Consider the following 129,689-nt stretch of genomic DNA (forward strand, 5'->3'; position numbering starts at 1 on the left):
CAGGCCGAAGCCGGACTCTCCCAATCGCCGACAAACGAATTGGGACCCGAGATAGACCGTGCCATGAATTAGGCCTATGGCCAGCTTGAAGAGGCCAGGCCTAGGCTGATGTCGCGCTGCAGCCCAGCCCATGGCCTTATGGGCCAACTCGAAGTGGCCAGGGCCCATTTGGAGCTGAGAGTGCTCTTTTGCATGCAGGAGAAGAAGAAGAAGACTCCAGTTAGGAGTCTTCTTCCTCTTTTGATTTGGACAGGATCGAAGGCCATTCGAGTTTATCTAGAACTCAGGGATCATCTATTTAATGATCCTTACCTTTTTTTGTCCTCCACCGATGATCATCGAGCTTCCTTCTCTCTATTTTATCCCTTCTAAATCACGGCATTCTGTTACCGTGCCTGCCGAAAATTGGGGCTGCAGCGCTCACCGGAGCCAGTAAGAACCCTGAATCCTTATTCTCCAGCCTTGCCTTTCTCTATTGATCCATTTTCGGTTTGATTCTGCCAAGAAATCGATTGAAAATCGCTATGAAACCCCCTTCCAATTCACCGTCCCTTGTTTTGTTGTTTCTCTCCTTTTATTTCCAGCCATGTCCATCGTTGGCTTGTTGCCAAAGCTTTTGACCACTCCCTCATGTTGGTCCCTAGTCGAAGCCAAACCCCAGCCACCAGTGAGCAGGTTGGGATTCGAGTACAAACGAGCCAAGGATAATCCAATTTGGCCCTATTTTTAAGATAAATTCAACCGGCCGGCCACCATCTACTGGCCACCATCACCACATGCTGTTACCTTGCTAGACCACAACCTTGGCAGCCACCAGCTCCCCTCCCTTCCTCCTCTGTTTACCAAGAAAGAAAAAAAGATGAAGAGAAGAAGAAGGGGAGGAGGAGAGAGAGAGAGTGCCCATCCCTCTCTTTCTCTCTCTTATCTTCTCTCTCTACTTTCTCTTTTTAGAAGATTTATGGATCCCTGTATAGGGTTCTGTCGATCTAATATAGAAATCTGAGTTGACACCTTGAAAGATGCCTTAAATTGTCTTGGTGCCTGGGCCGCTTACTGGACCGATCACCTCGACTCTGTTGAATGTCACTGAAACCCCCAATGATGAACCTTGTTGATGGATCATGGCCCTGATTTAGTCTGATACATTGAGTAAATCGTCTAGACCTGACCCACTCGAAACTACCGTACATCCTGTCAAGTCTTCTCGTATTATTTTATTAAAATCACCAATTAGAAATTAATTTTATTGTTAATATTTCAAATAGGTTTAGTGTAGTCACCTAGTAAAATCTGACAGTCTAAGATAAAAGAAGCAAGTAGATCTTGTACTCCTTATCATGTTTTCAAATTATCATATTTTTCTTGCATAAGATTCACTTGTAGAAATATCATATTTTTCTTAAAATTATGGATCAGCATATATACTATAAAATTTATGCTTTACTATAAAAATAATTTCATGAATATTTAAATAAAATAACTTTGTTATGAAATATGAATACGATCATGCCTTTTAGTTTTTTCATCTATTATGTACATATTTTAAGAAAAAGATATAATTATTTAAAAGACTCTCAAATAGCTATGTTAAGATGGATTTAAAATTTAAATGAAACATTTAGCTTCGTGTTATCGTAGGTTGTACCTCTCAGTAGTACGACCATGTCATGCTCCGAATCCGCGGTGTGATATTTTGAACACTCGGACAAGTCAAAATGTAACGAACCTACTCATTATATTTCTAAGCCGAGCATTAATATATGATGAGAATTTCATGAATAAATTAATTAAATTTTAGCTGATAAGATAAAGTTTAGTATTTGAAGTGGCCCACTTTCAGGTAGTTCTTGGCCGCAATATTCACAACCTGGCAACATAAAAGATGAGGGGGCAAGAAGAAAGGAGAATGTGACCTAAAATAGTTGTATGCGTACAATTTTTTTTTTATCTATAAAACCTAACTTCAAAGACTTCTCGATGATTACTCTTTGCAAGGTTCTAATAATTGCAATATCTCCAAAACCGAACCACTTCTCAATCATTATTTACCAGTATCACACAAGTAATTACTGCGATATTTTGCCCCATCAGTCATTTAATCACATTTCTTAGGAACAAAATAATATCTGTCAGTCGATTGTTATAAATTATTTTAAGGAGGTATAACAAACTGGAGCAAAATATAAAAATGTTTGTAGATGTTTTGGAATTGAAGGAAATATTTGATATTCAAATATACTATTTTAGCTAATGAATAGTTTATAACTTAAATATTTTTTTATTATCTAACGTTCATTATAATGGGATAACATATAAAGTCATGAATTTTGCTTCTTGATCTTTGTCTAAATCATGCTCTCTTAAATGACTTCCGTAGTCTCTCGAGTGATTCAATTGTGGCCTTCCTGATGCTTCCGTTCCAGTCATTTCCAATTTTGTTTTATTTGAACCTCCTCCTCCTCCTCTTTCCCTCTATCTATACAACGCTCATCGAATTAATGCAATAAAAAGATTTTATGATGCATTAATAAAGCTATTGCAGCATCGTCATGAATGCTGATTTAAACATTAAGTTGCGGCAATTTCAAAAGCTACTACTCATTCTCAAAGATGTCTAATATTTCATAAACGGCTAAGCCCAATTATTCAAGATGTTCGTCCTAGCTTGGTTGGTTAGCTTGTTTACCAACCAAATATATTTATCCTGATCTTTGTTATAAACTTGAATTTTAATAGGCTCGGTTTGGTTACCAATTTCAATATATCTCGCTAATGGTTCAACCTATAAAGCCGTTCCAAAAGTTTAGAACTGATATAATCCTTGTTCGTTTTTTAGGTGAGATTTTGAATTATAATAAAAATGGTGCCACACTGATATCGTCCATCAAATATATGAACTAGGAAATATGTAGCATGAATATATTTAGGTTGATTCGGATATATTTAAATTTTTAAATTAAAAAATATGTAGAATCTATACAGGCGCATGGTTTACGAACTAGCTCAAAAATGTAAATATAAATGAAATTAACCTCGAACATAATTGCTAACCTTGTCCCAATGTTTTAGGTTAGGACAAGCTTGTCTCAAATGAAGCAGATCAAGTTCAAACTTCCTGATTCTCCGATAGTTTGGTTTATGAAGTATATTTTCCTCCTACTACTCTTTTCTTCTCAAGATTTGGGCTAGTTTAGTTCATATAGAAAGCTGATGTTTGGGAAAGGTGTTTTTTCATATTTTGTTGACATAGAAAAATAGTGCATTCCGATTTCCAGTTACTCATCTATTTTTTTCAGAAAAATTATAAAAAATATATCCATTATATTTTTAATAAAAAGAAAGATTTTATATTTTTTTTATTTTTTATTGGCCATATTTCTCCTTCCTGCTCTCCCCACAAACTAAGGGTCCATAATTTTTTTTTATTTTTACTAAACTGGGTAAATTATATCTGACGAGTACGGATGCATCCAATAAAATCAGAAAATAAAATGTCTTGGAGTGCCAAAGACAACTTTTCATCTTCAATCCATAAGGTGCTACCGGTATGACTGGCTACATAAATCGCTGTCTAATTCATAGTTTTGTTGGTTCCTCAAAAAAATATATTTGATTTGAAAAGATCCTTCAGTTTTCAAGATTGTCAAGGTATTTTTGAGCAATGGTGGTGGCATTTGTTATCCCTTGGACCCCCCTCCATAAATTTTCTTCCCCGGACAAAGTATGCAGAAAACGTTCCCCTTGGCATCTCCTCTAAAACTCGTTTCTGAACACAGTAAAATCCAGCAGCAAGTTCTTGATAGGGTAATTAAGGAGACACAAAAGGAAAAGAAAAGAAAGGTTAAAAATGGGAGGCAAGAGAGGAAAAAAAAAAGAAGAAGAAATCTCCCATGTAGAGATAAAAGTGACCCTGGCAAAACTCTGGCTTTACGTGACGTCATACCCGTCGAGTTCTGACACGAATCCATAATTGAGGCAGGGGGAAGGAAGGTGATCATATCGATAGCATTTCTCTTTATCTTTTTGCATGCATCAGCGAGAGCTCACGAAACGTAGATCGCTGGCTGCTTGGATCGATGAGGGCGCAAAGCCCACAGTACGAGTCCTTTTCAGGTTGACAGCCTCTCGGCCTCCTCCCCAACGGGTAATAAATATTAATACCCTCCCTCTCCTATCCTTTCCTTTTTTTTTTTTTCTTTTTTTTCTTTCCTTCTTTCTCTCTTTTCTTTTAAACTATTCCTTTTCTTTCAATTCTTTTAGTTTTCACCATCCTTTTTCTTCTTCCTTCATTAATGGATCTGGATTCTATCCCATCCACCGGACTTTTCAACCTATCAAACCAAGGCGATGCAAATCCCAGCCAGGGACCCCGCATAAAAGTAGTTATGCTGTCTTTGCCTTGGCAATGCTTTCGTTTGGTTTGAAAATTAAAGAAGAAAATGATGGAAATAACTGTGGTTATTAGAATGCAGCTTTGGAAATAATTATACGCTTGAAATATTGGGTTCGGGCCATGATTAGTAACAATAACGTTTTTTAAACCCAGTATATTTATAGAGAGATTAATAGAGCTGTAAATTATGTATTGCCGATCACAATACTTAAAAATTTGCTGTTTTTTGACCTTTTTAGATCTATCTATACTAGAAGTGTATGAGCCATTCACGGTAAAAAAAAAAGGTTTTACTATTGGTTGCAGTTTTAGGTAAAAATAAAAGAAAAAAATAGTTATATCTATTAGAATGATTATTTTAAAATTGTTTCGCAAAAAATATTACCTATAAAATATAAAATAAATTGATAAATAAGGATCTTACAGCAGAAACAACGAACAATAAATTTTTTTAGTTTGCTAATAGCTATGCTTAATTTATCCCGAAAAGATATAGCTATTCTTGATACAAGTAGTTTTAACCACAAAAAAAAAGGGAATACTTCTTATTTATATCCATTTTTGAATACTTATTGATGGGGTTATTTCTAATTTTTGGCTAAACATATAATAGCTTAGTTTTGAATCCGAAATAGAGTCATAATAAGCAGGGGATCGAAGCTTCATCACTGTTTTTTATCTAATGATTTTTCAACCAAAAATAGTTGTGGTAACTTTGATTTTATCTATAATGATTTGATTAAATATAAATTATCCCTCTTTTTTCTGTTTTAAATGGAAATTAGTTATACTCGAGGAGGCCTATGACACAGGGGAGGGGCCATAAAAATCGGTCGCCGCATGGAAATTTCTATGCGCGCGTCGTTTATTTATCGCCGTTTCCCGGCCGATTTTTAAATCTATACTGCGGACAGGCGAGGTGGGTCCACAGATCGGATGGTTGAGAAGTGGGGACGCGGGCCTACGAGCGGAGAGGATTTGTTCGAGTCTAGATGTGGGTCCCCACCGCCTCAGGTGGGCTGCGTCCGAATTGTACGGGTTTTGTCTCTGATCCGCGGATGGCGCTGACGTGTCGGCTCCACAGTAGTGTTGCGTACGATGGGGCCCATGTGAAATGAATTATTTTGGTGGGCCAGGCTGCCCCGATTCAGGCACCAAGTAAGCCGGTGGAACTGGGTGACAGAGTCCATGCCACAAGGTAACAAAATTTCTTATACAAAATTAAAAATATTTTTTAATTTTAAATTAATAAATTTATAGTATTTCTTTAATATATAGTGAGGATTTTAGTTATAAAATGATACAAATTCTCTTCCAAGGAAAAATCGATATAATAGATTCAATTTAGAAAAGTAATATTGGTTTATTTAAAGGTGTGACATCTTCTATAATATTATAATATATTTTTGCCAAAAATCCATGCCATAACAACCGTTGTTATTAGTTTTTTTTACAAGCAATAGTGGCACTACGAAGAAACATGTATTTAATCCCACATCGATCATTCATTTGATAAGTTTTAAGTCCATATATAGTTTTTTGTGTGCAATTCAAAGTTATGATATAAGTAGTATCAGGGCGAATTCGGCTTATTGTCTATGTGAATTAGAGGATACTGTAGCACGGAAGTTGATCGTAGTATTTATAATTGAATTTAAATGAATTTGAATTTTTAGCTCAGTAAAAATGCTGAAGCTTAAATATGAAAAGTATGTGAAGATTCGTGCGAGCGTGTCTTTGGCCATATATAGATTATTTGCTAGATAGATCTTATACAAAATCAAAAAAAATTCAAAAATATCTTCTGGATAGGTTTTTTTGGGTGAAATCCTGGATTGTGGTACTAACCAAAAAAAAAAAAAACTTCCTATGCAGTTGGAAGTGCTGAAACCTAACATGGAGTAATCTTACGCTGCAGGTACCACCACTATGAAGTGTTAATTAGAACATTTCATGAAGCCCCACCACCATCTCGTCATGTTAATTCCCATGATAAGATCATGTCACCAACTAATGGTTTATATGTGGGGCTTGCAAGTGATTGGCATGCTTACAAGAGCTTAGCATAAATGATGGACACAAAATGATTGTCAAATTCAGCCATTTCGTCGTTCTCCCAAGCATGTTTGTGAAATGACTATCATAAATAAGGAGGATAGTTTCAGTGGATTTCCATCACATAACATTGGCATGTGCCTCGTACTATGTGCTTTTGCTATCAAACAGCTAAAGAAGTTTTCAGATAATGATGTTTATGTGCATCTTTTTATTTATTCAGTGTCTTAATGAATGGGTGGGCAACCACCTCCCCAATTCTGAAAAAAAGTATTTGTCTCCCAGTGATCAAATGCACATGATACCTGGGTATTCGGACAGCCGAGCTCAATTTGAGCTCGGTCAAAATCTTGGTTCCTAGTAATTTTAGGCAACTTGAAGCACAGCCAATTCTAGTACCAAGTTTAATGTGGGGACTCTGAACCCATCTCGCTGTAACCTTGGGGCTTGAGCTTGGTTGGATCCACATGTAGTTGCATGACACTCCGAATTGTTGGTGAATAGAGAGTTCTGTGCAATGGATAGTAGAAATTAGTTGTGGGGATTTATAGATGGATTGAGGCCTCCTTGAATCTTAAGTTTGATTGGCATTGTAATGTTTTTCTATAAATTAAGATTTTAAACTCAAATAATAAAATAATGTTTTAAATAAATAAAAATTAATCCAGTTCAGCCAATTGTAATAAAGTCTAGGCATGGTTTGAAAAATATGCGGCCTTTTATAATCTAAAGAGGGGAAAAAAAAATTCAGCTCACTCAACTTAAAACTTTTTTTAAAAAAAATTTAGAAAATAAGAAAGTTAACAAGAGTGAAGTTTAGGTTTATTTTTTCTTTTATTAATTCTCTTAAAATTGAGTTACGAATCTCTATTTATACTTGTGGGATTTGTCTTATATAATTTGGCCATATTCTTCTTTGGTGAAAAATAATTACCATTCTCTTGAAATAGCCATATCTGGTAAAAGTGATTATAAAAGAAGCTAAAATTTACAAAAAGCAGATCTCGACTTCTACATTAATTTTGTCTGTAGCCATATTATCTAATTTATTTTGAATTGAGAGATATATTCAATAAAGTCTATACCAAAAAAAAATATTTGTTTCGATCAGATTTCTTTTAAGACTTAAATGATAGAATTTAATCTTGATCGTCAGATGCGAGAAATTTTTAGACATGGATGTCATATCGTGGAGTCTGAAAAATTACTTTTTTTAAAAAAAAATAAGACATTATATGGGCAAATTAGAATATGCGAAAATTTGACACAGTGAAACTGGCTCTCGAACTTTGTCTATTTCTTCTTGTAATGACCAAAATAGTTTATAATAAGTCCAGCAATCCTTCTAGATCTAGAAGTTTAATCCTTCAGTCTGCAGGGCTATCAGGCTACAGGTTTCAGAGAACACTGTAGCTAATTTTCAGTCCAATTACCTCCCCACCATAAGCTATTGACTTACCGAACCAGACTGCAACAGCAGTCGTTAGTTTAAGAACGTTTTATTTATGAAGTTGACAACGACGTTATTATATTGGACACAGCAGCTTCAAAAAATATCCCATATGCTTTCGTTACTCCATGCAATTTTATAACGCTAGAAAACAACGAATTGAAATTTTTTTTGTCTGCATGGAGTTCGTAAAGCGAACTCGACGCTAAAGGAGAGAATATGCCTCTAAGTTGGCATGATGAAACGATTCCCTTCTCATAATTTTATTATAAATCCGCCAACTTGAGTCGTTGAGTGGGAATGAAGTCAGCTCATCACTGGTTAAAGTCCACTCCACCCTAGCAATTTAGCCTCCTGTAGTGCTCCATTGGTCTTCCCCTGAGCTAATATAACGGTCAAGATGCATTCATTTGCGCCTTTCTCTTTTAAACGAAAAAAGACTAATTCTCAATTATGTTGTCGTTCTGTGTAAATACTTGCATGAAAATTTCTATGAAGGTGCAGAAAAATTCACCCTCTCGACTCAAAACTTTCATCATGCACAAGATTTTGGTTTGTATTGGTGATGATCAAACTCCTTGAGCAATGTATAACAATCTCATTTCTATTATCTCAGTCAATATGATGCATCGATTATCAAGTAGCATCTTTCAATCACTCTTTTATTTTTATATAATTTTATAACAATAAATTTTGAAAGAGATTATTATTATCTTCAATTTATCATGCTGGCAAGGATTTTAATGTATTGACCTTGAAATATTGTTTGGGATCTGTAAAAGCTTTTAATTTTTTGTAAATTCTCTCATCTTTTATATTGGTTACGAGAAGTCGAAATCTTGATTCATCCCACTCTTAATCATTCATTGAGATTATTGTAGCTTTGATTAATTTAGTCTCCACTTACCCCACTCGTTCCATCTTGCACCTGACCCACTTCATCTCACACAAGATAGTTGTTGCTCAACGAGTGTTGAAATGGGAGAGATCCGCTGCCGCCCTCCTCTTTTCTCTTTCTCGAAGCAGAAAACATACTCTACACTGTATGCACCATGTAGTTGTGCATGTAGGTAACTATAGCTACTCATTTCTATGGTGGTGCAATAAGATGAATATTTAATGAATGAATTTTATAGAAACGAGCGGCTGTAATTGACTATATGCTCAGCTACTTAGTGCATGCAGTGTGGGATATAATTTCTTTTCTTAGAGGGCAAGAGGAGGTACCTAGAAAACTAAAGTTGGGTGGTCACTCTCACTCTTTGCAGTGGCCATGTACGGTGAATTGCTAGTGCAAAAATATGAGGGGGTGGCACAGAGGTTTTGGCAACAATACTATCATAATTACTCGACTGATATCGGTACGCGCAAAGGGTCCGCCCAGGTTTAGGCTAGTTTGGGTACATTTTGCAGTATGGATTGATTTATGTACGTTGGGTATGTCTTTATAAGTTTTAGAAGGTTGAGTCCATAATAATTCTAAAAAGTTAACTTATGATATTGGTTTAAGTCCATGTCAACTTAGGACACTAATTATAATTCTAAAAAGTTGACTTGTGATTGTGCGAATAGGCACGGCTTGGTCTCATCGATCCTATTCGTCGGAGGAATCTATATAAAGCCCTTCCTCTAGCGTCAAGAAAGGAGGGGCTATGTCGAAGAAATAAGGAGTTTCAAACTTAGTTCCACATCGATTAGATAGCGGAGATGTCTATTCCTTAAAATGGAGGGGACAACCCCTTTCTCTTCAGAGGACCATTTTAATAAGGACAAAGCTGTGAGGGGAATAAGCTGCCTACAACACGCGTCGCGCGATACGTACGCACTACCCCAAAGCGGACAATACCTCTGAGGAAAAGCAGTCGCCTCTGCTGTCTGAGACCGGTGGGGATGAGGTCGAAGGGCGGCAGATTCTTCCGTAGCGCTGGACATGCGGGCCGGAGGCCGATCTCCCTTGACCTTATCAATGGTGAGATCGGAGGACGGAAAATTTTCTCGTAGCGCTGGACGCGCGAGCCGAAGCCTGACCTCATCAATGGTAAGGTCAGAAGGTAGAAAATCCCCCCGTAGCGCTGGACGCGCGGGCCGGAGCCCAACCTCACCTTGACCTCAACAGGATGTATTGGAGACTAGAGTTTGGAAAGTAATCTTGTACTCTATAATCTCTATTTTTTTTAGAGTGAAGCTTTTGCATTGTTTCTACCAATGAACATAGATCAATAAATCAAACAACATAAATATTGTGTACTCTTGTTCTTTTTTCTTTTTTCTTCTTGTTTTGTTATTTTTTCTTTCTATTGCAACAAGTGCTATCCGGGCCTTGATCTTTTTTATTGGAGTTTTGCAATGACGGCTGCAAAATTCGAAAGCCAGAAGTTCAATAGCGTAAACAATTTCGGCATTTTCTAGATTAAGATGCCAACTTTTTTGGTGTAGTAAGGGCTATGGAAGGCAAGGAGAAGTTACTGGATAGTATATTCGATGAAGATAAAGAGGAGCTGCTGGTGAAAACATACAATACAACTTAATTGTATTTGGTAGATAAGGTGTTTGGATAAGTTGTTGAAGAGAAGACAATGGATGAACTCTGATTAAAATTGGAGAGTAGATACATGACTAAATCACTTACAAACAGATTATACATGAAACATCGGCTCTACCATCTATGCAATAAAGAAGGTATGCCCGTGAAAGATCATATAGATGAATTTAATAAAGTTATTTTGGATTTAAGAAATATTAGTGTTCCAATTGATGATGAAGATCAAATCTTTATTCTATTATGCTCACTACCACCCTCTTATGAGAACTTCGTTGATACCATATGTATGGTATAGAATCTCTTTTAGTTAGCAATGTAAAGATGCCTTATGATTTAAAGAGTTGAAGAAAAAGATGTTTCGGAGTTATGAGGAGAATCAAGGAGAAAGCTTGATTGCTAGAGATAGAAGCAGAAAAGGGGCTCTAGCAGCAAAGTCAAATTTAGATCAAAATCAAAATATAGAATCATTTGTTGTTTTCATTGTCATAGCAACATATTAGTAAACTTTGTCTAGAAAGAAAAGAAAAGGATGAAAAGAGAGAGCTTGTCTCTAAAGCTAACACTAGCATGACACAAGAAAATTCTAATGATGCTGGTAGTGAGGTTCTATTAGTTAGTAATTAGTAGCTCTAGGAGGGAGTGGATTTTTTATTTTGTTTGTTTATTTCATATGACTCCTAATAAAGATTGCTTTTCTATATATCAAACTAGGGAAGAAAAGGTTCTGTTGGGAAACAGTAAATCTGTTATAGTTGTTGGTATTGGAACAATTCAAATTGAGACGTATGATGATACGATGAGGATCTTAGAAGCTTGGCATGTTCCAGAATTAAAAAAGAACTTGATCTCCTTAGGTAATATGCATTCTCAAGGGTATAAGTATACTAGTGAAAATAATTTGCTTGAAGTCTCTAAGAGCCCTTGTAGTGCTGAAAGAAAAATTGGTTAATGGCTTATATCACTTACTGAGTAAAATAATAATGGCTACTGCGGTGGTTTCTTCATCATCAGGGTTGTCTGATATGGATGCTATTTAGTTATAGCATATATATTTAGAGCATATAAGCGAGAGAGGGATGACAATTTTGCCCAAAAGAGGCCTTCTTGATGGTGTGAAGATAGAGAAATTGGACTTCTATGAACATTGTGCATTTGGCAAACAGGACAGGGCAAAGTTTAGCACCGATATTCACAATTCAAGGGTACGTTAGATTACATTCATTTTAACCTCTAGGTTTCTCTCCAGTTACACCGATGAGTGGACATCATTATTTTCTAATATTTGTTGATGATTAGAAAGGTCTAGGTGTATTTTTTGAAATACAAGAATAAAATGTTTGTCAAATTCAAACAATAAAAAGCTTTGGTTGAGAAGCATACTAGAAAAAAGATTAAGACACTGAGAACCAATAATAGCTTGGAATACTATTCAGATAAATTTGATGAGTTTTATAAGAATGAAGGTATAATAAGACACCGCGCAGTACGAGAAACACCATAATAGAATAGAGCTGCAGAACGGATGAATAAGACACTCATAGAGAGAGCTCTTTGTATACTCTCAAATGCCAAGGTGGAGATTTATTGAGTATATCTCGAGTTTACAAATTTTAGAAGGTCGAGTTCATGTTAGTTCTAAAAGGTTGACTTAGGATATTAGTTTAAGTCTATATAGATTTAGGATATCATTATATATTGGTCCAACTTGATTATTGTAGGAATACCAATTCGAGTCTAAATCGATTTGCTCTATTTTATATATCCTTTGCAATCTTAGGAAAAAGAGCAATTAAGTGCCATAGAGATAATGTATTGGAGATTAGAGTTTGTGAGGTAATCTTATACTCTATAATCTTTCGTTTTTTTTCTTTATAGTAAAGCTTTTGTATTATCTCTGCTTATAAATGTAGGTTAGTAGACCGAATCATATAAATAGTATGTACTCTTTTTTTTCTTGGTTTCCTCTTTTTTTCTTCTTGTTTCGTTATTTTTCCTTTTTTGTGGCAACAATGTAGGAGTTTCGGCTCTTGACGTTTTAAACCCAATCTCGTTCTTTTTTTTTTTTTTGGTGAAAACGATAATTTATATAGTTCTAACGTAAGTACATCCTGCCAAGTCAGATGAAAGTAAAAAATATAATGAAAACGGTAAACCCCAATCTCGTTCCTTCAAGAATTAAATTGGTCAAATAACTTGATAGGGAGTCAGCAAGGTAAGTATAAGGTTGGGACCTTATCAGGTCCGCATTCAGTGTGAATTGGAACCAGCTACGAGTCCTTGGCAAGTATAACTTTTAAACATCTAGGCTTAGAGAAAAATATCCACGTTCCAACTAAAAGGCAACATGCCCTAGATCAGATCTAATTTGGGTGAGGTTCGTACAACTACAAGCTTGTACTAGATCTGATTTGTGCTCGCATAAAAAAATTATGCGGGCGTTATGGGATGTAGCCGCTCCTGCGCTTCCGCGGGCCCGCGGCCATCATGGTGCAGCGCCGCGGTTGCGAACGTCGTCAACGTGGCGAGGATCGCGCAAAAGATCGCCGATCTAACGGCGGCGTCTGACGGCTTCGGTGATAGGGCCCCGGTCGCGGTCCCATCACCCGTCGTTTTCCGACCTTTAAACCGCCCCGCAGGAGCGAAGCGAGAGAGTAAAAAAAAAAAAAAAGAGAAAAAAAAAGAAAAAGTTACCGCTACCTCGGGAACGTAACCTGACTCGCCCCTCCCCTCAGGCCCCGACTGGGCACCTTAACGGCGTCTTCGTCCCCTGCCGTTAGTTACCGTCGTTTTTTCTTTCCTCCTCTTTCGTTTAAATCCGCCTTCCAATGATTTGTTCCCCCGATCAGGTAAGGCACCTTTCGGACCGGGAACATCTATTTATCCCCATTTTATCCATTAGGAGATCGCCACGTGTCCAGCAAAGCCTTTTGGTCGGTGATGTACGTGAGGGTCCACCACGTGAAGGGCTGAGATTTGGGCGGCTGACAGGATGAGCCTCTGCGTCTGACATCGCTCTGCTGCCTGATGTCCGTCTGATGTTGAAGCGACGGTATGGATTTCTCGTTCGGTGAGCTGGCGAGGTACGACTCCGGGGTGCAATTATTTGGCCGGGCCGATTGATCCGACGGTCAGCAAAAATAGGAGATAAAATGATATAAAAACAATGAACTACTGGAAAAGGCAAAAAAAAAATTAAAATTTAGCGGGCGGTGCTCTGAAACTTCCTTTTCGCGGTCCCAAATTGGCTGCTCCTCTTACAGGACAAACACCAGAATCCAACGCCGTATCATTATTCAAGGACAGGTCATAGATATGAATTCGATGTATTTCTATGATCTCTAATCTATTATATATGGCTTTTTGGTCACTGCATGTCCGGGTTGGGAAGTAGTCAAGAGCTAACTGCTCAAAAAAGTGCAAGATCTTGACAAAGTAATCTGGGAGTTTGCATCAGTGCATGAGCAAACTCACTAATACAATTTTAGTATATCGTTTCAGTATCCAATTTTAAGTCTATTAAGATTGCATTTTGGCCAACATCATGGTGTGTGTAAGGTATACTGAGCATCCCATATCTGACCCTTCTGCTCAATATCTTTCATCAATACATCTTGAGATACAAGTTGATAAAATATTTATAGAGATCAACCAAAAGCTTCGTACTCTGTTCCTTTTAACATCATGTCCAAGAAAAGTGCAATTTAAGATTTCAATACCATGGTTCCAATATGAGATTTTAGGTCACACAATAATGGTGATAGCAAGCCCATTAATGAACAGGAAGTGTGTGTGATTGCACCATTCCTCATATAAATGGGCCTAGAGGAATTCTATGATGGCCAACAATTTGCCATCCGTTTTTAGGGGTTGCCATTGCTTAAACCCAACCCTTTCCATGATAATTCCCTTCCCTTATTAATTAAGGGCTTTTCTGGGAGAAACTCTGTTGGATCCTAGCGAGGAGAAAGTGAGCCCAGAGAAGAGGAGGCGCCCCAGAGAGTTTACTATGGGGGTTGGGTCGATTCCCTCGATACCCAAAAAAAATAATATTTTCTTATATAAATATTCTTCTATAAATTTAAATTTCTATAAATATACTCTAAAAATTTATATTTGTTTCTATATCCTCGTGAAATATTATTTTTTAAATATCCCTAATATAAGATTTCTTTTGACACCATTAATAAAAACCATATTTATTTTAATTAAAAATAAAATAAAATTTTGAAATTATTTTTTTATCCTCTATCGCAATCGCTTTATAAATATTTTTTTTTGCACATCTATCCATTAAGTATATTTTAGTTATTTTAATTTAAAACCGTTAATTTTTTAACGGTGTTTAGTTATAAATATGGTATGGGTACATATGCAAAAATAAGGATAAAAAAACAGAATAGCAAAACAAGTATTTTACGAAGGTATATATCAATTTTGAGAGGATATTTATGCAAACTTTAATATTTAAAAAGATATTATGTAAAAAAATCTCCACAAAAATACCTCTCAAGGTGTTTTATTTATGCCCATAATAAAAAAAATCTCTCCAGCATCTCGTCTCTTCTTTTTCTTCTCGTTGCAGTCCAGCAGAATACGTACTTTAATTAAACACCATTACTAGATGGAATACGTACTGCTTGCTAGTTATAGGAGACGAGGTATTACTGGAAAAAAAAAATGTTATAGGAGAGTAGGACTAGGAGGCTCCAAATTCCAATATTAGCAATTATTTGCACTGGTTTCAGAAATTATTAACTTAAAATTATTTAAGAAAGTCATGAGTATTGCCGGTTCATATCAATTTCAGATAATGAGAGCCGAGATTTTCTTTACATCTTACTAAACAAACCAAATTCTCAGCTTGGATAAAATATGAAGGTCAGTATCTTACTAAACAAACATGATCATTGTAATTGTTATCATAGTCAGTAATGATTTTTTTTAATAGCTATCCATTATAACATAATAATGCAATTATGTAAGTGTTGATGGATAAACATAATAATAGCTCGTAATATATCCATTATAACATAATAGCTAATTTCTTGTTCAAGAAATTAAGCAGCACTAAGGCCCTCTAATGTTCATGAAATATCCACATAATTGCAGTTTTGAACTCCTCGGCACTGCTGCAAACACCTCTGGTCGATGGCAAGTAAGAAGTACTCCCACTCTTTAAAGTTTTACGGAAGGGATGGATCTTTTGTCCTTGGTGTAACAACGCTTTCAAATGCAGATGGTTTTTTTTTTTTTTTTTTGCTTGCTGAAAACGAATTCTTCATATAATACGTGTGTGTATATATATCCAACAAAATCAAATGCAGGTGGTTTGAACTCTAAATTCTACCAATGCTGCCAGGTGATAGCCTCTTTCAGATGGCAGGGATCAGTAGCTTGGTTGTGGCATCCCCAGTCGACTTGAGATGGAGGCTGGAGTTACGATGGATTACAACAGGGATGGAATAAAGTGTTTCACTGATTTGCCCAGGCAATCAGTCAGGAGTCAAGTTCTATGCCAGCTTGTGGAAAAAAGAGGCGAAGCACCTCAGCAAATTGCTAGCAAGATCCAAAACATCATAGGTTAAATGGATTTTGGTACTTGGGAGATTCTGAACAAGAGAGAAAAAAAAACAAAAGGAATGAGAAAAGAATAAGATATGACAATAGGTCTTTTCCACCTCTCTAGAGATGATGTGATTAGATTGTAAAGGCCTACTTGGACGAGCAAAGAATCTTCCATCAGAACTGCAGGCCAAAAAATGAGTCTTAATATATTATGAGGCACTGATTTGGTGAAAACCATATCCATAACTAACAATCCTTGAACCGGGGGGGGGAAATTGTCCTCCCTTTGGCTCCTTCCATGTGGAAGCTACCTGCCACAGAAAAAAAATCAGAATCTTCATCTGGTTAGCCTTGAAGAATAGATTAAATATGGGAGAATTGTTAGGCAGACAAGGATGGATCTATGGTTTCTGTTGTTCACTTTGTAATGCTGGTTGTTAGAGCAGAAAAAGGGGTTGTATCTCTGCGCGAGGTATTGTCTACTTTGGGATGGTTTCAAGCTCCCCTCACGGCTTTGTCCAAAAGATACCTCGCGAGGAAAAAGAAAATGGAGACCCCTTATAAGCATAATGCTTTTCACCACTCAAGCAATATGGGACTAAAGGGTATGACCCTCCTCCACCCTCAACACTAGCCTCCCTAGTGGTAAGGATTCGTACGGAGTCATGGTGGGACGGTCCACGCCCCTTTGGAGCACCCTATTTGTTAAAGCAGGAAAAGAGGTTGTATTTCTGCGCGAGGTATTATCCGCTTTGAGATGGTTCAAGCTCCTCTCATAGCTTTGTCCAAAAGGCGCCTCGCGAGGGAAAAAAAATGGAGACTATTATAAATACAATCTTTTTTCACTACTCAAACAGCCTCCATTAAATGGAGGGATCTTTTTTCAAAAATGGTTGGTTCTCCTCTGAACAAACTCCTTGGTATCAAGGAATCCATACATTTCTTCCATGCATTCCATGTCCAAAGAGAGGAGAACCAACCAGCATCTGTCGGAGAAACCAAGTCCTACACCAGGAACTCCTTACCTTCTGAACTTACCTAGTAAATTGCCAATGCTCATGGTTTTTTGCGAGTAATGCAGTATCTGTGGAGAAAACAAAACCAATGCTTGACATTCCGGTCCATAAATGGACGACTAAAGGGTATGGCCCCCCTCCACCCCCGACACTGGTCCTGACTTAATTGATGATCTATGGATCATCTGCCCCTAGTTTGCGCATATTTTTAAGGATTTTTCTCCCTCTTCACAAGATGAATAGGCCTCCAGCACTACAAGAAACTTGGACATTAGCGACGCTTTTTTTGGCTATTAGCGACGCTTTTAAGCGTCGGTAGAAACCATCCCGATGTTTTCCAAAGCGTCGGTAAAGCGTCGCCTATGCTACAGTGGAAAAAATATTTTCCGACGTTTCTAAAAGCGTCGCTAATTTCCGACGCTTTAAAGCGTCGCGAATTACCATTTTGCCAAGAAAATTATCATTTGTTGTTTGCATCTTCTCCTCCATTCAATACAAATAACCTCCTCGATCAGTACCTTCATTCTATCCGTGCGGAGTGGTTGGGTTTGGCTATATAAACAATTATTTTTTTTTCAAATCTGCCGATGTGGGACTAAAATGAGGTAGTTTTTTGGATTCCGATGACGCTTTTAACGACGCTTTTAAGCGTCGTTAAAAGTGTCGTCAATTACATATTAACTTCGACGACGCTTTTAAGCGTCATCATTGGCCGACGTTTTTAAAAAACGTCGGCAAATGTTGACGGAGAAAATTTTTTGCCGACGCTTGGAATAAGCATCGGCAAATAAGAGTCGGAAGTTTTCTTTTTTTGTGTAGTGCAGGAACTTCTTTCAAGTAGTTCCTGCATATAGAGCATTGCGGCATCATTTTTGATGCCTTCATGGCCACTGTGACAAGAAAGAAACCTTCGCATATTCTCCCACAAAGCCAGCAATTCAATGGCTATGCTAAAGAAGTCTCTCTTCCTTCTATTCTCATGGAGGCTTATCATCTTAGAATATTGCAGCAGTCTTGTTTTCTCTCCCGTTAATGTGCTCATCCAAAGTATGTTGCGATCTCTTAAGATTTTTATTGTATGTATATTCTCCTAAATATATAAAATTATACAAATATCCTCGCAAAATTACTATTTACAAAAAAATCTTTCATTTTTTTTTTTGCATATAAACCCATACCATTTAGTGTTGTTAAAAAATAAGCGGCTTAAAATTAAAATAACTGAAATACTCTTATGGGTAGATATACAAAAAAAATTTGTAAGGGTATACACGCAAATAGCAACTTTGTAAGGGTATTCATATAATTTTTCATATTTAGAAGGATATATATTTCAAAAATCTAGTAAAAAAATTAAAACTCGGTTGAAATTTGCCAGTTTTTTATGATTCAGTTGGCGATAAATAAAAAAAAATAAAAATCGAGTCACATTATCAATTTTCTTTTTTAATATCTTAACTCGGTCCAGTTAGAATATTAGATGAACATTTTGGTAATACCATTTTCCATTTAATTGTGATATAATTATTATTATTAAATCTATGACGTCTATATATTCTTTATTATTTTTAAAATATTAAAACACATCGAATTAAATTAATTATAGATGTTTAGATTAGTAAAATATTTTTATTGATTCGTAAATATTGAGTAGTTGTTTGTTTTTGAGGTGAGAATTTTGTAAAAGCAACATGATTTATTCTATAAGAGTTGATATTAACATGATTTAATATTTCTTACTATTTTTATTAATAAATTATTTTTACTAAATTTTGATCATTTTTTATTAAATTTTTTTAAGTGTATACCCTCCTAAATATGCATAATTACATGAATACTCTTGCAAAGTTGCTATTTATATCTATATATATATATATATATATATTGCAAGTCTACCCGTAAGGGTATTTCAGTTATTTCAATTTTAAATCGTTTATTTTTTAATGGTATTAGATGGTATAGGTATACTGTACACATACAAAAAAGAAAAAAAAAAGTATACATGCAAAATAAGTATTTTGATGATATATATATATAAATAGCAATTTTGTGAGTATATTTATATAATTTTATATATTTTGGAGGGTATACATGTAAAAAAAATATTAGTCTTCTGTATTGCTCCTCAGTGACACCTTCTCCCACAGAGATCACCCCTTGTAACCTCTGTTTTCACTTAATCTTCTAATGAAGTGGGTGGAGCCTGGCACCTCCCTTTTTTTCAGGAAAGGAGAGACGAGAAAAAATAATAACAAATCTTCAGTAGTGCGCCAAAAAGCAAGAAAAAAATGAGAATTGCATCCAGAACTTACATTACACCTATCGACGGATTCCATAATCACATCAACTTTCTGCTCTAAATATTACAGTACAAATCAGACATCTACTACTTCTAAATTTAGTAGTAGATTATCCATTTATGCCCAGCCAGTGTCCACACTCCTAAGAAAAAGAATTGTTTTGCTGTCTATGAACCTGTGTGTCTGATTTTATCAATTTATCATGCTTCTTGACAGTTGACACTTAAATGATTGGAAATCTGGGAAATTTCTAAGTCGAGAGTTATCAAGAGAGTCTACTTTCATTGCAGAAGATGAGTTAAAAAGACTTTTCCTTTTTTTTTTTCCCTTTCTTTTTTGAGGTGACTGGTGAGGTGGGATATCCGATGAGTTAAAAGCTATGGAACTCTTAGACAAGCAAAGAAATATTTGCATGAAATCGTAAATCCCTCCTACTAAAACACTGATAAAGTTACAAAATACGATGACTTGTCGGCGCGTTCAAATGAAACCAGTAGGTACCATTCTAATAACCAACAATGGATACATCCTTGAATTCAATCTTACTATAAAAAAAAATACCATCTATTCTATGACTGTGTAATCTTTACAAAGATTACAGCAAAATTATCGTTCCAAATTCTTCGCAATGATCTTTCTCTGATACTGCATCCACATCTGCTGCTCGCTGAGCAGCTGCTGCCGCTGCATGGCAGACACACCCGACGTTTGAGTCAACGCTGGTGAATGTATTTGCGACGACGACCGCGCGGAAGGTTCTGTTTCCTCCTTAGCTGACTCCTCATTCGGCCTCGCCGCCTGGAATGTCGGCGGCGAAGGCAATGATGACCGCGGCGATGGCACAATTGCTAAATTCTTCTCTCCAAGATCATGAAGGAATGGATTGTAATAGTTGACGGGAAACCGACGGACTGATGCAGTATCCAACAGACTGTCCAGTTTCAGATTTTTGGGTTCTTTGATTGAATTGCTACTCAATTTGTTCGACAGCTTGCTTGCACTCTCAACTAAGACGAGCTCCCACGAGTCTGAATTTGGAGAGGCTGATGCCTTCGATCGGTGGTTGTCGGAAGGGACTAGATCCAGAACCACTGCATTCTCTCTATCTGAGCTTGAAGCAGTCGATGCCTTAGAATGGTTGTCGATTGGGACTAGATCCCGAACCATGACATCCTTTCGATTTGAACTCGAAACAGTCGATTGCTTCGGCTGGTAGTTGAGTGAGACTGGATCCAAGACAACACCATTCTCTCGATCTGAATCCGAAGGAGCCGATGATCTTCGTTCATCATCGAATGATAGGAGGTCCGAGAGCGTGCCATAACTCTCTCCAATGCTGTTTTTGCTGTCTGCAAAGCTTGCTCGAGCAGGTCCCTCTGGCGGCCATTCTTGGTCGGAATTCACGAATTCCCAGCCGGTTGTGGAACAGAATGATTGCCGGCCAGGTTTCGGTGTCACCGGAATCCGATCACAGACATCTGAATCCGGACGGCGAGGGGCTGGAAGGCTCAACTTGGGAGGGCTTCTTAGCTTGCCGTTGGTGGTGGAGGAGTTCTCGTGATCTTTGAGGAATTCTTCCAAGGTCTTGAGGAGTGGTTTTGAGATCATGTGGACGCTGGGGTACTCGGACAACCTCCCAATGCCGACCTTCTTGCATATGCTGTAGAAGGAGTCGAGCTCTTCGAATTGCTTCGAAGCCTTCGTGCATGCACGGAACGTCTCGCGGCACGCCGGGTACTCGAGGTGGAAGAAATTGTCGAGCAGCAGCGAGAGGGCGTCGGAGATGTCGCGGTAGAGGTCGAAGCTCTCGCGGACGACGGCGTAGAGGGAGATCTGGACCAGGCGGTTGGTCCTGGCGGGGCCGGTGGGGCGGGTGGCGACGGCGCGGTCGAGGAGGCGCTGCCAGTGGCCGATGCGGTCGAGGATGAGGGGGAGCTTCATGCCGGCGATGCGGTTGGCGGAGGCGCCGCGGCGGCGTTGGAGGTTGCCGAGCTTGCCAAGGAGGGCGGAGTCGAGGCGGGCGTCGAGGTAGAGGGCGTAGGTGCGGACGAAGGCGGTGAAGTCCCAGGAGGAGTCGTCGCAGAAGGTGGAGAGGTCGAGGAGGCGGCGGTGGCGGGGGGCGACGGAGAGGGCCTCGCGGGAGAAGTCGGGGCCGGCGTCGCGGAGGGCGCGGAAGGCGAGGATGAGGGACTTGAGGGCGACGACCCAGGTGCTGGTGCGGGCGAGGCGGCGGGAGAGGGCCTGGACGCAGGCGGCGGCGGCGAGGGGGGAGGATTTGGTGAGGAGGAGGACCTCGGTTACGTGGCGGTCGTCGACGGGGACCTCGTCGTGGGAGGTGGCCTTGAGGATGGCGACTTCGAGGTTGGAGGAGCCGTTCGCGCGGCTGGAGACCCTGGCGAGGCCGATGCTCGTCTGGTCCTTGACGGCGCCGATGGCCCTGCGGAGCTTGGAGGGCATGGTGGCTCCGCTGCAGGTTGACGCCTTTGGTTTCTCACGCTGGAGGGAGGAAAAGGAGACGACGGTTTTTTCCGCGTTTAAAGGTTGGGGGAAGGAAGGGAGCGGGAAAGCCGGAATCTAACGGTTTTCTGAATGGTTGTCGGATTACCAAGCCCAGGTTTCGAGGGAGAGTAGTTGAAGACCAAAGAAAGGGAGTGGACGGCGTCTGATTACCTTTGTTTAGAGCTTTGGGGGACATAGCTGGAATATATGATGAGTGATTTTGGATTTACTGGTGAGTTCCAATTTATGCATGCTATATATGATAGGCATCATGATGCATAATTTGGTGAAGCCTGCGAAGATCCGATTGCATATAGGAGACGGGCTCCTCGAAGTCATTCAGAAGGACATGATGCAGCTACAGATGATCTCGCACGAATAGTTGGATCCATGGACATATCAGACTCCAATTCGTATTCTAAAGCAGCCACAAGTAGTCTATGACCCATACGGATATAGATGTAGATATGGTGCATCTGAGACATCTTTCAGTGGCTACTATCTTACGCAGCCTGAAGCATCTTATGGGTCGGATTTTGCTGCCGGTTTATTCGGATGGGCTCCTTCACAGCTGTTTTATCAGTCAGAGGATAATTTTTACAGTCAAAACTTCAACTAGAGATTCAAGAGTACTTACAATTTGGAGTGCATTCCTTATGGATCAACATACAAGACTACAATGCCGCTCAGTTAGAGGGGCGGGCCGATGTGTTTCCTGACTGTATACAAGCGGCGTCGCTACTCGACGAGATTGTAGATATCGGTATATGTTGTACTTCAAATATATATAATTGATCGTATTATTTTATATTTTCCATCTCACTACTTAATTTGAAGATATTTCATTTTGCTTCTTGTAGCATGCAGCATCTCACTAATCATTTTATGATTTGTAACAATTTAAAATAATAAAATGAATCATTTAGATTAAATCGGGATCATAGAAACACCAAAAAATATCAAAGAAACATTTAATTAGACTTAAAATCTTTAAAAAAGTTCAAAAAGATTGACACCAATTAAATCAACTTGAAAAAGTCCAAACAAAAAATTGGGAGTGCCAGTACAGAAGTGGCATGTCCAAGCGTACCGTGTGTTGGTACGGTAGCGAACTGGTACCGTTCCGATCCGTTTGCCGATCAGTATGGATCTTAATATCGGTTCGTATCGGTTCGGCGGACTTTGATTTCTACGGCCAAACAGATGGCGATTAGTAGTTCAGACAGTTCGGTGATGTACTGATCTATCCGCTGATCAATACAGGTTGGGGTACTAGTTTGGCGGACCTTGATTTATACGGCAAAATTGATGGAAATTAGTAATTCAGACCAGTTGGTCGGTTCCATGAAAGCTATCCTTGAATAATTGATCAGCTAGTTGATTGATTTAAGAGTGGATACGGACAAGATGTCACGTGGTGTAGACCATGGACAATCAGCGGGTACATATAGCCCGAGTAACCATTGTGGTTTAAATTTCCTCAATCTAGAGATCGAATACGTTAATATCTCAAGCAATAGATCATATCTGCAGCAAAACTTAAAAGCACCAATTAAGCAACGATCAGCCCCTTAAGCACATCCAGCTGCATACGAGGAAGCTTGCACCATCCCATTTAGATCCACGGTCGAAAGCTTCATCACAGCTGAGCTTCAATAAATCACTGCACTGGAAATCCATAGACGAGTTTATAAATGAGCAAGTCCATTGACACCCAACATTCGAGTTTCCCACCAGCTTAGACGCTGACATCCTAACAACCCCCCCCCCTAAACAAGCGAACTGTCCATTTACGTTGCTCCAAGCAATCATTATTTTTGCTTCACTTGAATGGCCGCTGGGGTGTTGTTGTCGAGTATTTCATGGGTGTCAGAAGCCAAGTATCTATATATCCAACATTACTAAATATCAAATTCTGAGATAATGATGAGGAAATTGATATCCAACATTACTATTTCTTATTTCAGGATATCAATGCTGCAGAAATGTTCGATGCTGTAATATATGATGTAAATTAATATAATATAAACTATTATTAATATTATTGTTATTACTTTATTAAGGATAACTAGAATATGCAGCATACAATGCAATAATCTAATCAAATATAGCAATATAGAATATCATGCATGTAATTTTTATTTTGTTATATGATTATTCATATAAGTGTATGATGATTATATGGTTATGTGTATATGTTACTTTAGGAATTCTGTGCTTGGATATATTGTTGATATCATTATTAGATATTGTTAGTACATAGAGACAATATTCTACATTATTCACCAAGTTTATTTCATGTCATAGCATTGCTTGAGCAAGACGAATGTTTGAGCTCTATTGCCAAGTTAAAGAAAGCCTGACCACTGCTTTCCTTGCATCAGCCCCCCACCCAAAACTCAAAAAATAATGGAACCTACTAATTCCACAATGCTTATCTAGGAACATCAGAACCAATGACCATGGTATTCAAAAGAGAGCTCACAGTAAAACCAGTTGTTTCTTATGCTTCAGATATTATCTCAACTCTCAATTAGTTGATGCATTTCAAATGGGACAAGGCTTGCACATTCAATCTACAACCAAAATCCTTGAGAAAAAAAAGATCAGAATATGTCAGTTTTCCATTCAACTAGTTTTGGCCCAGAGGATACTTATTCTAGCTTCATGCAGAAGTTAGAAATTAAGCTTGCAGGGAAGCAAACCCTAGTAATTCGTTTTATCAAAGAGAAAGGTCATCTTCACTGCATAACTTGGATTTTTAGCGAACTACAAAAAGCAATAACCACACCAAATATGAAAACACCATGGTGCTTATGATGCATTTCTGCTGTTCATCTATACCATTGCAGAGGGCTCACTGAAATGTGATGATGAGTGAGGCGGCAGTGAAGACAATCCTTTTACCATGGCATGGTGAAAAACAGCAGAAGAGGAGAAATCTGCAACGAGGTTAGAGGTTGGAGCTTTTTCTACTATTTTGAAAGGAGAAGCCAATAAAATTTGAAGCTAAAGTCAGACAAAACAAAACGATCGAACATTTTTAGAACTTTCAGCGGTTGAAAAATCAATTCTGTAAAGAACAAATAATCAATAATATATATATGACCACTCGATGGGCTTGCCACCAATCATATGATCAATTGTACAGACTGAGTATTGACAAAGTTTAGCCCGATAGCAGGCCACTAAGGTGCAGAGGTTATTTGTACTGAAGAAATTACAAGCAACTAAGGTTAACCTCAAGATGTGGAGACTTCAGAATTTTGTATCGTACAAGGGTGGAATGGGGTTACAAACATATTCTATTACCCTACTAAATAATCCTAATAGTTAAACGCCAGCTTTATAGATTGCTTTTAGCTGAGAATTTTGAAGCAAAGGCTCAAATATTCTGTGTGAGGTGGCTCAAGTTTAGGAGAATTCCGATGCTCAAATTAGATCATGATTAGCAGAATTCAAATGCTGTATTTTTTCTGCAAGTCTACAACCAAGTCAAGAACTCCATTTTCAAGATATGGAGGAATTTTAGATGGAAAATCACTCAGATATTTACAACAGAACTATGCTGGTTCAAGCTCCCATGCTCTACATACACCCCCCCACCCCCCAAAGATTAAACTTCAATCAACTTAAAGATATTAGTGGTGCAAGAGTAGGAGATCAACTATGTAACATTTGATCTAACCTCCAAAATAGTGCAACATTCCAACTACACCAATTACCAGAAATTGCATTTTACTAGCTGATGCAAAGCCTGCGGACATGAAACTACGAGCTATAAATTTCATCTAGGTGACCTGTGAAATTCTGAAACTTTCAAGATACACGTGCATCTGAGTTTTATGCTTGAACCAAGCATACAATTGAGAAGTCGAATATTTAGCCATTCTATACAGTCCTTATTTCCCCATTTTGACTTTTCTAGCTTATTGTGGCCTTACTGAATCCTCGTCGCAATTTCTTACGCAATGTTGGAGGATGCTTGCTCTGTTATACTAACCACTGACCATCTCTGGAAACTTTTAACTGGGATTAACATTTGGTCTTTTACACCTTTCAAAATCTCATTTGGTCCTCCAGTCTTTTTGTACTATCATTCCAACATAAAACTCTTGACCTGATTGATACATTGTGATGGGTTACTGTGGAATGTTTTACATGGAATACATCAAAATTTGAACTAGTCCCGGCTCTCCAACTGCTGAGGCTAGCTCAAAATCCAAATAGGGAACTCATTGGTAATATGTCCCCATTAGGGTATCATGGCCTTCCTGAATCCTTGTTGTACTTTCTTACGCAATGCTGGAGGATGTTTGCTCTGTTATATATTAATCACTGGCTATCTCTGGCTACCACCCTCATTACCTAAGGCCCCCCCTATCATTCAAAAGAAAATGACATTCAAGGTGGAATGCAATCATGGTCAATAAGAAAATAAAAACTACCAGAAGGCTTGGGTGACCGATATCATATGGAACTTTATGTAAAATCAATAGCAAGTTCACCTGCACTGTTTGCTGGTCAGGAATAAAAAGATCTTTATCTCAAAGATGATCCCCTGCAGCTAAGCTGGAAGGAAAAAAAAAAACCCAACGCTGCAACAACTCGGGATCCACGATCACCAAAGTTTGACTTCAATGAGAGATGCAACTCATGTTATAGACTATTTAAATGGATTGTTTAATATGTCTGCTCGAATTGCTTCAGTATACATGTATGTGCCAATACCTTTCAGATCAACAAACCAATGGACGCAATTGATTATTCTAGCTGATAATATGGACATGGCTTACTCTAGCTGAAATTATGGATATGAAGCAAAGTTTTTGCTCCAATACCTGAAATGAAACAGAACATTTAAGGATAAAAACAATGAGAGAACGCATTGTGCAAGGCTTGATACAAGTTCTGGTTGTAAACTTGTCATTGAACAAACAATGGTCATAATATCATGTCCACATTCACATAAGAGTTTCAGGACATCGATATGAAGCCAAGACCTACTAGAAGAGTAGATTGAGATAGATGAAACAAAAGCACATTGGCATATCTGTATATTAACAACCAAAGTCCTTCTTATCAAAAAAAGAAAACGACCGACATCTAATGGCTACTCAAATTTCCTTCCAACAAAAAGAGGAGATTACAGCTAAAAGGAGCTCCAAAAAAATTCAACATTCAGAACAATAAACTAAATGCCAAATGAAGCTCTAAATTCTAAGCCAAAGTAAATACTGAAAAGGCCTTCAACCACATTGACAGAAAGCAAACATCCAACTTAACCCTCTAGAAGATTATGAAAATCAACAAAACTGAGTTGCTGAACCACTATTTGAATTACTGTTGAAGTGTTGATATTGATGAGATTGAAGCCATTGAAAAAATTATTGGCTTTGTTCCACTAAAATAAAAATCCTCACATACCCACCTAACCAATTAATTCAGCTAGTGGGTCATTGACATCAGAATTTCCATCATTACTCATATTGCATTGACAAAATATCAAAAAGCATGCCCCAAAATACATTGCCGAATCACTATCCAATTTACTGATAAGCACCAATGAATCAAAATTTATAAACTTATTAGATTTACTCTGCACTACAATTTTAAAGACACCCAGCATTAAACAAATTCATCATGTGAATCATCAACATAAAATCAGGTTTTTAGTTCATACACTAAAACAGATTCCACAAACAAAATAAAAAAGGTACATAAATCATGAGAAACAATAAAACCAAAAAGGAAAAACATTATTCCAAGCAACAACTCCTAACAATTATCAACTGCATTCTAATACAACAATAATAGATTACGATTCAAAAGCCACAACAATTGCCTTCACATCCTCTTTCTCACCTTCCCTTCATCACTCTCCACAGATACCTCCCACTGGCCATATCCAGAAACACCCAGAACCCATCTCCAATCACCTGACCATGTAAAGCCAATTGACCAGAAACTCATCAGAATTCAGACAATTTCTAAACAAATGAATCGATATCCAGAAAAAGATGCTAAAGGATTTATCTTCTTTAAATGAAAATAAAAAGCCCATGAAATGTCCATACAAAACTCAATTCAACAAAAATTCCATCCTATTGTAAAATTTCTAAACAATTGGAGACGTAATCATTCATCCCTCAAAACCCAGAAAACACCGTAAAAATGGTGCACTTTCTTTAAACTAAGAAAAAATCACAAAAAATTCCATTAAGCCCAATTCACCAACAAAAAAAACATATCAAAATGCAGGAATCTAAATCATTTAACAAGTACCCATTAGTCTCCGAACCCAGTCATGGTAAACACAGAATATTTTCTTTCTTGAAATTAAAAAAAAACCATCAATCGTCCATATAAAACTAGATTCACCGGAAAAAAAACAAGATTTTTAAATTAAAATTAATAAAAAAATTCACCAGAAACCCACGAAAACGTTAAAATTCTCAATAAATAAACGACTGCTCATAAGCCCACCAATCATGGAAATGGGGAAGAAGGGTTTAATTTCGCGTAACTTAAAGAAAATCTCAACCTTTCTCGCATCGAAGCGTCGGCGTTTCTTCGAATCGCCATCGACGGAGTCCTCGATCTCGGACGAGTCGCCGAAGATCGGGTTAGGGGGAGGTGACCGGACCGTCTTCCATGCGAAGTAGCCGGCGAGGGTGGCGGAGAGGAAGACGAGGATCAGGCGCAAGGGACACATTGCCGGGAGGCTTCGCCGGCAGCCCGGCCACCGGAATTCGATGCCGGGAGCGTTCAGGTCACCGACAGTGGACGGAAGATAGCCTCGCGGAGGAAGGTTCCGATAGCCGCCCCTCTCTCCCTCTCGCCTTTTCTTGTTTTGTTTTTTTTTTTTTTCCAATTTGCCGAGAGCTCTCGGTTGGGGGGAAGAGGGAAGAAGGGCGAAACGGAAACCGAGAAATACTCGCCGGCGATTGAGAACGAATCTTGGCGGGAAAAGGTACCAGGATAGCGTTTTGATGACCGCCACGTCATCCTATCATAGAAACAGACGGCTATCAAAAATAAATCTAATATACGGTAATAAAACACGCTGTGTATGGCACCACGCAACTCCCGTCTGTTTGATAGCCATCGGATGGAGAAATTATTGCCTATACTGTGTGCATCTGTGTAGCCATACACGCAGCCAATCACAACCGTTGGTTCAAAATCACTACTCAGTTTTGACGGCTTCCCGTAAAGGCAATTACAGCACCCGGTATTCGAGGGAAAGGACGGTGGTAAGAATTCGGATAACTAAAATATATAAAAGTAAATAAAAATGTAATATATAATGTAGTAAAAAAAAAATACAGCAAAATATATGGTATCACTAGTTCATTGTGCTCTTAAATCAGCTGTGAGTAACTCATAAAAAAAATATAAAATTACTTTAAGTCATGGATAATTAATAGTTTAGGGGTCCTTTGTTTCCGGAGAATAATTTGGAGAGTCATTTGCAAAGAGTTAAAAAAGAGCGACTCAACAACTTTTATGGTAGTCAAAGAATATAATTATCTTGATTTAGTATAGCAATTAAAATAACAATATTTATTTGTATAAATAACATAATGCCTCAGAATGCCAAGTGCAGAGTCTAGTTAGCTTGTCAAAGGGTTATCACCAAACTCCTCTACTACCAGGAAAGTTGCTCTTAGCACTCTGAGGCATTCTATTTTTAGCTTTATTGAGAGCATCCGTACTCGTCATGTATGATTCACCTGCCTTAGCACAAAAAAAAAAAAAAAAAAAAAAAACCTCCTCTACTGCCACACTAGGTAGACTTGTGATTACAAAAAGGTCAGGAAAGAGAGATACCAGTGGACTTCTATCCACCCATCTATCCTTCAAAAAAGTCTTCCCGGTACCAAGCTTAAATCTCTATCTACAAAGAAGAAATCCTCAGTTTTTAATACACCTTCCGGGAGGGTAGATGCCACTGCTACTCTAGGATTAATCCAAGAAGCTGGAATCCTTCGAGTATAATAATTTAAAGTGGATGTTTGGAGAACTCGAGGACCATGGGAATGAGAGGAGCTTCCATCACCATTTGCTAAGGAGGGAATAGTTAAAATTTCTCAACAATAACTTCCAGTCCTACTTGTCCCTTACGAAGACACACCTTGGCCTAGCTAACTCGAGGACCATGGGGATGGCTCCCTTAGATTTTCACTGAAGAATCCAAATCTGAATAGGGTTGATTCTTGTGGAGGAAATAAAGAGTTTGTTAACTCTCCCTTAGATTTTTCACTGAAGAATCCAAATCTGAATAGGGTTGATTCTTTTGGAGGAAAAGAAGAGTCCGTTGACTCAATCTAACCTAATCTCGCGTTATACTGCAGTCTGTTAAGTCTTCAAATTAGTAGCCCGTTTTAAAGAGGACTTCTTTTGAATAAGCTACAGATGTCCTCCCAAAGGGGAATAAAAAAGGCAAAGGAACCATTTTAGAGCTAGGCCCAAGACCACCACAGATATTAAAGTCGCATCCCATCAGCCTATTGAATTGCCACAGTAAACAAAAATAAAATAAAACATGCTTTACAAATATCAAAAATTTCTTTCAATATAAATAGTTGCAGGACATTCTAGATCTGGTAGCATTTTCATAATTTTATATGTGATCTTTAATAAGTTCTATTAACAGGATTTTCAACCAAGAGTTTGAGATATTTTATTAGCGAAAACCTAAATGTAACAAAGCAGGTAAAAAGAAATCAAAGATAAGTGCTTTACACCAAGGAAACCATAGAATTCATAGGCTACAACCATTGAAAAGAAGACTGGCCATATACAGAGGGTTGCAATAAAATCTCAATGTATGTATAGATCCTCGGATGTATATCAGGACTATGACATTGATATGTGAACAAAAACAGTAGATAGGAATTCATGAACCCGAATAGATCAAAAATGATTACCTAAAAGTAAAGCTCACTTCATTCAAAAGGATCGATTCATTCTAGTCTGCAAAATATCATCCACCTTCATGTGATTTCTCTATACAAAAAAGTTCGCTATGGATCACAACCCATCTGCTTCCCTCCCCCACCAACAAAAAAAGAAGGAAACAAAAGTATACAAGATCCTGAAGCAGGACCATGTAAATGCGATTCAAGGACCCAAAATGTATACAGCTGCTGCAGAAAATAGATGCAGTTGCCTTACAAAAAATCAGGGATTTCAATTTGATCTAATATATGCCCCTTCAATCCAATGATTGAGACAAAGGGATTTGAGTGACCATCCAAGAATGTATCTGTGACCTGCATAAAAACATAATTTATCATTTCAATTTAAATGACGTGTACATTGTCTACTTAATGCAACCTTAAAACAGCACTAGCTCACTTTCAACATGACAAGCATTCCAATGGCAAAGCTATCTAGAATAAGGTTATTGGATGGGTATAAATACCTGGGTGCACCCAAATAGTTTAAGAATCCTGAGATTTGAGCAATTGTCGACAATCAATCCCAGTGCTTCATCAGTCATCTTGCGGCAGAAGGAAAGATCCAGACTTTGTAAATTTGAGGAACACTTACGAGAAATGGCTACAGCTGTGTGTTGTGCAACCTGCCATAAGTGTGTAGGTCATAGTCAAAATTGGCAAGATGCAAATCCAGAGATAGAAAAAGGTAACCTGTTAGTGTTTGGAAAAAAGAATATATTCAAAGCAAGAATCTACAAACTCTCAAATTTCTTAAAATGCTCAGTCAAAATGCCAAGATATTGTTTTGATTGAAATTTTGGACGTAAGTTTCAGCTAAAACAGAACCATTTTGGGCAAGACTGAATCTGAACTGATTGAAACTAGCCATCCATGTTTTTTCAAAAAAAAAAAAAAGAGAAAAGCATAGTGTTGCTATTTTCTATCAAATTGTAGCCATTTTTTTTATTACCCAAGTACAAGCATGTATTTGATTAAATAACCTCTTAACCCCAAAGAAAACTCCAAATTCAGTATATTTGCAAGTTCTGCTAAAAAAAATGACGAAAAAGATATCAATGCATCAGGCAATTAAAAGCTCCAGAATTTCTAAATATGACAACTATATGAACAAATGAAGTTCGAAGTACAAAGTATCTGTATACTTAATTTAGTTCTTTTATTTTCTGAGATTTTCAGTTTTTTCTTGATTTTTTTTGACCTAGAGTCTAACTAATAGAAAGGGGGAGCTCGTAGAGATCAGGGTTTTGATAACCTAATATCTCAGTTATCTTGGTGGTTGGGTAATATAAAGACGGACGGAGTCTCAGTTTATCAGGGCCAAGACGATAGGTCAGGAAAATTTGGAATATTCTGAGATGTTGGCATATCAGAACAAAAACTTGAAAATATAAGCCATTATTGTTAGACCAAGATTACTTTCCATTAAAAGGAATAATTGTGACATTTAATAATTTAAAAACTCAGATGAAATTGTATTGAAAATCTCTGTTGATATATTAATACCTTATCATTTGATATCTTGGGATATATTGGGTTTATATTAGCCGAGATCTAATATGTTAGCATGTTGGAGATGCCCAGTAAGGACCCAAACCATTAATTCAGCTGAAATCCCAGCCACGGTGAAAACCTTTATCGAGATAACCTCACAACACATGTTAGCCATCAACAACGAAAGACCGGATAATCTATTCCTACCAGCCATCCTACAAATATAACCTCCATCCTCCAAACCATAAATTCGTAGAAACTTCTCTTCTATCTTTTAAAGCCTCTTTATGTCCTCGCTAAATCAACAAGAAAAAGAATCTAAATCATAAACATAAACCATGAAAAAGGACAAAGGAGCAATTTGAGCAACCCACCAAACAAGATATATCTTTTCACCAAGATGCAATATATGAATGGGTTTGCTTTTGTGATTCTCTGTGCCACAATTGAATGTGTATATCATGAATGTGCAGTGCAGGATCCCAGGCCACAGTCATTCAACAAGGCACTAAGTAAGCTACTCGTATAGGAAAATATAACAAATATGTCAAGTCTATAACATCACAACATCACACCTATAGATTGTGTGGCTTCCTGACCCAGTGGATTATATAATCAATGTGTCAGCACCAAATAGCAAGTTCATCTTTTTCACTCATCCAATCTTTAGCTCTATATTTCATCAACCTATTTGCACTAGGAAATAAGAGTTGACTAATAATTTCAAACATAAATCAAAATCTAGATTCAATCAAAAACTCCCATAACTTCAAAAAAAAACCCAACTATCTTACAAAGGGATAACTAAAATAAGCAAATGTGACCTTTTCTACACCGTTCAGTGAAAGTTCAGTCAATGACCCTCCAGATGCTTCCAAGAATGCAGCAACTGCTTCATCACTGTCATTTGATAGCAATAGTTAAGTTAGAAGTACAAGAATCTGAAAAAAAATCTGATAAGTACATGGAATCCAAGATAACTGAAGAAAGTTCAGCAAGGCAGATTGCATGCAAGTGTAAGCAAAGCTTTGATAGAGCTTCAGGTCGTAAACAATTCCAAACAGATGATGGGGAAAGAATATGAAATGGCAATCCCCTTTTGTTCTTTAGGCATGCAATCCTTCAAAATGAGTCCAATTAGCACAAGTTCATTTTCTAGAAAGGCTTTAATGCGACCATACTTGATATCAAGTTTCAACCATTTTATTTTGTTATAGAATGAAATACTACATTTGCAATGACATCTGTGGATTTTCAACATGCCGCATTGATATGAAACTGGGGAAAAAATCATTCTGATTTGCTGTAACAAGTGCATAACAAGATGATTGTCAATTGCCTTTCAGACCAGAGAGAGGTCTTACTATCACTCATTGTGGGAACAATGACAAAAACTTGGTCTTGTTAACATTAATAGGCTTGCAACCCTTACTCCCACCAAGTACTGTTAAGTAGAATGTCAGGACCATGTTCCAATTAGTTATTACTTATTAGCTTCTAATTTTTATCTAGTTGGATTAAAGCATAACCCATGGAAAAAGCTAAGCTTAAATATTTAAATAGTAATGATGAATAATTCTGATTTCAGTCTTAGTGAAACACTAATTGGTTTCAATGCCTGCTTTTCGAGATCATGTCGGCCCAATTCGAGAGTGACCGACCATATAATTTATGCTTTAAATTTCAATACTAACCATGATCAAAGAGGACAACAATATGACTGGCATTCAGAAATAAGTTCTTAAATTCTTAGAAAATGTCTAGCTATATTAGATATTGGACACCAACAAGAGAACTAATAAAAGAGTGAGATAGGAAAGTACTTCCATGGAGAACTAAATAATCAGCCACCAAGAGGGAAGTTCCCACAGGTCTACATTACCAGGAAATATAATATTACCATCGACAGGAGTATAAAACCACTGACAAGATTTCATCAATTAGGGGAAAGCAATGCAGTTAGGGCTGCGCATACAAAGTAGCATTCTTGAACTAACATGCAATGCATAAGAGCATGGAACAAGTTTTGGCAAAAGCACCCCATTCAAGAGCAACCAAAAAGGAGACCAAATTGACTAATTTTAAGAGGTCCTGCTTGAAACCATTCGACCGGAAAAATTACAGAGATACCTCATCAAATGCTAGTTGAGTTCCATTAGTGATAACTACAGTATTTAAAAGCTTTGTTGTTTTATAATATAGAGATCAGAATAATTTGTTTTACAAGGTCATGAAAAAGGAGTGATTGGCCACTCATACAAATTATTTTCTTCAACCTAAAAAGTTGCGATCAAAATGATTTCCACTCTCTTCACTCTCAAGCATATCCCTGAAACGTTAGTTAAACTAAAACTTGAGAAAATAGTAGATTTTTTGCAAAGCCCAAACATGTGTTCCAATAGAATTAGATTGACAAAGTCCAGGATGGCACCCTATTTCTTCTACAAATTCCATAATTTCATTTTTCAAGCATTCTGGAACAAAACTCAAATCTTCTTTCATTTATATTCTCAATCCTTCATTCTGAAACTGAAAATGATATGACTAACAGGTAATATGGCACAAGTATTTCTGCCTGGCCATGCATGCCCAGCTCACTGTTGCCATCAAATAAAAATAGTAAATCATTCCCTGGACAGTTGCCAACCCTAAGCCAGTTGGAGGATATGAACTTGCAGAGAAAAGCCTAATCACTTCAATACCTTGCAGACTATTTCAACTTTCCTACTTCCTAGGCTCTAATGATGACAAAATAGTTAATAAATCGTAAAGTTACCAAACAAAAAACATAAAAGAAGGCATGATCATATGTTTCAATATGAAGGTATGAATCAATTTGATATTAAGCAGATGCCAAAGAAGTTAACAACTAAGTAATATCATCATATAGATTAGGAAGGAACCTGAATGCATTACGGCAAAGCTTAAGTTTCTGAATCAATCTGCAACCATTTGCAAGGTGTTCTATTGCAGAATCATTCAACCTGTTCAAGTTACGAAGATTGAGAGTGCATAATCGTGAACAATTTTCCCCAATAGTTTTAATAGAAGCAGCAGTCAACTTCCTGCATTCCAAATGAAGATAAACAAGAATCAGAAGCCCATTTATAATTATTTGCAGTTTTCTTCATGAGGGAACAGATAAAGCATTAAAAAGAGACAGGAGTGCTTGATAAGTGTAAAAGTAGATACAAAACTGCAAAGCTGGCAAAAAATCAATCAGGCGAATACGAAAAAAAGCAGTCAATGGTTTCAAAAATGCGATGGAAGATATGTTCTAAAAGCATAAGAGAATACATAGCAGCCTTTTCAATTACAACAGGATCACAAAGAGGTTATGAAATGAGATAAGGAACTTACTGACAGCCAGCCAAGACAAGCTCCCTCATATTTGAACCACAAACAGGAATCAACCGGTGCACAAATTTATCACAGACAGATTGAATGCCAGCCACTGATAAAACTTCCAGACACTTCAGCTTCCTTAATGCCGGAAGAATCACCATAGCATCCACATTTTGGCAATCATCAATGTACAGTTCTCTTAATACTGAAACTAATTTATCTACTAAATTAATGATTCCACTTGATGTGATAAGGGAACACTGGCTCAAATTTATAGAACACAGTAAAGGTGCTGACGAAACAATTGCATTTAGCCCATCATCTGACAGACGATACGCACCCTTCAGAGATAATGTAGTCAATGATGGCAAACTATTTGGGGACCGGGCCAAGATAGCATCCACTACATAATCCGGCATACATCGACCGCACAGGTCAAGTTGTATCACCTGCTTTCACCGAAGCAAAAAAAGGAAGAAAATACAAGATAAGATTTAAACATAGGATCGAGCAAGGATAGATAACCACAATTGAGCAAAAAGAAAATAGTTTAATCAAGAAACTAGAATATAAACAGGAGACACTAACACCTTGGAGATTGCTTTTTTTTTTTTTGAACCCCATACACTATATGATGAATCTGGCAAGCAACATTAGATTATCATCAATTGAAAAAATAGACAACATAACCAGAGTTAGAGGTGTCTGGATGAGAACATCAATAAATTTTAAACAGCAAATTAAGTTCAGATAATTATCCAAACTAGAATTCCACCAAAAAAATGCTGTCCTTTAGAAGAAGAATATTATTGTTCAAAAATCATGAAAAAAAGCTTTAAGAATAAGTAACTTCAGGATACCTTCAAGCTGTCAGTGTTACATCGAACAAAAATGCCCTCAAACTCTGCTTCTGTAGCCCATGAACAATCACTTAAATGTATCTCTGTGGGAGTTCCACTAATGAGAAGACCAAGAATACGAGAACTCATCTTCCTAGAACGACAAAGCATCAATACAAGCTTGTGCTTGATAACATCAGGAATCCCTTCAAGCGATTCAATCTCTTCGGCATTATCTGATAGCACTTTCAGGCACAAATCCTTAAGCAGTGGAATTGGCCCACCCATGATCTTGCATTTCTTATCCTTTGAAGGCATCCACTGGATCCTTGCTTCAGTAGACTTGTTCTTTGTGGAAGAAGAACTCAACTTCCGAGCCCTCAGTCTTTCAGCACGCTCCTCAATGATCTTCATGGCAGTAGAGAATGGGCCTGGCCAATCCTCATGCTCAGTACCTGGCACTAACTCTTCTAGTTCCTCTTCCTCTTCTTCTTCCCCTTCAGCACCATGTTCTTCAGGTTTAAAAAATGCAAATTTAGGAGCTAAGTCTATAGCTTTCTTTCTCTCTGCTTCCCTTCGAGACCCCTTCTGTCCGACTTTTGGCCTTCCAGAAACTCTTTGCTCCACCAATCCATCCTCATTTCTTGGGTGCCCCTCAACTTCTTCTGCACCAATTGCATCCACATTCGATTCAAACTTTCTCCTAGCTGTTGACAAGAAATCATTTACCTCAACAAACTTACCCTTTCCTTTCTCCTCAGCATTATAATTTTTTACCCCTGTACCACCTGCCATCCTTTCATTCTCTTCTTTCTTTGTACACCTAACATCTACTCCCAATTTCGCTTTCCCTTTTTCTTTATAGCTGTACCTCCCCCCTTCATGAACCATCTGATTCCCATCCTTCTGAACCAGATCAGAATCAATGCCATTTACTTCTATCCTTGTCTTGGTAATCACGGAACCTGATCTCAGCTGCATGTACCTAGCCTCCACCTCCTCCTTGATGATCTCCTCGCCAGTGGGCAATGGACTGGGACAATCCTCCTTGTCTTGGCCATCATCTGGCTCTTCATCTTCTTCCATGCAGCCTCTTTGTTCAGGCTTAAAAACTTCATCTTTGGGAGTCAAATCAATAGCTTCACTCCTGTCTGCTACTACTCGGAGCTGCTTCTGCCCTTTTGGCCTTCCAGGCCTTCGCCGCTTCGTTGACCCATTCCAATTCCGTGAGAGTTCCTCGACTTCCACTCCAATAATCGATCCCCCATCCGATTCAACCTCAGACCTCTCAATAAACAACATATCATCTTCCACAACCAATACTCCCTTTTCTTCCTCTTCAATACCGAATCTTACCACCTCTTTATTGGATTTTTCAACATGATCAACACCCAATACTGACTGCGCCATTTCACCAGTCGTCTGATCTCCATTCTCCTGAACCAGATTGGAATCAACACTATTCACTTCAACCCTTCTCCGGGCAATCCTGGAACCCGATCTCAACCTCATGTACCTCTCCTCCACGCCATCCGCAGCAGAGGAGTTCATAGACGGCACGAGATCAACAAGATCACCCGATGTCATCGTCCTCTCCAAAACCCTAGTTTCTCCCCCTTCCCCATTTGTCTCCGCTTCCGCACTGGAAGCCCTAGCGATCCGCTTCCTCTTGCTGCCCGTCTCCCCGGAAGAGACAACGGCGCTCGCCGGAATAGGGGACATGGAGGCGAGGCGGAGGCTCCGTCTCCGTGGAGGCCCCGATCCAGAAGAACCAAAACCTAACCCTAAGACTGTCTCCATCTCTGGGGAGGGAAAGGAGGAGGCGGAGGAGAAGGGGGATCTTGCCGGAGTGGAGGGCTCCGGCGGCGGCGAAGGCAGCGGCGGCGGAGGGCATTCTAGGGTTTTCATCGGGATTTCGGGGCCCACCACTCGAGACCTCAAAACCGGCATCGGCCGTCGATTTGGGGATCGAGTTGAGCGAGAGAGAGCGAGAGATTTCCCGCGCGAATGAGAGGAGGCGGAGGGCTGGGAATAAGATCAAAGATCAGGAAGCATATGGACCCGTTTCCCGCGCACGTTCGGGTGTCTTGTGGATCACGTTATATGACAAATACGACGGAGGGAGGCAAACGGCTCGTTGGACACCTGTCGCGTTCCCTATTCTTTTGGTTTGCTGGGCACGTTAAGGAAGGTGATCCGTCGATTAGGCCGAAACCGGAGCCAACGAGCGCGGCGTTTCAGGGGAGTCGCGTCCGCGTAGTCAACGGTCAAACTTGAGAACAGCTAGGGGATACGAAACACGAACCGTGTGGTTACATCACAAGTTTGCTGACACGTAAGCCCTGAAGCGGTAGGCTCTTCTAGGTGGCATCAGAGTGGAGTTCTTCCTCGAAATAAATAGCAATGCTTCGATAAGCAACAACGTTAACCTTCCAACCACTCAAATCATTTCAAAGATGAATCCAAGATTTGGCTAATCTTCTTGCTTTCAATGAACAGTTGAACATTAAAAGTTTTCTTAATTGGACTGTTGAAGTTGATAACTTCTTAAACTTCCGGAGCCAAAGAATATATAGCAAAATTAATAATATATAGCTAATAATTCTTGGAACAATTTCATGAAAACACATTAGTGCGTGATATATATGCTTAGTTTTTTTCTACAACTTATCTTATACGCAAAATCTTTTGTTATAAATGAATCTATAGTGGAAATCAAATAAGATGAACCCTAGACCCTAGACTTTCCATTATAATTAGCACATACAGGAGATATTTTGTACTCATGCTCTTGGGATGAGTTTGCTCGGAGTAGGTTTACTTGGTCTGATGCACATCATACATACATCAATAGAAAACCAGGTCCAACTTTTAGAAAGAAATCCTGATCAGGCCATATGGAAAATTAATGCATAATACTACAAAGAAGTCTACAAGTGATACAGGAATAAACTGATAAAACTACAACAACTTTTGCGAAATTCTAGAAAACAACAGAACTCTCAAAATGTTTAGAAAATGTTTGAATCACAAAAACGAATTACAAATGATGTGTTGCAGTACTAGATAATGTAAACATTCATAAGCCAACAGCACAAGCCATAGCAATCAAAACCCCAGCAACCATCTTCCATAACCCAATGCCAAGTCTGGCAGCACCACTGCAATCATCATTGTTGCCACTGAAACAACCCGGATGAACCGTCTTCGCCACCCCACCTTCCAATACAAAGGTGCTGTTAGTCTTGCCACTGCTGAACAATACACACCAGAAATATGGTGCTCCACCATCAGTGCCGGTCACCGCCGCACCAACCTGTGTGTGGTTCTTGTTATACAATATCTGCAGGCTTTCAGCATTTCTAATCAAGATATCAGAGAAAGCTTGGTCAGGCGAGACGTATTTGGACTGGCAAGCAAGAAGCCTTCCGCTGATAGGGGCGAGCGTCTGCGCCTCCACACCACAGTTGGGTGCCAATGTGTCAGCAAAGCTGGAGTCAGGGGGCTTCTTGTTGTCGCCCAATGCATCACACTGGCCCTGATAGGCTTTGATGTACTGGAGGGCGATGCAGCCCAGACCAGGGTTGTCGAAGAGTTTGGTTGATTTGTGGGCAGTGCGATTGCTGTTGATCGCTGCCACGAGCTGATCAGCGGGATTGTCTGCGGAGTAAAAGAAAATATAAAGGAAAAGGATGAGAGAGGAATGAATTGAGCAATTAAAAACTCAGAAAGCAGCCAATCCATTCTGCAGTCAAGGACTATTTAACAATTGAGATCCAATGTTGAACACTGGAATTCTAATTCACTCCAAGCAAGGAAGCAACCATGCTTGATGAGCTTAAAAATAAACAGATAAGGAAAAAAGATCACAAGATTTGACTAAAATTCTGAGAAACCAAAAAAATATAATTCTGTCACATGTATAATTATGGGGGCCAAGCTTTGTTCCAACTATTTGGGGTTGATTATGAATCATTCTTTAACCTTCAATACTTGTAAGAGGCCCACATTGCTTGTTGATGCCAGTTTTCCAAATTAGCTCTTGCAAAACCCATCTTATTTAAGTTATGTTAGATATTCCCATCTTTCTTCAACCTTCAATGTGAATGTGCCTCCTCCTCATCAGAACATTGCACTGAACCACAGAAAAGTCAACTCCTCATCACTTCTATTCTTACCTGACGGAAAAGTGAGTATCCTTATATCCACCAGAGGTCTCTTTATTCTCAATTGGCATACTGCCCTAGTGATTGTTCCCGCATCCACCAGAGGCCTTAGAAATTTCAAGTCTTCAGTCCATCTTCATGGCTCAATATTACGATTATTACAACACAAGAAGGTAGTTCATTTACATAATTATCTCTGGAAGATAAAAATATTAAGGAAAGAAATCTAGTTAATTGTTCATTTCACACAATCAAATCTCATTCCTGTCCCATGCATTCATTTGCAACTTTTGAATAATTTTTTACTCAACATTCTACCGAAATAATGGACTCCTGCCTCTATTCCTTGCATTATTTCCTAAACTTGTTTCTTGCTTGAGTAATGGTACATAGGAAGATCCAGCAAGTATAGCACCAATACTGCACATTGTCGACTCCTAACCTAACAAAGAGGATATCTGTAACATTTGAATACTTAGACATTGTATTTTTCCATAAAATCATAGATTAAACCTCAATGATATGTTCTTTCAGCGAATAAGCAAATTTTAACTGATACACCAAGAAGCATCTGTTTTACTACAGCAGTGTTCCGATTGTAATCATGTGGTAATCTTAGAAGGATTTCCATTTGTACACTGCAATTCTTTTGTAGTTTCAAGATATCTGTCTCCTTCAAATTTCTCTTTTCCAACATACCATACTCCAAACTATTGTTCTCAGGAATGTCCTGAATTTTCTCAATTACCTTTATTATACTATCTCAAGAAATGCAAAATTTAACTTACACAGATAGGTCAATTTGCAAAGAGGGATAAGCCTGCATCTGGTAAACCTCTTAAAACAGCTATATGCAAGCGGAACTTCAGTACTTCGAAAACCATTATAATTCCTGAGCGATGAGAGTTTTTAGCATATTGTGTAGGATACAACTGCTAACGTAAGGTAACTGCTGAAACTTCTAAGTGATCAACACAGCAAGAGAGTTTCTAAATTATTTTTCATCTACTGATGATCTCTGTGCAGCTCCATAAGTTTGTTCCACCAGCTGCTTCAGTAGTCTATATATGGAGACCAAAGACCAATTCTTTTCACATTTATGTGAATTTTATATCAGCCTGATGCTGAAGCTATGACTCCTTCAAGATTAAACCATTCAGTGTTTAACTGACATAGAATGGATGGGACCATGTATAGGTACAAACTGTTGATAGTGACATGCGGCTTAATGCAAAAAGAAAAGGAATGCAATATGTGAGGAGACTTAAGACTTCTCATTGAGATTACATGCATTTGAATTATATCTCGTCAGCAAAGTAAACCATATAGAAAAGCGAAAAACCTGAAGGGCTCTTTAGTTTTAATCAAGGTTTGGAGGTTTGGTTCCATTTTCAACTGAACCCAATTGAGATCTCATATCCACAGTTTCAGCAAATTTGATGGTTTTTGCTCTATTTGCAGCAGCTTAGGTTGGAATTTATAGAGAAAGCCAAAAAATGTTAGTTTTAAAATTAGGGAATAAAGAGAACTATAATATGGCAACAAAGATATATCACATGTCAAGCTATAGTGTATCTGATTACTTAGAAACTCTGGATGCATCCTTTTAGAGCTTGAAACAAAAAAAGAAAATACTCCAAAAAAGAAAAAAAAAAATCCAAACTAGCATGTTTACACAGTAATACATCATTTTAGTTCCTATCAGCACTCTAACATATAACAACGGTAATGCCCACAAGATTTTAAATATGTAATAAACAAAGCTATGCCAAAAAAATGAACTTTTTGCTAATTCCAATATCTCCAAGTCTCCACAAAACTTTCAAAATCTAACTTTAATCTAGAGAAAAGGTTCCCAACATGTAAAGAAATGAAAAATTGGCAAAAAATAGCATGAACAGAGATACATAAAATAACTTTGGCTCCCTAAGTTTTGGTTGGAGCTCCGAAACTAAACCTAGTTTCAGATCAGTTACAGTGGAAATCAGAGCCTTTTGATTTGCGGGTGGAACTTCAATCCATGGTTTTACATTCATTGCAGCTGTCTCTTTACATGCAGTGGTAAGAAAAAACGCAATGAAAGTTAGTGAATCTCATAAAATTAGAACACATTCATCAGTTCTGTACTGTTGTAAAATGAACACAAATAGAGTAATGAATGAATCTTGGAGACACAGCATTCCATTAGCCATGAGGTCTTTCACATTTTGCAGTAGAGATGACATTTAAAAGATTAGCAACCAGAAAAGTTTACATGCATATTCTTCAGGGAGGATGCATGCACGTACAAGAACGACTATAACCAAGACCAGATACCTTCCAGTTTTGCCACACTGGTAACATCTAGAACAAAAATGACAAGCTTGCGCCAAACTATTCCTAAGGCAGGTGTAAGGAGTAGCGATAAAACAGAGATAAAAATTAAAGAGAACAACTATAAGCATTTCAAGTAGAGAACACTAATTTCCCTCTTCTTTATCCTACCCATCTCCTACACCATCCGTAAGCAACACTAGTCAGCTCGTGCCACCTGGTAGTCCATGCTTCTTTTCATGTGTATCTTACCTGTCAAGATCCAGTATATAAATAAGTGAAACCGCATATACCTGTATTTCATCCATGGCTATGATCTTATGTGGCATGTACACAACACTGGACAAAACAGAAAGACGTGTGCGATCGTGACACACTCTTTTGCCACTTTATGCCTCCACCCTAGTTTTTGTGCTAGACTCTAGCTATACAATATCTAAACCTTGAGATATAAAATTTAGAAATGTTCAATATAGTGATACATGCTAAAGCTACAGGTTACTAAGCAAATACTAGCACCCAAATATCTTGAATGACACACACACACACACAGAGAAATGTCTAGTGCGGGGATATTCATTCACTACTCTAAGAAAAAGATCACCCTCTCTTATGCAGATCATGCTTAACTCCGATCCAACCCGGTTTCATATTCAGGTCATGATTTTGGACCTAGACCGAACCCATTAGCTGATTGAGTTGGATCGTATTGGATCCATTGAAAGAATTTTAGACCCAGCAAGTCATTTAGGTTGGATTAGAGTCAAGTATAACCTGCACCCAACCTGAAATATTTGGATTCCAGTTCATACTAGGTCAGGTTTGTAGTTCGAGTCAAGCATCAAACTATTCTTTTATAGCTAAAATATTACAATGAAAATTAAATAGAAAATCACTAAAAAAATTTAAATTAACTAAAAAGGGAAAACTTACACTAAAATTTTAATTCAAAAATTTATAATTTCATCCAAGTAATTGATCATTCTTGTGAAGGCTCGGTTTGGGCTCGATCCACTCGATCAACCCGACTAGGGTTTGGCCTGTCGCAAGCCTCCTGCGTGCTTCACGCTTGATGGGCAACAACAAACTCCCAATGGGAGTCTGCTTTCCATCGCAAGCCCCAACGACTTTGAGAGGAACTCGAAGACCTAGGGTTGCCGAAACCCTAGATCTCCTTTATAAATAGAAATCTCATCCCCTTCATGACCCTCCACCATTGAGCACAACCCTCCCTTCCCCCTTTCTTCGATTTGATTTTCGCCATGGTCCATCCTTGTGCTCGCCGGAAATCCGGGCCATGACACTCGCCGAAGCTAAGATAAAGCCCCAACTTTTTTTCTCTTCACCTTCCCCTTCTTCTCTAAGCCTTGGATCACTATCACTCCCCATCGTTTTCGTCGGACATCAACAGAAAAAAAAATCCCCTGTTTTTCCCTATTCTCCTCTTTTCTTTCCTTTTCCGGACATGTCTGTCGTTTGTGTTCATTGCTGAGGCCTTCATCCCCTTTCCTACGTCGGTCCCTGTAGATGTTGGGCTCCAGCCTCCGATAAGCAAACTGGAGCCTAGATTTGATCGGATTCAAGAATCCTCCTGTTTGACCCATTTTTCCTCTTTTGCACCGGTCGCCACCACCAGCCGCTTTCCATTGCCTGCCGCCGCTACATGCTGCCACCTCACCGGACCACCCCCAAACCCTTCCTTTATCCTCTTCCTCTTCTTCTCCCTTGGGAATGGCAAGAGGAGGTCTTCCTCCTTTATTTTGCCCCAAAAAAAAAGAAGAAAAAGACAAAAACAAAAAGAAACCACCCTTGTTTTCTCTCCAGCAGATCCATGGACTCTCGCAAAGGGTCTCGTCTTCTTTCTTTATGGAACTGAGTTGACCCGGTAAAGAGGCCTTGAACCGCCCAAGTGCCCGAGCAGCCTATTGAACCGATCACCTTGGCAATTGTTGAATATCCTTGAAACCAACTACTGATGATTCTTGTTGAACAATCTTTGCCCCGATTGAATCCCTACTTTGTGATCCAACAATTAAATTGCTTAGATCTGACCTAACAGGAGCCACCGAATGTCGTCACCTGACCAACCATCCCCCTTTTCTTTCTCTTGAAATCTTAATGTTGTTAAAGTTATTGAATATAAATTAATTGGATTTGCATGACATTAAATAGGTTGAGCTGCTTCGTATAGTTGAATTTTGAGGTTTAAGGCGAAAAGAGGTAAATAACTATGACACTCCTTACTGGTTTTCGAATTACCTATTGTTTTCAATTCTTAAAATTTTATGAAATATAAAAAGAATATTTAGCATTGATGATTTTGTATTTTTTTAATTAAGGATCGAACATATGATATCCTGCAAATCATGTATTGTCATGAAAAGAATGGTTTCATGGATATTTTAATATTAATGGCTCGTCTATGAACTATGAACTCCATATTTATGTAGTTTTGTTAAATGGTTTCATGAAAAAACTGATTGCATGATTGTTTCACCATTAATGATTTATTTATGGACTATGAACTCTATAAAATCCATTTAATGTCTTTTAACTTATTTATTTATGATATAAGAATGTATAATTTTAAAAAATATGATTTAAGAAATATGACTATATGCTCTCAGATAGCTATATACGGCCCTGCTAGCGGGTTACAATAGCTTGGCATACAACCCTGCCAACGGGTTACAGTAGCTTCGCATATAACCTTGCGAGCGTTATGGTTGCTTGGCATACAGCCTTCGCCAACAGATTACCGTAGCTTGGCATACGGTCTTCGCCAACAGATTACCGTAGCTTGGCATTCGGCCTGCGCCAACGAATTATAGTAGCTTAGCACACAGCCCTTGCCAACGAATTATAACCTTTTATTTTTTCCTTCCCCCGACCCCCCCCCCCCCCTCCTTAGCTAAAAAACGTTTCCCCCTGTTGTCCCCCCTCGGGGGAGGGGGGGGGATGTTTGTGCAATCCAAAATTCAATACTGAGCAAGTCCGAACTAATTGAATACTTGTGTGATAAATTCTTCGAATTGACTTGCCATTTTCATAAAGGATATAATTGACAACTCTAAGTTGGACATTATCCTTTTCCTATAAGAGATCCCAAGAAAAAAGTGTTGCTAAATTTATCCCAACAGCTATTTCATATGTGACTACGAACCCCCTCCGTGGACGAACCTTGCGGAGGAACCCTTAAGTTTTCGGGGCTTTGGATTCTGACCAATGTTTGCATTACTCAACTTGACATTCTTGCTTCCGCTTCGTCCACACCTGCTTGCGCAGGTGCTTCCCTCTAAGGCAGGAAACTCCCCCCCCCCAAACCTGTGTTATCGTGGGTTGTACCCCTCAGCAACATGGTCGATTATGTCCCGGATTTGGTGTATGACAATTCTTAAGTTTACTAACTATGATTTCTAAAATATATATACTCGAGACATTATAAATAAGAATCCATCAAAATAAACAATGGAGTATGAAGTTTAAATATAATTAAGTGAAAATAGATAAGAAAAGATGCTGTTATTGAGATGGAAAAAGAGCAATTTGCTTAAATAATAGTTCCAAGTAGGAAAGATATTCAGAGTGAATGGGGTTTATATGATTCGGATTTTTGGGTTGGGATGGATTAGGTTTGGATTGGATTAGACCCTTTTTTTGACCCAAATTAGACCCGGATAATATATGGGCTGGGATCAATCTGGTCGGATAGAAAAATACGAGATCCAAAGTGACCCAGATTTTAGATCAAGATCAATTTCTAATCCTGATCCAACCCACAGGTCCTCAAATATGCATTGGGTCATGTCCAAGTTGGGTAATGGGTTGACCCAGCCCATTTGTTGTCCTACCATCACCAGAAATACAAGGAGGAAGTATGGCAAAAATTGGGATGCCTGCAAAAAAGGTAACACCATACCATGCGACTCATACATCGGTGGCAACAGGTGTCTAGTTCTAAGCTCAACAACTTGCCATGGCTTCTTCTTTCTTTGGAGGTGAGTGGGGTTGAATACCTGCATGCCCTCTAGCTTTCCTCTTTTCTCAAGTGAAGAAGTAAAAAAGCAAGAGAAGCATGCTCTGAGTTTACATAAATTATCAAAAAACCAGAAAAGACTATTAAAATTATAATTTTTTTTTGTAAAATTGCTATCATGTCCCGTAGATGGATGCAAGCAAGACCAGAAGAAGCAAACCCCTATCAAAGGATATGATCAATAGCGGAGATATCAGCATAAGGTCAAGGCAACAGATATGATTTTAGAAATCAGAATAAGGCACAGAGGGTACATTATACCATCAAAATAAGATCCTAGCAAACAACCAAAGCATCGGAAAAGATTCAATAATGAAACAAAAGATCACTAACCAGTTCATGACACCAGATCTATTTGTTCCTCGTTGCTTCCCAAAAAAAAATCTCATCTTTCAGCATCAAAGAAGGAAAAAACACAAAAATACTCCATTGGAAAAACGCAAGCAAATCAGATCAAGAATGCCAAGCAGGAGGATGATTCAACCACCGAATCACACAATGTAGCACAATACTAAAAGATCTGAGCTTGAGGCAAATATGGATATGAAAACCGAATTTTTAGCAAACCCACGGTGAGAAAAGACGGTAATACTAGGATTAATTGCCAGTACTACATAAAAAGGAGATCAAAAGACAAATAAACAGAGAGAAAGCTAACTTGTGCTGTCGGTGCCGGAGGCCGGTGAGAAGAAGAGGAGAAGGCAGGGGGCGAGAATCCAGGCGGAGATCGCCATTGCGCGTCCGGAGCGGAGTCGCAGCTTTTTTTTTCAAATCGGTGGGCTCTCCGTCTCTCTCTCTCTCTCTCTCTCTCTGGGGCTTGTAATAAGATTAGCTGCCGGAGGTGGATGCCAGAAATGACCGAGACTTGGGTTCAAAATTAGCGGCAGTACTCGGGACTGGATCCGGAACAATCTATGGCGGTCTTTTTCCGGGTTGCCTGAAATGCCCCTGGCCGACAATCTATGGCACGTGGCAAAGATCCACCTTCCAGTTGGTGAAGTTGTTACTTCTTTATTTCATTTCTTGAATATTCACACCAACACCGGCTTTTTTTTTAAAAAAAAAAGAAAACTATAGTGGAAGTAAAGCTCATGGTAATTAGATCTGGCCAGAATATTGCTAATTGCGATCCTACAAGCTTCATAATTAGGCCATTATATCATCCATATTAACATGAGTATTTTAAAAATAATTATTTATTTGACTTTTATTTTATTATAATGGCTGTTAATTATCTTTTCTATATCACTAAATAAAATAAAATTGTTTTTTTTGAAATGGCTAGAAAAATTAAAATGATTAAAACATAACCGTTGTTATTCTTATATCATAAAATACAATTTGCCCGTGAGGTTTTAAGCAAATGATGGCCATTATAATCACTATAACAACCTATTTGTTTTTGGATAGACAATTTCAGAGGTACCTAATTGATTCTCTAATGTTATGGATGGTGCTTCTTTATTTTTGTATGTACGTGGTTGGCGATAGGAATTTGGTAGTATATTTATTTGTAGTAAACAAGCGTGGATGGTGATATGGTTTGATTGGTTGGGTTTAGTATTTGCACATGGGATGCATATGAAGTAAGGTACGAGTGATCGCCCATCCTTTTCGGCTAATAATGATTATTATTCACTCGACTAAGAAGTCTCTTGATAACTTGTACAAGTTCACAAGTGCCTTCCAACCTTTAGTCATCAAACTAATTGATGTTTCAACAAAGAATATATGTTTATCAAACATAGGATGGTGACCAAATGTTGGACAAAACAATGTTAATGTTTTGAGGGTTCATTAGTATGTTGATTGAAGTTTCATCAAGCAATTTAAAACAATAGAACCATCGAATTAATTTTGAAATACATCAATTGTTTTTCACTCACTCACAATTATAAAAACCAGATGATGGTTTTAAATTACATCATGTTTATAGACATAGATGCTCTTATTTTATCAAAATACAATGCCAATCGAAGTTAAATCCTTCCATAATACTCTGTATATCCACTAGATTTACAACTTTAAAGCAAATTGGTAAGCATGTTTTATATAGTTTTGTTTCTCTTCTACGAACACCAAAATCTTCTAAAAACTCCTGTACACTGAGAGCTGCTACAATAAATTTCACTACAAATCACGTAAACCCTTTATCATTATCCAATGTCTAGAATTTTGATCATGGTTGAGTACTCTTGCGTAGTCAGATCATTATTTTTTTATACACTTTCAAAGAAAAGCATCACAATTTAAAAGAAAAAAAAAGAGAGTCATGATGGGAAAAATTATAAAAAGAGGGAAAAAGCGTGTGGCTTCATGTGAAAGGAAACATTATTGATGGTGAATAGAGAGAACACATGGCCGGGGGCAATTGTATTTCAAAAAGAAAAAAAGAGATTCAAGCTAAAATCCTCTCTCTCTCTCTCTCTCTCTCTCTCTCTCTCTCTCTCTCTCTCTCTCTAAAATTCTAATGCTAGACTTCAAAACCACTACCTCCATTTTTGAGAAATCATCAAAATTGCGGAGGTCCAATCTTGATTATCTAGAATCCCAATGCTAGGCTTCAAAATTACAACTGCAATTTTTGAGAAATTCTTCAAAGATTATGAGCTTCCTTATCGGCATATCTCTAAATAAAACATGTGCAATGCATGTATGAGATACATGTGTGCATGTGTATAAAAAAGTACATAGAGTTTTGGAAACAAAATGCTAGCTACATCATCCTTCAAGATTCTTTCAAAAATAGGTGGAATGACTTCTCTACTCAAGATTTATCCGTGACCACTTGTCACAGTTCAAGATCTCATCCAAAAAAACTAGTCAGTAAATATTATTTGGATTCATTGATTCTGCATAAATATCCAAAATTTATCTGAAAAATAACTGGTATAGAACTAAATACATGCCTATACAAATTCTCACAATTTCATTTGGATCCTGCATAGCGAGTCAATTAGGATTGAATGACCTGAAATGAGCTCATGCCTCTACATTGCTTCTTTTGTTCTTGGAAAGCTCTGTTCCTCCTGTGACAGTGAAGTCCTACCAGCCGTTTCCAACCTTTTTTTAGGTCAATGACGCCAGACCTCTTAAACCCCACTCCCAAAACACAAAATTTGTATACACAGGAGGGGGGAAAAAGAAAAAAAGGAGCGGCGTTCCTGACCGCACGACTCTCAAAGATCCATACTCTCCATCGCCAAAGCGTCGAGAGTCGTGCCGGTGGGGAAAGAGGGGCGGTGACTCGAGGGTGACGAGAAACCGAAATATCTCGTCTTCTTCTCACCTGGCCTCCGCTCTGCTCACCGCCCGCAAGTCCTCCCTCTTCCCCTGGTGGCGGCCGTCGCCGCTGCCTCTTATCGGCAGGCGATCGGAGCCCGTCACGCTCCGTCCACCGTCTGATTTGCGTTCCGGGTACCGATGCGGCCTCTTGAAGCGGTACGCTCACCTCCTTAGGTGCTGCCAAATTTCTTTGGTTAGATTTGGCTAAATTATGTTTATTCGCATTTTATGATGTTGTTATTAAATTTCATGATTCAATGGAGATGTAGATCATGCCAGAATTAATAGATTCGTAACCGGTAAAATAACCCTGTGACTTTAATATTAAATTATAAAAAAATGTGATAAAGTCAACAATTAGAAATAAAATGTACTACTTACATATATAAAAAACATTATTGTTACACAGAAGTATATTAAACAGCAAAAGTACTGATTATTCTAGTAGTTAAAAATGAGCCAGGTTAAAATGCTGTTGGGTATCCTGTATGCTTCCTAATGAAAATCAATGCTAGGTTTTGCTCAAAATGAAACATACCATTGATCATGATTTACAGTGTACCAAATGTTTGGAATTTAAAAAATACATGTTTTCGATTTCTCTTGCCTATGTATCAAGTAATCACAAAATGAACAATAGCAATATAACTGGTGAGCAAAGTATATCATAGACTATATAATTTGCGGACCCAAACTATTAATATAGATCTAGATATTATAGGATATATATAGATTCTAGATAAGCATAGACTAGATATCATGGTCAAAAGATCATAAAAATGTCTGATTTTTTGGGTCTCTAGGCATTTCATACGCCATAGATCACGATCAACGATACGGATTTTATCTTGAGAGGTTCAACGTTGATTTTTATTGGGAAGCATGTGGGACTAAGTGCGACCTAGTGCATTATGGTCTAACTCTGTAAAAATAAAATTTGAAAGTTAAATGAAGGCCTAGAGTGGACAAGCTAATATCGTATTTTTGGAAAATCAATATTATATTACAAGCTAAGGTATGATAAAAAAAATTAGTTAATAGCTGTAAATGTTCAAACTTTTAACCAAAAGGATAATTGAATCAATATGCTAAGATGATAAATTTAATAAAATTAAAAATAACAAGATGAAAATATACAAAAAATAAAATGATAAAAAGAAATATCACCCCTCCTCGGCTTGATTTAGACTTGACTTCATGGTAAGATTTATAGTCATAAGTAAAATTCTCAATTTCGATAGCATATCTTGTACCGTTACTTTCTTGGTACAACATTGATTTGCCCGGTACAGGAGTTGGTTCAGTGTACCAACACTTGATACTTTTTTGGTTCGGTACCAATATAGTAAGATACATGCTCGATAAGAGGTAGTACACACCGATACTACCAGCTTGGTTATAAGTCTAATTAAGATTAGACCTCAACTTGAGTCAGGTATGGATCTCGTCAAGTTGGATTCGACCCAACTAGATCTAGACAGACCCAATTTCATGCAATGAAAATTAGTTAAAAATCAGACTCTAGTTTGGTTGTGACCTGGAACACACTTGAAAGTAAGTGGACATGATTTGAACTTGCCAAGAGATGGTCAGGTATAAGTCTAGATGTTGGGCGCAACATTATTTTGGGTTGGATATTGGTCAATATAGAGAATCTAGAGAAAGTTTCATGTAAAATTCGCATTCCAAAAATATAATAAAGTGAGATTTGGCTAGATCAGGTGATATCATGTTAATCTCGATGACTCTTTTGATTAAATATTAAAGTGAGATTTGGCTAGATCTATTAATATTAAAAATATAATAAAGTTGGAGGTCTTTGGTTGGTTAAACAGCTTCTAAAGGGTTGTTGATGGTTGAATGGCTATAGGAAGGCTCAATAAGAGTCTCCATTTGGAGGGGCATATGCAGATGGGCAAATGACCGATGGTGGTGGGTCACTCACTTGCCTTAGTATTGAGACTTGAGAGTTTAAAGAAGGCATTGGTTCAGGAAAGATGATGACAGAAATGCACAAAGTGAATACATCTTATGCTATTTTTCACTTCTGATTTACTTAAAATAAATTTATTAGTCATAGAGTGTAAATGAAGTAAAAGAAAGAAGAAAACAGGAAAGAGGTGTATACATGTGTTAGTATAAGAGTGCAAAGTCAGCCATTACTTAGGCATCCTACGTTCTCTAGTTGCCAAGTGAACTGTCTAGGTGCCCAGACAATGCTTTTGACAACACTGGTCTTTCATATTAACTATTGCTTGGTGTAGCTTATATTAAGCAGGACAACGCGTAAGTAGTTCCTAATGCTCCTTTTCTAAAGTAAAATTCCCCACGGTACTTATATATAGGTTACAATTGGACTATTAAAATGCAGGAGAATGCCATTGTTAAAAGAGTAGTAAGTTTTCTGAACTTTCCGTTATTTGGTAAAGTTTGTGATGTTGTTTCATGATTGTATCAATTTATGGATTAGTTATGCATAAATTGAGATATCAAACCTTCATATAAGCCTTTTATTGCATGTGTATTACTTGATCCATTTGCTTCAAATCTCAATTTTTTATTAAAAGACTCCCAACTAATCCAACTCATATTTAGTTTATATTTCAACAACTTCTAACCAACCAACCCACTTGCAACCCGTATTGCTAAATTTTCTAACTCAACCGATTCAAATGTAATCCATATTTTGTAAAATTTGATATAGTACACATGCAAATGCACATGACCATCAACGATACTAGACTTAAAATGCTGTGACTAAATTCTAAACTTAACAAAAATGAAAATAATAGTTTTAATTTTGTTTAAATGGAACTTTTAACTAATAGCATAAATACTAACTATAAGTAACTAACAAAAGCAAACTTTTATGGCATATTATTTAACCGAGTTGCAATTTTGTTATTGGATTGGTTGGAGGATCTGGGATTTATCTAACTCAACTACAATCATGTAACTCTAGCCATTGTTTTCACTCCTGCTCCAATTTCATCAATTTTTATATTTATATCCTTATCTAAGGGCTTAAATTTGCTTTTTATACTTCAAATTCAATTAACAGGTGAAATATTTACTTGCTGTAAATATTTGATCATTTACATTATAATAAATTCTATTAAGAGTTGAAACAAAATAAGTGTCCAACAGTGTATCACAAGTTTGTAATTTATCAAAAGAAATCAAGGAAATGGGAAAAAGTCTTCTCATCTATAGTACTCCTAAAAGCAAATAGTAGAAGTTTTTGTTGGAGTAGAATCTTGGATCATACCCCTTGAAATGACTAAAATATCCTGCATTAAATTAAATAAAAATTTTAAAAGGAGATAAAATACATGATGAGAAAAAATTAGCTGTCTCTCTGTGTGCACCTCATCCCTCTCTCTCTCCTGTTTCTCTAACTCCTATTTATTGATATATGTGGCGGAAATTAAGCCCAAATGAAGTTTCTAAATATATTCATCCATTTTTTCAGTTAAAGGAAAAAAATAATAAAAGACTTCAGTTGTAAATTGCTAATCATTTCTCTCCTCTTGGTGCCTCCTCTCCTGCTCTATCTATCCGAAAACCCAATCCATCCATTTTCCCTCTTTATTTAACAATATTAAATTTGGCACCTCCCTCTCTCTCTCTCCCTCTCTCTCTCTCCCTCTCTCTCTTATCTCATGTTATTACGGTGTGCAGCTCCATGATCGTTCCTCTTTCCCTTCCCTCGTGCAACGTGCTTCATTTGGAACATCTACATGGGCCAAAATCTGGATTTACAGAACTCTTGACTCATTAGGAAAATCAAACTTTGTCCATTTATTCATCTCCTTATAAGTTCCTTGGATCTAATATATTAGATGGGTTTTTAGGCTTAGGCATATTGTTGATTGGTGCTAGCAATTATTGGAAGAAAGCAAGAGAATTATTATTTTTTTAGATATAAAATGAGAGAGACTTGGGAAACGTTCTCATAGATGCTTGATCCCAGAAAGCAGCCATTGGGATCATTATTGAAGAGGAGAACCTTGAAACAACATCTACATTTAGGTTGGAGTTTTAGTTTTTTTATGTTTCATCTCACTGATGGGCATGAGATTCAAAATGGTGCTTCCTTTCCGCAGTTTCATCAATTTGATATCATGAGTTCTATTTCAAAATTTGGTTAATCCCTTTTTTATGAAGGATGAGAGAGGGGATAGAGGACTCACGAGATTGGTCGCTCTCCGATTGCCAGAATTGATGTTGATGTGTTAGTGTGTTTGCCATGACAGTCTTAGTGTTCTAATTCTGGTAAGTGAGCAAAATTAGATAGTAAGTAGTACGAGATCATGAGGAAAACTGCAAAGGGGGATGAAAGAGAGGTGGTATACATCATGTATGATGATGAATAGAACCAACAAGGTTGTAGAGGCTGACTTAGATCATATACATCTTTGTTTTACCATCATTTTATGCTGAATGATTTGTGCTTTATTTGATTTTCACTTGTCTCAAATAATGTTTTCTTCTGGAGTACTCTTATTAAGGTCTTGTATTAGTTGTCCATGCAACTTTGGTATTATTTATGTCATTGATTTCTGCATTTGGATAATCTTTCATGGTTGTTTCTTGATTTAGTAATAAGGTTATAACTTTTCTTAGGAATTATTGGGATGCACATAGCTTTTTGACTCAGTTTAGATCTGTTAGTGTTTTTTTCATCAACATTTAGAAATTCGGATTTTGACATTACTTGACTCTTATGAGACCTGAGAAAGATAGTAAAGTGGTTCAAAAAAACTAGCTCGGTTGGCACCTCTCTCCTAAGGGTTTGTGCTTCTAGAGGTATATGATTCAAATTCTATGTATTGCTTAAAAAATAAGAAAAAAGAAAGAACTTGAATAAGGTGGTAGGATCAATGAAGAGGGAAGCATTCTCAGACTCCTATTGAAGTGCTAAGATCATCTCAAGAATATGTGCATACCTACAGTCTAGGATATGGGTTTTCTTCACTAGATTTAATATGGCTGTGAAAAGATATCAAGAAAGGTCACTTTTCCATGCCCTCCTCCTCTCAAGTGCCCAAGGAATTAGGCTTCATTACATGGATGAGAGTTTTGAGAATGGTCAGGGAAGCATGTGGATGAGTTGAAGATTGTTGGTAGATATTACTCTTTTGTCAGATTCCTAGGATCCTCTAGAGAATTTAAAGGTAACATATTTAATATTAGGATGCGACAATCTTGGAAAGACAACTAATGGGTTGCTAATCATAAGTCAGGATATTGGATTGGTCTCAGTATTATTCTTTTACATTGGATGAGTAGCATTTTTTAAGAGCATGTAATTTTATTTTCCTCCTTATAAAGACATTAGATTTACTTGGACAAGGGTCTTGACTAGCTTTCATCTAATAAAAGAAATAGAATGGATAAGAAAATGCAATTGGTAAACATGGATGAAATTATTCTCCATGTGTGTTGCCCGTGCAATGTATTAATCCTTTTGGAAGCTAAACTTTTTAAGGAGATAGGACATCCAAAAAACATGCAAGACATTAGGTTTCATGGTGAAGATGGAGACCCTAATTCATAACATGATTAGAAGTGGTATTGCACCTACATCTTGGATGAGAAATCATCTTTTTAACTACTGCATCTCACTGTTCAATCACCAAGCAGCAAAGAGATATACATCAAATCCAATAATTTCACATGCCCTATCTGTAGCTATGTTGTGGCCAGTACTACTATGGCTTGAGCTGAGATTCCAATTCACACCCTTATTATTTGCATGGGTTTTGTTTTGGAACCTAGAATAGATTAAGTTACGTGGATTCTCTTCAGAAAATTCAAGAACGGGGAAGTTCTTATCTCTCTCTCTCTTTTTTCTTTTTTTTTTTGAGAGAGAGAGAAATATAGGAGTTCTTGTCTTTAAAAAAGAGGGGGGAAAGAGCAAGCTGTATCTCAATCCTTAGGGTAATTATATGTGTTCTTAAGAATAAGAATATTTTTGGAATTAAAATATAAAAATTAGAAAATAATTCTGCTTTATATCTTGTTAGGATTAGGATGATTATGGTTGTCCAAACTATAAGTTCCCAGAAGGAAATTAAGAGAATTGTGAGGGAAGTGAAGTTGAAATATTTAGTTGGTTAAGTTGGTGTATATTAGGAAGAAAAGAGTATTTTGATAATAGGGCTGTCATGGGATGGCAAATGTGAGAGCATTTTTAAAAATTAAAATAGTAGTAAGGATAAGGATAAAGAAGTGAGAAAGAGAATGGCAGAAGTAGGTAGTATTTCAGTATGGTAGGGGACCTGCATTGGAAGAATTTGCTTTTCATCAGAAACCCAGATCCCACATGATGTAAATGGGACCATCTGATTAGAATTCGAACCAACTTTGATTAAGATAATAATTCTAAGATAAGAGCATCGAGGAGGGCTAAAGGTGTGTTTTGAGAATAAATTTTGAAACACTGTAAGGGTATTCTAGGATAGGGATGTTCTGAGAATAAGGAAATTTTCACATCATTCTGGTCACACTTATATAGTTATAGGATACGAACTTCCTTTGCAACTTAATTTTGCTTGAGCCAACATAAGTGAACTAAGCTTAGTCGTCCTGACCAAATCTATAAGGAGTTTGAAATTTCAGACTAAGCATGGGTTTGCATGTAGTTAGTTAATTAGTGCACAGGTGATCTTTCTTCTTCTTTTTTTTTTTCTTTTTTTTTTTTTGCTGAAAAAAAAGGGGTAGGGGGGAGGAAGGGACAAGCCCATCCCCGCGTAGCAGCCCCCACTGGGCCCCCGCCCCGCCCCGCCAGGAGAAGGTGATCTTTCTTCTTGAGCAAGACGATTTATCCAATAATGGAGTAGCAACATTGGAGTAAGAAGCACTAATAAAGAACTCGCAAACTCAGAACAATGAAGAAGAGAACTAGAAGTTTCATTCAATTTAAGATGCCTTTTACAACGACTCAGTATTTCAAGATGCCCTTTATAACTTCAAAGAACCTCTCGATAGTGGTGATGCAATTGAGGAAGTTGTCTGGATTGAGCCTCCTGTAAAGCTCAGAAAGCTCGGCTTTGATGTCGAAGAGCCTATTACGGTCTTGCAAGACTCTCATCAAGCAGGGGAAGATGAACCGGACCTTTATTTAGACCACAATGGTGGAAGAGTTGGCGACGTTCTTAGAAGGTACATCCGATGGCACATCATCCTCCCAAAATGGTCCTTTAAGATGGAAATCACGGCCTACTGCATGATCATGTTCCGCTTGTAGTTGCACTATATGTTTTTGCAACTGTTGGATCACAATATCTGACATCTAATGAGATGGAGAAATAACAAGAGACTTAGGGGAAGGAGAACAAAATCCCCAACCCCAGCAAAATGGAGACCAAGAGTCTGAGACTTCTTCCTTCGTTTTTGCCAAGCATCTGATATTGCTACAACTATTGCACCAACCTTATTTTGATTAACATTTTATTGCTTTGGAATTGTCCAGTTCATCTACTATTTCTGTTTTCTAGAAAGCTTATACAAAATTTATTTATAAATAAAGAAAACCATTTACCAAATTATGGATCTTAATTGTTACAAGCTTGCACTAAAAGAATTTTTAAGCTTCAATAGCTCACAGACACTTCATAGATGCTTCCATAGTTTTTGGTTGAAATTACTTAGGCAATATCTTTTTAGTGTGAGAGTTGCATGTTTGGTACTGCTGTACAGATGCTTATAAATAAGAATTATGTTACCCTTTTTGTTATATAGAGAAAGATTGGGTACGAGTAAGTTATAACTGTTCTAAAAGATGAATCTTTGCATTAACTTAATTATTCTTACTGTTAGGTCCCTCCTTTTCTAGCAGTAAGCAACAATTTTCAGCACAGAAAAAAGAGTTCCTGAAAAAGGTTGAACAAGGAAGAAAAGTACAGCACATGCAACTGAAGTCCTTGAAACAATCCCCTTTTACATAGTTTTTTCTTCAATTACAACCTGAACTCATATGCTTTTTCAGTTGGTCGACTGCCTTTTCACCTTTTAACTGCTTTACTGATTTACTAGTCTTCTTCAACCAGTGCTATCTCATCTGTAATTATGTACCTCCATGCTCTTCTGCAGTGATATTTTGCAGTTATATGAACAGATCATCTGCAAGTAAAGCACTCATCTGGTGTCTCAATCTCTTGGATACAGACGCAGTTTTACTAAGATTTCATGTTCTTATTCGGATTCTCATTGTGGATTCAGAACAGCCACCTGTGAGCAACCTAGGAATCTTGAACAGTTGTTCTTATTGTTCCTTTTTTCCGGTGCTTTTACTATTTGACATGAGAAGTGCAAGGCTTCAATAGAACTTGTCCAACATGTTAACAGCAAGGAGCTGAGCCATAGAAAGCTCCAAACAGAAGCCTCAAGTCCTGGCTGACTCAGTACAAACAATCAGTGGGCTAGTTCACTTCGCTGAATGCATGAATCTCATATACTCCTCAGCAAACCTCTTGATTTGGATGCAACCATAAATTTGTTATCTGGACATTGGCATTGTTAGAGCGGGAAAGTGACTGCGTCCCGACCAGAGGTATTGTTCCATCCGCCCCCCAACAGGCATCAATGACATCCATGACTTAGCTCTTCATTGTGGATCATGACCCATTTGTGTCATGAGGTGTAACTGGCTCCATCTGCTAGGCGTATTTTTTTCACAGACAAAGCTGTCAATAGGTTTCCTTTTGATATCATGGGCCACCTGTTGCTTGACCTTACTTTCCCCCCTTTTCTTCTTCCTTTTTTTTTTTTATATTTATGATATAGCCTTCATGGACCATTCACAAAAGCCAAAATAACAACTGTCTTCTGAGGCAATTATGGTCCTTTTCTGGCCCTGATGGAGATTGGAATTTGGAGGGTGTTTCTTTAATTTATGTGAGGCTCAGCTTTCATTTGTTGGTGATGAATGATGATAGGCACTTGGGCTTGCATTCAGTGCTCATGCAAATTGTTCCAATTGGTTGAGCTTTCTAATGGATGGTGGTTGACTGAAATGTCAAGCATCTATCTTTGAATTTAAATTGCTACTAATTTTTTTCTAACTATTAAATGCATCCATAACTCCTTAGCCATCTCTTTCTCAACTACCCATTTGCAAAAAATAACCTTTCTGGTGGAGTCGTCTCCTGTCCTATTGGATGACTTCCTTTTATTTTGACAAGTGACATGAACAACCAGTGCCATACCATATACTTGGAACTGGCTTTACAGACTTAGGAGGTCACTCTTGACTCCTGGCTGAGGTCAATGATTCAGCAAAAGTGGATACAGAGAACATTTGACTGTGAACTCTATGATCCAACTTCTCCCCTGATGTATTGCTAATCCAAGTGCAAGTATGTTCTAAGAGAGGTAACTTTCTAATGATTAGAATTAAAAATGAAATGCTTTCTTAAAAAAAAGAAAAGGAAAAAGAGACTTAGTATCACAGTTGGTCTAAAACATGTTGCTAATCTTTATGGCTAGTGTGACCAAGTTTGCTTCCAAACCTCTCATGGTTATCATGCAGCATGCATCAAAAGCACCTCGAGCAGTAAAATATTGGTAAAATAAACATTGGTAAGGGAGCAGAATGTTTTTAAGTCTAAAGTAGAACAAAAATTTTATAAGTTCATTCTGAGGGACAAGGCAAAACAGTTGCCTATTATATAAAACAAAACCTTTGTAATTCCTGATTTGGTCTTTCTTTTTAACCACTTTGATAATATCATATGTTTTACTGGTCTAACACCTATGCGGTCATGCACATGTATAGACTTTTGCACATGAAAATTGAAGGGCTTGGTCTTTTGCATGACACATGCAAGCATGTAGATGTCACCTTCCATTTTCAAGTATGAAATCTCACCATCAATCATGTGTTGGTTCCAATTACCAAGTCCTATTTGTGAACATGTCAAACTTGGATATTGGCTAATTAATATTTGCAACATAAGCTGGGTTTCGATGCTTCTGAAGATTATAGGGTCATAAAATAATGGCGCATCGCACTCTTACCAAGCATTGCTTAAAATATATAGGGTCAATCCGAAGAGTGCCAATTCTCCAACCATGATATATTGCATAATCGAAGGCTTAATTAGCATGTTCAATCTAAAAATAAGGGAAGATAGATAATAGATATCATAATCATCACATTTTAGCCTCATCCCGGTTTTGCGAGCTTACCTACAAATGATTTTTTTTTAAAACTTACTTTGGTAAATTACAATTGACCATCAAACTTATACCAAGTCTATCAAAAACATCACCTGAAAGAATGATAGATAGAAAATACCACCATTTGGATTATCCAGAAGCATGAACATGAAAGGACAATAACCTTTTTTTTTGTTTCATTAACCTTTTCCTCTTTTTTTTTTTTTTGAGTGTTCTTTTTGGAGACCCCTTCTATTATATTATTTCCACAACCAAATAGTGGTGACTTTGCGACCATTCTCTTGAAAAATAAAAAGCAATGACTTGTAACAACGAGATTTCACCAACTTCCAAATGCAGCTAACTTTCTTTTGAAATCCAATAAATTATTTTACTTAATATTAATGATTAACAACCAAGTTTTTGTTCTAATAACGAGTTTTAAATAAAGTTAGAGAGAGAGAGAGAGAGAGCGCAAAACGCGTCCCTCCGCCGCGTAAACGGGATCCATCGGGTGTCCACTTAATAACATAATGACAGTTTTGCCCTTGTCTTGAATCCTAAACTACAATTTTCTTTTTTTGAAAGAAATTGTAATTCTTACAAAAAAAAGTTTAATTTATATCATTTTAAAAACTGCTTTTCTAAAAACATTGCTTTTATAAATTCATAACCATTGCTTCAACTGACAACACATAAATTTTAAGTTTACCAGCCATAATTGCATGAGAATAATTATTATAATTTGAAGCTTTTGTTGTTATACTGACTTAAATTATACATTGAAAATTTGAAGTTTAATTTATACCTTAACAATATAATATCAACCTTATTTTTGATAAGTATATATTATTTTCACTATAATGGTTAATAACGGCTATCATAATAATTAATTTTATTTTGAACTAAGTAATCATAGTCTTGTTGAGGTAAAGCAGTAGCTGAGGTTATGAGCTAGGGTAATCTTGTGTCGGTGTACGAGATAATCTCCCAGGTGGCAAGTCCGTGATTTTCTGGAATTTATAGGGAGAGTTTTGTCCCTCCGGGAGGTCAAACTTGGCAGGCGTCCTTCAAAAGGATTCGACATCGTCTTATTTTAATTTTAACTAACAGCGCGATGGAGATTTTTGTCTTTCCAGCTCGCATTCCATCTTACCACGGGCGCAGGCCAGAATAATTAATTAATCCAAAAGATCAAGACAAAATGACCTTTACATTCCCATAAATTACAGGCATGTCCATATGCCCTTTTACGCGCCACATGAAGGTGGAGGTTGATAGGGGGCTTTGAGTTGTGTACGTGCTTTACGAGACAAGGGCACATGCATGGCCAACCCTAAACATGCATTTGTGTAAGTTTAATGATAAGGCCACATCACTCTTGCTAGGGCTTGGAGTGAGATCCAGGATTTAACTAGAGAAGTCTGGTCTCCCATACTGAGGAGGGCTTACAAGGTGGATGCCTTTACAACTATCAGGCGACGAAAGATTGGTGTGAGAATCCATGCGAACATGTGTTTAGTTCTATATCGGTTATTCACTGGGTAGATACTTAGATCAAGGAACTAAATAATACATTCCGACTAACTATTTTGGATGAGGTTTTGAATTGTTACAACTAGTATCAGAACGAACCCGACCCATAACCTATGTAGACTAGAAAATACTGCAGCACGGATCCATTAGGGCTGACTATGAACGGATCATGGTGTTTGTGATTAGATTTGAATGGATTTGAACCCTTAACCTGATGAGGACGTCAGGGCTTGAACGGAGGAAGTATGTGAGGACTCGTGTGGACGTGTATTTAGTTCCATATCGGTTATTCGTTGGATAGATTTTGGATACCTATACAGGATCAAGGAACACAAATAATACTTTTTAGCTAGCTATTTTGGGTGAGATCCTGCGTTATTACATTACATATCTCCAATTTAAGCTTAAAAGGAAGAGGATCTGAAATATAAATCTAACACTAGTTTTTGTTTAGGTGGATGTGATTATAGATGAGTATAATGTGCTTACTAATGGGTGTTAGACATGCTGATTTCGTATAAATAAATGTTAGCATATGGTACAAGATTTTCATTAACAAATGTTGGATGTGATAGAAATCAAACAAATAATATATCTTCTTTCCCATCATGACTTCAACTTAGAAGATGCATTTTAGGCATGTTGATGTACCAATCTAGTGTTTACAAAAGTATGACCTGAAGTTAGATTTTCTTACTTGGACTCAGGCAAAGCTGTTGTCTGTTTTTGTATAAAAAATAGATAGATTATCACGAGATTAAAGAAAAAATTGGACGGCTTCAACATTTATATGAGCGACAGAAATGGTTGAGACATGTTAAGAAGTTTAAATGACAGTAAAAAATAATTACAAGTGTGGCTAATGTTGATAGCAACATGAAAAGAGATGTTGGAGGCATTCCTTAATATAAACTTTTTCATGTGTCCTATTTAATGTTCCGTTGTTTTTGTTTAGGTTGTCTGGAGTTTTTCCCTCCATTTTTAGAATGGAGTAATTTTTTTCTAATATTAATAAGAAATAACTCAAGAATATGATTTGGAAACTTAATAGAGTCACTGATCAAAATTTTTTGTAATCATACTTAGTTTTGGCAGAGCCTGGAATCTCCCATAAATATGCCCATAATTTAGCATAACACAGTGGAAAAGGGATCACTCTGTCATGTCCTCCTATCCTTTTTTTAAAAAAAAAGAATTCATGAATTTAGAGTTTTATTTTTACTTCTAAGCTAAATAAGTACGTAATTTCCTCTAGCCCCTCCTAATATATAAGAAGAAATGATAATTCTCCACTTTTCAGGCTTGCACAATAATAAATAGCTTAGGTAGCATTAATACATGATCAACATCCTTCATAAATGCAATGTTATTTCTACTAAGTGAGCTGTGGGCTAACAAACAAAAACATAACTTTCATCAGGAGTGGAAATAGACTAAAGTGTTTCAAACTTTTCTTCTAAAAGTTTAGATCGATCGCATAAGAATGTCACAATTCTGTCCACTGTTGTGGTACTTTTTTTTTTATTTACTTATTTATTTTAAGGTCAGGGAGCAGTCCCAACCGTCACTGCTTGGGCTGGTGGCTTGAACCCAAGATTTTTACTCAATGAAAATTCTCAGTCATATGTGACATTAAATCTTTAAAAATAACACCACTTAAAACTCTAATCCTGGAATCCTCATTTGTAAATAAGGTATGATCACTGACATAACACTAAGGTCATATTATGCATAATTTCAAAGTGTGATGAAGTAACATACTTGGTTTCTGGTCAATTTAGAAGCACTAGTGACTTCATAATTTGGAGAGGTGTGGAAGATTTTGTTAGCATTCTGGCTTAATATAGATCTAAGATACACTTTGATTGATGTTTTAAGTTCTCATAGAGGAGGTCAAGAGATGCATTCTTTAGACTCAATCAAGCTCGAGTCAAAATAAACGTCAAAAACCAGAGCTGTTACTTCAACCCTGTCATACTTGGACAACTTAAGATTGTATTTGACTTAAAATGAGTTGATTTGCTTAAGGGTAGACCATGGTCAATAATTCTTTATAATTGATCAATGATTACATCAAATAAAATGAACTGCAATTCTTAGGCGAACGAGTTGTGCTTGGGACTTTAATTTTAGACTTGAAAAGAGCTTTATTTTGCAAGTCATCATAAATAATTGATACATTTCATTTTGACAGGATCCCTAATATAATAGCTTATTTTGGGGAATAGATTCATAATTCATGATCCAATTGTACAAACATGGAAAGAATGGATCACCCTAATCCAAAAGAACAAAAAAGATAATTTCCAATACATGTTTTTGGACACAGCTAGATGTGATCCAAGATGATAATGCTTGGAGCAATTTCTTATTAACAATAATTGTCATGCCACTAATACTATATTTATCTCTTTTACCTTGATGCACACATAGATATATGATGCACAAATATTCTTAAAAGAATCTAATAAGGTATATAGTATAGATTGCGTTAGTAAGAATGTTACACATTGAATATTTTTTTTTAATCTTTCCAATGGTATCAACTTCATGCACCAAGTAATGAATGAATCCAAACGCGATATTGGATTACAATGGCAGCAGCGTAATTATCAGCTCCGTTCGGGCCATTTCTGACCCTCCCACCCCAGCAATTTTCTTAAAGCCTTGCCTCCCGTTGCCAGTGATGAGCTCCGCGAGCTCCATTAATGGTGAATTCCATTCCTCCGCTCCTAAAAGAACCAAACTGAAACCCTAACCGTAGATCTCTCTCTCTCTCTCTCTCTCTCTCTCGCTCTTTGTGATGGGATATCAACAGCACCACCACGGCGGCAATAACAACTCCGGTGGCGATGGTGTCGCCCATCACCAGCGAGTCAACAGCCCGCGGTATACCGGGTCGATGACGCGGAGGGCGCACTCCTTCAAGCGAGGCGGGAACGGGGAGATCGAACTCCAGATCAACTCCCCCAGGTCGCCGGGCGAGAACCCGGGGAGCGCCGCCGGGGAGGGGGCGGAGCTGCCGGCGGCGGCGGAGAGGTGGCAGGGCGGCGGCCACCTCCACCACAACCAGAGCGCCCGGTTCCGGCTGGGCGTGCCGACGCTGGGGAAGGGGCTCTTCAGGAAGCCCCCCGGCGGCGTGGCGGAGCTAGGGTTCCGGGAGAGGAGGAGGATCGGGAACCTGCTGTTCTTTGCGTTCTGTAGCGTGTGCTTTCTGCTTGGGGTTGTGAAGATCTGCGCTGGGGGTTGGCTTGGGCTTCCCGGGATCAAAAAAAGTGGAGTTTATCAGGTTAGGCCTCATTCTTAGAAGCAATCTACCGTTTTTAGTTATTGTTCGCAAGGTGATGCTCATAAGTTTGGATTGGGCAGAAGAGGAATCTACTATGATCCGTTAGCTTTTGACAATTTGATGAGATTCCACTTCTTTTTCTTCTAATAATGAAATTTTTGGGCGCAAAATTCTTGATTTTGTGCTACTTTTCTTTTTTGTATCACGTTTCTCATTTTTATTATCCACCGGTTCACAAGTAAAAAAGGGAAAACATGATCCTGTTTTTGTTCTCAATTAATATTTAGATATATGTTCAATATTTTCAAGATTAGACATTTAATGTTGGATACTTTCAGTATTATTCTTGTAGTTTTTTTGGGCAATCTACATGACTAGCAAAATGAATTCATATTATATTATCTCAACATTATTGGAGGTCAAGCCACTGGATTCATTGTCGGAAATAGGGATAGGCAATGCTCTAAGAAACTACTTCAGGATCCGGGGCTTGATCAGTGCTGGTGGTATATATTGATCCTTGCAACAAAAATGTAGCAAATCTGAATGATCTTTATGATTATTTGACTGTTTGGTTGCAGTATCTTCTTAAAACATTTGATCATATGTTCTTCATGTAGAGTTTGTTGGCTGTCATGTGACTTGATCATTTTTCTATTCCTAGTGGTTGAGGACTGAAGGTTCGAAACTGTCCATGTTCTTGATCTTCTAGATTTAAATTCAGTACAAGCTATTTGATTCTAATAGAAATGATCATTCAAATTTTGTGGTGCAAAGCTTGATCCTAGAACATGCATTGTTCTGTATCCCTAAGCTGAGTGGTCTCGACCACCAAAATAAGAACTACCATTGTGAAAAATTAAAAATTATGTGGACTGAAATTAGATGTCTGGCTTTGGCGCAACAGTAAGGTTGGTCTGTTGTGGCCTCAGGAATAACATGCTCGAAACATGGAAATAGCCTATCAGCACACGAGGGTAAGGCTGTATGTATTTGACCCCGTGGGAGCCGCGTGCGTCGAGACACCCTTTTACATGGACCTTGAAAACATGGTATTTCTTTGAAATTGGTGAATTCCATTTTGAAACTTATAAGTTCATGGTAAATATGGTTTTATAAGTCAAACTTTTAACAGAAGGCTCCTGACCAGAAGATATTGATGCACTTGGATCAGATCCAAAGGATTCTGATTCTCTTTCCACGTCTTGATCAAAGCTTATGTACGGTATATTGAATTTTTATCTTGGAATTTGAGGAACCAAGACTGATAATTTTAAGTGAAATATAAAATAATGCTTGATGTTGGTTGGTCAATTAACTTTTTTTTTTTAATGAAAAAAGAATACTGAAGCATAGTTCGGTTGTAAGAACATGAATAATGATCATGGAGGCTTGAGGTCAGATGTCTGATCAGACTCAAGTTTGTCCTCCCCAAGAAAAATAACTTATTTTGGTTGGTACAAAAACCTAAATCTTAGATGTCTTTTTTGGGTTGAATGAAATCAATGTTTTAGAAGGCCTAGGCGATAAATAGGTGGCTAGGGCCTGCTTAGCACTTCTAAGTGGCTGCCTATACAGACAAGTGCCCAACTGTCAAGGCAGCCCAAAACACATACATGCAAAGGAGAAAAGAATACTAATAGAGATTTAAAAAATAAGTTATAATCTGGAAAAGGAAACATATCATATCAAATCGGATGTATTAAGTCAATGGAAAGTACCAACTTGGCAACAATGGTGATAATTCATAACTAATCTGATCCTCCATACTCAAAAATGATGCAAAATTTCTAAGCATATATACTTCAAATTCAATGCCATGTCCACATCAGCTGGGTACCCGATATTGATACTCATAAGATGCTTCTAGGATACATATATGATATTCGTAATAAGTATCCTATTTTTCATAAAAAAAAAACCACTTCTGATAATTTTCGGATCCACTCAGAATACTTATTGACCTTGGAGAATCAGGCAGAGGGATTTTTCTTAATTTTTTATTAATGTTAACATTTTAATAGTGAATGGTTAGTTTTGGAGGTTATGGCGTTGACATATTATTGTATGGGCTATGGAGTATAGGTTGGGGTATATAGATTTGAATGATGAATACATGACGAGTTTGTGGAAGTTAATGCTATTGCACAAAGTATGGACCATGCTGTTTCATAGCTCAACATGCTTTGTAGATATTTTTTGACATTTATAGAATAAAAAAATACATATATTTTCATTTCTATATCCTAGCCGTGCCATGTCCTACGTTTTAAGATTCACTATATCAACATTATGTGTACATGGTATTCATGTCCATGCTTCATAGATGCAAAACATTAAGGTGAGAGCCTTTGGCAGCTGCCTCAGCAGCCATATTTTAAGGATTGAATGAAATTGCTAACTGGATTCTTTGGTAAGAAAAGGTAACCTATAAATGTTCAGAGTCCATGCCTTATCTTGCAGCCTAAAAGCTCGAGTTGTTCAATGACAAACGTGATATTATCATGTTACTTTTCAATTTCTTCTGGCCATTTGTCCGTTTTAGCTGAATGGCCTAAGTTGTTTGATAACAGAACCAGTATCATGATGCTTTTTACCAGCTTCTTCCAATTATTGTCACTGAAGCATGTTGAATTTGCCCAAGTTCTTGTATGACACTGTTGTTTCTTCATATCTTATTTCTGTTGTATTTGCAAATTTTATACTACTTCTCTTTGTCAACACTTTTTGTAAGATTTACGCCCTTGTTTATGTGGAGCTTAGAGAACATTGAAATGTTTATATTGAATAGAATAATTAGTAGATATAATCTGCTAAAAATGCTCTCACTTATACTCTAGCTTATGGTTACTAGGATCTATCTAGCAGTCAATTTACTGGTTGTAGAAGTGATAGTGAGAGAATGCTTATGACCGTATCATCAAGCAAGGGTGGAAGTCAAAACATTGTAGTTGAGGCAAGTCATTATTTTTGTCCATTATTAATTCCTCAAAAACCAACAATTCTTTGATTGACTCGGTAACCAAAAATAATCCTTTCACACAGTACTCAGGCATATGGGCCAAGCCAAACAGTGCAAATTTTACACAGTGCATTGACCATACAGGTCCTCACAAAAGTAAGCCATGCCTATCTCTTACCTTTCTCATGTTTTCTGCTGAATGCTAAGATTCTTTTCTTGTTTACTTTTTACCTCTTCATTCTTTAGTCAACATGATATGCCTTTCATAAAGAGGTTTTTCCTCCTGGTTTTGCAGAGTTGGATGCCAAGACGAATGGTTACATCCTCATCAATGCGAATGGAGGTTTGAATCAGATGAGATTCGGGGTCTGCTTACTATTTTACAGATTCCACTAGGCTACTGTTGAGATATTATGGTACAGGACTCTAATGAATCATATTTTGGAATGCAGATCTGCGATATGGTAGCTGTGGCTAAGATCTTGAAGGCAGCTCTTGTTCTTCCTTCGCTTGACCATAACTCCTATTGGGCAGATGATAGGTATTTTGGAAAGAAAAATTGCAATTGCTCCAGTCATTTTTATATGTTTCAGAGATGCTTGTTAAATGAAAGACTTATAATGTGTTCCTGCCTAATATCTCAGTGGCTTCAAGGATCTCTTTGACTGGAAGCATTTCATAGAGACCCTGAAGGATGATATTCATATAGTTGAAACATTGCCTGCTGCTTATGTAGGAATGGAACCTTTAGTGAAGACTCCAATATCTTGGTCTAAGGTTAAGACCGAATATCAAGCAGAAAATGAATTATTCATTTCTTGATTATTTGAACTGAACTGTCTCCCTGATAAATTCAGTTGTTCTGCTGCAGGCTAATTATTATAAAGCAGAAATTCTCCCACTTCTGAAACAACACAAAGCTATATATTTCACTCATACGGATTCTCGACTTGCAAACAACGGACTTCCTGGCTCTATCCAGAAACTGAGATGCCGTGCAAATTACAGGGCATTGAAATATTCAGCACCGATAGAGGAACTAGGGGCAACCTTAATTTCAAGGTTGCGTGAAGGTGGAAGTCCATATCTTGCTCTCCATTTAAGGCAAGTCTTGATGTAGTTTCACTCTGCAATTTTTTGTGCTTAAATCCCTAAGTTCTGATTTTGTCCCCATGTTGCTCACCCTTTATGCCGGGCTTTTCTTCAGTGCAAGCTTTTGTTCTTCCTAATATTCAGTTAAATACTTTGGATCAGCAAGTTATTCTATTTACACAATTTGTTCACAATGCCTTTATTGCGCAGATTAGTTTGTTAAGTTCTAAACTCATTCATAATTATAAATTCAGTACTCTGCAAAACTATCTCGCCAGTCATCTTTTGGCACAAGCGAATCTTTCTACCTCAACCCCCCCCCCCCCCCCCAAAAAAAAAAAAAAAAAATATAATACTTGACCTGTTTACATTAGTTCATTCCAAAATGCATAACCCTGATCCATTTCATTGCCTTTCTGGTTAAATTATATTCTTTTTCAGGGTATCTTAAACTACAATCTTTAACATCTAAACATTCTTATCTAGAAATATAGAACAAATTCTCTTGGTTTTTATCTGATTCATGTTGGTTTATCTATATAATCATGAAATGCAGTCACTGCATAATGACACATTTGAGCATTGTAAATGTTCTTTCAATTACACACCAATTTAATTAATTCTGAGAATAAGCTTTCAGTGTTGAGTTGGCAATTATGGAAAAATGCCTTATGTTGTCATTTCTATTATCACTATTACGTACTCTTGGATGTCGAGTCTGGATTTGTTTTTCCTTTGTTATTACCCAAATTGATCTCTCTCTCTCTCTCTCTAGCTATTATCTCGCTTTCTTTGCTCTTGATTGACCAGACATTTAACCTGTTCACCTAGTTTTCTCTTGAAGTAGCTGCTTTTAGTTAAAGCATATCTTTAGACGATCTTCCATTCCTCACTTTTAATTTTTTGCTCGAAGGCTCTCAGCTTTTTCAAAGATGTTTCTTTGCTCATTTCCCTCTAACATCTTGAGAGCACGTAGGAACAGTTTTCCAGAATTTCTTGCAGTTGAACCTGTTTTTCAAACTTGAAAATTCTTTCACAATTGCCTTTCAGGATCTGATATTGCACAGTTTTTTCACACATTCCTTATTTTAGGTGTTAATGTTTTTAGGTATTAGTGACCATTCGTTATAAGCATTAGCTGAGGTTGGAAAGTTTCTGACCAATGCTTGTCGGCCTTAATTTTGTTCTCCAATTCCATTCTCTACTAGACCTACTCATCAATCCGCTTCACTTTCTACAGTGACCTGACCTTACCTATCTATCTCTTTCTCTTTGTATCCTTCCCCTTGTGTATGTTAGTCTCCTGGGATATGCTCGGTCAGGTCTTACATTTTGGCGCTCATTGTTTTACTTTATTTTTGCTCTCAAGACCCTGAATTTCTGAGAGAGATCTTTGTAAATATTTATTTATTTATTTATTTTGCTTCATCCATTCTGCTACAGCTTAACTTTCCAGCTAAGTTTTTGTTTTAAAATTCAAGTTGGCATTTAAACTAAGATCTTCAGCTCCAACAGTGACTCGTTTTTCATCTCCAATGAAGATAGACTTCAAATGTCCTCTAGCCCTTAATTCCATATCTGCTATGATTTATTTGGAGCCAAGATGTTATCTACCATAAGTATATTTTAGTTGTCACTTATTAGAAACAGTAGGTATTTAGCAATTCTAGCATCTTGCTCTGTTATGTTCTGAAGGAAATATTGTTTCAATAATTTGAAATAGTTAGTAGCTAAAATGATACCCTGATTTGGTTTGTGGAAACCTGTAGTAGAAAATCATAACCATCAAGCTGAGTCCCAACTTTTTGGGGTCAATGTCATAAAACTTTTCTTTGCTAATGTTTCCTATTAAGGGCTACATCATTGTCAAAAGCAAGCTTTTCAGAATCGTTTCTCACAGGTTCTATCCATGTTATCTTGTTAAGTCTTTTTCCCCTCCTTCTTGACCCTTCAAAACAAAATCAATCCCTTGTTGAGTGGCTTGCTTTGATTATTATCGCAGATGATGCCATCTTATTTGGTTCACTACCGGTTTGTCCCAAATTGCTTGTACTTATTTTAATATAATCACTCTTATCCTAGTTCTACCATTCCCAGTCTACCACTTATCCATGCTCATCTTATGTGCTTGTGCGGCAACATGTTCTTCAACAATAAGGTCACGTTTAAGGAACAAATGTTCAGTGGAATAGATTGTTTCCTGAACATTTTCTTCATTTTTATGTGGTACAACTTATAGTTTACATAATTCCATGCATGGTCTGCTGAACCGACCGGTACCGGTCGGTTCAGCCCGTACCGGACCGGTGCCGACTGGCACCGGTCTGGTACAGGGGTATAAAGCGGTTCCGACCCAAACTGGGTCGGAATCGATTGGTTCTGTACCTGGACCGGTGCGAACCGGCTCGGTACAAGCCGGTACTGGTGCGAACCGGCCCGGTTCGCACCGGTCCAAGCCACACTTTCCCCGCGCGGGGGTGCGCGGGGAAGAGCGCCCGCGCGCGGGGCAGAGCGCCCACGCGGCTGGAGCCCGCGTGGGCCTCTTAATGCCACAGAGTGGCATTTAAAGCCACTCTGTGGCATTTGTTTTTTTTTTTTGAAAAACGCGCGCGGACGCGCGAGCGGAGAACGCGCGCCCGCGCGCGATTCCCCGCGTAGGAACCGCGCCCGCGCGCGATTCCCCGCAGGGAAACGCGCCCGAGCGCGGTTCCGCACGCGGGGCACCATGCCCACGCGGGCTGGCAGCCCGCGTGGGGGCATTAAATGCCACAGAGTGGCATTAAATGCCACTCTGTGGCATTTGACGCGTCCGCGGACGCGCGCGGACGCTTTTTTTTTAAATTGGGAAACGCGCGCGGACGCGCGAGCGGCGCGCGCGACCGTGCGCGTTTCCCCGCGTAGGAAACGCGCCCGCGCGCGATTCCCAGCAGGGAATCGCGCCCGAGCGCGGTTCTCCGCGCGGGGCACCGTGCCCACGCGGGCTGGCAGCCCGCGTGGGGGCATTAAATGCCACAGAGTGGCATTAAATGCCACTCTGTGGCATTTGAAGCGTCCGCGCGCGTCCCAGACGCGCGCGGACGCATTTTGTTTTGTTTTTTTTTTAATTTCCAAGCCGGTACCGAACCGGAACCGTACCGGTGCCGGTGCTCACCGGTACGCCGGTACAATCGGTCCTGCAAACCTTGATTCCATGCTTATAAATCTATTGTTAAATGTTGACATGACAGTGCCATATCATTTACCTAACATGCTGCTTCAAGGTATTCATTGTTTTATATTTTTCTTTTTTGCTGACAATTTCTGACTTTAAAGTTCTGTGGTGCAATCACTACAGAAACATGATAAGCCTGGATGCCTGTAGTTTTCATTGTTAGCATTCATTTAGGAATCAAATAATCTCGTTGGAAAAGGTAGATAGTTTAATCGTACCCTTTTGTTTTTGGTACAGAATCATACTCTTTTCACCTTTTGCAGGTATGAAAAGGACATGTTGGCATTTACAGGTTGTAGTTATAATTTGACAACTGAAGAAGAGGAGGAGCTTCGTCAAATGCGTTATGAAGTAAGCCACTGGAAAGAGAAGGAGATCAATGGAATTGAAAGAAGAAAGCTGGGTGGCTGCCCTCTGACACCCAGAGAAACTTCCCTTCTACTTAAAGGACTAGGCTTCCCATTGAACACGAGAATATACTTGGTGGCTGGTGAAGCTTATGGAAATGGTAGCATGCAGTATCTGTTAGATGATTTCCCGAACATTTACTCCCATTCAACTCTTTCTACTGAAGAGGAACTTGGACCCTTCAGAAATCACCAAAACATGCTTGCTGGTTTGGACTATGTTGTTGCTCTTCAGAGTGATGTTTTTGTTTACACTTACGATGGAAATATGGCAAAGGCTGTGCAGGGGCACAGGCGCTTCGAGAACTTCAGAAAAACCATCAACCCAGACAGGTGATGCATCAACTTGTCCCCCTTTTTTCGCTCTGTGAAATTGATAATGCATAAAAAAGTTATTCTGCAATGTCATTATGCTTCATTTGTTGGGAAAATTATGGAAATACTTGGTGTAGATATGATATTGAAGTGTCATGGTCATGTTTGTTTTTTTTTTTTGTATTTTCATCTATTCTCACCTTTTGGAATTGCACCCTTCTCTGGAGTATTGCAAATATCAATTTTTAAATTGTCATGATAATTGTTTGATGACACCTGATATGTAACTCAGTTCACACCTTTAACTGTGGTAATTATTACTGATTGATGAAACAGCAACAGTTAAATGGTTACACAAATTCTTCCGCACTCTGATAGAACTGCTTCTATCATAAAAATGAGTCATTGTCGTGTGTCTTATAGCAGACTTTACATTACTATATGCTGGAACCCTTATTGGATTGATCTTTTTGTAGAGTTGCTGTGTTCTTGATGTGCATGTTTAGCATCTTCAAGAAGGTTGCTACATTTACAAAGGTCATTGTATTACTCAATTACTGGAAATTTGTCAGTTCCTCTGGTTGAACTCTTTAATGGACTGATAATTGTAGAATTCTTCAATCATATTGATCCAATAGTTTCCTCTCTATTTATATCTGCTTGTTACCCTCGTTTCTTTGTTGATAAAATAGGCTGCATTATCTGAAAACAGTGGTCTTTATGCAGGTTGAATTTTGTGAAACTGATTGATGACTTTGATGAAGGAAAGATCTCCTGGAAGAAATTCAGCTCGAAAGTGAAGAAACTGCACAAAGATCGAAATGGAGCTCCATATTTGAGGGAGCCTGGAGAAATTCCGAAGCTGGAAGAGAGTTTCTATGCGAACCCTCTACCGGGTTGTATATGTGAAAAACAGCAGAGCAGCAGATAAAAGAATAATTTTATACATTTTTTTGTTTCATTGATGTGCATTGGTGCATCAAAGACTTTGGGGAGGAAGAAATTCTTATAACAACTGCTGGGGCTATTATCAGATGAAAGCCAAGCTTACATTCACTACTTGGTAGAAACTACAATTATTGATTCAGCATACACTGTTTCTGGTAAAGGCACAAGCTTGGAACTTTGTAGAGCCTGTACAGTGACGAAATCATGCAAGATTACTTTGGACCGGTCAGCTACAAGATCACAAGTATAAAAATTTGCTTGGATATGATAGAATGCAACATTGTGGAGCATGCCGCAATTCTCTTTCCAGATTTTGATATTCTTCTCACCCTGCTTCATTCTAATTGTGATGTCGTGTAATAAGACTTCTTTAGTTTTTTAATTATTTCCTTTATGTAAAACGAAACAGATCTGACATCAAGGCACTGCCTGAGAAAATTCATTCATGTGACACGGCTAATAATAATTTCTTGCAGAAGAATTTTCTTTCTTGATTTTGCCACTTGTGATATGTATTTACATTACTCGATTATTTTGCCATTGCATAGCATTAGCATAATTTTTGAAAATTGATAACTTTCTAACCACACAAATATATAGTTGATTCATGCAATTTGATGTTATGCATTCCCTTTATCCTTCCCAATCATTTCTTCTCTTGGCAAATGCATTTTATGGTCTAGTTAGTTATATCATTAAAACAAAAGGATTTTTAATTCCAGAATTGTTGATTATTATGATTTTTTATTTTAACTGAAGGAACTTTTACACTTTGTGGATAGTTTGCATTGGTTGGCAGGGCAGCTGTTGCTTATTATGAGTTTGAAAAAAGAAAAAAAATGAAAATTATGGAATGCAATAATCTGTTTTAACTATGAAGGATTATGTCTATTTGGAGACATCTTATAAAATTGGAAATATTGAGGGATTTTATGTTCTTTATCTTCCAAGATGTGTTTGAGGTCAAAAAGCATTTTGGAACAAAAGCTGTCATTGTGCTCAACAGTAAAAATCTGTAGCAATCTTAGGCATGTCCGGATTCGCACTCTGACTTGACATTCAACAGGCGGTAGTGTCATGAACAAGATCCATGTCTACGGCTTGGCCATCTTCATGATATTAGAACAAAAGCCAGTTTATTTTATTTTTAGATCATGTAAGATAGACGAGACTGTTTTTTTTTTTTTTTATTTGGTCTTTGGCTTTCCAGCCATCAAATGAGAAACAAGTTCCATTTTATCTCGTGGCACGAACAGAGGCACTTGAGCAACAGCCAATAGCTGTACTACTATACTAATTACCCCCTTCGTATTCTCCCCCCCACTATTTGCTAATTGTTTAACTTTACTGATGTATTCTGTTGTTGTATTATCTCTTCTTCAGAACAGACTTCATTTTAGCATGGATGCAAGTATCCAGCCAAGCCAAATAATTCCAATGAACCAATTGGCCACTGGCAGTAATCCCAACATCTTTTAATGCAAAATACATGTCAAATATATCAGGGGGCAAGACAATGCAAGAGTGATGCAAACTGATGTCAAACTATCAAATACTTGCATAGGAATTTCTATGTGGCTTCAGAATCTGTTGTTAACATTGCTCCTGAAACCCATCCCATCAGCCTATGATTGCCATAGAAGTACAAAATGTAGGAGCAGGTGAGATAATTTAGAATAACAGTTAGAAAATAATGTCTAAAATAGAGCTTCCCTATTAGAAATGCCGGCATGATCACTCAGCCATATCGAGGCAGCGTTCTTGTGCATTCGAGCACAACAACAAGAAAACAACCAATAAAACAACATTTTTAAGGTCTTGTTTCAATTAATCAAAAAAGATCAAAGAGGATTGCCTGTATTTTCTATGTTTTTCTTCACAATCATTACCTGTAAACACTAATAGTTAAAAAGAGCAACCAGGATCCTGGTTGGTTATTTTTTGTCAATTACTTTTCAGGATTGTCATTTTTTTTCAATGTGCAACAATGATAGATTCAATTAGATCACGAAGAGGTGCAAGTTCACCCTCATCGATCAGACGGAATTCCTGCAAAACAAATGAATCAAGAACAAGCAGTTAGATGAATGAAGCATTCAGCTATATATTTCAGTATTTAATGAATCACAAATTAAGAACACTTGATTTTGGCCAAAGAATGGTACAGCTAAAAATGTAAATATTGTCATCTGATAAGTTTAGCATTGAGTAAGGAGATGGCATAACAATCGGCCATTCTGGATTTATGGCTGCATGTAATAAATGTTGAAGAGTATGATGTAATAACCATCATATTTTAAAGGTATCATTTGCACAACTATTAAAAATATGATCTCAAATCTGGGTAGGAGCTTAAGAACCCACAACGTAAATTAGCACAGTAATTAAGCCACATTACATTCCACAGCTAGAAACCCAAATATGGAACATCAGTAAGATATTGCTCAACCCCTAGTAGGAATTCATACATATTAAGGTTCGAAGGTTTACATGAGCACTTTTTGCTATCAGTTTGTGGCTTTACTGGTCCCTATAGTACATGCATTCAAAAGGATCTGGATCTATAAATGAATCACAAAAGTACAGAGACGAGTTCATAGCTCCAAAGTACATGCTTGTTGATTAAGAATCTGAAACTTCACCACCTTAAAGTTTGCTTCAAAGCAAATGTAGACCAGCAGCTAGAAGAAACATTTTTGGATACAAACCACATCTAGATTAAGCACAGAAAATCAACACTGACCTCTTTCACAACATATCTCTTATCATAAGCTGTATTTCCAAAGCTAAGTTTTGCTCTTGTTCACAAGTAATAACTGTCTTTATTTTGGTATGTCAGCTGAGAAAAATATTGCCTATAAACAGTGCATTGATTACAGAAAGAGCTTAATACGTACCAACTGGAATGATGGTTTTCCACTTTCATTAAGTTCTGCAAGCTTATTTCTACATCACAATTTAAGAAAGTTGGCCTCTATACCTTGTAATACTTTAACAAAGACATCAGTTCCTCAAATATGAGGGTATATTAAGTAACTTCCCCTTATCAGGTACAGAAAGTGCCTCATACTTCAGCTTGAACAAGCTTAAGGAGTACAATCATTCTGCTTTGGCTGCATTCATTTGTTTTCAGAAAGAATGCTGCCACATTGTCCCAAAAACTAAGGTTATTGATTTGGGCAAAAATGCTAACTTTGTCCTTGGCAGTTCAGAAAAATCCATGAGTTGCAGCCATTTCAGGGAGGTTTTGGTGGATACAAAGCATTTTCTTTCAAGAGAAGCTAAAGATCATAAGCTTTTCTCGTGGTATTAGCCAGTATGTCCACTAAATTTAAATTGGTTCTTCTTCAAAGAAGGGACACAAATGGTAACTAATTCTGCATAAATTCTGATGTCATTGCAAACTCTCTTCCTTTCATAAATAAAAGAAGTATGCACAAGAATATGATTGTGACATAGATGCATTTATTCCTTTAGTAATTACCTCACAAATGGTGATGCAAAAATGAAGAGATGCAGATCCTAATTTCCAGTAAGCGAAAATCGATCTCAACCAATGTCAGCTGATTAATTTTATAGAGGTGGTCTATCTAAGAAATGTAGCATAATGATCGTTGCTCCTTTTTTTGGAGCAATACAGTGATAATGGACCACCACCAAGGTTTGAACCTTCAGTTTGGATCCTCTCCAGTCTGCCCCATGCATTAAACCGGCGCTGCCCCATCACAGGCCATCATGCAATACATGGATGGCACTGATGGTAAGATTGGATCTATTTGATCCAGTCATGAACTTGAGAGGATCCCAACTCTTGAATATTGGTCCTCCCCTAAAGTCAAGCCCTTAAGAGAGGGGTACCAACCAACTGAGCGAACAACTATTGGCCAGAAAGATCATTAAAAAGGCCAACCCATTTATGGTCCCAACAATTTATGCCCTAGGAGGGGTGTTCCGGGTGTTAGATCAAACCTTTGACTTTTTTTTTCAACAAAGTGGCTGCCCCAAGAGTCGAATCATGCTTGTCAGCCCAAGCCTTTTACCATTGCAACAAGTAATGACCCCTAATTGGCCAGAAGATCATTGCCAGTACCAAAAATTGTCTTGCAAATGACATTGTGATGTACACTTCATTGCAAATTCTAATCTACATCTCCCACCACAAGAAGAAACTCACCTTGATATGGGAAAAAAAGAATATTTACGATATAAGGTATGAAGGACATCAGTTGAGATATCTAAAATTATTATGGATCTTATATTTCTAAGAAAAGAGCATTCCAATGCGCGAGGCTCCCACCATTATAGGTTTGGGAGGGTTAGATGTATACAGCTTTATCCCCATGCACGGATAGACATTTTCTTCGTTTGAAACCCGTGACACCCTATGCAACAAATGGGTCTTACATTTCTAATTATTTCAAACCATATTATTGCATAAAATGTTGAAAAATATAACGAGAAGATAATTTAAAATCTCGATGCAATCTGGACTCGAAAATCAATGATTTACTAGCTAGCAGTCAAATCTTTGATGGAGTCTCACAAACATTGGATATTGGCATCTCACTATAAGTATCTCCTTTAGAGGAGAAAGTGTGTAATTTTGTTGAATTTTTGTACATGTCAAAACCACATGGCGAAGCCTCTTCTGTATTTTCCAGAAATTAAAAAAAAAAAAAAAACTTGTATAACACAAAGCACTTCCATACACTTCCTTTGCATGGACCAAAAATTGGAGCTGGACATGTTGTAACCTGAGAGCTGAACTGTTGCCATGTTAAGAAGCTTTGACATTCTTCTAGCAACCATGAATTTTTATAGAGGGAATAAATACTGAGGAAACAGTAATATCAACTAATAACTAAAAATATATGGAATCATTGTGAAATGAAGTTTCAGATATAACTGATTTTTATCTTCAGTAACATTTTATTCTTGATAAGGACTCAGGATAATATTATTTTATAGTTCTAGTCCAAGATGCAGGGCATAAATCATCTAGATATGGCAGATAAATTGCAACAAAGATCTTCAGGAAGAGTCAGTTATGTCATGTAAACCAAGGCAAGAGGAAAGAGTAGCCAGCTAGATAGTCTGCTAAACACCAGAATAAAATACTGCTTGCTTACATCAAGGATAGATATTTACCCATATAAATAAAATGAAGTGCTTGAAGCAAGTATTGAGATGAGCCTCTTCCTTCAGACTCACAATTTTTTGAAAATGTGAATGATAAATATGAGCATACACCCGAAACAGACGTTTGAATATCGTTTTGACAACATCATGAAAATTTGGAGGAAATGGCACCCCTGAAGTAGATATCAGTAAGTCAGAACTGATAAAAATTCAAGGGGCACAAACCATTATATCTCTTGAGCATTATATCTATCTCATGGACATATAAGTACCAAGTTTTTGTGGAAATATGTTTTCATCATCAAGCTGCGATTCGATCCAGTCCATCAAATAATCTACATATTTTGGCGCAGAAACCTCGATAGGCTTTTTAATTTGAACTCCATCGGCCCACCTATACTCAAACCTGTAGAATTTCATCCCCCATTAGAGCATATCCTAGAGAAACAATGCTTCATTCAACTATTTTTGCTGACAGAAAAAGATTAGAAATTGCACTCATATGCATTTATTAAAATAAATCCAAATAGGATTGACCAGTGGTGATAGAATAATACTTTGCTCCTGCTGACATTGTTGGGCAGCTGGTTGGTGTGCAAAATTCTATGAGAGTGCCATACAAAATATTAACCTGATTGAAGAAGTCAACAGCTGCAGAGGAAAAAATGAAGTACGGAATTAAAATAACAAATGTTAAGATCCAGTAATCCAGGGGAAAAGTTTTTCAGGTGGACTGAGTTGCCCGTCAATGATGGAAAAAATGACATATAAGCAAGCATAGAGATATGATAATGTCCTATTCTATATATCACCACCATAGTAGTTCTACATGGAAATACTCAGAGTGTTAGAGCTATACTATTGACAGCAAGCCATTCATTAAGGTCCTCCCCAGGTGGTAATCGTACAGCCTCCCTTAGGTTCCCACTACCTAATGTAGCATCAATGTGTCTTTTCAGCTGCGCCCCCTGTTTGATAACAACGAAAAATGAGTATAAGAAATCATGCTTGGCAAATTTTGTGGATTTCAGTGACCCAGAGTTGAGTGTATTGTGAACTGCATCAAACTAAAATTTTGTTCAAATGCTTATGTTACAAAACTAAAAAGCTCACACAAATAAATATATGCAGCAGAAAAAAAAAATTATTTTAAGGACAGGGGAGACAAAGATCTTACTTGAGATGTGTGAGTGTTTCATATTGTGTCACTAGAATTTTTTTCAATTAACCATCAAACTGACATATGCCATCCCATTTTTGGACACAGCTTACCTTCCAAAACAGTATAACTATGATCCTGGTGAATTTGGTAATGTGTGGATGGTGAAGAATGGATCGCAAGTGTTTGACATGAAGAATCTTAGTGTAGGCAGTTATTTCTTTTCTTTTATTTTCTTTCTTTCTTTCTCTCTCTCTCTCTCATATTTTTTTTTACTGAAAGAGGTGCATAGGCAGTATTCATAATAATGTTCAGATTCATAGACAAATAATATAAAAATAAATTGCTTCAAGACATGACTAGCAACACATTAGTAATAGACAACTAAAATAAAGACCCCAAAGCAAGGCTTAAATACCCATAGTATTTCATTGGGATAGTACATTACTGGGATGGTACCATCCCTATTTTTGAGATGGTCCTAATCTAGGTACTGGGACATTTCTATATTTTTAAAAGTTAAAGTTTTTTTTATCTTAAATAGATTCATAGTAATTTTTAACATGTTTAAGTGCTTTTTGTGACAATGATGAGGTGTATGGGGCAGGTATTGGTATAACAATATTTGACACATTATCAACAGATATTTGTGAGACATCACTTCCTCTGTCTCTTCACCCCTCTCTTTCCTTCTTCTTTTCTTGGTCTCTAACCACAGTATGCCTGTGACTAAGAAAAGGAAAGAAAGTTTAGGTCCCCGCTACTCTCTTTTTCTTTTCAGAATTAGGTGACCTGGTGGGGTTGCATGTTTACCAGCCTAGCCAAGCCTTGAAACAGCTAGTTAGGCTGAGATGGGTGAGAAGTCCCAATTCGATATAGGACTAATGTCTCATAAGGTGTCCTGGTCCTATTTTCCCATTGGAATGGTACTATAACGATAGCACTGTCCTGTTTCAGCAGGACATCAAACCTTGCCCAAAATGCTGTTGAGGCTAAATTTAGTGCAATAGAGAAAGTTATCATATTGAGTTAATGCTTTGTACTGTTATGCAGTATAAGATGTGCTAGAATGCCACACACAGGAAATAAAATATTCATAGAGATATCAACAAAAAAAGGTTGACCAAGGAAAGATATAGAAAGGAATCAATATTTAATGAAAATGTTTCAAATTTAGTCTATACATCTTATAGAATAAGAACTGAGAGAGGAGAGTGGAAAAAAAAAAAAGTGTCAAAACTTTGTTCCATTAAATGAAAATTTTCACTTTTCAAAATGACAGCTTACTAGCATGTTTGAATACTATGTTAGAGGGAGCATATCAAGTATGATGAATAAAAAAATGGAGATCCAAAATTATAAATGATGATGAAAATGAAGAAATTTGGAATAACTAGGAGCAAATGGTCAAAAAGGTATATACAAAATAATGAAGGAGAATGGCTTTCAATAGTTCTAGATCCAAAGGCAGAAAGTAAGAAATCCGGCTAGTTATAAATTATTCAAATCATGAGCAGCAAAATATTACTGACTTTATTGCAATTCAATATAACATTAGAAATCTGGCAAATAAGCATCACATTTTGGGAGGGGTATAGAAAAATAGTAACATTGATGGACACTGAATATATATTGCATGTATTAAATGTATTGGAATGTATCAGGTAAGAGAGGAAACAAAAATACAAAACACAGAAGCTCTGGAGGGAGCAAGTTAAAAAGAAGTCAATGGAAGCTAATGTGTAGCTCACATGTTCTTAACCACAATAAAAATCAAGCGAGGTTTCATCTAAGCTTGAGGATATTTTAAGGTTTAAATCAAGGTTAGCCAAACCATGCCAAACTAGCTGGTTCTGGGCGCACTGAACCAAACCAGTTGGTTACTGGCACAGTTCAAGGCTTCGATTCAGTATATAAGGCTCGCCCAATCCGATCACTTTGTTCACCCCTCTGCTTTGCTTCTTTCACTCAGATTCGGCATGTCTCTCTCAACTTCACTTTGTTTGCCCCTTCCCCTTCGAAACCCTAATCCCCTCTATCCTCGCCCAGCTAGGTAAGTCCCTCTCTCCCCCTGACGACAATGACAAGGGCTATTCAAGCCCCCTCTCTCTCGGCCTCTCTCCCTCCCTTCCTCTCTCTCCCTCTCCCTCCCTCCCTCTCTCCCTGTCTCCCCCTTGACGATGATGATGAAGATTGTTCGAGCTCTCTCTCTCTCTCTCTCTCTCTCTCTCTCTCTCTCTATCGGCCTCTCTCTCACCCTCCCTTCCTCCCTCTCCCTCTCCCCCCTCCCTCTCTCTCTCTTTTCTTCCTTTCTCTCCTTCTCCCTCTCCCCCTTCCTCTTTGGTTCAGCAAACCTTGGTTTAATCTCAATCTATCATTTAACATTTTGTGAGTTGGTACTGAATTCTTGGCCGAAATAACTTTGGACTAAAGAAGGTCACATAGTGGCACCTTAGATCAATTGGTCGGTAGGAAGACATCTTTTGGTCACTCAAGGAACCAAGGAGAAATCTTCCAAGATTACCCTACACTTGGAAAGAGTCTAGATGAATAAAGCAACGTATGAATATTCATCTCGAGCCCAAAAAAACACAAGTCAAAGAACCAAACTAAAAAACAAGCCAAACTATATAAAAAAAACTCACAAATTATAAGTTCATGCCTTTGGGCAGCGCTAGGGGGCTGTTCATTTGCTGAAAACATGAGTTAGTATATCATAATGGAGATTTGAGGGTACCGACCAAACTTAAAAGAAAAAAAAGGAAACAGAGGAATAATAAAATGTTGGAGGTATTTGTTGACAGAATAAAAAATCAGAAAAATAGGAAAGTAACATACAAAAAGGTAAAACAAGGGTTATAATGTTGATTGCATGTGTTGTACTAAGGCTAGTAACAAAATAGTACTGACACTGAGATACACTTGGTATAGTCCATGAGGAATTGTAATGATTAATGCATAAGATCTTTTAACAGTTAGGTACAAGTACAGACCAGTCAAAGCACATCAGTATTTTCCAATGCTTGATTACATAAATCGACAGAAAAAGAAAATAGTAACAAGAATATGGGCCAGTGATAAAATAAACATAGTTAATTGGCGACTAAAAGTTGACTAGGCCTTCTGATTAAGACATGAACATTGACTAATAAATAAAATAATTCAAGAGGTAATCCATCAAGCCACTGATTCTGCACTCAAGACACAATTACGCAGCATAGACATACAACCTACAATCCAACATTTTCGATAAGCATTTTCATATAATACAAGAAAACGAGTAGATTCCTGCCATGATTATCCATAGAGATTATTAAATCCCGCCAGCTCTGCCATCATCACATAATTATCCATGAAAGAAACATTCTAAGAAGTACTGAAATATCAATAATCTATAAAACTATGGCCTTGATTGCAAGCTCTAAACTTGAGAGTCTTAATCCCACAATTGTCAAGAAAAAGTCCTTACCTTGTTTCCAGATGGAGCATTCTTTTTGGGCCGAAATGTCTTCTGGTTCCTGTTCACACAAGCCAATACATTAATCCATGAACTTTTTACGAAGGAATCAAAATAATGGCATAAAAATCTAACAACACAAACAAAACCACCGCCATTTTATTCACAGATAAGAAACTCAGCTTCTCGATCTGCTATACATTTACAAAGGCTTCATTTCATCAAATCTCTTAATACAAGCGCCAAAATTTGCAAAAGAAATCTAAAAGAATTGGAAGAAACCCCAGAGCACACCATGGTCAAGCCCTACATGACTGGAATCTCCAAGAGATTAAAAAGTACGAAAGAAAGGAAGAAGGATGGTGAAATGGACCTGTTTCCGAGGCCGAAAAGACTCATTTTTGAAAGAAGATAACTGCTAATATTAGATAGAATTTTCCTCTGTTTCTCCTTCTCCTACTCTTCTGGATCAGACATTTGGGGGTTGTTGGATTTTCTGATCGCTGCTTCGTTCTCTCTGGATTTGTTGTTGACGAGAGAGAAGGGGAGGGAAAGGAGGAGAGGAGGTAGGAGACAGTCTGGCAATGGAGCGGAAGCTTTTAGCCATCCAACATCTTGCCAACTCCTGTTTGCCAGCGTGGCAACAACTTACTATAATAACGCATGGAGAGTCAGGTTGAGCCATTCTTGTGGGCCATGGCCTTGATGTCCTGTTTATAGTAAATATGAGTTGATGCGTTAAATATTAATCGACTTGTCATGCGAGATATATAAACAAATATCATTAACAGCAAAATCTATCATTGCTATGATAGCAACATCCTCTTAAAAAAAACACCAAATGTCTGCACCTTAGAATGTCGTACAATATAAGATTTTTTTTTGCGTATATTTTTATAAATATCTAAAATTATATGAATATCTTCTCAAATTTACTATTTATATTTATATCCTCATTAGTTATTTAAAAATAATTTATAAAGATATGCATGTAAGTAATAAATTTGTAAAGATATATATATATATATATATATATGCAAAAATTTCTGGAAAAAAAAGCTTCAATAACAAGTAGTGTCTGGTGTTGTAGATGGTAGGTTGTTCGTCCTAAATTGAGATGATTTGTGTATGGTGCGATGGTTTTAATTACATGAATCCTCTGCGGTGCATGGGATAATGCAATACGTGTGTGATATAATGTAGAGCTCATGCAATTATGGATTATTATGTGATTATAATGATGCGCGGTTGTGATTGCATGAGTGGGTCTCTCATTTTCAACCCAGCCGAGGAGATGATTCAGTCTCAATCCTGATTGCAAAATGGCCAAAATAAAGGTTGACAGGGTCGTAGCATATATTGAAATGCAATGTTGGAGTTGAGGTTGAAGCAACCAAAGATGCTCCTGAAATATTTTGGAGTGATTTTGTAGAACCAGCAAGGAGAACATAAAGCCACCAAAAGACAAACACGCCACCCCATAAACCCCAATCTACTGTTGAGAATCCTGCCATAAAACCTTGGCCTTCAAAATAGCTCCTTCAGTAAACACCTTTTAGTTTTGGCTATACTTTTTCTGTCATCAGATTTGGATCAGCAGAAGAAAGACAGTAGCCATACCGCAACCTAGAATGTCCCTTAAAAACTAGTTAGAAAATATTATTTAGATTCTTTGGCTCTATATAATTACAAAAGATCTATCTAAAATATAGCCAATGTAGAACTAAATAGACCTGCAAGTCGCTGAAAAAAAGGTACTGCATAGGCAAAGTTCCCTGCCAAAGCAAACTTGCACGTCTACTTCCATAGAGCATGTGAATCACGGTCTCAGCTGAAAGCTGACAAAACGGACTTAGAGCATCAGGTGCAAGAACGATCAGATGCAAATAATTTCGAGCTTCCACTCCACATTACCATCCATACAAAATACTATTGGGTGCGTTTCCTTCCAACTACTTGGGTCTCTTATTGCAGGCAAGAGGAAGCCTATGGCACGGTAGCAGCATTTGATTGAAAGTGGGACAATCTTTCTTCAGCGGGCCCTATTACTCTTGTTAATCCTATTCTCAATACTATTTCAATTATTGGCTTTCTGCTACTTCTATGTCTAATACCGTTTTGCAGTTATCCAGGTATTTGTTCAAGCTTGTTATAGATGTCTTGCAACAGCAAAACAAGCCTTGGGTACAACTGTTGTTATAGAGATATGGTTCTTTGCTTCCTCTGCAGGATGGTAGACCGAGGGGCGAGGGGTGTCTCTCCTTGTAAAGAATGGACTCTATATAGAGTCCTCGCAGTGGAGAGGATACTGGATACAGATACTCTATTCTATCCATGGGCATCAATAATTCCCACTGCCTAAAGCCCACTTTTTACAATTTGCATGTCGATATGGATTATTAATTTGAAACTATCTCATTTGATAATGCAGGGAACATGAGATGCCGTGGCTCTACTGCAGGTGTTTGGAACCGGAAAGATATACTAGAGATATTTTTCATCTCGTATGGGAGCTGCTGCCCGATGGATTTGGATACCGGATGTGCATGGATTGGTTACTGAAAACATACTAAAGGTTCGTTTCTTCTCACTTTTTTTAATGCAAATGACGGATTTTAACTCTCTTCATCTTACTTTCTTACGTACTATAGTTTCTAACCAAAAGAGAGACTCTCTTCTCTCTTAACCACTGAGGGAACTCTTGCTCTCTCTCCTCTCTTTCTTCTTTATTCATTTTTCTCAATTCAGATAAGGTGTTAGGGAGAGGAAAAAACAGGGTTTTCCTTCGTGGTTGGATCAAGTAAACGACCAAGAGCAGACGGATTACGAGCTAGGGAAACGATCTAAACTCACTTTGGATGACTTCTCTCGAGGATGATGAAGAGATGGCAAAAAAAATTGACGTGGAAGAAAGACGTGACGAAGAAGAAGAAGAGGAGGGAGGGGCCCTATGTCACAGCCCCGAATCCAACATCCGAGTCCGGCCACATAGCACAGCTGCACATTCCCTAGGCTAGTGCCCTAAAGAATATGCTAGACCTGATGAACAATATCCATATATTACAAACAATTATAATTAACTCAATCTAATAATATCACTAACATTAAATCATCAACTAATTCAATTACAAAAGTTCTCATGTCCATCGGTATCAGCAAAATAAAAGAGATAACTAGCTACCTAACTACTAGCAACACCAACTCCACGTCCCTCCCATTTGAAACTACACCTTCTGTGACTCTGGAAAAAAAAAATGCAAAGAAGAATATGAGCTTTTCCAGCCTCATAGGAATTCCGAACCGCTACACTCTAAGTAATAAAAAATAATCAATTAGCAATACCAGATAAAATAAATATCGTATCAATACTCGAAAAGCTCTTACGAATAATATGCACATCATAATCTTATCATAGAAATATATGTATATATATACATATATCTCAAATGAAACTAATTGTTCAACAATAATTTCTTAAAATCATATTATCTGTTTCTCATTAACTTGATTTCCATATTCCTTATCAATTATGTTCTGACTTTAGACTAACCAAGATCATGACCCATTCCAAGACTGATAAAATCCCACGCATAAGCCCATGGAGGCTATTTTATGCATAAGCGTGTAGAGGCTATCCTACGCATAAGCTCATAGAGGCTATCCCATGCGTAAGCTCGTAAAGGCTATCCCGCGCATAAGCTCGTGGAGGCTATCTCATGCATAAGCCCATGGACGCCTTCGGAAGCGACACTGACTCCTCCGATGAAGAAGCTCCGGGAGGAGAGGGATGTCAAGGGATTGCTGAGACCTCAGGTAGCAGAACAAGGCACTGGGGAAGCAGCAGCTCCCATGGATAAACTCGTAGAAGCTATCGCATGACGAGGTTAGTTGAAACTATATTTTGTTATTTTTTATTTCTATCAAAGACTGATTAAATACAACAAAGACTGACCCACTTTATGGTCTACGAGCTAGAGTGCAAAATACTCCGATCAAAATCCTCTTGCACAGATGACTCTTTCTCTATAGAATCAAACTTGATTATCAAAAAAAAATCAAACAGTGGACTAGTAACCTAGACCGCCTACCGGCATCTACTAGGGATCCATCACTAGGTCCCCTGAGTCCCTTCTACCACTTACCTCCATCAACTAGAGAGAGACACCAAGAGAGAGAGAAAATAGGAAGAAAGAAGAGAGAGAAACTAGAGAGAAATAGAGAGCAGAAAAAGAATGAGAAAAGAGAGAAGAGGGAAAAAGAGAGAGAAAACTCTCTTCTCTTTTCATGAATGGAGAAGTTCATCTTCTCCTTCTCCTTTCTACTTTCCCCCCTGCAAGTAAAAGGTGGCAATTGCGATGGCCGGCTGCTCACCCGATGATGGCCACAACCTCGGCCAAACTCGGTGGCTAGTGATGGCAAAACTCGGAAAAGAGCACTGAAATAGGACACCTCTATTTTGGATGATTTCTCGGCGATTCACTCGCTCAAATCATGGCAAAATATGGCAAGAAGATCGAAAGAAGAGAAGGGATCCTACCTCAATCCAACGAAAATCTGGTGACTCTTACCAGCAAAAATCGGAGGAAGAAACTCAGAAAGAGCTTGGGAACAGTGGTGAAATCTTGCCTATTCTTTGATGGATCTCAAAAGAGAAGGATGAGTGGTCATAACTAGGCAAGATATGGTCTTTGAATCACCTTGAAACTCCAATTTTTTTGGCATAATCATGATCGGGGAGGAAGAAGACTCCGGCTAGGATTTGGTCTTTGAATCGCCTTGAAACTCCAATTTTTTTGGCATAATCATGATCGGGGAGGAGTCGGAGTCTTCTTCCTCGCTTCCCTCACGTCCGCTACACGTGAGGAGTTTAGCTTGCCCCCTTTGGGCCGGCCCACAAGCCTATGGGCCGCTAATTCTCTCCCCTTAAAATAATATCGTCTCCGAAATTAATATACATGAAGTTTCAAAAGTTGTGGATGTTTGACGATCATCTCATCTTTGAGCTCCCAAGTAGCCTCTCTTTCTGAATGATTATTACATTATACTTTCACAAAAGGAATCGTTCGATGTCATAATATCTGATTCTTTTTGTCTACAATTCGTATTGGAAACTCTTTGTAGGTTAAATTCTCATGAAGAGACAATGGCTCATGCTACCACATGATTCAGGTCTAAAACATATTTCTTCCGCATCGAAATATGGAATACATTATGCACATCTGATAGAGCCGGTGATAATGCCAATTGATATGCCACTTCTCTGACCCTGTCTAAGATTTCAAATGGACTAACATACCTAAAGCTTAATTTACCGCAAACCCCAAACCTCATCACACCCTTAGTGGGAGATACCTTCAACAAAACATAATCACTAACCTAAAATTGTGTAGGCCTCCTAGCAAACATACGTCCACACCCTCGTGCCATATAATCCTACAATGTCATTATCAACTTCTACATATTACTTTAGTCTAAATGACTTCAACATCACAAATATGCCTCCTATTCATAACAGTGATTTTTAATTTTCCATAGATGTCTACCCGCATACTTAAATCCTATAATCCTAAACCTTAAGCTCTAGTACCACTTCCTTCATACCCCAAACCCAACACTTAGGTCCGACCACATAACACGGCCGCACACTCCATAAGACAATGCCCTAGAGAATATGCTAGGCATGGGATGAACAATATCTACAAAATACCAACAATTATAATTAAATCAATCCAATAATACCACTAACATTAAATCATCAACTAGTTTAATTACAAAGTTTTCGATGTCCATCGATATCAGCAAAAAAAAAGAGATAACTAGCTAACTAACTTCTAGCAACATCAACTCCATGTCCCTCTCATTCGAAACTATGCCTCCTGTAACTCTAAAAAAAATGCAAAGAATATGAGCTTTTCCAACCTAGTAAGAATCTTGAAACGGTACACTATAAGTAATAAGAAAACAATCAATTAGCAATACCAGATAAAATATATATATATATATATATTTATATGTATATACTGTAAGAAAATATTAAATATATATAAATAGATCTATCTCATCCTATTAGCTTAAGCTTTTAAGATAAGTGGTGATTTCAACATGGTATCAGAGCAGAGGTTCTGAGTTTGAACCATGTCTCTGCACTCTTTAACCCTATTATTAAAAATTTCATATGTTGGGCTCACCCATTAAAAGAAAGTCCGGCCCACATGTGAAGAAGAGTGTAAGAAAATATAAAATATATATAAATAAATCTATCTCATCCTATTAACTTAAGCTTTTAGGATAAGTGATGATTTCAACATCAAATTCTAGGCCAATTTGGTTGGACGAACCCAACATTACTTTTTTTTTTTGGTGTACAATCCAACATTACTTTGATATCATGATCTACGTGGAAATCTCTCTCTAGAAAGACACATAAGAGTCAATGAGCCCTAACAACTAGGTAGTCCCTCGGTACTCTTCTATGCCTCTCTCCGACTTTAAACCAAAGATTGCAAGATCTTGGTTTTGGCAAGAGAAGGATGTGACGGAATGAAAGTAGAGGGCATCTAACTCATACAAGTTTGAATGCCTTGCGTATATTCAAAAAAAAGAAAAAAAAATCCCCACATTACGCGGACAATCAAAGAAATTTCATCATTATAATAACATATATATGAAACCTAAAAGAAAAGGAAGATGGGAAAGAGGAAACTTAGAGTCCACATTCCACGATACTCTTTTTTCGTGGATCATTCCAATAAATGTGGACGCGCATGGATACGATACGTGATCTACTAAGAGCCCATGCAATGCCGGGCCCATGCATGGAAACATAGCTTAGTTTGTTCGTTATCCGAGCGTAGGAATCCAATTCGTGGAGAGGCTTTAAGCATATCTAGAAGATAGAATTAACCCAAGTGCTCGTTTAAACTGGAGGTGTCATAGGTCCAGATGTCGGAGTGAATAGGAAAAGTCAAAACAAAAAACAAGTTGTTGTAGAGAAGGAGAGGCAGCCTCGTGGTTCTCCTAGAGGACCTTATTCGAATGCTGAGCAACGAAGGAGGCGACCTGGTCGGCAGCCCTATTTGTCTTCCAGTAGACATGAGTAACCCGAAATGCACCACAACCCTTCATCAGCCTGTGGATGTCCAGTAGCAGCAAATATCCATCACCAATCCTGTGCTGATCCTTAATCCACTCGATTACCATGACGAAATCAGCTTCAAGGTAGATGTTGTCTCCTCCCAAGACGAGCCTCACATAGGTAAGGCCTTCCCAAGAAGCTCTCAACTCTGTTTTGGGGACAGATGTGTCAAAATGCATCGACCCTCATAGCAATTTGTCTAGAATCATAACCCCTAATCACAAAATCGACCCTCCTCTGATACTGCCATCAATCATGCTGCCGTCGAAGTTCACCTTAAGAAAACTCGAAGTTGGAGACTCCTAGGAGATGAAAACCATTTGGGTCACTATAAAAGTTGGATGGGAGTCCCAGATATCCCTAACCGTCCCAGATGAAAGAAAAGCAGTAGATTGAGTAATTTTAGTAGCATGTGGAAGTGTCCCGTCCACCACATTCCTCGGATGTATTCTTCTATTTTCAAAGATGCGGGCGTTTCTATCTAGCCAAATGTAGTAGGCCATATAAGCACCCATGATACCCCAAGTTACAGTAGTGGTGCTCCTCATAGAATCCTTCAGGTAGCCAAGAAAGTCTTCAACCGAGGACATGGACTGCAAAAATCTTGAGGCAACTCGAGCCCCCTCTAAACTTGAATCGCCCATGAACAACCAAACAGGACATGGGCGATAGACACCTCAAAATCTGGGCATTCATCACATTCAGTACTTATTCTCAACCTTTGTTTGGCTAGCACACTCATGGTCGGTAAGCAACCCCATGCTAGCTTTCAAATGAATAAAGCAATGTAAGGGTGAATGTGAAGCCTCCAAATCCAGCCTCACTCAATCCGCCGAGTCACCTTGACACTAACCAAGTCATAGAGGTCTTGAGTACTGACGTTCGACTTGCCGGTCACTCTCTAGACCCTCCTGTCTACGCTCCCCTCTAGTGGAAATTGATAAAGCCAGAAATCTCTCTACCAACTACACTCTAAAGGCTCGCCATATGGCGTCCTCATCCCATCTCCTCGCCCCCGAGATGAATAAGTCACAAACTCTGCGGCCGGCCGAGTTTTCTAGATTGATCATGGTAGGCCACAGACCAAGCAGCTGCTCCGTCAGCCATCTATCATCCATCATATCAATAGAATGACCATCTCCCATAGACCATCTGATCCTAGGGAGCACCACCAGGGCGTGGGCATAGATCTCTCTCCAGATGAATGAACTATATTGTCCAGTCTGAAAACCAAGTGCTGAGGTCCGCGTGTCGTGTTTGGCCCTCATCAAGGTACTCTAGAAATTCTTAGTCTCAAGAAGGTATCCAGCAACAAAGAGCTCTCACCTCACAAGCAAGGAGTGAATTCCTAGCCCTCCGTTTCTAAAAGGTTGACAAACCACCTCCACAAGAAATTTTTTTCTATGAATAAGTGCAGATCTTGAATAAAATAATGGAGAGGGCTACAAAGCAGACTAGTTTGACAAAAGATGATCAACCTTTCTTTTTCATCCTGCATAAAAGTATGATTTCCAACAAAGAGAAAAAACAAAAAAGATCAAAAGAAGACGGGTCAAGTATCAAGTGAGCATGATGGATGAACCACTTGGCCATATAGCTTACCCAAGAAAAAGACTCCGCAACTGCATGAGATGGACATTATACCAAGAAGAATGGGGCCATTGGCACAAGACGAACTAGAATACTCCATGCATATATTCATTCATTATTACGGCACCCTCTTAAGTTACCCACCTAGTGGGTATTATAATTGCTATAACTTTAGTTGGACCTACCCACTTGTAGATCTATCATAACCTACATGAGGATTTCGATAAAGAATCAATGGCATTCGGAGGATTTTATGCATATGTCCAGCGAATGTTTGATATCCTTAAGTGTAACATGATGATAACTGACAAGTTCTTGAATTAAGTTTGTATATAATTCTTGAATTTTAAGAAATATTCATGCATTATTTCTAAATCATTTCAAAAAGTATATATGAAATGTCAAACAACTGGTCCTATTGATCTCTTACTATTTTTATAAGAACCTTCAATATTGTGTCCATGATATAACCTTCACACGTTTTTTCCTAATTACCAATTGTAAACCATGCCATATGACATATTAATTGTACGAGACATTCCTCTAGAAGAGCCTGAATAGTGTACAATTTTTTCTAAGTGATATTTCTACAAATTTGATAAGTAATAAATGTTAAATTGATAAGTCTTTAGGACAATCCTAATTAGCATTCGCCGATAAGAATTATTTTTCCATTTTGAAGAATGGGAATGTTGATGATATTGCTGAACGGTTCCATTTTTGTTCCACACCCAACTGTAATCTCCACCTTTTAAATGCATATTCCTTTTTTTTTATCTATGGCACGGGATTTATATGAGGTATTTAGGTATCATGTTAAAGTTTAAAAAAAAAAAAAGAGAGAAAAAATTGAACAATTAGTGTTTATTACATCAAAATTAGATTTGGTGCCCACAGAAGACCACACCTGAAACAGGACTTCATACACCACCAATATGCCCACAACAAAATTAAGGACTAAATCAAACACTTAACACAGACAACACCCTCAAATTAAGAAACCCGGCACCCATTAAATCGACTCTCGGCCAGCGAGCTCTCTCATTTATCCGGTCCCTCCGAGCATCTTCTTGAGCTTCTTCACTTCGGCATCATCAAGGTAGGTAACCTTCTCGACCACTGCCGATGGCAAATTGTTCGAAAAGAGCGCGGGCGATGTTACTTGGATCCCAGGGCTCGGGCTGCTGAATCCCACGACGCCTACCGCTGTCGTCTCACCAACATTCACTTGGAAGTGCAGCAGCCCCTGGGGGAAGACCATGGCGTCGCCCTTGTTGAGGGTTTTATAGTAGGGGTTATTGGCGGAGGAGATAAAGCCTGCCAAGAGGGTGCCCTCGGTGACCACAAGGAGTTCAGTGCCGGCCGGGTGGCTGTGGACGGGGATAAAACCCCCAGGGGCATAATAGACGTAGGCAGCTGAGATGCCAAGCCCATTGAGGCCAGGAAACTGGGCGACAAAGGCCGTCTTCGGCGCTGCCTTAAACATGGTGGAAAAGTTGCCGGGCACGCCGAGGCCGGTGATGACGAAGTCGTCGGCGGTGACAGCAGATTCTTTCTTGCACTGGTAGCCCGAGGGGGTCTCTGGGCCGGTTAGATCCGCCACGCAGAAGTCTGCGGCGTGAGAGGAGGAAACGAGGAGACAAAGGAGGAGGATGGGAAGCATGGTTGCCGTCTCTCTTTCGCTGACTTATTTGCTTCTGTCCTCCTCCGGATCACCCTATGAGTTAATATATGGTGTGTGGGGTTTAAATAGAGGGGTCTTTGGGATGGGGAGTCAGTCCGGAGTTGGAGGAGATCGAGAGCTGCAAATCCTTGAAGCCATGCAGTGTTTGGTGAACGTACGTACGGCTAGGGTTTTTGGTCGAGAGAATCCAACGTGATATTGAGCTGTAAAGAAACCTGAAACCAAGAAGTTTCTGCTGTCTGTTTGTCTTTTCTTTTTTTATTATGTATGAGTGAGACACAGGCTGAGTTGGTGAGTGAGAGAGAGAGAGAGAGAGGACGCTTACGGTGTGGTTGTTGGTTGGTGGCCATGGTGAACGAAGAGATGTATCCCCCACGACTTCCGGATGTATGTGTCCCAACTTTGCAAGACCTTATCATTTGATTGAACGATTTCTTTGTGTGGTAATCTTGTTTAAATTGTTTTGAAAGAATCCATGATGTTTTTATCTGACGAAAGCTAAACGGCATCTATGAGCACAGCATAAACCTGACCCGGTTTTATATCCCAGGTCCTACATAAACTTTAAGTGAAACCCACGTCGAGTGAAACTAACGTGATCATCTTGCCGTAGTTTATCCTAATTTGTATTCGCCAACCCAATTGTGGACCTGTTTGGATTCGCCAACCCACCATTATTTTGGCATGTTGCCTCTCCTTAGAGAGACATGGAGAGAAGTCGAAGAAGTCAGTGTACCCTAACAACTAGGAAGTCCCCGGCTCCTCTACATGTTCACCCATTTATAAATACGGGTAATTATTTTCCCACCCTACCATGGACCTCAGTATAACAAAAAATCTCTATTGACCAAAATTGAAATGTCCCGTCCAACGACTTCACTAATTTTAATTCCCGGCTCCTAAGATGTTTTTTTTAAAAAAAAAGTGTCGAAGATGCCTCCACCCCCATGATGGAGAGGTGTCAATCCTCATTCCCACCGAAGAAGAGGAAGAAGAAGGAGGTTGGGCGCAACGGCCAGACATATCATCAAGTACTTGTTTTATTTTTCACAAGAGGATAATGTGATAGAATGAAAGTAAACGGCCAGCTATGAGCAAGTTTAAATGCCTCGCTTGTATTGAAAAAATCTATCCCAATATTTCCTGAATAATCAAAAAAAAATTTATCATTGGGATAACATCAAGACCTATCCTAGGAGCATGAGCTGAGCACATAATACACCATTCAACATCTCGTAGGATTGATCCATAGAATATGTAAAACTTGCCTAAATTTCTCACTTTACAAACATATATGCATCAAAGCAAGAAGTTATATAAGATAGAGCGTCTAGAAAATTGAATCATTATTGACTTCATAAATCAAGTTAACTTCAATTAGAAAGAGTCATTATTTCCAAATTATGCAATATTTTTCAACACAAATTTACTGAAATGATGGAAACTAACTAAATCTTAATCCTTTAGTGCTCGCCCATAAGCCCATCCGATCAACACTTTGCAATCTGATAAAAAGACAAGAAAAAGAAGAATAAGCTAACAGTATATCCAGTAAATTGCCTCTAAATTTTTGGTTGGATTGGATCAAGGTATATATGTATATATTAATAAAAAAAGGAATGTTCAAATAAGTACCAAATATCATAGTAAACTGTAATAGAAACTAATTTAAAGACAAATTTTCAGAAACAAAATCTACAACTAGCATGCAAATGTTTAATAACTCAAAAATTCACCTTTCAAAATTTTGATCCTAGATTCCTTGTTGCCTATACCACGGGTTCCTCTTAATTCCGAGATCTAGTATTGATTGACCTCGTCAAATTGCGGGTCCACATGCCATGTTGTCTTTCTTTTTGTTGATGACCGGAATAAATGCGGGCATGTTCATAAATTTTTTATTTTTATAAAATATAAAAATTTATTTTCTAAAAAAAACTCTAATTAAATAAGAAGCATTTTTTTAATTTTTTGTTGACTTTTTTTTTCCCCCGAACCAGAGGAGTCTTTTGTTATTTTTTGCGAGCTACCATCGCATTGCTTAGCTAAGCTTTTCCATGGGTCCCAGCAGTGTATCATCTCTGTGAAGGGAGTGGTTATTGGAATACATGCGCCGCCTGGCCCACCAAGTCAGTGGTTGAGCTGCTCTAACTAAAAATTATACCTGCTGAGGTAGGTAGCTTACAACAACAATGTATATGAAAAAACTTTTTTCTCGTCAGTTAAAAATTAAGGTCTCTTTTTTCAAAAAAATATTTTTAAGCCATCAAAATTTATTGATAAATTTTTTTATTAAAAATATATTATATATTTTATACAATCTTTTTACAAAAGTAGATGTTCAACCATATATAAATTATAAACCACTTTAGAATGTACCATTTTTTCATATCAACCAAATATTTTAAAATTATTTTTTAAGCATCATATTTTTAGAAATTATCTTATAAAAAAGATATTTTAGTAAAAAAAATTCTTTGCATGAACCAAACAAGTTAAAAATAAAAAATACAAAAAAATAAAAGAAAAAAAGAAAGAAAGTCACTCAACCACCTCCCACCATTCATGGTGCTTCGTTATGTGACACAACTCATAATACATGAACAAAGGGGGCAACGGCAATACATCACACCATATGGCTTCTTTGACCCATAGAGATGGGCAGAGGCTTTGTAACAATCCAAGATCTCACCCAAAATGACTAGTCGGAAGGTATTATTTGGATTTCTTGATCCTATATAAGTATTCAAGATCTACCCAGCAAATACCCAAGATTTACCATTGTAGTGTTACTGTGGCCAATGTCTATTATAGACTTAAATTTTTGAAGTAATGTCCCGTTTGCCTACTTTTGCTAATACTTTGCGCAATGATTTTTGACACTGTGGAGAGGCATGGAAGATACCGTTACTTTAGTAGCCTTTTTGTGGAGATATGGTTCAGTTAGTACGAAACAAACCTATTACAGCTACCCAGCACTGTGGTTGACGAGCTTGGATCAACATCTTGCCCTTAACTATGTTCAAGGTGCAGATCAGGAGTGGCAAGCCATTTGGAAGCTTATCAATAGCTGCAAGAGTTTAGATTTATTTACATGGAAGCTTGTGTGGGGTCCTCTGCCAACTAAATTATGGCTTCAATCTCTCCGTCTTGCTTCTAATGTCCTGCGTGTGGGTTGGTTAATGAGGATGCCAATCACTTGTTTTTTTTTTGTTTTTTTTTCCCATGGCCATAGATACTTTGAATCAAATCTTGGACTGCATGGGTTGGGTACCCCCGGATTTAGTGCTTGCACGGGATGCTGGTTGGCTAGGGGTGCAAATGGGTTGGATTGGACCCCGACTCATCTCAGTTTCTTGTTCGGATTCTAATTTAGACCAATACCCAACCCAATAAAAGACCGGATCAGATCGGGTCGAGTCCGATCTATGGCTACAATTTTTGATCCAACAGGTGATTCAAGTTAGGTCTGATCTATATATAACTCGGACCCAACCCAAAAAATTTGGGTTTGGTTCAGGTCTGAGTTGGACATGTTTGTTCAACAATTGCATTTTGAAAATTTTCAAAGTATTTCAAAATAATTATTAAACAAAAATCCTATTTTATCGGAGCAGGAGGGAATACAAGAAACATATTGTAGAAAGCTATCAATAAACACGTCTAGTGCTTTTGGTAGTTACATCACAATAAAGTAAAAATTATATCATTCCATAATTATAAAAAAAATGAATAGAAATAAATTCATTCATCTCCAAAATAGGGTTTTCTCCTTACTTAGTCTATATGTACCTTATATTTACCAACTGTTTTCAAAGCTTTTTTTGTGGTATATCTTGCTTTTTCTTCCTTTTTCTTTCGAGACCCTAAGCAAGAAACTTGAAGATCAGTCACAAGCTATGGTCAAAGACCTCAACTATCATTATTAATTATATCATTAGGACTGAAAAGAGGAGCATGCTAGATCATTAACATCAAGAGGATGTCATGATTATGATAGGTAAAAAGAGCTAGAAAGGGTGAACTTAAGATGCCACTGCTTGATAAATGTTTTTGAAATGAGAGGCTTGGATTTGTCAAGAAAGACACATGGCGCATGCCTTTTAATGCAACCCCTCCGTCTATAGCCTATAGTAGCTCTGGAAGCAAGAAAGACAACAATGTTGCTCTGAAGAAAGCCTCAAAGCATTTGATTCTTGCAACCCTAATTCGTTGTCTGATCCGACGATTCGCGCACATTAATAGAAATTGAGAAAACAAAGAAGAAAGCGAGAAAGATTGGAGATTTACCGAAGCCACCTTGAGATATGATAGATAATTACTGTAATTCGCCATCGCTTCCTGATCTCTCTCTCTCTCTCCCAACTCTCCCTAAATAGTAAATATACAATTCTAGGGTTTCAGAGGAGGGGGTACCCTGATAGTCGGACCGAAGTACGCCAAAGTCGCCAGGCACCGAAGTCATCAGAGGGTTCTGCACGACCAAAGGGTGAGATCAATTGCAATTTGCGATGGGCAAGAAGAACTAGCGAATCTACTGCATATGGGGTCTACCATCTGGGTGAGAGAGCGATGGCCGATAGGGATTTGCCGAACTGGGACAGTTGGATGGGTCGAGACTCGAGATGGCTACACGGAAGAGGGGAAGAGTCAAAGAGATGGAGCTTAGTGGAAAATCGAAATAGTGGAGACTAGAGAATAGAGATTGAAGTCTTAAGAGTCACAGATGGGCCAAGCCTCAAGCACCCAGCTGATCTGTTAGGCTTGCACCCCTGCGGTCCGCGAGTCCAAATAGTTTAGCAAGTTCGGGTCAGTCGAGTCAGGGTAGGTTGTAGAGTTGGAAATCCAAAATTATCCAAATTTCAAATGAATTTGATCGGATCGGGTAGGGTCAGAATTCAAAAAACTCTAACTCGGCCCTAAAAATGGAATGGATCCAATTTTAGAACTCAACCTGGTCTTATTAGTTATTTAAATAGGGTTGAATTGGATTTAATCCCATCAGGTCGAGTCATAAGCCAACCCGGCCTATTTCACCCGCACTGTTGGCTACAGCTCGGGTTCTGAGAGGGTCACACGGAGCCAGTCTGGGGCATGAGTACTCTAGTTACCCTTTTTCTTTCTTTTTTTTTGTTGGAATTTGTGAAAGGCTGGCAATCGCCTCCTTTTTGATGGAATTCGGTCCTCCTGACAAAAGGAATTTTGTGGCCCATGGGAATCCGAGGATGGCTTCCCCCTCCCACCCACTTCAGCAAGCTAAATATGGGAGTTGCGGGTGCGGGTGCGGGTGCGGTTTGTATCTTTTGTTCTCCTTTCACAATATCAATCGTTAGATCATATCTTGCACAGATCTCAAACATTTCAAAAATTTTTTATTTTTTTTAATACATCAGATGCTTATACTAATCTCGCATGAGCACAGTCAGTTGAATCACTAAAAAAAAGACTACATAGTGACGGAGGAGCAAAAGCCTACACACCTCGTCCAAATAATAACTTTCTTTTGTTTGTCTACACAGATCTCATGGCAGCTGTTATGCGATCCAACAGTGCATATTGCGATAAAGGGTGAATTATTCGTTGCATTGGTTGCACAAAAGATAAAACCCGAGCTAGGGTGGGACGAGATTTGATGGGACCACCTTAATTTGTTTGTCAAAGTAGGCCTCTAACCCACATGAGCTATGATGCTTTTTCATCTCGACGGTGTAGGCTGAGATAAGAAGGATGAGGGACTGGATATTAAGAATATTAGCAATCTCAATGTGTCCTTATTAGCAAAGTGGGCACGAAAACTACTTTGAAGACCTGAAGCATCCCGGAGCAGGCAAATTAAAAATTCCTATTATGTTTGAAAGAAGTTTTAAGAACATTAAACTTCAACCTATGCGATGGTGTAACCATCAGATTTTGGAAGGATGCATGGACCAGTGTTATTCCATTTGCCTCTTTATTTGATGAGCTGTAAGGAAGAGCAGTGAAGATTAACTCAACAATAGCCTCTTGTTGGAGTAGGACAAAACAAAAGCAGCACATTAAACTTTAAAGGCTTTCGTCCTTTCAAGAATCGAAGCAATTCTTCAAATTTTGGAGCCTGTCACACTTTCAAGATTGACTTTCAAGATTATATGTCTGGCAGCTTACTATAACAATTCAGAACCTCACCCAAAATAGCTAACTAGAAAGTATTATTTGAATTTCTTGATCCTATATAAGTACCCAAAATCTATCCAGCGAATAACTGATGTGAAACTAAACATAAGCATATACAAGTCCTTACATACTCATCTGTTTAAGCCCTGATGTCCTCATCAGGCTAAGTATTCAAATTCATTCAATTCTAATCACAAGCACCATGATCAGCCAACGGTCAATCCCAATGAATCCGTGCGGCAGTATCTCGTAGTCCGCATAGGTTATGGGTCGGGTCTGCTCTGATACTATTTGTAACAACATAGGACCTCACCCAAAATGGCTAACTGGAATGTATTATTTTGGTCCTTGATTCTTTATAAGTACCCAAGATCTATCCAAAAATAACCGATGTAGAACTAAACACACGCCTGCATGGTCCTCACAAAAACTTAACACAATATCATATTCATAACTAAGAAGTATTTGACAAGTAGTGATCTTTGGTATGAATATGATACGGGTATGCCATTTGATTTGAAATATTTGAGTGACCTTTTGAACATTAGTTTGGTTGTTAATTATCCAAGAGATGCGTTGAAATCCAACTCGTGGAGAGGTCATACGCAAATGTAAAGAGACAGGAGAAGCTGGAGATCTCCCATCAGCCCACTGCTTAGTTCGCCATCCAGTGTGGAAGCCAGTGATTAGCCAAGCATTAGGTTGGCCCGACTAACAACATCGACCAGCTCATATATATACTACACCAGTTCCCGGCTGCAACATTAGCTTGATGTGATCTCATGGGTGACCAGCAGCGGTACTCAAGAGAAAAGTCTAGTATTTATGGAATGCAGTACTCCAAGGTGAAGATTAGTGAATGATTATAGAAGAAAGTTAAGATGCTTCCTTTTTTTCTTGAAAAACTTTGTAAGTACGAACTCTGCATTGTCCCCGAGAAAACGTATCAGGAGTGTCAATGGCTCAGGTTGGACTGGGTTGGGCCTCAGATCAAATCAAGTTTAGGGTTGAACTTGGACGTTCATGCCAATGCCCACTGGCCTGAACTGTGAGCACAAAAGCCGTGAGCTCGATCCAATGATGGGTATTGTATTGGGCCGTAATTCATCTTTCAAAGGTAAAATATGCTGATTGGCTAATGCACGGTTGTGTGTGTGTGTCTGTGTATATATATATGAGGCATATATATTATAGCACACCCAACTCGATCTAAAATCACTTGTTGTGTATCACTGATATATTAGCGTTTGTTAGCCGCTACCAAGAGGGTTTTCAGAGTGATCAAAGTTAAGGGAAAGCTTGGACTTCTAGCTTGTTTCATGCTTTTTTGCTTCTTCTCTGTTCACTTTCTCTTCTCTTCCCTTTTTTTCGTTTTCCTCCCTCTATTTTGCAACGTTCGCTTCTTTGGAATAAAATTCTTTAGGTGCCTCGGCACCTATTTGTCTCCATTAAACATGCTTTACAAGTGAATCAGTACCTTTCTCTCAAACGGAGAAGGGCAAACAACATCAAAATAGGATTTGTTTCACAGTTTAAACTTCTCACCTGCGAACTGGCAGTCTGTGCGCCTTTTCTTTCGTCTCGAAACGTAGACAAGCATCAAAGGGCTCGTTTGGTTCGCAGGAAAAGGAGGGGAAAAAGTGTGGTCAACGGGAAAGTAATGAAATGCCTTTTGTTTGGTTGGAGTTTTCAAAGGAGAGAGATGGGAAAGTTGTATTCCCATGGGAATATGATTCCCACATTTCATGGGAAAGTCTTTCCCATGAGAAACATGGGAAAGTTACTTTCCCATGAGGTGGGAATCACTCCTTTTTTATTTTTTCCCAAAAAGACCCTTCAGCATTAAAGAAACATTAAAAGAGGCATTAAAGACCTAATTTTTATTAAGGGCATAATAGGAATTATACATAACTTTCCTAGGAAAGTGGATGGTCAACCAAACATAAGCACTTTGGAAATTAGTCACTTTCCCATGGTTAACCAAACATGTCAAAAGTACTTTCCTAGGTATCCTCTTCCTAGGAATCTGATTCCCAGGAATCATATTCCTAGGAGGAAAAATACTTCCCGCGAACCAAACAAGCCCAAAGTGTTTCCAAGAAACGGGGGTTTAGAAACGATCAAAGCAAGAAAAGAAAGGCCACAGGGTTGGTTAAATATCAAGTGGCCGAAATGGATGGACCACTTCACTTGGCCATGCCAATAGCCCAAGAAAATGATTTCTCAGGTGCATGAGATGGACAGGCTACCAGAAAGAAAACCGCCACAAGCATACTCCATATGTACATTAAGCACCCTCTCAAGTCACCCAATAAGTTGGTGCTATAATTGCTGCAACTTGACTGTAATTAATTTGACCTACCTACTTGTAAAGCTATCATAGCCTACGGGAGGATTCAAATGCAATGACATGCCAAGTACTTCAAGCTTGTTTAATCAATGTTTGAAATAACTGACCTTTCCCTCAAAAAAAGAAAAAAAGAAGAGATGCTGACTTAATTAATACTGTAATTAATTACTGTTGAGGTCGTAACATATTTAATTTGTAATCCTCCAATTATATTAGTTTATAGTTCTGAATTTGAAGAAATATTCATGCTTTTTTTAAAAAATAATATCAAAATATATATGGATTTTCAAAACAATAGTGCTATTAGTTATTAAGTTGCTATATATTGCTGTAACAGACTTCATTATGATTTTCCTACTTACGAATTAATTCTGAAGCATGTCATATCACATATGTGACATGCCTGCCACATGAGGCATGCTTCTCAGGAAGCTCGAATACTCCATAGTTTTGCCTAAAAAATATTTCTACAGTTTTTCTATGTAGCAGATGTTTAATGGATTGGTGATTAATTAGCACACTTCTTGGCCTTCATCAGCTTTGGTATTACATCCGTGGAAACTTTTGGCTGTTCTGAAGAATGATGTGGATCATGCTAAAAGGTTCCCTTTTCCATGCAAATCCAAGATTATCTCTATTTTACCCGTTAAACTATTTAATTAGACTTGTTTAGGGGAGGGGAAGAAAAAAAAGAAATTTTTTTCCATGAATTTTAACAATTCCGACGTCCAGGCCAAGCGTACGTAATTAGATTTGATCACCTCACAACACCTCACCCAAAACAAAAGAGTCCATACGCCACCAGTTGCCCACAACAAAAGAAGCACACCTAGCACTCAATACACAGAAAAACCTCAACTCTCTGGTTGAAAAGCTTGCTCCCTTACCCGGTCCCTCCAAGCACCTTCTTGAGCTTCTTCACTTCAGCATCATCGAGGAAGGTAACCTTCTCCACCAATGCTGATGGTAAATTGTTGGCAAAGAGCGCGAATGATGTTATCTGAAGCCCTGGGCTTGGGCTGCTGAAGCTCACGATGGCAACCGCCGGCGTCCCGCCACCATTTACTTGGAAGTGCAGCAGCCCTTGGGGGAAGACCATGGTCTCACCCTTGTGGAGGGTCATATAGTACACAGTATTGGCTGAGGAGATGAAGCCAGCAACGATGATGCCCTTGGTGACCACGAGAAGCTCGGAGGCAGCAGGGTGGGTGTGGAGGGGAATGACACCCCCTGCAGCAAGGTCGAGGCGAGCGGCGGAGATGCCCAGCCCGTTGACGCCGGGGAACTGGGCGGCAAAGGCCGGCGTCACTGCAGCCTTGATGATGTTGGAGGTGTTGCCGACGACGCCGAGGCCCGTGAAGACAAAGTCGTCGGTGGTGACGGCAGATTCCACCTTGCACTGGTAGCCCGAGGGGGTCAGGGAGCCCATGAGGTCCGCGACGCAGAAGTCCGCGGCATGGGAGGAGGGGAGGAGGAAGCAAAGGAGGAGGATAGGAAGCATGGTTGCCTTATCTTGAGCTGACTTACTAGTTCTTTCTTTTAGCTGACTGCATGAGTTGCTGCCATTCAGTGTGAGGTAATTTATATATATATAGAAGAGTTGTTCCATGGGATAGGGAAGTGGAGGGCATGCAGCGTTTCACCTGCATGCATGCGGTCGGAATTGGTCCGAAGAAACCGACGGGCTGCTGAGCTGTTCAGCACTGAATAGCAGCAAGTCCGAAGAAACCCTCTATAATAAAGACGTTTCTGTTGTGTGTGCGTGTGAGAAAAAGAGGGAGAGAGAGAGAGTTTATGCTACTAGGGTTTTGCATGCCAGCCCTATCATTTTAGAAGATTGACTCAATTACAGTGGTAGATTGGATCCAGAAGGGTCCAAGTGGCCAGGGTGGGAACTACCTTCTACTTGGGACAATTGGTCGATGAGTGAAGACGGGATGGCCTTTCGGACGAAGCACGTCTTTCAAGAGGCCAACAATATTGCAGAGCAAGTGGCCGCTTATGCGGCCAATCACTTCGATAGCAACCTGTGGACCTGAAGAGAGGATTTGCCTAAGACATTTCATGACATTCTGTTTTTTGATTTTTATTGGGTGTGTTCGAACTCGAATAATTTGGTTCTCCATAACATCTTAACATGCAATGACAAAAGGATACTTCTACTGGTTGATGGATCTGAATTTGAGGTCGAGGGATTGAGGTGTGATGCATGGTTTTAATGGTGGGAGAAATATAGTTACACGTTTTCATGGTTGCAAGTTTAGAGCTACGTTGTTTCAATGATAACGAAATATGGTTATGTATTGGAGGACACTAAGCCACTGAAGGTTCTAAAGTTCTTTGTTATTAATTTTTATATATATTGTTATATAAACTTCTTTTCCTTGTTTATTTTTTTACGTCTTTTCCTCGTTATTAATTTTAAGTTCATTTTAACCATAGAAAGAACATATAGGATTGGCTAGAGAATATGCCTACTAGTACAAAATATAGACAGGAAAGCATCTGTTGTCATCTATACATGGTGAAATTAAGAGGCTTGCATTGATGTTAAAAGATCTATCAACATCTGGTCCATTACAAAGGACTGGAAGCAGCATAACAGGACATATGACAGCTAAAAGCTTGGCGTACCCTATGGCTGCATCTTTCTGCAAGACTTGTTCCTACTTTGGACGTAGGATTAACCATAAGATTCAGTGGACCTCAGCAATTCCCTTTCTTCTATGGTGGAGGACCGATGGATATGACAACGAGAGTTTGACCAATAGGATGATGATGTACGCATGCTCGCAAGTTAGATACCAAAGGATCCAAACTTTGGAAAAGATGCAGAGCATGCACAAGAAGTTCAGAAAGAACTCACCTGATTAAACTTAGAAAGAAAAAAAAAGACAATAAAAGTAAATAATGTAAAAGAGGATGTTGTGATAACCTGTGTTTCTTGGGCTGGTTGGCTGGCCCGAAGAGGGCTGGTTGGCTGGCCCGAAGAGGGCTGGGCCTTAGCTCAATGTGCTCTGTTGTACGTAAGAGGACTTCGATCTCTAATTTCATCGGAATCCAGGGCTCTTAGACAATCCAAGTTTATCTAGAACTCTAGGATTCCCTCTATTTAAGATTCTCCACCTTCCCCATTAAATACCATCCTTGATAACTCAAGGAATAGTCGCCAATCCTAAGCTCCTTCTCTGAACCTCTTCCTTGAATCTCTGACGGACAAGCCGTCAGACCACCTTACTGGAACGAGGTAACCAAACCACAACTCTTTCTTTTTCTAGATTTATAGCTGTTGCCACTATGATTTGGACTGATGAATAGCCATAATCTCATCTGAAACAAGGGTGCCCTATTTTGGCCCCTTTTCTCCCATGAGTATTGCCGACGACCGCTAGGTTTGGCCAGGTCTCGCCGCCTTCTGGGAGCTTTGAAATTGTGTGGCTGTCGGTCAGCGGGTCGGCTAGAATCTAGGCCGAGATTGGTGTGGATCATCCCTTGCCCCTCGTGGTATTTCTTCCTTATGTTTTCCAGTTGGTGCCATATCTAAAGGCCGCCCATGGCCGCCATCCCTAGAGCTGGGCATTCTTAGCCGTTGTCACACTTGATATGAGAAGAAAGGGACAGCGGGCTCTCTCCTATTTTGGAAAAGAAGAAGAGAGCTCTCTCTCTCTTCTCCCTTCTCTCTTTCTCTCTACTTTCTCTTCTCCCTCTTCTAGTATTCAAATTCTATTTCAATTTCAATTCTAATTTTAGTCACAAACCAAACACATCAGCAAATATTGACCATTTCGATTCTGATTTCAATCCATTCTAATTTTGATTCTGATTCCGATCGCGAACCAAATGCATCCTAAATTTAGAATACATCTTTATTTGGGGGAAATAAAATGAATTATGTATTTTGTCATTGTACTTCCATGTTTCTCTCCATTTTTCTTTTCTTTCTTTTGTCATTATTTCCTAAATTGTAGCTCAATGTTATTCTCTTTGTCGTTCAATATCTTCGATTTTGCATATTACATATGATACGACTCCAATGGATATGCAAGGTCAGTAGATTTAAACTAAATCTCACAATAATAGAAAAAATAAAAATATAATAATCATTTAGAGACAAAGTAATATAATCCCACAATCAATAGATATAAAAGTTGTTCAACTACAAATTTCAAATATTTAATTGGTATCGGAGATGCTCTAACGATTCCATCTTGCACCAATAATTTCAAACCATAGTTGAGTACTAAGCATTCTATGGCTCTGAAAAGAAAGATAAAAAAGTATAGCATGAGTTAACAACTCAGTAAAAAATCAGTACTTGAATTTTTATTTTCACTATTTAACAAGCCATGATAATATTTAACAACTAAACTAATAATTCCATGCGATAGTCATTCGAAAAAAATAATTAATACCATTTGACAATATTTTAACAGGTATTGAGTTCAACAAACATACTGAGGGTATAATAAGCAATTTAAGTTATTTTTCAACATTTGACTAGGCACGATCACATTTCCTACCCATGATGGGATAATAAATGACGCCATGCTCTAGCTCATATGAGATAATGCACAGTATCATGTTCTTGCCCATAATAGGAAGAATCATAATATCAGTTATTAAACTATAAATTAATAAGTTATTTATATAATTAATATATATATATATATATTAATTTATATATAATTGATTTATAAAATTATTTATTTAATTTTATATTAATTTATATAATCACAAATTATAAAGATTATATATTTAAATATTGTCCTACTTCTTTAGCATAAAAATTGTTATAAATTGACAATAATAATATCGTTTATCAAAAGATAGTTTAGTAAAAATATTATATAAATATTATTTATTCTTTTTTTTTTCAGAGAATCATTTCCATCCAACTTTCTTTGTTTCACAAGCACATAGGATAATGGATAGAAGACCTATCCATCCTCTCCTCCAATTCATCCTTAGCACCAAACAGAGGGTAGGAGTTGAATCATCAGTAACCTGACAAGTTCAAGAGGAAGAATTATAACTACAATAAATTTAAAGAAAAGAAATTGGCTGCATCTTAAACTCCTAGCTCATGTCCTCTTTGCTTTGAGATTGTGTGGCTGTCGGTCGGTAGGCCGGCCAGAATCATCACAACAGTTTTGCAATTCACAACAGTTTTGAAATTCACATCCCTGCAGTTCTTTTTCCAGATAAATAGTTAAGCTCATGTAGGCTATGAAGGCAACTTGCTGGCAAGCAAGAGAATTTGAAATACACAAAACAAATGCGTAATGATGTTTGCTCAAATGAGAGATTGTAATGACAAGATAGTTCTAGAGGTAGGAACTCAAAGAGTGTCCAAAGGCAACAGATGCTCAAACAAAAAACATCATATTATTTCTTCTCCTGATTAGACAAAAGAAAAGGCAGCTGAGAACTATGCAACAAAAGAAAAGAACAAACTTGTAAGCAAAACAACATTAAAACAAGGTCAAGGCTACCTAGAAATAATTTTGTAAAGTTATGAAGTTCGCACAAAAGGGAGATTGTGCAGGATTGAGTATTCTGGAGTCCACAATTTTGGAAAACGATACCTAACAAGGTTGAAATCAAAAGAAGGTTGGATAACAGAGATAGAAACCAAAAGTATCCTTGCAGTTTGTCCCCAAAAAAAGTTGAAATAAGTGATATCAAGTTGAGCAGGAAGGATTTTGACTGATAAGGATATTCTAGAACTAAATTCATTGACTAATATCAACTAAAAAAATAAGAAGATACTCCACATGAGATTATTAACCTTGCTAAAATTAACTTTGTTGCTAATCCTAAAGTTGTTTCTGCTGTAGCTACTTGATGGCTAGCAAGAGAAGTTGGCAGAGAGCATATTAAATACATGAAGAAGGATCTTCAATTGGCAATTCTCAAAGACAAACAATTTACTGCTGCCCTTTCAAAATTTTCTTAGTTAAGGATGTGTGTGCTACTATACACTTTCATTGCTTTAGGGAGTATCCTACAAGAGATTAGTCATACCTATCCAAGCTTGATACCAAGAAGTACCATTGCTGAAACCGTTCGAAAATATAGTGCTACTTATTCTTGCAATTTATCAAGAAGATTATTTCAAAAATAGTAGGCTAACAGCACACTGCTAGATAATGAAAGGGTTTCAGAAAATAAGGCTTGTTTTGTCATAGATATAGCCTATTGGCCGGGCCCATCAATGAAATAGGCCCAAGAGAAGAAAAAAAAGGTGAAATTAATTCCTGACCCTCCCTATGACTACAGTGTAATAAAAAATCCCTGTTGACCCAAACAGAGCTTTCCGATCCAAGATGAGAGAGAATCTTAATTACCGGTCCTTAACAGAGATTTTTTTTTTAATTCCAAAGATGCCCTTTCGTTGCCGTTAAGGTTCAAAACTTGTGAAAACGGTTGGGAAATGTTCTGCAAACAGGGCTTTTGGTTCCGCTCCCTCTTTTCTGTTTCCTGTAGCTGAAAAAATAGAAATAGAACCTTATCTATTGGCAGAGAGTTGGGGAGAGTTTCTCCATTGATAGTGTGGCCAAAAAGAGTTAGACTGTTATAGGTGAACCAAAGAAGAAACAGAGAAGAAACTCTTTGTTTCCTGTTGCAAAAAATTCAGATTGCTTGGTTTTTTTTCTAGAGAGTCCCTTTTGATACCTTATATGTTGGCAGAGAGTCGGTGAGAGTTTCTCTATTGAGAACGAGGCCAAAGAGAGTTAGATGTTATAGGTGAACCAAAGAAGAAACAGAGAGTTTCTTCTCTGTGAGTTGCTGAAAATTCAGATTGCTGAGAATTTCTTCTCTATGAGTTACCGAAAATTCAGATTGCCCCTTATTTATTTGCAGAGAGTCCCTTTCGATCTTTAGTGGCAATGGTTTGATTGCAGAAGAGTAAAAGAGGTTGAAATTCTATTCAGATTTTCCATAATCCACTGAGATATCCCTCTGTTCTTCTCTGTTTCCCTATTGTGATTAAACAAAAATCCAATTTTAGTTGGATTATCTTCTTGTGTTCATATCCTATTTGGAAAACTTCTTCTGTGTCTTTCATTGCTGATATCCTATACGAAAAATAGTTCATGTGGCAGCATTTCCTTCGCTTCATTGTTGAAATAGCATCAAAATTTCGATCAGTTCATCCCTCTCTCCTTTTTCCATTGTCATGGCTTCAAGGAACAAAAGTAGCCCTGTTTTCATGGCTATTTGTTCTTATGGTAGCGGAGCTCTTATTATTTCCATCTCCGAAGACACAAATCTCGATCAAAGTTACAAGAAAATAGTGAAAAGGTGGAGACATCTATCTGATACCATGGTAGAAGTTAAATATTATATTTCAAACAAGTCTAGATGTTTATTACGCTCCTAGGCAATAAAGATATTCGGAATATGCATCAAATACACGTCAACTTAAATGTGCCGGTGATTGAGATGGTTGTTAGTCATATTCCACGCTTGACCGAGGCAGCTGATGTGGTAATTGATATGAGGTAATGCACAAGATAATTGCATCTGTTTCTATTTTGGTATCCTTAGTTTAAATCTTTATTGTATTGCATATTTCAATTGTTAGTTTGTGCATGTTAAGCACAAATTTACTAGTTAGTATGCTGAATTTTTGTTTAACTTATTGTAGGAAAAGTGGCCCATCCCAAAATGTTGAGTTTAGTTGCAGATCCAGAAATTTTTCAAAGGGTAGCTCAAGTAATTTGGGTCGAGTTGTTGAAGAAACAAGAGCTGCGATCGAAGAGCAACCTAGTCAAAAAAATTCTTTGGATGCTTGGAAACCCTCTATAGAGGGCATTGGTCAAGAGTTCAATGATGTGAAAACTCTTTGCCAATTGTAGAGATTTTGTGTTTATGAAGAACGATCGTCAGCGAGTGACCGTAAAATGTGCATATGAAGAATGTGAATGGCGTATCCATGCTTCCCAACTTGAGAATCAAAAAAGATTCGCAGCTAAAAAAATGAACAATCAGCATACATGTGGCGGAGGGTTGCAAGTCCGGTCGCATCCTAAAGCTTCAAAATGTTGGGTGTCAAATATTGTTAAAGATAAACTTCAAGATATGCCGTTATATAGGCCAACTGATATCGTAAAGGATATTCGTCGAGAATATGGATATGCAACCTTCACAAGACAATCATTCAAATGTTAATTTTATAGTAACTCAGATTCTACTAAGAAAGCTGAAGGATTCGAGCTCAAAGAAAACTAAGAAAGGAGATGTTTGATTAGTTGCTTCTATTCTTAAATGTTTTTGCGAATTTTAGGAGTATTCTTGATTGTATATATGGAACTGGTTTGTTATTACTTCCAATGAAAATAAGTATACTCGCTTCAATGGCATATGACTTCTTTCAGCTTTTGACTTGGCTAATTGGAGCCCAAAAGTAATGTACTCAGTTTAAAAGTCGATATATGAATGGCCTTAGATGGTTTTGTTTTGGTAACTTCAATCGAGTTTGATTTGTATTTGAATTTACAATCACATAATGACTAATACAAAAAGTAGAAAGATTAGGGTCAATAGGTTTCAAATTATTAAAGCATAACAGATAAGCTTGCAAGGATTGTTTAAAAATTCAAAAAATTAGAGAAGACTAATGTTTAAGAACCATATGTAGGAAGATGCTATTATAGTATCATCACTCTTTACTTAAGTTTTACGTATATATAATATATTCATATGAGTTGAGTTTAGTTGCATATATATAATTTAAAAATATATATTACAAATATTTATTGAGTTGAGTTTTTAAAGTTCTACCAATTTTTAATAGTTACAAACTTCTTTATATTGTGATAATTTTTAATAGTTATAATATATTTTTATATTAAAATTACCATAACTTTTTTAAACTGTGGTAATTCTTAATAGTATATTTTTAATAGTCCATAATTAACTAGTAAAAATAGCTATTAAGAATATCACAATGATTTAAGGGCATTTTTTGGTAAAAAAATTACCGCAATTTCCAACATGTGAAAAAGTGGCTTTTCTATATTCCATATATATTTTCTTTTCTATGAAATATGGAAAACTTATTTTTATGGGAAAACTACTTTCCCATCTTTCTCCTTTAAAACTTCCAACCAAATACGTGGCATTTTTTTATTTTTTTATTGACCACACTTTCCCCCTTCGCTCCCTATGAATCAAACAAGTCCATAATGCTAGTCTAAGACCTCGTTTGGTAGAACTTTTGGTGGATCAAAAAGGCTTTCTAACCCTCCAAAAATACTTTTGAATGAAATAGAGGTGTTTGGTAAAAAAATCAAAAAATTATTTTAGCTTTGCTAAAAAGCTAATACTTCTTCTTCAGAGAAGCTCCAAAATAAAGTTTCTTCGGAAAAACACTTTTAACATACGTCAGAAAACTGTTTTGATTTATAATTTTTTTTCTTTTTAGACCAAAATACCCATAATAAAATATTATAATTACAAAAAATATCCCTTCATATTACAGAAATATGCAAGAATCCCAACAAAAAAACAAAAAACCTAAAAATTAGTTCCTAAAAATATTATATTAATAAAATATTAATATATAATGATCATAATTATAATATTTTATACTTTTATTATTGTATTATGCTATAACTATAATACTATATTACATTATATTATAATACATTGATATGTTATGTTATGTAATATTAAATTATGTTATATTATTATGCTATAATATACAATATTATATTACTATATTATAATAATATTATATTACATTACAATAATATTATACGATATTATATATTTATGTATTAATATATATTATATTTTATTATAAACTATTGTATAATACTATGTAATATCCTTTATGGTCATTTTATCATACCAAAAGTACTTTCTTAGTTTGTTTTTTTTTTGTTAAAGCAGGTAATTCATACAATACGTGTACGAATACACCCAATAAAATTAGAAAACAAAATATCGCGGAGCTTCCGAGGCAGCTCCCCATCCTCAGCCCATAAGGTGCTACTGGCATAGCTGGCCACCCAATCCGCAGTACCGTTAGCTTCTCTAAATACTTTCTTAGTTTGTTTACCAAATGCATATTAAAGTTTCACCAAGCAACAAATAGCATTTTATAAAAGCTCTACTTCAAAAAGCTATACTTTCGAAAGCTCTACTGCCAACGACTCTACCAAACGAAGCCTAAATGATTAGATATCAAAAAGGATCACCAAAAAAATCCATAATTTTCATGTGCCAATAAAATGATGATTAGGCTACATCATGTTCTTTTTAAATATAATATTTTTTTCAGATCAGGAATGGATATTTTTATGAAACTGACAGCAGAGAGAGTACTTTTCTGAGACCAACCTCCATCTTTCCATCAAGGCAGGAAATCCACAGTCATTTGTTCTTTCGTTCTCCATTATAATCATCGATCAGTCTCTCAACGTCCTTCCAGAACAAACCTTCCACAAGGACCCCATCTTTGGTGAACCTGACAAGAAAACTAGTGAGTGAAAGCATCAGAGATAACAGTGGCAGAGAAAGTTGCATTAGAAAGCAATAATATGAATCCTTTTGAGGAAGAATGCTTAGCCACTATTAAATGGACACACTCAATTGTTGGGTACATACAACTACTCTTGAAAACTAGGAATCGCAATGGATGTAAGGGCTGAAGTAAGAACAAAACAATCAATGATAGTAGAAACATCTGCAAATCCAAACCAATATAACTAGCCAGAGACTTGTTGGTCATGGTTAAGATATCGATGATGCAGCATATCAATGCAAATTCATAGAATCATTCTAAGTATAATTCAAAGAAAGAGAACATTTAAGTAAGTGGAGGCTAAACAAGTAAGGCAATAGAGGCTTGCCATCCGTAAGATTTTCTTATTAACACTAAAAGGTGAAGAAGACCAACAATGCAGGCAATCCAATAGGAACGACTCGCCAATATTAGTCCTAATTATCACATAATGGAAATCTCATCACTCCTTTTCATGTTTATGAGAAATATACAAAAGCCACTATAAACCTCTTGAAGGATCATTTATTAAACACTTCCTCATGAAAAATGAATTCCAACATGGTTGTTGTTCCTCATTTTCTTGTCGTTCAGATAAATGTTCTACTAATCCTTTTTTTTTCAGCCATGGGCAATGAAAAACATCAGAATTCAATACATTGCAAGAGAAGCAGCAAAACCTTTGCTGAAAAGCAAAACAATAGCAAGAACAAACCATTTTGTCACACTCTTAGTCAGGTGGACTGTTTTATTAGCAGAAATGGACTTCGGGTCTGCGCTAGCAATTGTAAGAGTATACAAGTCAGAGAACCTTGGCAGCTTGGAAGACACAATCAGCCCAGTGCTATTGAAGGATCCCTGTGTGCCACAAAAACATGGCCAGATTTCAGAAATTACCTAAAAAGCAGCAAATAGCCTGGAAATTAAAGGACAAGCTCAAAAATCAATAAATATTATCAGTGACAGAATGTGTTAACAAGCACCCACATACAAGAAAATGGGATTTTGGTTCTGGATCATCTAATACAATAATCATGAATGCACACAAAACCCATAAAGACACTCATAAAAAATAATCCTAGCTCATATTTCCAGGATAACCTGATAATAAATCTTTAATAGAAATTCAAATCAAAAAAGCTTGGTATACTAACAAGCACGCAAGTGCCACAAATATTTTTTATGTGCTCATTAACTGGTGGGAAAACATGTTATACCATAGTATTCAAGGTTGCCTAAGCATGCCTTTTTGGGTAAAAAAGAGTATGGGGGATGCTGGCAGGTCGAAGTACTAACATCAGTCAAGAATAGGTTACATGAGTATAAAGATGGATAAGTCAGATCTGATGACCATGAACAAAGTAGTAGCAAATATAACATGATTTAGGTGTTTTTGAAACTCAATAAACAAATCGAGCTCATATACAGTGCGAGAAACACAAGGCAAATAGTCTTGAAGTTAATTTTGAAAAATCTAATAATAAAAGAGTTTATGATCTCTTTTCATAAAGCAGCAAACATTATTAATTAATGATGTTTGCTCAAATGAAATACACAAAATAAATATGTAATGATGTTTGCTCAAATGAGAGATTGTAATGACAAGATAGCTCGAGAGGGAGGAACTCAAGAGCGTCCAAAGGCAACAGATGCTCAAACAAAAAACATCATACAATTTCTTCTCCTGATTAGACAAAAGAAAAGGCAGCTGAGATCTATGCAACAAAAGAAAAGAACAAACTTGTAAGCAAAACAACATTAAAACAAGCTCAATGCTACCTAGAAATAATTTTGTGAAGTAATGAAGTTTACATAAAAGGGAGATTGTGCAGGATTAAGTATTCTGGAGTCCACAACTTTGGAAAACGATACCTAACAAGGTTGAAATCAAAAGATGGTTGGATAACAGTGATAGAAACCAAAAGTATTCTTGCAGTTTGTCCCCAGAAAAAGTTGAAATAAGTGATATCAAGTTGAGCAGGAAAAATTTTGACTGATAAAAATATTCTAGAACTAAATTCATTGACTAATATCAACTAAAAAATAAGAAGATACTCCACATGAGATTATTAACCTTGCTAAAAGTAACTTTGTTGCTAATCCTGAAGTTGTTTCTGCTGTATTTAATCGATGGCTAGCAAGACTTGGCGGAGAGACTATTAAATACATGAAGAAGGATCTTCGATTGGCAATTCTCAAAGACAAACAATTTACTGCTGCCCTTTCAAAATTTTTCTTAGTTAAGGATGTGCATGCCACTATACACTTTCTTCACTTTAGGGAGTATCCTACAAGAGATTAGTCATACCTTTCCAAGCTTTATACCAAGAGGTACCATTGCTGAAACTGTTCCAAAATACAGTGCTACTTATTCTTGCAATTTACCAAGAAGATTATTTCAAAAATAGTAGGCTAACAGCATGCTGCTCGATACCGAAAATGGTCAACCTCTGTAGAACGCAGAAGGGTTTCAGAAAATAAGGCTTGTTTTGTCATAGATATATAAAACCCTACAAGTCACTAATAGATAATGCAAAATTCTAAACTGAAAAGGTTCAGTCTCAATGCAGTTGGACAAGGTTTTGGATCAAAGAAAACATCGAGACCCCTTAGTTCTTCATTTACCCCAATTAATTTTATCAAATAAAATACAGACCTCTAGCAAGGATGTCTCATAAAGCTATTTTTATCAGCTTTAATTATTGTGAGTTTTCAATAAAAATGCAACCAGTTTTCTAAGAGACATCAAGATAACAAAGAATAAACTGAATAAGAAATCTCGCACAGATAATGTTGCAGTCTTTACAGATGGAACTGAAATATTAATTAAAAATGTTGGAGGTGATCCTACAGCATTGCAAATCTATCTAGACTCAAACTTGGAAGGAAAAATATCAATAGGTTTTTCCAATATGGGAACAACTGATTCCATAATATAAACATCTTTCTATTTACTTTATCTATTATTCAGATCAAAAATCCTTGAAGTTCCTTAAAGACTGATGATGATCAGTACACGTGATTGTAGAAGTCATCTATTGCTTTCTGGCAGATTCCAACTTCTAAGAATCTTCCTTTGTATCACATGGGTTATTATGATATGAGTGCTTCAAACTGCTTAGAGCTATTTGTAAGGCTCTTAAATGAAATTTAGGTCCAGCCTGACCCACACAGCAAATTTGGTTGAGTAAACCAGGTTAGCAGTTTAAGGCATGTTAAAAGAATTGTTAATTATCAAGCTACTCGAGGTCCTAGTGGTTTAAAATTCATTTTCATAAGTTCTAATGGAATAAAAAAAAATATTTATATGTTAATTTTTTCCTTAGAGAAAATTGGGAGAGGAGTTAGAGAATAGTATATAGTATATTACAGGGACACATGTATATATCAAAGATGCGTAGACAGGATGAGGAGAGGAAAGAGAAAGACAGAGAAGAAGAGAAGAGAGATCTGATGAACAAAGGCACACTGGCCAGAATTGCAGGCCTTGCAACCTCTAATCATGATGATTCGATGTTTTCAAAGGCAGTTGTAGTATGCTAGTGGTCATGCAACCACGTAGCATTGGACAAAATACAAATGCCTAGGCAAATAAAAAGTTTCTAAGATATCAAAAGTTAAGCTTGAAAATCCTCTATACATAATGAGAAAGCCAAAGAATCAAGCTTATATTCTGGACTCCAAGGCCTTTCAGTGATCTTTTAGATTTTATTACTTTATTAGGTTCTAGAATTTTATTGCTATATCAGAGTCCGGATACTTCAGTATGCAGAGTCACTATTACAATTCCCTATTTGAACACATGCTGAACACTAGTTAAAAATAAGCAAAGAAATCAAGGTGATGATAAGCAAATTAAAGAAAAAATTTCTATATTTATTTGAGAACTTACTGAAATGTGCAAGATATGTTAGCTAGTAAAACTAGATAATCTGCTAAAAGTTATATGATAAATATCGATTATCCAATAAAAACATACACAACAATTCAAGTTTGTGAAACACGATGCAAGATGCACTGCCAAATAATGTGTGGTCAATGTAAGTTAGGAAGAAACAACTAATCAAGAATTTGTGAAACTTATACTGGTAGATAATTAAGGTGTTTGGGCACCCTTCTAATATGCCAACCTGTCCAAAAGAAAGTCCAAATCCTGCTCAGGCTTGACAAGGTTGAGTTTAGGCCATCTAGGCACAAGTCCAAACCCAACAGTCTATTACCAACAGACTTGTATTGGTTGGCATGAATGAAGCTAAATCCCTATCTTTAGTTTGAATTCAACTAGAAACCAAAGTGCAAGTCAACTAGTTGGCTACATATTGTTGTGCTTTGTTAGCTTGCGCTCTCACAGCATCAAGTAAATAAGAGGTTACCATTATGGAAATTAAATCATAAGGTGTTAGCAGTTTCTTATTCGTAGAAAATATATACATATATTATGACCAGAGGAAAGATAAAGTTTCTCCATCAAATATTTTGGGGACAAGCAAATGGTATCCCTTTCGTCAATCTCCAAACAAGAAGCAACAAAAGAAAAAGAACATGAGCAAATGCTAGACTGGAAAACAATGAAACAATTCGAAGAACATAACTTTTCTTACTTAGATCAGACAAAATATAAATTGAAAATTTCGAGTCTGAAGCTTAAGGAGATGTTCTGCGGCCCTCTGTCAATCTACCCTAGGGCAGTTGGCTGCAATATGGCCGCAGGACAACCACAAAACAGGTGTAAGCTAAAGCATGGGAGAGAACGAACAGAGAAGGGAGAGGCTTTGCAGAGTGCAGTTTCTTGAATTCTTCTCATCAATGTTTTTGCAGAGCCCCAGACTCCAACTCATTCCAACTCTCAGACTCTCAAGTTGCGAGCGCATACAACTATGACTTCCGATCGCACAACACAGGAGGCACAATAACCATGAGTTAATACGTACTTCCCTCACTAAAATGAGCTGCCATAAATTCCTCCATAGCAATTTATTTAGACAGCCATGAAGTTCAAATATGCTTGCAAGTAAATTATGAGCCAACAAGTTTTTTGCAGAATAGTTCGTGTGGTCTGTGATCTATGTATAATTCATGAATTTTTCAAAAGATTACCACATAATGTGACCATGAATTGTTTAGACCATTTACAGTTAAAGTTAACCAATTTTTTCCAAATAAATTCCAGTGAACATATCGCAAGCCTTGTCAGCATCAGGTCATCGTTACAAAAAAGTCCTCGAGTAAGCATGAATGTTGGTCAGCAGAGGGCAGGTAGGGAAGTTATCGCAGCGGTCACAAACTGCACTCACACAAGCATAAGACCAAGGACTGGAAAAGGTCTGAATAAAGGCAGAGAAAGCAGGGACTGAACTAGGGATAAAATGGATTCCACATTTATAGGGTAGTAATTGCAGAGATTGGTAACAGATAAGGAGATTAGTAAGAGAAGAACATGGTTTGAAGTTTCATCTATTTCCTTGAAATAAAAACATAACAGCTTCAGTCACAAATTATCTGAAAATGTGGTTGGTTGCAGAGTTTCAATAAAACTAATTTATATGGCCAAATAAATTTATCTTCTCCTAAGCCTCATATGTAACAGGATATTGCTTCAATAAATCCTAAAATTAAATAATAAGAATAGCAATAGTAATAATAATAAAACAACGACAACAACCATAAAGAAAAAATTATTGAAATGGGTATCCAGTAGTGCTTTCTCTTTCCAACAAATTACCTTACTCTGAACCTATTTGTTCTATTGTAGACAAAGAAGTCACCTAACAACACTGCACTGCAAACATAAAGCATCTTGGAAGTAGCTCCAACCAAAGTAAATAAAAATGTGCCCTACAGATCAACGATTCCTTTACTCACAAATAGAAAAGAAGCTTATAACCAATAATGACAATAGATACTCTCAATCTCATGGAGAAGAACTTAATAGTACTTGAAAACTAGATACTAGCTAAATCATTTATTATGTTTTGAAATATTCTTAGTTAGGATTTAATACACCTCTTAGTGAACATGCCTAACTAGTCACGTAGAAAATTTCATAAAGCATCCCTTTGTAAGATGAAGCATTTCCATTTCTTTTAATTCACCATTACTAGATATTGACACGCATAAACGGCTGCCATCAAAGACAAAGAAATAATTTGCAATGGGATGGACAGGTTCAATAAAAGAGAGAAGAAATCATGTAATGTACATGAGAGAAAGCATGCACAGTTGTGATTAACGAGAGGAAAGAGAATTCGTGAGTTGTGATTTAGATGTTTCAAATTTTTAAGAGAGGAGCTAGAGTTGGTTGAGGTTCTAGTTTCCAAAGAGAGACTAATTTTCAGCATTTTTATCTTAGGAGAGTGGTATTTTTAACTCTCACTAGACACATGTTTTTCCCCTCTCCTTGTTGGCTTCAGACTCTAGAGCACTATGCGTATGGCTAGCCTCCAACATTTTCCATTATATACAGTAAAGGATATAGTATACGAAGTAGAAGATATTTCTTTATCACGGAATGCTATTCAGCATGTTTTACAAGACAATGAATTAAAGAAGACAACGTGAAGAACCATTATCCCAAAAAGAGGAAATTAAGGCAAATGCTCAGAAAGGAAAGGAAACATGATGTCAAATGAGAGACTTAGTTCATCCTTCTAAATTTGGGATATGTTGAGAGCATCAAAATATTTTTGCTGACTTAGGCCCTAGTTTGATGGCGGAAGAATCCTCTATCCATGGGCTTCTACTGATCAATGGGAGATGCCCTCTAGAGAAACAAAGGAAGGGAGGAGGATAGAGGAAACCACAACCCCGAATCACAATTCACAAGTTCCTTTGGGATAGAGGAAATCACACTGGAAGTGGACATCAGGATCCTGAAAAATCAGGAATGAAGATAAGCGAGCTAGCTCACTCCCTCTCTTTTTCCCTAAGTCTCTGGAGAGGGAGCTCCTACCCATCACAAGTTATCCAAGGACAGAAACTTCATTCATCCAATCAGGGCCTTGATGTTCTTAAGATGTTTAAGTCACCAATATCCATTGCTCATAGCAACATCTACTTTTGTTTGCACATAAATAGTGGGAATGAGAGCAGAGTTACTATGGATGCAAGTGCAACAATAAAAGATTTTCATTTAGAAGTGTTCATAAGTTATGTATAAATTGAACCAAATGGATGAGCAGACTTATATGACAGAATATTTCTAACATCAGTTTTAGATTAACCACATGGCTTTCTTTCAAAAGAACACTACTGTAATAAACAATAAAAGGCACTCAATTATCTACAAGATGTCTACAAAATTTCTCAGTTGCACATGCAAGTTTACATTATTAGCAAATTTATAGACACAAATAGCTCAACAGGAAACACAATTCAATTCAAGAATATTATGCAGAATAAGGATTGCATGCACAAACAGAAGCACGAGAAAGGTTTTGGTATGCCAAGTTCAGAGAAAGGTTCTGGTATTCCAAGTTCAGCTCAATAATATCTATTCAATCCAAGTTTTTTAGAGTTTGCCCCATCAATGTCAGCATTTTAATTGCAGTGCTATAGACCATGACAGTCATCCCAACAGTCTCCTAAGGTGATTGGAAACTTGGTCTAGCTTCCATAACTTGTATCAAACTAATTATCGAGCAGAAGTTGCAGAGTTCGGCAGCAAAAGGATCTTGCATGGACATTAAAACTCAATAGCATCGGAATCCAAAATGAGTGATCGATTATATGACATGATGCAATAATTATGTTACTTTCATTAAAACACCCAGAAAAAACGTACATTTTGAAATGAAGATAAAACACAACCAATGACAAAAATTAATTACAGGAAGAATACAAGTACGACTGCACATTAGACCCCTTCATCCAGTTTAGTCCCATCAAACAACATATTAAAAAGAAACAATTTGATATATTAACTATTTTGCAATTATAATTACAGGATGAAATTGTACGCTAAAATCTATCACATACAGTGCAAGAGATCATACATCCAAGGTAACAAATATTATAAATTCATTATACATATCAAGATCGAAGAAACTCACAGGAGGGGGATAAGTGAAAAGGATAGCATTCTTCTCCTTCGTGTAGCTGATGAACTGCAACAGCCCATTGAAAACTACATACTTGCCCGAGTCAAAGACCAAGCAATCCCCGGAACAAAATCCCTAATTATTTCAAATAAAAGAACAGAAATTCCAGATTTTGAAATTAAAAACCATCAAAGAAAGGATATAATCCGATACAGGCGACGAGGAGATCCCTATTCTCCGGGAACTTCTTACGGTAGAACTGGGCGAGGAGGGCGATGGCGATAATGATGAATCCGATTAGCAATCTCAAGTTGCTAAGCCTCACGTTCTCCACGTACCCACGGCTCTTGACGACCTGAAACGAGGGCCAGCACCGCCTCCTCAGAAACCCTAGAGATCGCCGGAGGTGAAGAGAGCTAAGAGAATCCTAGCGATCGAGAAGCGGGGGAGGGAAGAGGGATGGATATTACCTCGGTGACGGATTCGTCGAGGAGGTGTTTGATGGAATGGGGATCCAAGAGGTTCGCCTTCTTAGGGTTCTTCTCAGGGCCGCCGGTTGCCATTTCTTCTTCTTCACCTCTTGTTTAGGGTTGTTCGCGGTCTCCGGGGTTTTCCTCTTCTATGGTTTGGTTTTCTGTGTCCAAGGTAGCCCGTGCACTCGCGCTGCCGTATTTCCATTAAGTTCAGGGGTTTTTTTGAAAATAAAAAGAAAGTTAATGTTTAAAACTTTATTTAGTTAAAAACAATGCAAGTATTTAACAGAATAGCAAGGTTCGCAGCATAGTTAAAAACAATGTCCCTGCCCCTTGAAAAAGGGCGCCGGATTTTTGATGGAAAAGGATGATGCCCTGTTTCACTTGTTTTGATCGATCAACTCCTATTTCTTATTGATTTTGACTGTTCTCACTACCGGCGCTCGTCATCAGGATCTACCACCGATCCCTCATGGTGGCTGGAAGCTATGGTCGGAGCTCCAGCCACCGGGATGCATTAGATCCATTGTTTAAGATATTAAAACCTCTGTTTTTGATGGTTTTGGCTCTGCCGCCTACCACTCATCGTCGACCGCTTGTTGATCGGTCGTGGCTCTCTGACTCCGGACACCACCCACAGCGACCATCTTCCTTCCTCTTCGTTAGTTAGAAAGAGAAAAACTCTCTCTCTCTTTTCCGTTCTTTTGCTCTCTACTAAATTTTCTCTCTCTACTCTCTTCAGAGATAATAGATCTAGTAAGATACTCTTCTTAGTGATTTTGGATCAACCCTAGTAAAAGACCCTAATCCATGATCATCGGGTGGCGCACTAGTCCCACCTTGGCATTTTTTCGGACACTATTAGAATTGGTCATTCTTGACCTCTAGTGAACCACCATACCCATAGTATGAGCATGATCAGATGAATTCTACTTTGATCGGACCGACCGAGATGTCAAGCACTTCTCCTTATTCAGCACTACGAGGGTATTAGGACTTAAAATGTTTATTCTTAAATTAGTTATGATTAAATTTTAATAAAATAATAACATGATTTTGGATATTAGGTTCTAAAGGAAGATTTCATGGTTAGTTGGATTGTCTGCTCGTTGTTCATGCAAGATAAGTAATGATTTTTCTTTTCTTAATTTTTTATTTGGATAATATTATTTTTATATTAAATAAATTGTTAATCGACTTATATGTGATTTATGAATTTTATGAAATGGTATTTTGAATAAAAAAATAGATACGTAATTCGGAGTAATATTTTCTAAACTATTGTTATATTGATTGGATTATGATATATATAATATTTTGTAAAAAAAACTTTGGTATGCATCAGATTTAAGCTCTCAATTTAATTATGTTTTGGACCCTACAAATTGGAGGATATCTATTGCTACTTTGATTATTGTTGAGCTTATTGATTATGTTTCTAGCCCTGCCATAAGGTATAAATATAGTATTATGGCTCATTCTGTGGGATATAAGTATGGTATTCTGGCTCACTCCGCAGGGTAACAGTTCTATTTCTGGCCTAACCATGGAGTATAAGTGCGGTAATAGTTAAAGGTTGTTAAGTTGAATGTGATTTGTTTCGAATCGGATTTATAATTAAGTATACAAATATTAGAAAGATATGGATTTTAATAAATTTGCCTTTTAAAACGGAATTGATTATGCCTTTATACTAATTCATTGTAATTTGTATTTATATTTTATGTTATTACATGAATTGTCTAGTTAACATATTCATCACCGTTATACGATTTCTTACTATTTTTACAGATTCGAAAAATTGGTTCAATATGGGAGAAAAACTTGAAGGACTTCAACATTGGAATGGTAGCCCATCCGAGTTTGGTCCGCTGCATAGCGGAAATATTCCGTCCGGAGCAAGTTAGAGGGCAGTCCACATAAAGATCAAGGTTCGTGCTTGGAGTACATGTGTAAATGTGAATCTCAAAGGGTCTCGTGTACTGCATTATTCGGTTCAACGGCGCATTTGGTCCGCTAGGATTTCGCGCAGGTGTTTCTCCTACTCTCGTATCTGAGTCAATGTCTCAAAACCGCGTGACGATTCGTGTGCGGGTATGATGAGGCCCGCTCTTGGAGAAGATTTACATCCCCATTATAAATTGAACAGGATGGGTTGGGTTTTGGTCCACATCCGGAGTTTGGATTTTTAAGGTAGAACCGCCCATAAGTTTAGCAATATTGAGCACGAGTACGGTAAATATTAAAGGTCTAACGCGCGGGAACTTTTGACTGTGTGAATGTAATATCAAATTTGATAAAATCCTAAGTGTCAATTGATCCGGTGTTTCAATAAATATCTCAAAATACAATAATGGAAAAGGGCAAGTTTACATTGGATTGAGATTGGCAATTGATACGACCCAGATAGGATGTTCACCAAATTGTAACTGCTAGCTCGGCCGATCAATGGCTGAGCAACACATTGTGTGCGCAAATAATTCTCGAGCAAACTTCCAAACGTATAGGGTGGATGATTACTGTTCGGTGCAATCTTAGAGCAGCCGATAAGAAAGGTTTTATCCGCTCATCCGAAGTTCTTGCAACCAGATTGTGATGAACTCTCACCATTCTCTCTATATAAATCAGGCTAGAAGACCTCAGGTATCGAATCTTTCACCTCGCTCATAGCATGCAATGTATCCTTCGGCTCTTTTTTTTTATATATATAAATTTTATTGCACCAAAGTTCTATCTGACTTAAGCATCAAAAGGTCTCTACCGGATCAATTCAGTCCCAGTAGCCCCTGATTCTATTTATGCTCCTAGGTCATATCTCATACTGTATAAGGCTGCAAATGGGTCGGGTCGACCTATGACTCGATCGGTTTAGACTTGATTCGATCCATTTTTAAATATCTGTTGGGTTGGATCAATGTCTCAAATTGGACTCATTCTATTTTTCGGCTCGAGTGGAGATTTATTGAATCTCAACTCGATCCGATCTTATTTTTTTTTATTAATTTAAATTTATTTATCCAACAATTCAATCCGACTCGATTTGGATTTAGATTACCCACTTTGGGCCTGCAGGTCTCAAAAGGATGCGTTTTACTATCTCTTTGAGTAGCAAAGCGGTGGGGAGCAACTAGCAAGGGGGATTGGCGGGTTGGGAGCATGGAATTGATCGGTGTGATGGCGAGTGCAGATGGATGGAATGGAGTGATGGCCTGGTCCTGCAAACAATGGACACGGCTTCCAATGGAGGAAGAAAGTGGGGTCTCCTTATAATTTGCTTCCCTTCCCTCTCCCTTTAAGCCTGCCCTCTCTAGAAAAGGAGGGGCCTGCACTTGGTACGTGCGTATATTAGGATTGGATTTGTGAGCCCTCAGTTTGTGCATCTAATTAGAAACGGTGTGCATGAGTGCAGCCGGGTCACGTGCATGGAGTGCAGATATTGCGCTTGGGAGATGTTTCAGGCAGGCTAACTAGGTATGAGGTATGTTCTTTATTATAAAAAAAAAATCTAGCATCCAAAAAATACCTATTTTGGAGGTTATTAACTTGTACATCAAGTGGATAAAAAAATAAGTGATGGGACATATAAATTTAAAAACAATATCATTCATAATAATCTGTATATTTGATTCTTCATTATTTCACTAGGTAGTCAATTACCATCTTAAGAGATCTAAATTTATCAACTATTCTTTTTGTTATTTCAATATCTATATCATCGCATAGATATAACATCTGTCTATCTTTGTTACTATTGAGACCGATAAACGATAAATAGGCGGATATCAACCATCAATGTGTTTAGCAGGTCAACAAACGGGTTTGCAACATATGTAGGATGGCTTTTCTTTTCAGGAAATGAGGGATGGTTCTGATTATAGCATCAAGGCCCATCCTCATAGAATAAATGAATTTGCTTTACCATTGAATTAGTAAGAAAGGATGTTTGACAAGAAAATGACATTATGCAATGTAAGCGTGAGAACCCGCCCAAAATGGGTTGTTTTGAGCTGTAGTTCTGAATTGTGATAAATGTTATTGGTACATATTCGGCCAATAATATATGTGGATTAGGAGACGTTGCAGCACGGGTATATATGAGCTAACTATGAACTGATTGTGGTATTTGTGATTGGATTTGAATGAATTTGGATCCTTAGCTTAGTGAAGATGTTAGGGCTTAAATGAAAGATATGTGAGGACTTGTGCAAGCGTGTGTTTAGTCCAATATTGATTATTTGCTGGATAAATCTTAAGTATTTATATAGAATCAAGAACTTGAATAATACTTTTTTTGGCTAGCTATTTTGGGTGAGGTCTTGGGTCGCTGCAAGCTATATTTATATACTAAGAAAATTAAACATTCAAGGAAAATATTGGAGATCATTATCAAATCACCTTCTAATTCTCCAATCTGATGTGAAAGTTTGTCTCTTAGTGATTGGCTGAGAGGCAGGGGGCCGACTGACAGCCCTTACCCTCCTGTGTATGATGCCGATTACGAACTTACTGTATCAGCTCAGTTTTCAGTGAACTGAGCCGTGATACAAATGATTGGTAACTGTAACTCTTTTTTTTTAAAAAAGAAAATATATCTCTCTCAAATTGCTGTGCTTAATGGATGAACATAAATTTCACATAGTAAAAGCTACATTTAGATGGTGTTGGATACATGTAAAAAGCATGATGTTTTGCTGCAATGCATTAGTGATCAAGACCAATTTAAATTGGTTTTGGATATGCTTAAGTAAATTGACCCCTGATAGATTAACATTATGTATCCTTTTTGTGAAGATGAGACATACCATCGTAATCCAATTTATTAAAATATCATTTTTTTTGCATTTTCAGAATGCATGCATCTAAATTAATGTATGTAAATGTATAATTACAAGTGCATAATAAATCATTTTTGTACATTTTGTCATGATATAATTCTATTTTTATTATAAAACAGATATATTATACAGTTCTAGCATGAATACAATAAAAAAAAAGAAAATATAAGATGATGTAAAAGAGGAAAAATAGTCTCACAGTTATCTCATAAGACATTATGAAAATATCGAGGAGGCAATCTAATCAGCAGCCGTATTTGTTTTTTTGGTATATATGAATGATCCAACTAGTTATCTACTGCACTTTTAATGTGCAAACCTAAAATTAGCTTGTATGATAAGTGAACCATAAAGCCACCCTCTGCACTTCTTCATGAATGTAGCCCATGTCCCATCCAAGTTCTCTGCTATTGTATTCTAAGTATATCATCATGACTCATAACATCAAGTACTACATCACCTTTTATTTAAAATATTATTTTTATTTTAATGTTTCAATGGAGGACGATAACCTACAAACCTAATTTGAAACTAACTCGAAACATAGGTTTGAATATAAAAAATAGATCCAATAAACTATCGGTTAAATTTAGGCTCTAAATTAAACCTAAAGTCTCTCAGGTCGAGTTTGTGTTTAAAATCTCAACCTAATTACACACATATATGCATACATGAACATATAAACACGTATACACTTGTCTCTTGAATAGATAATTTTTTTTTAAACATAATTTTTATATTTTCCTACCCTTATTCGTGAGATAGTTTTTGAGAGCAATAAATAATTTCAAAAAAGGCCAAAAGTGTACTAAAATAATTTATTGAAAAACTTGATTTCTACCAAAAATCCAACCATGTAACCTAACACTTAGAGGTCCAATAATGGGAATGAGTATAGAACTTCACTAAATTTAGGATATGCATACGGTCAAAGCTGACCCAAGCAAGCCAAGCCCCCTCCCTGAGTGGGAGACCTGAACAACCCACTCCCTCCTTCTCGGATAGAGATGCTGGCCGACTCGGGGCTGAGCTACCTAAACTAGGGCCTCCAACGCCTATAAGTTTGGAACTCTTTGATTATCTGAAAGTCAACTATCTCCACCATTCCGTTATTCCCGAATAAAGACAAAAGGGAATCCACGGTGACAGAGAAAGATGAAGCAAAGAAAGCGCATAGCGTGGCACCCCGTAACAATGGAATTGAGCTTGGCCCTGTCTCGGCCTTAATAAGCAGTTGAATCCTCTGCATGAGGAAGTCACCTCGACATCTTAGAATGTCGGTATCGAGGAAAGACAGAAATATGGGTTAATCAACAGTTCCCAACAGAGATAGATTTTAAGTAGAGGGTATAGATTCTCCACTTCTTATTAGCCTAGGTAATTATCACTAAAGGAAAGTTTCCTAAAAATAAAAAAATTACTCTACACGCCACATCCCGAGACCGAGACTGGCGAAGCGCTGCATGTGGCTTGCCTACTCCGCATGTAAACCTCGTGTATTATACCAATCCCCAACTACCCCAGGAATAATGCTCTCATCCCGTCATCCGGGAATAGGGTGGTGCTAGGATAACTATATATTAACTCAGCACCAGCAGTGGGCCACTCCCGAAAAGCATTACTAGTTATTATTATTATTATTTTTGGGCAAAGTAGGTGTTTTGTACGTCATGATTACGAATATACCCCCTAAAATGAGTAAACAACAAGCCTCAGGGTGCCCAGAGCAACTCTCCCTCTCCCACCTATAAGATACATTCTGAGTAGTTAGTCGCATATGCTGTTACCCAATTTGCCATTCCATTGGCCTTTTAACATACATACTTAACCTGAAAGGTCACTCAATCTCTGACCATTATCCAAATATCTCGAAGTAAGGAGTGTACCCTCCACCACCGCATAGGCCTTTTGGATCTAGTTGATCATAGTGGACGAGTCATCCTTCTATATAATTAAGCTAGCCTGAAGCACTTATTACGCATGACATAAGCAGGTCTAAGTAGTCCTCAGTTCTAAAAATCTAGATGCTAAAAATTTGGTGGTCACTAACAACCACCACCCTAGTGCTTGGGTTCCTCGTGACAAATCTAGTATCTTTCCTTATGCTTTATTCAAAATGTAATAGTCAAAACTGATTTTCAAAAAACTCAAAGATGAAGGCTCAAAGATAAAAAAACACCTTTATGAGGCGCTCCATGAGTTATATGAGCAGCCAAAGTCCAAAATTCTCCTCTGCTATCAATTCATCTTCAAAACTTATTCCGGCAGTGACCCACACTGTTCTACTCTCCTTTTGTTTTTTTTCGGAACATGGGAATAAGCCGACAACCGGTCATGAGTGCGGCCGGACGTGGAGCCCGATGGCGGTGGGCTCGAGAACGGACGGTGGATGGTGGAGCCCGCCACGTCCCGTCCATCTCCCCCATGATCGCGCGCGATCATACGGTCGCTTTGTACCAAAAAAAAAAAAAACATACGGTCGCCGGGCGGAGCAGGGAGTGAAAGGTGGGCTGATTTCTATTCTGCCGATTCTTCCACTGACGTCGCCCATTCCGTCCTCCGCCTCTCCGTCGTTTGGTGTGGCGGCCCTAACGGCCGTCTGTCGCCGTTTTCCTGCGTTCCTTATGAGACCACGGCCACGTTGGCCCTCTAAAACTCGTTATATTCGTCTGTCGTCAAAGAATGACATAAAATATTTTATTATTTTAATATACCTGGCTATCGTCACCACTAGGTGGTCCTTCCTGCATGCATGCAACCCACGTTATGGTATCACAACGATGCCTCTCTAGATCCCGCTGCCCTGTAGGAAAGAATAATATCGCAAACCAAGTGTGGCCAATTTAATGCAGGCAGGGCCATGGGGTGGCATGCCAAGTTTATTTGTCGGACAAAGGGCAGGCCAAGAAATCTCTAATTTAATACTGTTTTTTAAGTTAATTTATTTGCTAGTGTTTGGCATTGTGTTAGAGAAAAGAAA

General features: G+C 37.7%; 9 protein-coding genes and 1 long non-coding RNA gene across 21 annotated transcripts; 2 read left to right on the forward strand and 8 right to left on the reverse strand.

The window, feature by feature from the left end:
* Nucleotides 1-19,728: 19,728 nt before the first annotated feature.
* LOC103704969 (clathrin coat assembly protein AP180) lies at nucleotides 19,729-21,821 on the reverse strand. Its single transcript, XM_008788512.3, has one exon. The coding sequence runs from the start codon at nucleotides 21,776-21,778 to the stop codon at nucleotides 19,928-19,930; it is 1,851 nt and encodes a 616-aa protein (XP_008786734.2). The 5' UTR covers nucleotides 21,779-21,821; the 3' UTR covers nucleotides 19,729-19,927.
* A 5,627-nt stretch (nucleotides 21,822-27,448) lies between these two features.
* On the reverse strand, nucleotides 27,449-28,770 carry LOC103704911. The gene is made up of 2 exons (XM_008788416.4): nucleotides 28,365-28,770; nucleotides 27,449-27,759 (listed from the first exon to the last, which is right to left on the reverse strand). The coding sequence occupies exons 1-2, from the start codon at nucleotides 28,533-28,535 to the stop codon at nucleotides 27,682-27,684; spliced, it is 249 nt and encodes an 82-aa protein (XP_008786638.1). The 5' UTR covers nucleotides 28,536-28,770; the 3' UTR covers nucleotides 27,449-27,681.
* A 1,863-nt stretch (nucleotides 28,771-30,633) lies between these two features.
* Nucleotides 30,634-38,490, reverse strand: LOC103704910. The gene is made up of 6 exons (XM_008788415.4): nucleotides 36,483-38,490; nucleotides 35,638-36,071; nucleotides 35,181-35,342; nucleotides 33,102-33,177; nucleotides 31,251-31,409; nucleotides 30,634-31,098 (listed from the first exon to the last, which is right to left on the reverse strand). The coding sequence occupies exons 1-6, from the start codon at nucleotides 38,409-38,411 to the stop codon at nucleotides 30,997-30,999; spliced, it is 2,862 nt and encodes a 953-aa protein (XP_008786637.3). The 5' UTR covers nucleotides 38,412-38,490; the 3' UTR covers nucleotides 30,634-30,996.
* An 856-nt stretch (nucleotides 38,491-39,346) lies between these two features.
* LOC103704909 lies at nucleotides 39,347-47,863 on the reverse strand. Its single transcript, XM_008788414.4, has 2 exons — nucleotides 47,635-47,863; nucleotides 39,347-40,121 (listed from the first exon to the last, which is right to left on the reverse strand). The coding sequence occupies exons 1-2, from the start codon at nucleotides 47,708-47,710 to the stop codon at nucleotides 39,541-39,543; spliced, it is 657 nt and encodes a 218-aa protein (XP_008786636.1). The 5' UTR covers nucleotides 47,711-47,863; the 3' UTR covers nucleotides 39,347-39,540.
* A 2,205-nt stretch (nucleotides 47,864-50,068) lies between these two features.
* On the forward strand, nucleotides 50,069-59,222 carry LOC113462582. Of its 2 annotated transcripts, none has more exons than XR_003385237.2 (2): nucleotides 50,069-50,417; nucleotides 58,086-59,222. It is a non-coding gene; the product is annotated as an uncharacterized LOC113462582 (long non-coding RNA). The 2 variants fall into 2 exon arrangements; XR_003385238.2 differs by having other exon boundaries at nucleotides 50,074-50,417; nucleotides 58,359-59,222.
* A 5,417-nt stretch (nucleotides 59,223-64,639) lies between these two features.
* LOC103704968 (O-fucosyltransferase 35) lies at nucleotides 64,640-74,683 on the forward strand. The gene is made up of 9 exons (XM_026803780.2): nucleotides 64,640-65,250; nucleotides 68,105-68,206; nucleotides 68,296-68,368; nucleotides 68,508-68,578; nucleotides 68,665-68,753; nucleotides 68,857-68,989; nucleotides 69,084-69,316; nucleotides 72,779-73,255; nucleotides 73,964-74,683. The coding sequence occupies exons 1-9, from the start codon at nucleotides 64,765-64,767 to the stop codon at nucleotides 74,166-74,168; spliced, it is 1,869 nt and encodes a 622-aa protein (XP_026659581.2). The 5' UTR covers nucleotides 64,640-64,764; the 3' UTR covers nucleotides 74,169-74,683.
* Nucleotides 74,684-75,876: 1,193 nt separating this feature from the next.
* On the reverse strand, nucleotides 75,877-84,554 carry LOC103704907 (MOB kinase activator-like 1A). The gene is made up of 7 exons (XM_008788413.4): nucleotides 84,314-84,554; nucleotides 83,953-84,001; nucleotides 80,184-80,292; nucleotides 79,882-79,975; nucleotides 79,597-79,730; nucleotides 79,334-79,497; nucleotides 75,877-76,234 (listed from the first exon to the last, which is right to left on the reverse strand). The coding sequence occupies exons 1-7, from the start codon at nucleotides 84,337-84,339 to the stop codon at nucleotides 76,160-76,162; spliced, it is 651 nt and encodes a 216-aa protein (XP_008786635.1). The 5' UTR covers nucleotides 84,340-84,554; the 3' UTR covers nucleotides 75,877-76,159.
* Nucleotides 84,555-93,500: 8,946 nt separating this feature from the next.
* On the reverse strand, nucleotides 93,501-94,739 carry LOC103704906 (germin-like protein 8-14). The gene has a single exon (XM_008788411.4). It carries the CDS (start codon nucleotides 94,326-94,328, stop codon nucleotides 93,711-93,713), a length of 618 nt encoding a protein of 205 aa, XP_008786633.1. The 5' UTR covers nucleotides 94,329-94,739; the 3' UTR covers nucleotides 93,501-93,710.
* An 8,795-nt stretch (nucleotides 94,740-103,534) lies between these two features.
* On the reverse strand, nucleotides 103,535-104,427 carry LOC103704905 (germin-like protein 8-14). Its single transcript, XM_008788410.4, has one exon. It carries the CDS (start codon nucleotides 104,351-104,353, stop codon nucleotides 103,736-103,738), a length of 618 nt encoding a protein of 205 aa, XP_008786632.2. The 5' UTR covers nucleotides 104,354-104,427; the 3' UTR covers nucleotides 103,535-103,735.
* Nucleotides 104,428-106,903: 2,476 nt separating this feature from the next.
* On the reverse strand, nucleotides 106,904-122,051 carry LOC103704903 (probable signal peptidase complex subunit 2). Of its 11 annotated transcripts, XR_005513148.1 has the most exons (7): nucleotides 121,872-122,050; nucleotides 121,605-121,756; nucleotides 121,414-121,495; nucleotides 114,081-114,223; nucleotides 113,203-113,341; nucleotides 107,790-107,856; nucleotides 106,915-107,109 (listed from the first exon to the last, which is right to left on the reverse strand). XR_005513148.1 is itself a non-coding variant. In XM_008788407.3 (6 exons), exons 1-5 carry the CDS (start codon nucleotides 121,962-121,964, stop codon nucleotides 113,236-113,238), a joined length of 564 nt encoding a protein of 187 aa, XP_008786629.1. In that variant the 5' UTR covers nucleotides 121,965-122,049; the 3' UTR covers nucleotides 106,904-107,109; nucleotides 113,203-113,235. The 11 variants fall into 11 exon arrangements, 10 of the variants coding, with proteins under 10 accessions (XP_008786629.1, XP_038985422.1, XP_008786626.1 ...); XM_008788407.3 differs by lacking the exon at nucleotides 107,790-107,856 and having other exon boundaries at nucleotides 106,904-107,109; nucleotides 113,203-113,329; nucleotides 121,872-122,049; XM_039129494.1 differs by lacking the exon at nucleotides 107,790-107,856 and having other exon boundaries at nucleotides 113,203-113,329; nucleotides 114,177-114,223; nucleotides 121,872-122,051.
* Nucleotides 122,052-129,689: the final 7,638 nt, after the last annotated feature.

Source organism: Phoenix dactylifera, chromosome 8, assembly GCF_009389715.1.
Source record: "Phoenix dactylifera cultivar Barhee BC4 chromosome 8, palm_55x_up_171113_PBpolish2nd_filt_p, whole genome shotgun sequence".
NCBI classification, from domain to species: domain Eukaryota; kingdom Viridiplantae; phylum Streptophyta; class Magnoliopsida; order Arecales; family Arecaceae; genus Phoenix; species Phoenix dactylifera.

Coding starts and splice junctions, on each gene's coding strand:
- LOC103704969 (XM_008788512.3), bottom strand. CDS start 21,778: ATGCCCTCCAAGCTCCGCAGGGCCATCGGCGCCGTCAAGGACCAGACG.
- LOC103704911 (XM_008788416.4), bottom strand. CDS start 28,535: ATGTGTCCCTTGCGCCTGATCCTCGTCTTCCTCTCCGCCACCCTCGCC. Junction 27,760..28,364: donor GACGCTTCGATGCGAGAAAG/GTTGAGATTTTC, acceptor TTACATGGTCAG/GTGATTGGAGATGGGTTCTG.
- LOC103704910 (XM_008788415.4), bottom strand. CDS start 38,411: ATGCCGGTTTTGAGGTCTCGAGTGGTGGGCCCCGAAATCCCGATGAAA. Junction 36,072..36,482: donor GTAACACTGACAGCTTGAAG/GTATCCTGAAGT, acceptor CGGTGAAAGCAG/GTGATACAACTTGACCTGTG. Junction 31,099..31,250: donor AACTATTTGGGTGCACCCAG/GTATTTATACCC, acceptor GTTTTTATGCAG/GTCACAGATACATTCTTGGA.
- LOC103704909 (XM_008788414.4), bottom strand. CDS start 47,710: ATGGCGATCTCCGCCTGGATTCTCGCCCCCTGCCTTCTCCTCTTCTTC. Junction 40,122..47,634: donor CTCCGGCACCGACAGCACAA/GTTAGCTTTCTC, acceptor TTTACTCCGCAG/ACAATCCCGCTGATCAGCTC.
- LOC103704968 (XM_026803780.2), top strand. CDS start 64,765: ATGGGATATCAACAGCACCACCACGGCGGCAATAACAACTCCGGTGGC. Junction 68,207..68,295: donor GTCAAAACATTGTAGTTGAG/GCAAGTCATTAT, acceptor CCTTTCACACAG/TACTCAGGCATATGGGCCAA. Junction 68,579..68,664: donor TGAATCAGATGAGATTCGGG/GTCTGCTTACTA, acceptor TTTGGAATGCAG/ATCTGCGATATGGTAGCTGT.
- LOC103704907 (XM_008788413.4), bottom strand. CDS start 84,339: ATGAGTCTTTTCGGCCTCGGAAACAG. Junction 79,731..79,881: donor ACAATGTCAGCAGGAGCAAA/GTATTATTCTAT, acceptor GAAATTCTACAG/GTTTGAGTATAGGTGGGCCG. Junction 76,235..79,333: donor ACTTCATTTTATTTATATGG/GTAAATATCTAT, acceptor TTTGTTTTGCAG/GAATTCCGTCTGATCGATGA.
- LOC103704906 (XM_008788411.4), bottom strand. CDS start 94,328: ATGCTTCCCATCCTCCTCCTTTGTCTCCTCGTTTCCTCCTCTCACGCC.
- LOC103704905 (XM_008788410.4), bottom strand. CDS start 104,353: ATGCTTCCTATCCTCCTCCTTTGCTTCCTCCTCCCCTCCTCCCATGCC.
- LOC103704903 (XM_008788404.3), bottom strand. CDS start 121,964: ATGGCAACCGGCGGCCCTGAGAAGAACCCTAAGAAGGCGAACCTCTTG. Junction 121,757..121,871: donor TCGACGAATCCGTCACCGAG/GTAATATCCATC, acceptor CCCTCGTTTCAG/GTCGTCAAGAGCCGTGGGTA. Junction 113,342..114,080: donor ACTAAGAGTGTGACAAAATG/GTTTGTTCTTGC, acceptor TTCACTCACTAG/TTTTCTTGTCAGGTTCACCA.